The sequence below is a fragment of the Squalius cephalus genome (assembly GCF_949319135.1).
Source record: "Squalius cephalus genome assembly, chromosome: 2".
Taxonomy (NCBI): Eukaryota; Metazoa; Chordata; class Actinopteri; order Cypriniformes; family Leuciscidae; genus Squalius; species Squalius cephalus.
In genome coordinates, this window is record NC_137123.1 from 16,590,619 (window position 1) to 16,732,574 (window position 141,956).

The window sequence follows — 141,956 nt, forward strand, 5'->3', positions numbered from 1 at the left end:
TCGTGGGCACCCAGTGCGACCTGCAGGAGGACGTCCAGGTGCTGATCCGACTCGCAGGCGTCCGGGAGAAACCGGTGAGCAGAGACGAGGCCCGCCTGTGCGCCCGGAGCATCGGTGCCGGGACGTTTGCCGAGTGCTCTGCACTGACGCAGAAGAACCTCAAGGAAGTGTTCGACGGCGCCATCTTGGCCAGCATGCGGCGCACGGAGGAGCCGAGGATGCTTACGCTGAGAGAAAAAACCCCAGATAAAATCAAACAGCTCTCAGAAACATGGTGGAGGAAGCTGAGCTGCGTCCAGAGCTTCGAGCTTCAGTGATGGGGAGTCCTGACTGAAGTCAGCTTAAAGTACATCCTTAAAGTCAAGATGAAACGCGACTCACAAACACATTTCACCGTGATGCATTTCTAAATTAAACAGGATATTCGACGAGAAACAATGTAGAACGGGACGTGAATTTATTTTTGAAAAATGGCTGAAATCATTTTGGAGGCGAACCAAATTATATATATCTATTTTTATAAACATTACAGTGACAAGCATTTTTTTCTTTGTAATAACGTGGAGTGAATCATGCACAAACTACCCATAAATTTGCATTAAGAAAGTAAATAATCAGTTTTGATTTCATGTTGACTTGAGGACATTTATGATCATTCATACACAATGATCATTTCTGTTGATGTAAAAATTTCCTACGGTCATGTTTTAAGCAATGATGCGGCGTTCAGAGACATTAATAATGACATCAGAGAAATTAATGAATTATTGTATAAACTATTGTATTTATTTACAGAAAATTAATCATTTTTATTGTGTACTTATAAAAGCCCTTGTGGTTGGAGTAAGAGAAGAGAAAAGGACTGGAAACCATTTGTAGACATGTGAAATTATATATTATTATTAGAGAATAGTACAAATGAAAGGATATATATATATATATATATAGCAACACTTTACAATAAAGCTTCATCATTAGTTAACATTAGTTAATGCATTAACTAACATGAACTAACAATGAGCAATATATTTTTACAGCATTTACAAAGTTGTGTTCATGTAAGTTCATAAAAATATTCATTAACTACTTTAATTTAACACGTATTTGTAAATGTTGAGATCAAGATTAATAAATGCTGTAGAAGTGTTGTTAGCCTTGTTAACTAACATGTTAACAAACAAATCCTTATTGTAAAGTGTCACCAGATATGTATGTAGCTTCACCTGTAATGTGTTGTGTTGTGTGTGTGTGAGCCAGTAGGCTAGTGTCTGTGTGTTTTGGCCCAGTACCCTTCATTCGCAGCTGTGGATTAGCTGAAGATCAGGACTGAAGGAGAGGGATTTGATGTCTGCGTTACACCTGCTGTACTCCTGTACAGTCTGATGTTTTGTTTACAACTTCATTTCTACTGTTTACTTCATTTTGTACGCAAGATAAGTGTAATATTAAACAGTGTTTTAAAAGATTTCGAAATGCATGTGTGTTGAAAGAGTTAACGTCCCCTACATTTAAATTAGACTACGTCAACGAAAATGACCTTCCACCCTGTCAAATGTCTGTATAGCACTAAAGCTTTTAATCAGATCTGATTCTTTTGCATCATTGTGCTACGCTTTTCCCTCGGCAATCTGGGACTCTCACGGCGGACGTAATCACCGCCGTCACAGAATAACAATTACCTGCACAATGACACTTACTGCAGGCTTCAGGCTCTGAGTGGATCTGACCACCGAAATCACACAAAACCCTCTTCACAGCAGCGTCTACAGCCTCTCATATCTGACTCACAGGTGTCGGCTGATGCTTGTGCGGGAAAATGTGGAAGTATATTGAATTTAATGTTTTAAGCCAAACAAGTTTAGTGATGTATAAACTCTTGAACTTCTGTGGTGGGACCTGCATGCTATCGGAAATATCCTACTTCCCACTTCTGAAGTCGTGATTAATGGTGCCTTCACGTGGTAATTATGGCAAATACCAAAAGCCGACGTGGAAAATGCACATGAACACCCCCTCATGTGGTATTTTCCACTGGGCAGCTCGTAGAATATTTTTTTGATGCACGAGTTGCCGAGATGAGATAACCTTTGATATTTTCAAAATGGCGGAGAGCAATGCAAGAGTCGTGAATACTGTTAGCGGATAGTTTTTGTAGCCTATACAATGTTGTGTCATTAACAATTATAATATAATGCTCAATTTTCAACTTCGCCGCAATTTCCTTGGTTCATATTTAATCATTTTATGTCGTTTTTTTTTTTTTTTTAATTATTAGGCTAATTATGTTTTAATAATCAGAATAGCACCACATTTACGGTTTTTTGTTTTGTTTTGTTTTGTTTTTTTGTAAAGATAAAAAAGATACTCTACTGACACAGACCTTGCGGGTACTACATTACAACAACAAAAGCACTTGAACACAACACACTGGTAAATACCAGTTCACAAGTGGAAAATATCATCTTTTCCATAGCACATGAAGGCAGCATAAGTGCTCGTCGTGTGCTTTGTTGTCGGAAAAAACAGGAATCATGGAGGAGACCAGGATTATTCTTTCCTATTTATTGGGAAAATCTTATTAAAGTTAAAATGATATTTAGCGTTCCATTCATTCACAACTATTCGTGACCGGGTGCCCTCTGACTGTCTGACCCAGGCAGAGCGCTCCATATACTTTTAGGGCCTGAGGGGGCAGAGTAAGTGCAATTCTCACTCAGTGAAATGGCCTGTGCTCTGAATGGAGTAGAGGGCACCCTGGGTACATAGCCGTGTCTTGGTTTCAGGACGACTTTGCAGTCGTTAAGGTGATGATACACAGGGCAACTTTTTGAGCAATGTTGCTGTCAACGGGCAACCAGATGAGACACAGGGCCCATGACCTATTGCCCATTTTCAATGTGAAAGTGCCCAAGCAACTGCAAGATTGCCCAGCAACATTGCTCAAAAAGTTGCCCTGTGTATCATCAACTTTAGGCCCAAACTCAAGGCAAAGACAGGCTCACGGAGAGCACTTGCAGATCACCCGCTCGCTTGACCGATGCCAATGCTAGCAGAAGGGCGGTCTTAAGCGAAAGTGCCCATAAATCAGCCGACTGTAGCGGCTCAAAGGGAGGACCTTTTGAGGGTGCTAAGGACCATCGACAAGTCCCATGTGGGAATGGTAAGGGACGAGGCGGGTTGAGCCTTCTAGCCCCTTTTAGAAAGCAAGCATCCAGACAGTTCTTGCCCAGACTGGCCGGCCACAGGAGTTTCACAGGATTCAACATTTGAGGAAAAAGTCGTTTTTCCCCATCTCGTCTAACAATGCAATACGAGTTAACCGTATCGATAGGGAAGTATAAAATAGCAGTCACAACAGCAATCGTTCTCCCCTCCACCATGTTTAAAATTTCCCTCCCAACTTGGGAACGTATCAAAATGATCTCAGCTCACCAGTGGTTAATTCCACTTGAGAGGGCGTTCATGTCCAATTTTTAACGAGGAAACTCGTATTTATGATAATGAAGACAGCATAAAGGCTCAATGAAAAATTATTAATGATGGTCCACTAATATGAATTTCAATGTCTAGGGAAGTTGCATAAATTTTATGTTCATGCATTTGCCCGATGGTTGTATTTAAGGCGACTTATATTGCATTCAATGAATATCAGTTCATGCACTGCCTGAAAATCAAACCCAGGATCTTGGCATTGCTACATGTTTTATTTAGGCTATTTGAGCTACAGAAATGTATTTATTTAAAATAATTATTAAAGGTGCATTGCGCAAGTCTCTGAGTTTTTGCAGAACTATGCCCCCTCTGGCGACAAGCGAAACTGCAACCAGAGGTGTGCACGCTCATGGACCACACGCATGTGTCTTTGTCTTACATACGTGGAGTTTGCGTTGGGGTTTGGAATCGACTACAAGCCGGTCTCTTTGAATCCATCTTCTACTTTTGTAGCTCGAGTTGTCTTCGCTGATTCGGAGAATGGCGGCGAATACACAAACCAGCCAGACATTTTTTTTTTTTTTTTTTTTAAACCAGCCAGACATAGCCAGGTGAGCGTGAACGCGCATTACGTCACGCCCAGTCTCAAATTCCGTCCCGAATCCCTCTTATTTATTTTACTGTACAGGATTATAGAGGCAATCGCAGTGATCAGAGAAGGGCTCATTCAGCCCATCAGGCAATTGTTTAAGCATGTATGAGTTAGAAAAACGGGTATTTTTAACATGAAATGTTGCGCAATGCACCTTTAAAAAAAAAGTTTTAAAATGAGGACATTTTATTTTGTTTAGCTTTTTTCATAAGAACTTAAACATTTTCAGTTAATTTTGACATCATGATTTATTAGGTGTCATTACCTAATTGCTTAGTATTTCAATTCTGAAATTGTTGATTTTTTTTATAAATAAGTGTTGTCAATTGCATATATATATATATATATATATACACACACACCCACACACACACACACACACACACACACAAACTTATCACTCTCAGAAAAGTACAAAAGCTGTCACTGTGGTGGTTTTGTACCTAAAGAGTGCATATTACCTTTGTACCTTTGTACCTAAAGAGTGCATATTAGTCCCTCAAAGGTACATATTGGTACCAAAAGTGTACATTTTAGTACCTAAATGGTACATATTAGCACCCTTTTGAAGGCTACTGTCCCAATGACAGCTTTTGCACATTTTTGTACTTTTATGTTAGATGCGGTTATTCATGGTCAGTCGATTTGACAGCACTAATATAAATTGACTCAAAGTGACTTTGCAGCGGCAGATCGGCTCCTGTGTCTCAGTTGATCCTGTAATGGGTCGGGACAGAAGCCACCTGTGGGAATTAGGCGGGCAGATGGAGACTGCTTTTCCCCTCGCAGGATCTCTTGACCTCAACCTCCACCTGCTGCAGAACAACATCAGTACAACAGGCAGGCCCGGCTGTAGAATGAAATGACTGAGGGGGCATGTGAAATTGTTAAGGGGGCTTAACTTTATACCATCAATGAACAATACACACTGATAACTTGCTTAGTAAAAAAAGATAAGCCAGCGTCATTTATTATGCATATATTAACCCTTTCACGCTTAATTTTAATATTCTAACTGACTCCCCATAGTGAATTTTTTCAAGGCTGTTATTTTAGAACGTTCCCCCTTAATGTTTCCATGGCGACGTGTCATATTTGTCACGTGACACACCGCAGCTACAATAACACTGACAGATGTATCGCTTTTATTTCCTTTTCCCTTTTTTTATTCAAAATATTCACAAACTTGCTTACCATGTCATCAACTATCTAATATTACGATTCTCAAAAATGTGTATGTGAGTGTGTTTGGTCATTCAAAAACCTTTATAAATAATCTTGATCTTGATCTATAACGTGAGATGGGCGCCACAATGTGAATGTTTTTTGCGCCGCAGTTCAGAGAATCCTGTGAGTCATCAGTTCAGTAGGGGTTCAATCTTCAGCTGGCTGGCAGGAGCCGCCACTGGCATGTCACGTGACCTGTCAGTGGCAGACTGGCAGCTGCCAGTCTGATTCTGGCATTTCACGTGACCCGTCAGTGGCTGGTTGACATACAGTCTGATTCTGGCATTTCACGTGACCAGTCAGTGGCTGGTTGGCGTCTGCCAGTCTGATTCTGGAATTTCACGTGACCCGTCAGTGGCTGGTTGGTGTCTGCCAGTCTGATTCTAGAATTTCACGTGACCTGTCAGTGGCTGGTTGGTGTCTGCCAGTCTGATTCTGGAATTTCACGTGACCTGTCAGTGGCTGGTTGGCGTCTGCCAGTCTGATTCTGGCATTTCAAGTGACCTGTCAGTGGCTGGTTGGCATACAGTCTGATTCTGGCATTTCACGTGACCTGTCAGTGGCTGGTTGGTGTCTGCCAGTCTGATTCTGGCATTTCACATGACCTGTCAGTGGCTGGTTGGTGTCTGCCAGTCTGATTCTGGCATTTCACGTGACCTGTCAGTGGCTGGTTGGTGTCTGCCAGTCTGATTCTGGCATTTCACGTGACCTGTCAGTGGCTGGTTGGCATACAGTCTGATTCTGGCATTTCACGTGACCTGTCAGTGGCTGGTTGGCGTCTGCCAGTCTGATTCTGGCATTTCAAGTGACCTGTCAGTGGCTGGTTGGCATACAGTCTGATTCTGGCATTTCACGTGACCTGTCAGTGGCTGGTTGGCGTCTGCCAGTCTGAATCTGGAATTTCACGTGACCTGTCAGTGGCTGGTTGGCGTCTGCCAGTCTGATTCTGGCATTTCACGTGACCTGTCAGTGGCTGGTTGGCATACAGTCTGATTCTGGCATTTCACGTGACCTGTCAGTGGCTGGTTGGCATACAGTCTGATTCTGGCATTTCAAGTGACCTGTCAGTGGCTGGTTGGCATACAGTCTGATTCTGGCATTTCACGTGACCTGTCAGTGGCTGGTTGGCGTCTGCCAGTCTGATTCTGGCATTTCACGTGACCTGTCAGTGGCTGGTTGGCGTCTGCCAGTCTGATTCTGGCATTTCAAGTGACCTGTCAGTGGCTGGTTGGCATACAGTCTGATTCTGGCATTTCACGTGACCTGTCAGTGGCTGGTTGGCGTCTGCCAGTCTGATTCTGGCATTTCACGTGACCTGTCAGTGGCTGGTTGGTGTCTGCCAGTCTGATTCTGGCATTTCACGTGACCTGTCAGTGGCTGGTTGGCATACAGTCTGATTCTGGCATTTCACGTGACCTGTCAGTGGCTGGTTGGCGTCTGCCAGTCTGATTCTGGCATTTCACGTGACCTGTCAGTGGCTGGTTGGCATACAGTCTGATTCTGGCATTTCACGTGACCTGTCAGTGGCTGGTTGGTGTCTGCCAGTCTGATTCTGGCATTTCACATGACCTGTCAGTGGCTGGTTGGCGTCTGCCAGTCTGATTCTGGCATTTCAAGTGACCTGTCAGTGGCTGGTTGGCATACAGTCTGATTCTGGCATTTCACGTGACCTGTCAGTGGCTGGTTGGCGTCTGCCAGTCTGAATCTGGAATTTCACGTGACCTGTCAGTGGCTGGTTGGCGTCTGCCAGTCTGATTCTGGCATTTCACGTGACCTGTCAGTGGCTGGTTGGCATACAGTCTGATTCTGGCATTTCACGTGACCTGTCAGTGGCTGGTTGGCGTCTGCCAGTCTGATTCTGGCATTTCACGTGACCTGTCAGTGGCTGGTTGGCGTCTGCCAGTCTGATTCTGGCATTTCACGTGACCTGTCAGTGGCTGGTTGGCGTCTGCCAGTCTGATTCTGGCATTTCACGTGACCTGTCAGTGGCTGGTTGGCGTCTGCCAGTCTGATTCTGGCATTTCAAGTGACCTGTCAGTGGCTGGTTGGCATACAGTCTGATTCTGGCATTTCAAGTGACCTATCAGTGGCTGGTTGGCATACAGTCTGATTCTGGCATTTCACGTGACCTGTCAGTGGCTGGTTGGTGTCTGCCAGTCTGATTCTGGCATTTCACGTGACCTGTCAGTGGCTGGTTGGCATACAGTCTGATTCTGGCATTTCACGTGACCTGTCAGTGGCTGGTTGGCGTCTGCCAGTCTGATTCTGGCATTTCACGTGACCTGTCAGTGGCTGGTTGGCGTCTGCCAGTCTGATTCTGGAATTTCACGTGACCTGTCAGTGGCTGGTTGGCATACAGTCTGATTCTGGCATTTCACGTGACCTGTCAGTGGCTGGTTGGCATACAGTCTGATTCTGGCATTTCACGTGACCTGTCAGTGGCTGGTTGGCGTCTGCCAGTCTGATTCTGGCATTTCACGTGACCTGTCAGTGGCTGGTTGGCATACAGTCTGATTCTGGCATTTCACGTGACCTGTCAGTGGCTGGTTGGCGTCTGCCAGTCTGATTCTGGCATTTCACGTGACCTGTCAGTGGCTGGTTGGCGTCTGCCAGTCTGATTCTGGCATTTCACGTGACCTGTCAGTGGCTGGTTGGCATACAGTCTGATTCTGGCATTTCACGTGACCTGTCAGTGGCTGGTTGGCATACAGTCTGATTCTGGCATTTCACGTGACCTGTCAGTGGCTGGTTGGTGTCTGCCAGTCTGATTCTGGCATTTCACGTGACCTGTCAGTGGCTGGTTGGCATACAGTCTGATTCTGGCATTTCACGTGACCTGTTAGTGGCTGGTTGGTGTCTGCCAGTCTGATTCTGGCATTTCACGTGACCTGTCAGTGGCTGGTTGGCGTCTGCCAGTCTGATTCTGGCATTTCACGTGACCTGTCAGTGGCTGGTTGGCGTCTGCCAGTCTGATTCTGGCATTTCATGTGACCTGTCAGTGGCTGGTTGGCATACAGTCTGATTCTGGCATTACACGTGACCTGTGAAAATGGCCTTTGCAGCTGCACCCTGTCTGTGTGTGGAATAATACTTAATGTGCTACAAGCAATGACCTAGTTTCTTGTCTTTGTTTTTATTTGTAAATAGTTTTTGCTTCTTGGGTTAAATTTGTAAATAGTCTTTGTAAATTTGAAAAATATTGATACAGTCTGTGCTGTGTGATTTTACAGTTTAAATTGGCTTTCTTTTATTTAATTATTAAAAAGCTTTATTTTATTGAATTAATAAAAAGCATTGCAGTATGTTGTCACAGAAAATGCTCAAAGCAATGACAAAGATGCATGGGATTAATTCACGTTTTAATAGGCTACTCTGCATCTACATTATTGCACAACTTTTTACACAACGATTAAAATCGTCACAACTCTGCAGTATCCATACAAATCAGATTAATTTACTTGAGAGGCAGGCAACAGTAACGAGAGTAGCAACCAGTCTGATCACGTCCATTTTAACTGGTTTAATTGGGATAAAATTCTCTAAAACATCACTAATACTAAATTATAGATGCATGAGATTCCATTCATAAAAACAAAACAATGTATTTCCTTACAGCGATCGTGTCAGACAACGCGTTATACACGCAGTTCAGCGGCTGACTGGATTGAGCATCCGTTAAAGCGTCAGTAAGCAACCAGTCTGATCACGTCCATTTTAACTGGTTTAATTAGGATAACATTCTCTAAAACATCACTAATACTAAATTATAGATGCATGAGATACCATTCATAAAAACAAAACAATGTATTTCCTTACAGCGACAGTGTCAGACAACGCGTTATAGGCTACACGCAGTTCAGCCGCGGCTGACTGGATTGAGCATCCGGTAAAGCGTCAGTAAGCAACCAGTCTGATCACGTCCATTTTAACTGGTTTAATTAGGATAACATTCTCTAAAACATCACTAATACTAAATTATAGATGCATGAGATTCCATTCATAAAAACAAAACAATGTATTTCCTTACAGCGAGAGTGTCAGACAACGCGGCGTTATACACGCAGTTCAGCCGTGGCTGACTGGATTGAGCATCCGGTAAAGCGTCAGTAAGAAACCAGTCTGATCACGTCCATTTTAACTGGTTTAATTGGGATAAAATTCTCTAAAACATCACTAATTCTAAATTATAGATAGGCTACAGCGAGAGTGTCAGACAACGCGTTATACACGCAGTTCAGCTGACTGGACTGAGCGTCAGTAAGCAACCAGTCTGAATTCTCTAAAATGCCAATCATGCAAAAGAACATAATCATATAAACAGATGCATAATACACGAGCTAGAGAGGGAGGAACACAAAACAGATAAACTGGCAAAAATCAATGGTTTCTGAAACTTGCAAAAGGCAGACTGCCAGACAATAGCCAACCACTGGCAGGTCACGTGATATACCAGAATCAGACTGGCAGCTGCCAGTCTGCCACTGACGGTCACGTGACATGCCAGTGGCGGCTCCTGCCAGCCAGCTGAAGATTGAACCCCCACTCCATCAGTTTCTCCCGAAATACATGCAAGAAAGTGGCCGGTGTCGGTGAACTGTGAGAAGAATAGAGTAAACTATATAGTTACTTCCACTATGTTTGTCTGATATGAATAACACACGTCGGCAAATTATATTTGAATATATTGTTATTGCTGCTTCCACAGACATCAGTGTGTATTTTACAAACTCCAAATGTATTGTTTTACTAGTGCTTATGAGTATTTAAATGTCTGAAACCTAAAATAAACATTATGAGGTTGAAAACACAGCATAGTTGTGATATGATAGCGCTGAACGCGTCCGACTCTGGCTCAGCGCCAGCCAACGCGCGAAAGCAGTTGAATCTGGCAGTTATGTCGTCGCTGAATATTCTAAATCCCATATATGGGACTGTACCACTCAAAAGGTTAAAGATTTAATTTGTAACCATGAATACAAAAATGAAACTGAGGGGGCACAAATCAGATCTGAGGGGGCAATGCCCCCTTTTGCCCCCTCGTGGCGCCGGGCCTGACAACAGGCCTTGAGCTGCTGAAAATCAAGGGCAACATTATCACATGAGAAAACTATAGTCTGTTTCTTATTATTCATTTAATAGCTGGTGGTGATGTTGCATATATATATATTTTTTTTTACAAAAGCCATAATTGAGAATAATATTTTCTTCTTAATGCATTTAATACACTGTTATTTTCAGTATGCCTTGAATCTAAGGCTTTAATTGTGTCTCTAAATGTGCTGGAGAAGTTTTGGTATCATGTGCTCCTGAAGCATAACCAGAGTCTTAATGTATCTCCACCTGTAGAGGACGCTGTTGAGTTACATCCTGAACATCAGGTAAATCCAAGAAGCCAGAAGCATCTTCTGTGTGGCGCTGCTGGGTTGACGGTAATGGTTTCACCGCTGTGTGGCCATGATAGAGATGTTTTAAGTCATACTTGAGGTCTCATGGAAATCAATACAATTTCAATATTAGTGTCTGTATCATGATCTTTTCTCTTCACTTCATTTTACTCAGTGTCTTTGCTGTTTTTTAGTGGATGGATGACCTCAATCCTCCTCAAGTTCACAGGTTTTTTTAGCAGTAGGCCTATAACCACAGGGGGAGTTCATCACATTAACTATCAACACAATCCACTGATTCTTCACATACACACATACACACACACACACACACACACACACACACACTTGAAAAATGCTTTCTTTAAAATAAATGACGCTTGATTTGATATGCTATCTAATGCAGTGGCACTCACACACGGTTAGAGAGTGCACCTGTATTACTTGGGGATAGTGTTTTTATTCAAATTTAAGTATGGGGGATTGATGTAGAAGTGTAGATCCTACATACAGACTGGAACATTTCAATTTAAAGCTCCATTTCTTTCTTAAATTGTGTAAAACATGATGTGACACGTGACAGCAGTGAGTGATGTGTGCTGATGATGTGCTCAGGTGCTCGACAGGTGCACCTCTGTCTGACTCTCTGTCTCTGTCTCCACCTCTATGGAGCGAATTATGTGCCATAATTTAACAAACAAATCCAGCATTTTGCAAACAAACTCAATCTACTTCGCAAAGGAAAACTCGACTCGCAAACAAACTCAATCTACTTCGCAAAGGAAAACTCGACTCGCAAACAAACTCAATCTACTTCGCAAAGGAAATCTCGACTCGCAAACAAAAAGAAACCAATGTGCAAGCACAAAGGTCACAAATGCGTCCTGGCAGATTTTCTCACAAATGCGTCCAGGCAGATTTTCTCACAAATGCGTCCAGGCAGATTTTCTCACAAATGCGTGCAGGCAGATTTTCTCACAAATGCGTCCAGGCAGATTTTCTCACAAATACGTCCAGGCAGATTTTCTCACAAATGCGTCCTGGCAGATTTTCTCACAAATGCGTCCAGGCAGATTTTCTCACAAATGCGTGCAGGCAGATTTTCTCACAAATGCGTGCAGGCAGATTTTCTCACAAATGCGTCCTGGCAGATTTTCTCACAAATGCGTCCTGGCAGATTTTCTCACAAATGCGTGCAGGCAGATTTTCTCACAAATGCAGTTGAGCAACTTCCTCCTCTAAAACAGTAGATGGCGCTAAACTATAGGCTAATTTAGCGCTAGTCTCCCAGGAGAAGCACTGATTTGAAACTTGCCTTTGCCTACAGCTGAGGAAAATGACCGGTGAACGGGTGTGTTTCTGTCTTATTTGATCTATAATGAACCTTTTTGAGGTTTTCTCTTGCCAAACGTTTATTGCATATCTAGACAGAAATCCACATTAGCACTTAGTAGCACTTCACTCTATCGGGGAATCTATAAGCTGAAAGCTCTGCCATCTTGTTGCTTTTTGTCATTTTTTTCTGCATCGGACTCATGCGAAATTACTAAATTAGTGATTATGTCTACACTTGAATGAATCTATTTCTTTCGTTCTCCATAAATTAATGAGAACATTTAATTTAATTGAAAGGAGGCTCCCACTTATTTATTTATTTAGCCTAGTTGGAATTCAGTCAGCTTAACAATTAATGTAATAAAATAATTAATGCAAAAAAAAAAAAAAAAAAAAAAAATACAATTGTTTCTTATCTTGCCTGTGACGTAGCCTATGCAGTGCCCAAATTATTATTTTGGACACACAAATGAAACCCGCCGCTCAATTAAATGAAATGTTCTCATTCATTTATGGAGAACGAAAGAAATAGATTCGTTCAAGTGTAGACATAATCACTAATTTATGGTGCTAATGTGGATTTCTGTCTAGATATGCAATAAACGTTTGGCAAGAGAAAACCTCAAAAAGGTTAATTATAGATCAAATAAGACAGAAACACACCCGTTCACCGGTCATTTTCCTCAGCTGTAGGCAAAGGCAAGTTTCAAATCAGTGCTTCTCCTGGGAGACTAGCGCTAAATTAGCCTATAGTTTAGCGCCATCTACTGTTTTAGAGGAGGAAGTTGCTCAACTGCATTTGTGAGAAAATCTGCCTGGACGCATTTGTGAGAAAATCTGCCAGGACGCATTTGTGAGAAAATCTGCCTGGACGTATTTGTGAGAAAATCTGCCTGCACGCATTTGTGACCTTTGTGCTTGCACATTGCTTTCTGTTTGTTTGCGATGATTTCCTTTGCAAAGCGGATCGAGTTTGTTTGCGAGTCGAGTTTTCCTTTGCGAAGTAGATTGAGTTTGTTTGCGAGTCGAGTTTTCCTTTGCAAAGTAGATTGAGTTTGTTTGCAAAATGCTGGATTTGTTTGTTAAATTATGGCACATATTTCGCTCCATACACCTCTGTCTCCATTCAGACGGGACAGAGGTTCAGATCTGAGGACAGATGTTCATCACTTGTGCATAATCCATCCTACAGGACACACTGACTGACAGCACAACAGCTGCTGCTCTCACCCTCACCTCGGGATTCAACACACTATCTTTGGCATTCAGTTACATTCAAATGGATTTATACCACTTTTCACAATAAAAAGTAATTGTAAAACAACTTTACAGTGACAGATAGTGTCCAAAACAATTCTGTTCAGTTCATCCTATCCTAAAACCCAAAAATGATGAGAATTTTAAAGCCCCGTTCACAAGGAGTCAATAACTATGACTAAAGGTATCTAAAAATCGTTTTAAATATAAAAGAATAGCAGTCCACACTACAAATTTATTATTAACGATAATGGCACAGAGAAACGATAAACAAACGTTGACAGCCAATCAGAATCCATTGTGCTTTAAAGAGCGCGAGACTTCGTTATCGCTCTTTGGTGTGGACGCTATGGTTATCTTTAGTTATATCGTTATTGGTATGAACTGGTCTTAAAATAGGTGTGTGGTGTGTGTAATATTACTAGAGACGTTAAAGTTTGGGTTTTCAACATAAATGATACACTCAAATCTTAATGTGAATTTTGAAGCCGCTGCTTTCTAACGGTTGTCTGATTCGTCAAACAAGGTAAACTATCATTAGCATTTAGTTGTAGTCCTTAAAAGCCTGACTCATTTTATTATCTATTAATAATCTATTATCTATTCATTATCTATTAACTTTTAGTTCAATACTGCTGTGTATCACTATGCTTTCAAAGAGTTATACATTTATGAGGGAATTCTTTCAACTTCATTATTGTTATTTAGCTAGGTTAAATGTGCTGACTTTTAGATAAGTAGGCTACAGATAGCCTACTACTCTGAATACATTGCGGATATGTCTATTTGACATTAGGAAGATGTATTTTTTTGAGCTAGGTTAAATGTGCTGACTTTTAGATAAGTAGGCTACAGATAGCCTACTACTCTGAATACATTGCGGATATGTCTATTTGACATTAGGAAGATGTATTTTTTTGAGACATTTCTTGTCAGATGTTAAATAGACATTTAGAAAATGTCTTTAAGATGTTTATGATTTAGAATGTATCCAAAACTGCTCTTTTAAAAGATGTTTATCAAATGTTTGTATACAACAGATGTGCTATCTTCATAATCTGCACTGTATAAAGTTCCTCGTCCAGTGGTCAACAGAAGCTCGGGTTGGTGAAGATCAGAGTGGACAGGTGTGATACGAAAACAGCTGCTCTTCTTCTGGTTAATGGTCTTCATCAGCGTCGCCCAGGATCTGCTGTGTAACGGGAAGGAGATGGGCAAGTGTAACATGAGTGTCTAAAGTTTCAAACCATAGGTTAGAGCCACAGATGCAGGTTCTGATTGAAAAACCCCAACACATGTTTGTTTAGACACAGTACACCAGTAAAACACAACTCTTCTCTGGTGACGCACACTTTCTAGCACATCTCCCAGCACACACACACACACACTCATTAGTTTTCTGTCCACCGCGCTTCACAGACATGCAGCTGTCAGTGAGATTAGACTTTTAGCAGGTGTCTATATATAGTGCCGGTTAAACAGATCACAATGGCACGTCAGCACTTCTGATCACGCTGTTTAACAGCCTAGAAAACAAAGACATTCATTACATCATGACATGACCCAGACCTGCGAGCTGTGCGCTGTCCGTCAGCAGGTCCAGACGAAACCTCAGCTGGCCTCTGAGGTGGCGACAGGATTTGGACTGTGCTGTGGATGCCTGACAGTTTATGGCATATGTAGAGAAACTCTTATTAGAAAACCAGTTGAAGTGTTGACATTAACCACACACACACACACACACACATAGTGAGATCCAAAAGAGCACACTGGAAACCTGTAGTTTTCTATTCTTCAGGGTTCGTACAAGGTGCTTAAAGTGCTTTAAATACTTGAATTATTATTATTTTTTAAATTTAAGTCCTGGAAAACAGCCATATTTATGAAAAAGTGCTTAAATTATTGAATAAATGTTATTGATAAAACAATGTTTTCACACAAAATCAACGCTGCAACCCGTCTGATATAGATATAGAGCCATTTTTTCATGGCTATGAGCTTGATATTGCTCATGCATAAATATCCAAGTATATGATTCATGAGAGAAAAAACAGTTTGAATAAGGAAAGCGATATCTTTGTCATATTATCCTTTCAATGGTTAAAGTTTCCACAGTCATCGCTTGTGCTGCACTTTATTTGTACCATTTTGCTTTATTAGTTTATTTTTGTTTATATATTTACCTTTTTTAGAATTTGAAAGACAATAAAGATATTGTTTGATAATTGAAATCTCTGATTATAGTCCTTGAAAACCAAAAAGTAGTGCATGAAAAGTCCTGGAAATTCATTTTAGTGTCTGTACGAACCCTGATTCTTGACTGATCTTTTTTCTCTCTCATAATTTTGGCAATAGATGAAATGAGTGATCGTGAAATGAGTCCCTGTAGTCGTCCAATTTGACTCTCATATGCTGATGAAAGATTCAGGAATTTGACAGGTGATTTTAATCAAACGTAGTTTGATCACTATCTTCTCTGTTTACAAGATAAAGGCAATTATCAAAGTTTGATAAAAAAAACAAACATTTTTGCATGATTTGTTAAATTTAATTAATCCCGTGTCAGATTTTGACTCATATTGTGATTTATGAACAGAATATCAGAGGGACAAGATGTTACTCAAACATAGTTTATTCACTGCAATGCATTATTAGGAGTATTTCTGTTCTGCAAATGAAAATATGTTCTCAAATACAAATACAGTGGTCAAAATGTAAACATTGCTGAAGAAAATCCACAAGTTAGCATATTTTATATACTTCATTCAAGAACGTCATTGTGATTAGCCTTAGAATGAGTTTTCTTTTATGAAATCACAAGCAAGTAAATAACTGAATAAATAAATAAGTCCAGATAACAGGCAACCAATTATTAAGATTAACAGCAGAGCAAATGTCTCCCGACAAACATGAAGTTTCAAGTAAAGCGTCACGGCTCATTCAAAGTGTCTACGACATGTCCAGTGTTGATGCATTTTAATATCACAGAGAAGCAAAATATATATACACGTGAGCAAATATGTTTCATATCAAATCTGTGCTCAGAAAAATAATAATAGTAATTTGCGCAGTTGAAATTATCACATTCACAAAAATCAAAAGATGGCATTCAACTAGCCCTCAATTATTTTTCCATCTAAAAATATTAAATATGTGACATCTTTGTGCAAAGAGTGGATTGAAAGGATGGTTGTTGGTGATTGGTGAGGAAAACACACTTCTCGTGAGTTGCACAGCACTAACACGGCCTCTCAAACACCAAATCACTGAGACCATGTGATCAAATCAAACATCAGCCAAACACATTCAAAACAACTACATTTTACAGCTGACGTGTGTATGACAGGCAGGCTGGAGCGTCTAGAATAACATTCAATAACAATCATCTGAGTCATAAGCAGATATTGAATGTTTGGTCCACTCAAATCAACTTTGATCATTAAATCCCTGCAGCTCATGTTTAAAGTCAGGATAGAAGATCTGAACCCTTTTTAGAACGACATCAAACACTGAATTGGGAATAAAATGACAATCAAACGGTGAATAGAAACAAGCTATTGAAAATATTACAAACAATATCAAATGTGTTTTAGTAGTTAAATGTTTGGTCCTGGTATGCATTCATGAGAAAGTGATTGTAGCCAGCATCAAAAATATGAACTATTTTTATATTTCATGAATAATCTTTTTGTTCTCATATGGAATATATAAAGGAATGCATGTAACCTCTTCCTCAGTTCTCCTTCAAACTCTTCTGTAACGGTCCTGTAGTGCTGGTTTGGGGTCTGTTTCCTGCCGCCTCGTGTCTAATCCGCTGATCCTGGATCAGCCTCTACCTCAGTCGAGCAGAGAAGCAGCGCATGTACTCCGTCGTCCAGCGCTCGTCCGCCACACTCAGGGCTGATCTCCGGGCCTTCTCCAGGTCAGCTGACCTCGCCCTCCGGTGCTCTGATGCTCGCGCACCTTTTTTAGACTCTCTCCGTGTCTGGACGCCCACGTCGGCCTGATGAATCTGGAAATTAAATCAGATGTATTCTGATTCCTGGCACTCTGACTCAACTCATTTGCAGTTTTCTACAGTGATGAAGAACAACTTTGTTTAACCTACTGAACCTTTGTATACCAGAGAAGGTAGTTTCAGGATATTACTGCTCCAGGCTGAATAATTCAGCGCTTCCTCACGCAGTGTCAGGTCTCACTCGCTGCTTCATTCCACTGATTAGGACACGACTGAGTTTAGCCACTTCAAAATTTCCCTCTCTGCATGTATAATTTATTCAAATCTGTTAAAAACGCACTCGTGTTCACTTCTGCTAATGGCTACCCATACAGCAAAAAAAAAAAAAAAAAAAAAAATTCTGTAAACAAAATATAAATATATATATTTTAAATATATTGGGCAATATAAATATATTTAGATATATTAAATTATATATGGGCAAAAATATCAGAAATGTAAAATATAATTATATATAATTATATATATATATATATATATATATATATATATATATATATATATTTTTTTTTTTTTTTTTAAACACCAATGTTAGCTATATATATATATATATATATATATATATATATATTAAAATATCACTTCTGCTAATGGCTACCCATACAATATTCAGATACATAGGAAATTATATAAATGTACATATGGCCACATATTATGAGAAAATATATTAAAAAACATCTGAAATATAAATATAATAGACAATATATAGAAAATGTAAAAATAATTATTATAATATATATATATATATATATACATTTACTTATGCTAATGGCTACTCATACCGAAAAAAAAAAAATATATATATATATGTATATATAAGAAATATTTCTATATACAAATATTAGAAAAAAATTGCCTTTATATTTACACAAACACACACACACATATATACGTGTATATATATATATATATATATATATAAAAGCAATATTTCTATATACAAATATTAGAAAAAAATTGCCTTTATATTTATACAAACACACACACACACATATATACATATATATATATATATATATATATATACTGTATATATATATATATATATATATATATATATATATATATATATATATATATATACTGTCCATACATATCTAAAAAAAAAAGTCATGTGGGTAAAGAAGATTCTCATGGCAAATTTCTACATCTGAGATAATGATCTGTATAGACCTTATTCAGAGCGGCGCCATGACAGGTGTGAAAGTGAGGCTGTGAGGCATAGACTTGCCGTGTTTCCAATGGCATCCGCTGTAAAAAGCTGTATAAAGCTCCTAGATTACTTACAATTTTCCACAGCTTATATTGTCGGGAGTTTTTTGTCAACTGAAATTTCTTGGAAAGATATTTTTCCAGTGTTTTATGAGCAGAACAATCCAAAAACACATTGAATAACAGTACAGCCCATTGAAGAGATGCATGTCTGTCCCTCACAGCCTCGCTTTCATTCCCATTAAAAATCAAAGATGGCGCTGCTGTGAATAAGGTCTATATGGTTCTCATCAAGATCTCATTGACTCTAATATGACATATGACACAGAAAGCCTCACCTCTCCAGCAGACACAGATGCTCTAATATTCGGTGTTCTTCTGTCCCTGGTCTCAATGTGCCTTTCTGCCCAGTCACAACGGGTAAAAGACCGTCTGTTGTCGCGGTTGGACGTCCGGTCCTTGGTGTTGCCCGGGGGTTGGCTCTTGGCCCTAGGTGGTTTTCTTGATATGGACAGGTGTGATTCATCACTATCCAGCTCCTTATTAGGGTAGCATGGCTCTGAACGGGGCGCCCGGTATCTCTGACGCCGCTTGGGATAAGAAGCTGATGGCCCGTTAGTAGTCACACCTTTGAGACCATTTTCTGTGATAAAAGCAAAATGATCATTTGTTTAAAGGAAAAGTTCACAAGCATGATCACACAAGACATCAACCTACCCAAGGGAGTCGAGCTTTCCGCGGTTTCACTGGTATCCGTGTGAACTTCTCCATTCACCTGCGGCTTCCAGGACTTCTGAACCGCCGCAGTCTCATTCTTGGACTCTGACGAGGATATGTAGTGTTTGCCGTTTGAGACGTTCACCCCTTGCAGTTTGGGACTGGACGTCCCGCTCGAGTCGGACCCGCTGTCCCATCCGTTCTCGAATAACGGTCTGTGTGTCTGCTCCATCACTCTTCGCGTCAGTCTGTACTTCACAGAGTCCTCGTAACTTTTCGAGAATGTCTCCCACTTGGGATCTCTGAACTTTTTCATGTACTCGGTCCGGATCTTCATGGACATGATGTTGTTATTGGTAGACATTTCGCCCTGTTGATATAGTCAGTCAGTCACCTATGGAATGAACATTATAATGTAAATGGGAAGTGGTATAGCCTTGCCAATGCATGTTCGCATACTTCACGTCACCATCTGTTTTTCGTAGTATACAGTGCAAACTGAAATAGTGTCCTAGTTACATGTACCTAATGTACTTAATAACAGTAAATTATACATTGCATTAATATACCTGAACCAAACTATAATTAAAACACTAACCCTATAGTAAGTGCGTGTTGTTAATTAATATTAATCAGTACTTAAATATATAATTACACTGTAACAATGACACCTTAAAATCAAATGTAACCGTGTATTTTGTTATCCTAGCTCTTTGGCAGAGTAGGTTACAGCCCAGTGCCCACATTATTTATTTATATTCTTTACATAATACATAAGCCGATGTCACATCCGATCTTTCTAAAAGGGACATTTCTTACGTTCTTGTGACGTTTATAATACACGTTCATCGTACGATTTTAATAAATCATGGTCAAGCATGCATAATCATAATCTATCAAAATACAATGCATTAAAGACTAATGTTTTTTTTTTTTTTTTTTTTTTTTTTTAAGAAATTTGTCAAACTATTGAAAATATCAATCGCTAATTAATGACTTGAATAAACCCGTCTGGTTTGGCTGGCAGCTCGCGCGATGTTTACAGGTCTGTCTTCACCTGCGCCGGAGTGTGTATGTAAACATTGACTCGGATCAATGTAAGCGCTTTAAACTCACCCTCTCCTTTCTTTTCAGTTCCTTAGGCTTTAAAGTTGGATAAAGACGTCCATTTTTGTTTTAACATCCTTGCGAATTGCAAATACGTCTGTCCATCATTGTTGAGCGCCTGCTGCGTACTAGAAAAACAACCCTCACACTGATATTAAAGCTCGGGAGATCTACAGTGCGCATGCGCACACCATCACACTCGGACTGCTTGAGGTCCTGATGCGCAAGTACGCACGCACAATCCAATCCAACCTTTAATTGATCCTAATTTGATTATAATCACCTACTTTGTTCCAGTGGGTGGAGGAAGTTTATTATTATATGTGGACTTAGTTTGCCCTTCGACATTTTCGCGATATTTTTGTTGTATATTGGAGAATATCAATTGTAAGGCACAGAATACTACATTCCTCTCATTACTAGCGACGACAGTTTCTCAGCGCATGCGCAGCTCTGTCTGTCAGAGGAAAATATTTCACCTCATTACACAATAAAAAAAAGATTTAGAGGTTTAAAAAAATCTGTTTAGGATGTACAATATTCTCATACTGATTTGATCTCTATGCTGTTGGTTAAAATTTAACATGAATGACAATCGGATGGTATCAGGGTAGTACTTTGTCTTCAAAACATTTTTCTTTACAGCTAGTAGTACCAAATAAAGGACATTTGCAGTAATATAATCTGTATTAAATCAGTACTATTCATTTTAGGTTTATAAGTAATCAACCTAATCAGGTATTATGATGTAGACTAAAAGCTAATAAAGATAACGATTCCTTTACAGAGTATAAACTAAAAGACTGTCAGTGCTACTGTAATGCTTAACTGTCCCATAAACATTCATCCTCCATGAGAGCCCATATAAACAGCCCAGATGGTTTATAGTTGTCAGATTACAGACATAACAAGACTTCTCTCAGTGTTATTCATCTGTAAAGTAAACCATCTGAGAGTTTGGGTAAATGTTGTTTAGTCTGTCTCAGTGTGGCTGAAACCCAGTATCTTATAAAAGTACTAAAATGACATATTAATTGACGAGTACCATGTTTAAAAACAAATTCAGTTTTATTTGTCTGCTGAAGTGTGATTTGTGTTGGTCGTCAACTGGACCAGGCGTACAGTGGAACGTATGGCACTGGGATCTAAGGGAGAGGCGTCCTTCCATTTCAAGCAGCATTTGCCAAAATACCAAGCCATGATAGTCAGTAATAAATACATTTGTGTGCAATAAGAGCGCTTGGTATTTTTCTCTCCCTTGATGTTAGTGTCCTTTTCTCAGTTTATGCTTCAACTGCTCGCTCCTATGGCGTTGCATAAATAACGGCTGTAGAAAAACTGTCCACAGGAGCAATGCACCGTCGCTCGGTTCCTGAGCAGGAAGCAATGATACGGGTTGCTTTGAGCCGGGCGCTTAGAAGCACTTGCGGTGGACGATGCTGGGACCGGCCTCATCGTATTCCTGCTTGGTGATCCACATCTGCTGGAAGGTGGACAGGGAGGCCAGGATGGATCCGCCGATCCAGACGGAGTACTTGCGCTCAGGGGGAGCGATGATCTACAGAGGAGGAGGAGGAGATCAAATATTACTCAGAAAACCAATCTATACTGTCAAGATTGTCAACACATATCCAGTTAACATGGAAAAACCGACACTTTATACTTTCCTTGTCTAGCCTATATTGTACACTTATCAACAAATCCAAAGAATAACTTGAGTATTATTGCTGTAGACATTAACTTTTTTGCTCACCAGCCACAGTGGCTAGTGGTTTTCCAAAGTTACTAGCCACTCAGCATTTTCACTGGCCACAATTTTGACATCGATACCATGGGGAAAAACGGCCATATAAAAAATATGTTTAATATTATCTTATAATTTGGCAGCAGGTTTATTAGGGTGCTGTCACTTTAAGACCTGATGCACTGATCCATTATACAGTGACACATGCATTTTCTTATTCAACTGTTTACGTTCACTTAAAACAGAAGTGACTGTTTACGTGAATACTCGCCAAGACTAGCATTATGACATTATTTTGTGTGTATTTGATTGTTTAAGTGCAATACACGGGAAAATAACTCAATTTACTGAGAGGCGGCTCTATGTGCCGCACTTTGGGTGTGAGCACAAAATCTGCGGAAATTTATGTACGCAATCACACGCCGAAATTCAAGCCCTGTAACAGCAACAATATTCATCCGGAGCAAATGAAAGGAGTGAGTGAGGAGAGGCGGGTTTGTGTGTCACTCTCTGTCGGAGAGATGAGAGAGAGGAAGCGCAGCTGGTATCATGTGTCTATTCTGCGGAAAATGAGTATTGGAAGCGTTTAAGATATTTCAGTATCAATATTGAAAAATATATATTTCTGACAACACTACATTGCACTTAGTTTATTATTTGAGATCTCTTTTTAATAGACTACAATTGAAAAATGTATTTATTATATAATTCAACCCGCCCAAGTGGTTAGTAGGAGTGACTGCTGAAATCCAGCCGCATTCGGCGGGTGTTAAAGTCAAGCCCTGGCTGTGGGCGCTCTTACCTTGATCTTCATTGTGCTGGGAGCCAGGGCTGTGATCTCCTTCTGCATACGGTCAGCAATACCAGGGTACATTGTGGTACCACCAGACAGAACGTTGTTGGCGTACAGGTCCTTCCTGATGTCAATGTCGCACTTCATGATGCTGTTGTAAGCGGTCTCGTGAATGCCAGCAGACTCCATTCCTGTGCAAGTGTTTTAAAGAGAGCATATAAATGGCTGGAGCACTACAAGATAAGACAACAGCTGATCATTTCAGATGTTTCCAGACGTACCAATGAATGAGGGCTGGAACAGGGTCTCGGGGCAACGGAAACGCTCGTTACCAATGGTGATGACCTGACCGTCGGGAAGCTCGTAGCTCTTCTCGAGGGAGGAAGAGGAGGCGGCGGTGGCCATCTCATTCTCAAAGTCCAGGGCAACATAGCACAGCTTCTCCTTGATGTCACGCACGATCTCACGCTCAGCTGTGGTGAACGACAAATCAAAAGGTCAAATTTGGTTGGTTTCTTTCACACACGCTAGAAGGTTAACTACATACACTGTATGTGTGTACATGACGAGGTACACACCGGTTGTGACGAAAGAGTATCCGCGCTCAGTCAGGATCTTCATCAAGTAGTCTGTCAGATCGCGACCAGCCAAGTCCAAACGCATGATGGCGTGGGGAAGAGCGTAACCCTCATAGATGGGCACATTGTGGGTCACACCATCACCGGAGTCCAGCACAATGCCTAATGACAGAGGGGGAACGAGAGAGCTTGTTTTAAATTCATTATTAGTGGCTAATAGGGGTGTAACGAGACCCTCATGTCACGATTCGATACATATCACGATATTGAACTCACTATACGATATTATTGCGATTCTCCAAGACATATGGTAAAAGGTTAACAATGTCTTGTTGAATAAAAAACTAAATTTGATATTACATTGTGGGTGTAAGTGACTAGTCTTGGACTTGGTGCTGGAAACCCAATGCACAGGACAATAGAGACACCAGAGTAAAAATATTCATGATTCTGAAGCTTATTTTTTTAGACGAATATGCTTGCACTCTGTCACTGACTAGATATATTTAAAATAATGTAGGCCACTTTTTACTGGTAACATCAGACATCTGGCATTATCAGGACCCACAAATATTCCCCTATCGCATTATTATACATTATATTCAACATTATATATAGTAGTTTAATGTAGCACTGACACTAAAAACTAGATTTTTTTCTCACACAGTAATTTTCATTTTGGATGAAATCCACAATACAGATTGATGCATTTTTGTATTGCTGTATATTGTGACATGATTTATTGTTACACCCCTAGTGGCTAATATATAATTAAAACTGCTCAAGTTACTGTTGCCCTTTCGTTATCTTACCGGTGGTACGGCCAGAAGCGTACAGGGACAGGACGGCCTGGATGGCCACGTACATGGCGGGGACGTTGAAGGTCTCAAACATGATCTGGGTCATCTTCTCACGGTTAGCCTTGGGGTTCAGAGGGGCCTCAGTGAGCAGGGTTGGGTGCTCCTCGGGGGCCACGCGGAGCTCGTTGTAGAAGGTGTGGTGCCAGATCTTCTCCATGTCGTCCCAGTTGGTGATGATGCCGTGCTCGATTGGGTACTTAAGGGTCAGGATACCTCTCTTGCTCTGAGCTTCGTCTCCAACGTAGGAGTCTTTCTGACCCATGCCGACCATCACACCCTGGAGGGGAACAAGAGTGACACGATCAGAATAGCTCAAAGATAACACGTACAATTTCACCTTGTGAAGACTAGCCCAAATCCAGCAAGGATCTCTGTTTGTACCTGGTGACGTGGGCGGCCGACGATGGAAGGGAAGACAGCCCTGGGGGCGTCATCACCGGCAAAACCAGCCTTGACCAGGCCAGAGCCATTGTCGCACACCAAAGCTGTGGTCTCTTCGTCGTCGCACATTCTGATGGGTTCTAAGAATAGACCAAGTCAGTGAGAAAACAAAGTTGAAGAGGACACTACTAACTCAAAATGAAATTTGGTGAGAGCTGAATGCATTATCCAAACCAAACCGCTGACAAATGTTCAGGTCACACTGAGAAACGCATTAATAAATAAATAAATAATATGTATTCAGTTGCCTTACACTTAAATATCTGAGTGGAATCTGAATTAAAAGATGTGAAAGACATGTAACTTTTATTGTATTTCATTTGCACCAATGTAATCAAATAACATCAGCATCAATGAATTCAGCATTACTGTAAAAAAGTACAATCAGCTTAGATGTTTAAGTCATTTCAACTTAAATTACATTAAACTGACTTAAAAATGAGTTGAATCGTGTATAACTAAACTTCGTATAACAAAAGTTGAAAACTGGTTGACGTATTCTGATTAGTTAATGCAATGTAAAATCATGTTGTCATAACTTTTTGATAATGTCATTTTTAAAGTGAACTGCGCGTTACAAAATAGCAAGGTAAAAAAAAAAACACTAGGAAAGATTACGTTTACACTTACGATACACAGTCAGAGCAAAGTGTCCATGATATCAGTGCAACAAAAAAGTTTTAACTCCTCTTCAACGAAAGCAAAACCGTTGTAAAAACAAGATAAGCGTCTAATCCTTCAGTCACATCTTAAATGTTCCAGGTCTGAATCGTGAAATAATAAATCCGCTGCTCAATCGTGTGTGTGTGTGTATGTGTTCTGGTGTCAGCGCGTGCTTACCTGTGTCTGCTCGTGCTCAGAGTCCTCAAGTCAAACTGAACTGCCAACGGCTCCTGGTAAGTTACACAGTGAGACGCGCGAACTTATATACCCGTCCCTGGTTTTACAGCTCTTCGGACAACCATTAAGGAATGTCAATGCATTCGAATGGAATTCCTCCCGATCCTCGTCCATATTTGGGTGTCGTTGGGTCGAGCGGTGGGTCTCAACGCCTCGCCGGTGAGCCGCACAGCGACGCGCTCCGGGCGCGCGGGACGGTCCATATATGGCGCTCTAGACCCTAAACCACAGCGCGCGGGGGCAGGCCCGTGTAAGGCCAGTCCGAGGCCAGCGCCACCAATTAAACCAGTGGACACTGAGACCAGCCGCACTGTGTGTTTGTGGTGGGCTATATACCAATATAAGGTCATGGCAGTGGGTTATGATTGTTTACCATTTTCTTTCATGGGGCATTAATTCTCATATCATTATTTTAATTTCAGATTTTATAGTTCAGTTAAAAACAAAAACAGCAAAGCCAGGAATAATTAAGTCTTAGATGCAATATATTTAATAGGGTGAAATCAAGTAAGTTTGGCCAGTTTTCAAAAGTCATCTTAATGTCAAAATGCATCTCAGTTTGCATGAATTGACCAATATATAAATGTGTGTGTGTGTGATTAGTATAGCAGCATCTATTTCAACTTCCATCATACATTCCTAAAATGTATGAAGGGGTAGGAGAAAACATCGGTAACACTTTACAATAAGGTTCATTAGTTAAATACATTAGTTAGCATGAACTAATAATGAACTGTACTTGTACAACATTTATTCATCTTTGTTCATTTTAACATATACCAACACTTTATTAAAATCTTGTTAACATTAGTTAATGCACTGTGAACTAACACAAACAATGAACAGCTGTATTTTTATTAACTAACATTAACAAAGATGAACAAATAGAGCAACAAATGTATTGCTCATGGTTAGTTCATGTTAGTAAATACATTAACTATTGTTAAGTAATGAACCTTATTGTAAAGTGTTACCAAAGCATCTTGGAGAATCTCCTACTTGAGTCGGTTTAAACAATGTAGTCACCATTATGGTCATCAGCTGGAATTATAATAGTAAAGCTGTGAAGTCATGGCAAATGTATCACCAATGACCAATAATATCAAAATATCCACTTAGCAAAGCCTTTCAGAGAACAGGATACTAATGATGTTTCCGTTTTTTTACTTCGAGACTATTATTAAATTATTAGACAATCATTAGACGGCCATTAGACAATCACAGCCCTTTGGGCATCTCAATGATATTTAGTGCCATGGCTAAATGCCACATCACAAACAATGAGGATCATATTTCCTAGACAGTTTATCTAGTGTGGTTAGAGCTTCCCGAGGCTCCCAGGCCCACCCCATATAGGGTGTCAGAGAACCCCCATAAAGTCCAGCATATTTACTGTGGACGGCGCTAACTTTACCCTCCCTTCACTATTTTTAGGAGCTCAGGGGGACATTTGCTTCTCCATCAGTTCAGCTGCTCTCTTCACACCAGCTGCGGGAGGAAGAAGAGGAGGAAGACTGAGTGGGAGCGACAGATGAGAAACAAGGAGTAAAAGAAAAACACAATGAAGTCAAAAAGGTCATATAAAGCCTTGCACATACAAAGTGTTTGGACACTCTGAATGTCTGTATTTCACTGCATTAGATACCCAACCAAGCAGTCTCTGCATTCAAATCCTGCTAAAATACATTTTTACATTCGATAAACGGATGTTTTGGTGATTTTTAGTGGATGCATGTTAGCTGAACATGGTCCACTAATGAGAAACACAATGCTTTATTTTGAACACTAAGGCCTGGTTTCACAGACAGGGTTTAGATTAAGCCAGGATTAGGCCTTAGTTCAATTGTTGCATTTAAGTATCTTTTATAAATTTGCCTTAGAAAAAACTTTACTGGTGTGCATCTTGAGACAAAACAATGACACTGATATATTTTTGGCAAGTTGCTTTCAGTTAAACCAGCTCAAACATGCATTTTAGTCTGGGACAAGCCTTAGTCCCATCTGTGAAACCAGGGGTATGTCTATAATTTTAAGGCCTAGTTTCACAAAAAGGGTTTAGATTAAGCTAGGATAAGGCCTTAGTTCAAATTAGGACATTTAAGTCGTTTTTATGATTGTGCCTTAAAAAAAAACATTACTGGTGTGTATCTTGAGACAAAACATTTTAAGATAAATCAGTGCAACGAAAACAGCTCAAACATGCATTTTAGTCTGGGATTAGGCTTAAACCTTGTCTGTGAAACCACAAAACAGGGGTAAATGTTTTGCTCTAAAAGCGTGCATGTGCTTCTTTAAAATAGTCACTTACACAGCTGAGTTAAGGCTGCTCTATGCCTGCTGAAAATTCAGTGTAAAGCTGTGTAAGAGCCAGACTAAACTATGCCAGCTCTGACCCGCCTCAGCCCCTAAAACAAAAGTATACTATTAAAATTGCTGTGTAAAAGCCACTTTTAAAATCGCTTTAAACAGTCTGTGCTTCTGAGCCACCTTTACAGTTTAAATGTGCCATATCTTTTGCCAAATTAACACTGCAAAGTGATGCCTTTTGTCTTGCAGCAGAAGAACACCATTGAAAATGATCTGCCTGTAAATTACAGAAATACAGTTTACTCAGAAAATGTAAGTGTTGGATCATGTCATTTTTTTTTATTTTATGAAACAATACAAAACAAAGTTGTAATATTAACAAGGAAACACAGTAGAAACGTGATGTCATATCTGAGCTTTCAGGTAGTGCTCGTAATTGGCCCGCAGGAGGAACTCAAAGTACGGCTTTGATTTCAGACTCTCCAGCTCGTCTTCCTGCAGGAGATCCTTCACGTCAGGCAGGTACGACTGCAGAGAAACACCTGTGTGCACAAACACGAAACACACTCGCACTGTAAAATGTACTAAAGCAGGGCTCTTCATGCTTTGGATGTCAGATACTTCATATCTGCTAAAATCAAACCTTAAATAAGCCCTAAACCATCTGTAGCCACGTTTCCGTTACAGATTTGCGCAAAACTTTTGCGAGGTTTTCTATATGTTGATAGAAAACTATTGTGAAATGACGGCGTTTCCATTAACCGATGTTATGCGACTAAAGCGCAATGTTTTCCTCTCGCGATAAGTCATTCCAAACATCATGGCAATGGATGCTGGTAGGTTTATGTATATATCCCAGCCACCGCACTAGCCACTATTTTTAATGGATATTTTTAAATTATCCAAGCTTTAATGGCAAGGAAAACCCCTTATACTTGGGAGCGGGACATATGAGGTGTTTCTGTGTGTTTCTCCCTCATATCTGCTTCAAGGTCTTAATAAATTGTGCCATTTCTTTGTTGTTTAGGATCCAGTATTCCTGTGATTCTTTAGTCTTTTACGAGTTTAACAAAGAACTCGGTCTCGTCTTCTGTCCAAACATACCGCGTCATCTTTAAAGAATGATCGACTGTTACGTACATCAGGTGACTTGTAAATGCAAAAAAAAAAAAAAGTTTCCAATGCAGTTTTGGGAAATACTCCTTTTTCAAATTGCCTGAAAAACCACCCCATGTGGGCGTAAAAAAATATGGGAGTTTTTGCAAAATTGACGTGTTTCCATTGGGCGTATTTTCAATTCGCAATTTCAGTTTGCGCAATTTGAAGGGTAATAGAAACACGGCTACTGATATAACAAGAGTCGTCACCATACCTTCTTGAATGAGTTTCTGTAGGATCTTGATGAAAGTGCTGTCTCTGGCTGCTTCTAGAGGATCGTCATTATCATCAGAAGATGACCAACTGCAATCGAGAAATTAATCAGTGAGTCAATGCAAGACCATTAGGCGGCGTTCACCCTGCAAGCCTTAGTGCTCAGTTCTGATTTATTGCTCAGATCTGATTTTTCTTGTCAGGCTGTGTTCACATATTCTTGAAAATGTGGCAAATATCAGATTCAAGTGTGAACAGATCTCGATCCTGAACTGACCCACATGGAATTAAGTAAACACAGAGGTTATTGGAGTCAGCATTTATGTGTTGACTTATAAGGGAATGTGACATGGAAGCCAGGGAATTAGGAGGATGGAGATGAGGAGGAAGAGAGCAAAGTTTTTCTCATACAGTTTTTCCTCAAGGTTTCTTCGTAATACTGAGTGCAACAGCTCACCGTCCCTCCACTGACTGACTTCGCTGACATCTTCCATATTCACCAAGTGACCAAAGAACTACCGGTATGTAAAATCTTTGGAGGAGTGTAAAACATCTGACCTGTCTCGGATTTAGTACCACATATGGAAGTGGCCCAAATCAAGAGTCAAAAATGTGGTTTGTGCAGTTTAAACGGTCATAAAAAACAGATCTGAGTCTCAAATGAGCAAAAAGAGCAAACAAAGTGGCATTTAGGCAACTTTAGGATGTGTCAAGTAAAATCAAACATTCACCCACATGTATCTCATTTCAGTGAGTTTTATGATGCTCACCTCTCCTTCCAGTCTTTCTTTAAGGCTTTACTGAAGATCTCTCGTTTCAGGGCGTCAATTTCAACCACATCCTTCTACACATGATGAAAGCATATGAGAAACACGCGCTTCTGAAAGTAACTTCTATTTAAATGCTGTCTGTTATGTATTTACAGATACCTCCTCCAAGTACTCCAGCAGATCCAGAGCTTTCTTAAAGTCGTACTCGTTGGCGCCGCGGTTCTCGTCGCAGATGTACAGCTGGAGGAAGAGAGAAACGAGGTTGAGGAAGTCTGAGGGAATTACAGCGTGGTACAGCGTGTGTTTTACTCACAGTAATGAGGTTATGAGGGCTCAGCAGAGGCATGCTGTCTGGGTTCAGCTGCTTCTCGTCCAGCAGCTGTTTAGGAAGAGTCTCCTGATGAAGCAGAAACCGCTCCTGCTCCACTATATCTACACCAACACAACACAGTCATTTCAGAAAAGGTTTTTGCCGATGACATAACGGCGGGCTCAGGCGATTATTTGGAGAGGGAAATGCAGGTCAGATTTGTACCCAGCTGAATATGCTAACCATTAGGCCAGACGTACTAAGCAAAAACTACATTTGCTCCCCGTTTTGTACTAACACTAAAAATGCATATCAAGAAGAGAAAATATATATGCAATCCATTTTATATGGACTAAAGCAGGTTTAAAAGTCACCATGAAATCAAAACTATTTTATTTTATTAATGGAATATTGCCGTATTTATTATAAATTAATTATTTGTGCACATTATAATTTTATTTTAATTCATGTGCCTTATAATCTTTCATCAAAATAACTTCCCCCTCCTCTCACAGCATCTTCTCTCCTCTGATGATGCGTTTAGTGGCGTGAGGGCGGGGCAACCTGTCACTCACATGAGATCAGCCAATAGCAAACCACAACCATCCAATTTTGTTCCTCATGAACAAAATCAAGCCCCGCCCTGCATTTGTTCTTGTTCGAGAAGCAGTTTCACTCAGATATACGTCACAATAGTAAAGAACAGACTCTCAACTTCTGTTTCATGCAGTTTTCTGAACGCATATGAAGGCACATGACTGACCGGTGAGCTGTCTGCGGTGAACGGCTTCAGGCATGTCTGACGCGAGAGCCGTGAGTTTGCTGAGGGCCAGCAGGGTCTTCTTCTTGCTGAAGTATCGTGTCTCTGTGTTGGCCTGGCTGTACAGGGTACGATGGGCCTGTCGTGAAGAAAAAGCATTTTTAACACTTGTGTCAGGTGTGTATATATATATATATATATATATATATATATATATATATATATATATATATATAGTCACACAGTCAAACCAAAATTTATTCAAACACCTTCAAAATTTCTCACATTATCAGGTTATTCGCTATAGTTTAGAAAATGGTAATAAATTATGACAAGAACTCAGAGTTACCCAACCAACCCAACCAGTTACCAAGCAATGCTTCATTTTGTTTAGTCTGTAGTGTAAAAAGTTTGCATTAGCAATTACAGAAAAAACACTTCAGCAAAACATGGTCAGGTCAAAGTTTCTGAATAATGTCTGAATAATTTGAATTTGGTCCCAAATTTGTATAAATTTTAATGGTAGTCACTGATGAAGAATTTTTGGGTATAATATTTACTTTATTTTGCTATCCTCACTTGCATAAATGAACTATAGTGCCCTGCACCCACTAGTAAAAAAAATATATAAAAAATTATATCTGGGGTCTGAATAATTTTTGGTTTGACTGTATATGTGTGTGTGTGTGTAATAAGTGCCATCTCAAATTTTCTTCTATAATGACAATTTTTATCAAGCTCGTATATTTAAGTTCAGTAATTTCACTTAAATGACAATTCATAGGTCATTTTCATCGCCATTTAAGTTAAATTACTGAATTTAAATATACAAGCTTGACAAAAATGATAATTTTGCATCTGAACTCTTCATTCATATATATATATATATATATATATATATATATATATATATATATATATATATATATATATATATATATATATATGAAAATTTTCTTATAATTATCTATATATATAAATTAAGAGGTGCTCTTACTCTCTGATAGTCTTGCACATGTATGTCATGCAGCCAGCTGAGGTGATCGTGAGCCTGCAGGAAACTGGCCAGCTGATGGTGTGTTGCGATTGGCTGAGACAGCAGCTTCCCTCTCTTGCCTTTCTCCATGTACCAGCGGAACAGGAAGTCAGCGAAGTTCTACAGGGAACAGAGAGGACTGTGGGTAAATGCATTTGGCACAGGCTCTTTAATCTAACACAAGGACAGTTCTACAAATATTTAAATATTGTGCACTAGTCAAAAGCTACTTCAACTACACTATATAAACACATCTTCTGATAATACACTAAAAAGTTTGAAAAGAGGTTATTCAATGTTTCTGAAAGAAGTCTCTTCTGTTCACCAAGGCTGCGTTCATTTGATCAAATACACAGTAAAAACCATAATATAGTGAAATATTACTACAATTTATAAAGTTTGTTGAATATATTGCTTAATCAAAGCTGAATTTTCAGCATCATTACTCCAGTCTTCAGTGTCACATGATCCTTCAGAAATCATTCTAATATGATGATTTGATGCTCAAGAAACATTCACTATTATTATCAATGTTGAAAACAGTTTCATATTTCTGTGGAAACCCTGATACATTTTTTCCAGGATTCTTTGATGAATAGAAAGTTCAAAAGAACAGCTTTATTTGGAATAGAAATCTTTTGTAACATCATAAATGTCTTTACTGTCACTTTTGATTAATGTAATGCCTCCTTGCTTGCTGAATAAAAGTATTAATTGTACAGATGATCCCAGACTTCTGAGCAGTGATGCATGTGTTTGGGTTTGTTACCTGATCAGCGAATTTGACCATGTACTGCTGCAGTCGACTCTGGTTGTCCGTCCGCTCGCACAACTGCACCAATATGTCAAAGTCACAGTATTTCTCCGCCAGCGCTGCGACCCACTGATGCTGACCCAACTCCACTGAGAGAATCACACACAACACACACACACATGCATTAATCATACAATCTGGCCATTTAAACAGGAAAAGACCATCTGACCGACAGGTGAACCGACCAATCCCAGAATCACTCACAGAGAGGTGCGAGCAGCTCGGAGCGCTTCTGCGTGTACTCGTTCTCCAGCGCGTCGTAGCGCTCCTGTTGTCCGGCGCGGCGGAGAGACGTCAGCTGAGCCACGTACCCGCTCAACAGAGAGTCCAGCAGCGCCACCAGCTGCTCGCTCAGGACGGCACGCAGCTCTGCGTCAGCGTGAGGATACGCCGCGTGCAGGATCAGCTCGTGCTGCCGAGTGATGGCGCCCCGAACCCCACCGACTCCTCCCGAGGCTGAGAGGATTTTAGAATAATTTGTTACATTTATATAGTGCTTTTCCAGGTACTCTAGAATGCTTTGAATGGTGGGACGGCAGCCATACTGCGCCAGAACGCCCACCACACACCAGCTTACTGGTGGAGAGGAGACAGTGATGAAGCCAATCAGTAAATATGGGGATGATTAGAAGGCCATGATGGACAGAGGCCACTGGGCAAATTTGGCCAGGATGCCGGGGTTACACGCCTACTCTTTTACAAAGGACATCCTGGGATTTTTAATGACCACAGAGAGGAAGATGGACAAGCTATAACATCCATGTTGATGGAGAGCTGCTTTAGTGTTTGTAACATAAAAAGCACAGGAAGTGCTTTCAGTGGTGTGTGTGTGTGTGTGTGTGTGTGTGTGTGTGTGTGTGTGTGTGTGTGTGTGTACCTGTCCATGGGATGTACTCGGGCTCAGGGCTGCAGTTCTCTGGTCCTCTGTACAGAGATGCTTTGGATTCTCTGTACTGTGCTGCTGCTTGAAGCATTTCCTACCACACAAAACACGATGATTACTCATTTTAACAAACTCAGGAACCGGGAAGATGATGTGCAAAATATTCTCTTGGACCTCAAGAGTTTTATTGGCATCAACATCATTTTTGCAGCATCATAATGTTTGAAAACACCTGTGGCTTCTAAGCGCTCACAAAATACATTTCGTGCAAATGTATGCTACATGAATCCGGACAGATTTGAAAACAGCGTTTTAGTTTCAAAATGCTCTCCGTCCACATTAGCGTTTTCCAAAAGCTTCTCATCCACACTGAGACGTCGGAAAACGCTAAATTCTCCTTACAGCGCATGCGTAAACCCTTATAAACGCTCACTGAGATGATACAGACAGAAAGAAGACATAATCAAGTTATCATGCAATTCTTCTGACAGGATCATTTTATTTAGCTGATATCTCATTCACTGATGTGTCATTATATGTTTGGTCTAAATCGCGACTGCTCTCATGTTTTGCCGCAGGACAGTAAATGTGAGTGTATTTTCTATCATCTTTACCGGACTGTGATATGAAGAGTGTGCAAAGTAACTTATTTTAGCAACTGTGTGAAAGTGAACAGCACTTAACAGGCACAATACTGGTATAAACATGAATATCAATGGGCTCAATATGCGCCACATGACTAAACATGCGTCATTGTTTTTAAATACCTCAGTTTTCGTGGCTAAAATGGCGTCTCAGTGTGGACAGAAGGCCAAAATGGAGAGAAAAAGATGCGTTTTCAAATGAAAAGGTATTAATGTGGACAAGGCCTCAGATTTTCTCTCTTTAGGGAAAAAACCACAAGTACTTAGATATGTTGGACCTGGCACACTGATTTGACTGCATGATTAAATGAAGAGGTGAAAAAAATCTGGGCACCTTGACAATGTCATTGACGTTGAGAACGACCTCGGCCCACCTGGCGGCATCCGGATGCTCTTTTAAAGCTTTTTCCTCCTCATCCAACAGACACTCAAAGATGGAGGAGATCTGAGACACCTGGAGGGACACATATGAGATAAATACGTGCTCTTCATTGGAGTTTCGATGAACGCGGGGCTGAAGTCTCGCACCTCTCTGAAGAACACGTCTGCGGGCGTGAGGTTGGCTGATATCTCGGTGTTGTTCTTCTTCAGGGCTGATAGGATGGCTGTGTTCAACAGCTCGGGATGCTTGGCATGATGGTTCTTCAGCACGATGGCGGCCGAGAGCTTCTCTGCATGTTCGCATAGCAAGAGTCGCGTGGCCATCGGGGACGAGCGCACTGTTGTGGAAGTGAGGCGGTCTAGAAGACCTGTCTGTAGAGCAGACGGAGAGAAAAAACACTGCTGAAACCTGTGTGAGGAATGGAAGGTGTCTCACAGATTGTGTGTGTGTGTGTTGAGGAACCTGAAGCAGGAAGTCCATGAGGCAGCGGTGAGCTTTCATCTTATCCTCCAACTGATGCAGCAGGATTAGTGACGTCAGTGTAAATCCAGCGCCCTCTACAGGACAAAACACACAATCGTTTACACACTGACCAGGGTCCAAAATTAACAAATGTAGGATTTACCTTCTTAAATTTAACTTAGAAGTTTGTCTTTAAAAATCCATGTGACAACACATGTGAGCAATACCCTCCACAAAAAGACACAAAAGAAAAATACAAGTTTTCCTGATTTTGTGACAGGTGTATTTTGACCAGAAATTATCTCATGAATTTATTGACAAAAAAATGCCAAATAGTTAATAAATAAATAATTAATTCCACTCAAAAAAAAAAAAAAAAAAAAAAAAAAAAAAAATATATATATATATATATATATATATATATATATATATATATATATATAATTTTGGACTTATAATTTATACTTGTATTTTATTTAATTATTTGTGTTCAATGAATTTTAAATGTATACACATACATATAAAATGATAATATAGAATTCATTAAAAAGTAATAATAATATGAATTATAATGCATACATATGTTGTTTAATTCATGCAATTAATGATGCATTAAAATATTTAATGAAAAAATTAATGAAAAATATACTTTCATGGTTGGCAAGAATTATTTATGGTTCGGACGGTATAGATTTTCGGACGGTTGTGGTGAACTAATTTATCGGGCCAGACTGAAAGGCTGTGTCCCCATCACTCACCGTCAGGAACAGACTCAGCCCAGCGGGGGTCACACGCGGGGTAGTCATCCACCAGATCCAGATCAATCTGGGTCACAATGGCATCCAGCTCGGCAGCTCCCTCTCCATCGCTGGGGAAGAGCTCGTCCACCATGCTCTGAGCACCAATCAGATCGTGCCTGCAGATCAAACCACAGCGAATGACCTGTGAGCTACAGTCACTGGACAGAAGCGGCTGTGACATGAAGGAAACTCACCGGCAGAACTGGAGGAAAGCTTGCTTCAGCAGTTTAGTTTTGTCCTCCTGTGCCACCATGTCTATTTTGGGTGGGGTCTCTAACGGAGTGCCCTGAAAAGATGAAAAATATACATATATTTAATTTAACGTATAATACATTTTGAATACACCCACTAGAGCTGCACGATTCTGGTTAAATTGAGAATCATGATTTTTTTTTTTATTCAAATAAAGATCACGATTCTCCCACTATTCTGAACAGAACTGACATCTAAACAAAACAGCATGTAATTTCCTAGAGGTTCTGACAAAAAGTTAATTGCTGCGGTCTATTTAAAATGTTTAATTAATCTGAATTATTTGTAAAAAATGGGTTGAATGAATGATTCAACGACTCACTCATATATACTTCACTTGTTTCATTACTGGATGAATCAGCGTTTTTGAACAAATCTCTTGAATGAATGATTCAATGACAAATACATTTTTTAACAGTCACTTGTCGCCACCTACTGGTGTAATGATGTAATTAATACAATTGTTATTTGAAGCATCAAGTTACTTTCAAAAGGTGATTTACTCTATTTTGATCGCTACCGTAGACATCAGTGTTTATATCCGAACTATAAACTTATATCCCAGCAATTCTGTGATACTTCACGTCATTTAGGAATACGATTGTGTGAGTGTATGAATTGAGGTTGTGATCGTTTAACGATTAATCATGCAGCTCTAACACACACACACACACACATATATAATATTATGCACACTTTAATTAAATTGACTCCAGACCTCAGGTCCAGGTCCAGCCACCGAGGTGCAGAGCGAATCCTCCATGGTCTCAGGCAGGATGGAAGCGCTTTCTCTTGCTAAAATGGCAACCAGTCCACTGTTCTGAGAGAAAAACACCGGCAGACCGGCACACACCCCGCCGCCACGGATCCGGTCACCTGGAGAACAGAGCGAGATCAACTACAGGAGGAAGACTAGCTTCTTCGTTTGATCTGGCAGTCCGACGGATGTACCTGGAGAGTTGAAGGAGATCTTCTCCTCTGCAAGACCTCCGCGTCCCGCTCCAGTGCTGCAGGCGAACACCAGCTCCTCGTTATAGAGGTACGCAGCGGGACTCGACGGCTCGGGCAACACCAATCGTGTCTTCTGCAGCTCGTCCTCGCTCTGACGGACAAAAACGGTACAGAATTCATTCAGTTGTATTCCGTTCTCATGACTATAAAGGAGTAGTTCACTTCAGAATTCAAATTTCCTTATAATTTACTCACCCCCACGTCATCCAAGATGTTCATGTCTTTCTTTCTTCAGGCGAAAAGAAATTAAGGTTTTTGAGGAAAACATTCCAGGATTTTTCTATATGTAGTGGACTTCAATGGGGTCCAACAGTTTGAAGGTCCAAATTGCAGTTTCAATGCAGCTTCAAAGTCTCTACACGATCCCAGCCGAGGAATAAGAGTCTTATCTAGCCAAACCATCGGCCATTTTACAAAAATACTTTTTAACCACAAATGCTCGTCTTGCACTAGCTGTGATGCGCCACACATTACGTACTCATGTTGAAACGTCACGTAGGCGGAAGTACCGACCTAGTGTATACAAAGCGAATGTGCAAAGACTAGGTCAAATGCCATTTACAAAATAAATAAAAGGTAAAACAACAATGTCGGACCATTTTGGAGTTGGAGGAGAAAATGAGATGTTCGCCCTAACCTACATTTCTGAACCGGAACACGCGTGACCTTTCAAGGTGATTATGTAATGTGTGGCGCATCACAGCAAGTGCAAGACGAGCATTTGTGGTTAAAAAGTATATACATGTTTTTTTTTAAAGAAAACAGCCGATGGTTTGGCTAAATTAGACACGTTATTCCTCGGCTGGAATCATGTAAAGGCCTTTGAAGCTGCATTGAAACTGCAATTTGGATCCTCAACCCGTTGGACCCCACTGAAGTCCACTATATGGAGAAAAATCCTGGAATGTTTTCCTCAAAAACCTTAATTTCTTTTCGACTGCAGAAAGAAAGAAACGAACATCTTGGATGACGTGGTGGTGAGTAAATTATCAGGGGATTTTAATCCTGAAGTGAACTACTCTAATTCAAGAAGCGCTCAGTCTACACATTCAGATGATTTAACTATGGTTGAACGGTGTACCTGGAAGGGCGGGTTGTATCTGGTGACCTCCACAGTGAGCAGGTCTGGGGAGGGCGCTGTGTTTTCTGCAAGAGTGACCAGACAGAAATACGCCACGCAAGGAGTGTCGCCCGGGTGCCATGCTGCCGCCAACACCACCGGCCCCGCGCTGAGAAACACAGAGCATCGGCTGTTGACGTGCATGTGTATGTGCGCATTAGTTTCATTTGAACATTATATTCAGCACTCACTTGCTGTACTGCATGTCCAGGTAAGAGACATTCACTCCTTTCTTGATCTCGGAGTAGTTGCTTTCCGAGTCCTAGAAGACAAGTAAATGATATTATTAAACCTATACATGTCATTTCATAGGAAGACTAAATGCTTTATTCAGCAATGATGCACTAAATTAATCAAAAGTGACAGTAAAGACATTTATAATAAAAATTCTGTTCTTTATAACTTTCTATATTCAAAGAATCCTGAAAAAATGTATCAGTTTCATGAAGCTAAATGTGATGACTATTTTCAACATTGATAATAAAATGTTTCTTGAGCATCAAATCATCATATTAGAGTGATTTCTGAAGGATCATGTGACACTGAAGACTGGAGTAATGATGCTGAAAATTGATCACTTATCATTTTATCATATATTCACATAGAAAACAGTCATTTGAAACTAATAATATTTCACAAAATACAATATCATCAGTCATCACATATAGCACATTTCTATAGAATTCTAAAAGCTTCTGATAAATGTCTCTGACCCAGATGGCGTCGGTGATGCTGTCTGTGATGATCTGATTGGTGCTCCAGCTCAACACCTGCGTCTCACCGTTCTCATCCACCTCCCATTTACTGAGGCCACACGAGCTGAGGGAGTACAGACCGCCGGTCTCCTTCGCCCACAACACACTGAACACCTGAGCAGAGAAACATCCCGTCACCGCTTGAGCAAATCAAAGGCAGGATCTGGATCTAACGGTACTGACGGTGAGGTCGGCTGGCTGGCCGCGGATGCCGAACAGGCTGGAGACTCTGCGCCCGATCCCCGACAGCATCCCCTGGCCCTGCTGAACCGGCCTCTGGTGCAGTTTACCGGAGGAGTCCGGGGCGAGCCGGAGCAGGTGCCCGCGGTACGATGACACGATGAAACTACCGCCCTGAAAGAGCAAGAGGAACAGATCATGGAAGAAGAGAAACGAAAATAAAAGTCCTATAATACAAGTAAAGGATATTATACAAGCACGATCCCCACAAACAAGTGCATATATATATATAAACTAGGGGTGTAACAATATATCGTGTCACAATATATCACAATACAAAAAAGCATCAATATGTATTGTGTACAGAGTTTTTAGTGTCAGTACTACATTAAACTACTATATATAATGTTGAGTATAATGTATAATAATGCAATGGGGGAATATTTGTGTGTCTTGATAATGCCAAATGCTCTTATGTTACCAGTAAAAGTGGCCTACATTATTTTAAATATATCTAGTCAGTGACAGAGTACAAGCATATTTGTCTAAAATAATTCAGTATTTTCAGCTTCAGAATCATGAATATTTTTACTCTGGTGTCTCTATTGTCCTGTGCATTGGGGTTTCCAGCACCAAGTCCAAACCGATTCATTTACACCCACAATGTAATATCAAATTTAGTTCTTTATTCAACAAGACATTTTTTGTTAACCTTTTACCATATGTCTTGGAGAATCACAATAATATCGTATTGTGAGTTCAGTATCGTGATATGAGGGTATCGTTACACCCCTACTATATATATGTGTGTGTGTGTGTGTGTGTGTGTGTGCACACTTTGAGATCACATACAATATTTTGATTGTATTTATGAACAATATGGACCTCTTATAGGACTCTTACACTGCCTGATTGCCCACCTTAACAGCTGCGGTGTAGTTGCACAAGTGTTCACCCAGGTCCAGAGAGATCTCAGTGTAAGTCCCCTCGTGAGCCAGACTGGGCCAGAACCGGGCCGAGCCGTCCGGAGACACGGCCAAAGCGCTGATGGACTGTGAAAAACACATGTGCATAGAGTTGCATCATAGGGTTTAAAACACACTTTTTATTCAGTAATATTATGGATTTGACTGCACTGACACTATAAATTAAGACCAAGTCACCAAGAAATCAAAATGGATAATTCTTGCCATTTTAGGGAATACCGCAGTATTATGTGCAATCAAAACAATTCCCCTCCCTCTTGCATCTTCTCTCCTCTGATGATGCGTTTACTGGCATGAGGGCGGGGCGACCTGTCACTCACATGAGATCAGCCAATAGCAAACCACTACCATCCAATCAATTCCCCATGAACAAAATCAAGCCTACATTTGTTCTTGTTTGAGAAGCAGTTTCACTCAGATATACGTCACAATAGGGAAGAATCTTGCAACCCTGACACAGTTATTGAACTAAACTAACACTGAACTGACATGATCTAAATACAGGCACCTTTCTGTTCTTTAGAGCTGCTTTACAGCTGAAATTGAATTGATCTCATATTTAATGAAGTTTGCATGATTGATTCTGTTATTGTCCTGTATTGTATAAAGCGCTATCTAAATAACGGTGACTTGACTCTAAATCTCCAGTGGTGACGTTCAGAGATGCGGGATCTCACCTGTATGGTTGCGTGATCGAGCGGACCGGAGGAATTGATGGAGATGAGATCAGCGCTGTACGCAAACTCACTGGACGGCAGCTGGAGGTCTTTACACACTGACAGCTGCAATCACAGCAAACACATAAAGTTCATGCAAACTGTCACGGCAGCAACTTCAGCACCAAACAATAGTGTCTCTTTCTGACCTTTGCCACAGATGTCTGAGACACTTTCCAGACGACCAGATGCTCTCCACAAACCATCCACGCCCAACCGGACGCCTCCACCTTCACAGAGATCTGATCGTCCACTGCAACAGACACAATATTATACATCAAGAAGCCTCTGAACCAATATTAACAATGAATCTGCTTTCAAAGACTAGTGATCTGCCTTGGTCCAGTGCCTAAAATGCCACCCAAGTAGACAGATTGCCAGGTTTTGAGACACAGGTCTAGGTAAAGTTAAAGACACCACTCTTTACCATCAGCCATGGTCAACGCCTCCATGACTTTGACAGGTAGAGATGATCCGAAAGTCTGAACGTCAAAATTACACGAATCAACAACGGCATGACTCTGAACTCGCGTGGGAGTAGATCTGGAGAAAGAAGAGAGATGCTCTCACAAACCAGCTCGAAAACAAATGCAAACTTTTTTTTGTACATTATGGAAACTGCTGGTCATATTCAGTATTAATTGAAGAAAAAAACCATCGCAACTGGATATTGAATATGTTTGTATTTATGTATTGTTAAATGTTTCGCAATCATAAAAGTGCAGAGAAACCAGACTAATTTGCTAGTTGCTGGTCACCATGTAGTTTCTAAAAAACAGACTGAAACTTGAATATGAATAATAATTATATATATATATAGAATTTAAAGATTTAATGCATTACAAAACTCTGTTATAACAACAAAAGTGCAGTGATAATACCATGGTACGCGATATAATATATATATACACACACACACACACACACACACACACACATATATATATATATATATATATATACATACGAACTATGATACCATATTTATGTACTACAGTGTTTACATGATTATCCAACATGTCACACGAGAATATATAGATACCTTTTTGTGGGAGAATATTTTCAGAGAAATTTTTGAATGGTTTCTCGAGGTTCTTGTTCAGATTTACACGTACACAACGCAGTCACTCAGTGTGTTTACAGTGTTTTACCTGGCCGTGACAGCGGAGCGGCGTGGAGAGAACAGATGCCCGGGCTGGACGGCGCTCACACTCCTCCGACCCCCGGTGCGAGGCGCCTGTCTGCGGCCTGAGCTCGGTGTGCCGCGGGGAGTGAACATACTGGACCCACGATCTGTTTACCAGGGACAGAAACTCATTCAAAGGCAACGAGAAACGCGATAAACTTTGGAAAAACCTTTTACCGCGCGCTCACTACAGTCAAGCGCACACAATATGCGTCATTCAAACGCGCATGCGCTCATGCTGCTGCTACTGAGTGTGTGTGGTTGAGACATTAAACTGATCCTGGGTCAGCGTTTCACGACAGGCGCTTGAAAATCGCACATTATATGTGAGGTTGTGTAGTTTCACTTCACTCTAAAACAGTTTTAGCTTTTTACTGAAATTCAAATATGCAAAATATTAAACTGGAGCATATTATAATAACAAATGTGTCTGCACCAAAATGAGTCAATCTCAGCATGGTATTAAATATAATTTCTCATTTATTTCTGTACTTTATACTACAGTGAAACATATCTCTCATTTTTCAATCTCCATGGATGCGCGTGTCGTTGCTCTAGTTGGAGATTAATATTTTGTAAATAAAGTGGTAAAATGTGTATTTTTAGGCAAATAAAGCACTTGCGTCGTTTCATAAAATTGAGGTTAAACCACTGGAGTCACAAGGATTACTTTAATGATGTCTTTACTCATTACTTTACTCACTTTACTTTCAATGGAGGGACAGAAAGCTCTCAGATTTCATAAAAAATATCTTCATTTGTGGTCTGAAGATGAACGAAAGTCTTACAGGTTTGAAACGACAGTAATTAATGACAGAATTTAAAAAAACCTTTCCGTTCCTTAAAGTAGTTTTATCGGGTCGACGCGCTAGAGGGCGCTGTGCAGCGCGTGCGATCTCCGCGCGCCGTCAGTGCACGCGCAGAAGAAGAGGGCGCGCGACCAATGGAGCAGCGGTGGAGAGTTGCGGTCTTCTTCTGATCACTTCATCTATGGCTTAAACGAGGACTTTTCTCTAGGACTGTCGTACACGGAATATGCAGTAGGTGTTGAAAATCTTTACCAAACTGTAAAGCACATATAAACCGGAATGACTCAGGTGTATTTGAGATTAGAGTGTGCAGAAGTGGGATGATGAGCTCAGTCATTGAGGCCGCGCGTAAATTTGGACCTGCAGGATTTATTACAATTATAAATCTTATCTAAGGATAACTAATGAATAGATATGTGGTTTGGCTTGTCCGCTCACCTCCCATTGACTTAACTTACCAGTAAAGTAACCAGCTGTGAATGGCTGTGTCTCAACATCTTAACGAACTGTCTTTCTACACAGCGTTTTGAGGCATTAACTTATAGTCCTAAAGCGCCTTTATTTTATAATAAAGCGCCTTTATTTTATAATTTTATTTTAAATCAAATAGAATGTTCGAATATGCCTATCATACGCAGACATTCGATCGACATATTGATTCGAATGTATGAACGCGCCGCGCAAAGAATGTTCGAACGCGCTTATGATGATGATCAAAAGTGAATCGAACGTTCAAATCGAATGTTAAAACACGTGATGCATTAAAATCGAATCAAATATTCACGCATACTTACGATTCTCTAAAATTCAGTCAAATATTCGATAATGTTTATGATTTTCTAACGTCAAATCAAATATTCAAACAAGGTTATGATTCCCTAGAATCGTATCAAATGTTCGAGCATGCTCATGATTCCCTAAAATTAAATTAAATCAGATATTTGAGTGTGTATGATGCTCTTATATCAAGTCAAATATTCAAGCCTGCTTATGATTCTCTAAAATCAAATCATATATTTGAGCATGCATGTTTATGATTCATTAAAATTGAACCAATTATTCAAGCATGCTTATGATGGCCTAAAATTGAATCAAATATTCAAGCATGCTTTCTTAAAACCATATCAAATGTTTGAGCATGCTCATGATTCCCAAACATTGAATCAAGTATTGAAGCGTGCAATCCGTGCATATGATTTTCTACAATCAAATAATATATTTAGGCATGCATATATACGATTCATTCAAATTTAACCCCAACACATGTTTATGATGCCCTAAAATCAAGTCTTCAAGCATGCTTATGATTCCCTAGAATCACATTAAATATTCAAGCATGGTTATGATTCCCGAAAACTGAATAAAATTTTCAAGTATATGCTTATGATTCTCTAACATCAGGTCAAATATTCAAGCGTGCCGTGCATATGATTCTTTAAAAATCATATATTTCAGCATGCACTTATATGATTCATTAAAATTGAACCAAATATTCAAGCATGTTTATGGTGCCCTAAAATTGAATCAAACATTCAAATTGATATGATTCCCACTGATTTGTTTCAAGACACAGCCAGTCAATAATGTGAATTATTCACATTATTATTATTATTGTCATTTTTCTCATTGTATGGCCTGCAGTGAATCGCTGTTGTGACCGCAGACGCATGATTGTATATGTGATGATCTCTCTTCAGGAGATGAAGCGGGTCCGGACGGAGCAGATCCAGTACGTGGTGACCCAGTACCTGAAGAGGAGACAGTACACAGACACTGATGGCTCTCTGAAGGGGGCCAAACTCTCCCAGTCCGCGGAGGAGATGGCTGCCAGTCTGACGGGTGACTGAACTTAAATAAACCCTGAATAATAGTAATAGTGGCGGGCAGATCGAGGAACACTGAAACAGATGTGTCGACATAGGCGTAATTTGCGGGTGGGACATGTCCCCACCACTTTTTGCCAGGGTTCGATATTGTCCCCACCACTTTTTGAAACATTTCGCGGCACGAATGTACCAATTCTACAAATAAATAAAACATCTCCAGTTAACTGGCAGAGCATTCATTTCGTTCGTTTTTTAAATAAGAGACGATCTAGTGCTGAAATGTGTTTTTTAAATAAGAGACGATCTAGCGCTGAAATGTGTTTTTTAAATAAGAGACGATCTAGCGCTGAAATGTGTTTTTTAAATAAGAGACGATCTAGCGCTGAAATGTGTTTTTTAAATAAGAGACGATCTAGCGCTGAAATGTGTTTTTTAAATAAGAGACGATCTAGCGCTGAAATGTGTTTTTTAAATAAGAGACGATCTAGCGCTGAAATGTGTTTTTTAAATAAGAGACGATCTAGCGCTGAAATGTGTTTTTTAAATAAGAGACGATCTAGCGCTGAAATGTGTTTTTTAAATAAGAGACGATCTAGCGCTGAAATGTGTTTTTTAAATAAGAGACGATCTAGCGCTGAAATGTGTTTTTTAAATAAGAGACGATCTAGCGCTGAAATGTGTTTTTTAAATAAGAGACGATCTAGCGCTGAAATGTGTTTTTTAAATAAGAGACGATCTAGTGCTGAAATGTGTTTTTTAAATAAGAGACGATCTAGTGCTGAAATGTGTTTTTTAAATAAGAGACGATCTAGTGCTGAAATGTGTTTTTTAAATAAGAGACGATCTAGCGCTGAAATGTGTTTTTTAAATAAGAGACGATCTAGTGCTGAAATGTGTTTTTTAAATAAGAGACGATCTAGCGCTGAAATGTGTTTTTTAAATAAGAGACGATCTAGTGCTGAAATGTGTTTTTTAAATAAGAGACGATCTAGCGCTGAAATGTGTTTTTTAAATAAGAGACGATCTAGCGCTGAAATGTGTTTTTTAAATCAAGTGATCAAAGTGCTCGTTGCCGCTGCGATCAGTGGCGCGGATACAGTGTTTTCTCGTGTGGCTCGCGCACACGCCACACTGTCTTCACTCGGACGCGCGCTTCAATCCGTTGCGGATACTCTCTATTTGTTCTGGTGAAATCACAAAACATAATGCACACAAACGTGTCCCTGCTTGATATACAACCACTGATTAACATAATCGGTTTTGATGAGAAAAAAAACAAAACTATTTGAGTGCGGACTAGAACCCAGAAGCTCTGACATGGTAGGCGAAAGTTCTACCACTGGACCATTAAGGTAAACGTCCTTCAAAAAGGCGGATCTATGTATTTATTCACATGAAAATTCTCGGCACTGATAAAATTAAGTTACATCTCATTAAACGACAAATTAAACCCTGTGTAGCCTACTATTTAAATTGATTGCTGGACATCGTAATGTTATTTTACATATATCTGATTTAGCATTTTATTAGCAACCACCACCCCACCTGTCCCACCCACTTTTTAAAACAAAGTTACGCCACTGTGTGTCGAGGCTTCGAAACAATCACCCCTAGTGGTCAGAACAGTGTAAATGCAACAAGAAATCAGGCCAAACATGCATAAAACACCTTTTACAAATCAAATGCAATTATCTAATCATCTAAAGATTATCAAGTGTCAGGGTTTGTTTTGTTTGTTCTATGAATGGCTCAGCTAAACTGGCCAAGAAGAGACTTTTAACTACCATTATTATATTAATGTCTAATTAAAACAGCTACAAATGTATAAAACTGATCAGAGATCAGGTAAAACCCACAGACACTTGTTCATTGGTTCTCAGTGACTCCTCATAGTTCATGGGTTGACAGATATCATCATCACCCCTTAAAATTGTGTTTTGAAAGGGTTATGAAGCCTCATCACGTGACTCTGGCAATTTGATACACGCTTCGAACCATTGATTCGGAACAAAAGATTCGTAAAGGTTTCGAAGCTTCATGAAGCAGTGTTTTGAAATTGCCGTCACTAGTAATAGCGAAGCTCATCTCCACCATTTCTCTCTCTTCCTGTCGTGTGCAGTTCAGACGGAGTCGAGCTGTGCGAATGTGGTGTCCGCCGCCCCGTGTCAGTCAGACCCGCAGCAGTACGAGACCCAGTTCTCCAGACTGCGCTCCTTCCTGCTGGGTGAGACATGAGACGCACACAATGCTTTAATCCACGGGGGGGGAGCGCTCTTGTTTTAACAACCATTCTCTGTGTCTCAGAGGCCGAAGCACCGCTAGTGAAGGAGGTGAGCGGCGTCTTGTTTCCGCTCTTCCTCTACCTGCACTTGGACATGGCGCGATGTGGCCTGAAGGGGGCGGTAGACTCGTTCTACGGGCGCTTCCACTCGCTCTTCCAGCAGGACCCTGAGCAGAAAGCCATCGTGGACCTGCTACGAGGAGCCCTCACACTGCAGGTCCGTTGATTTTACTATTAAAAAGTGTGTTTTAGTTGTTATATCAATCATTTTATCCCTTAAAACTCATCTTTGATCACCAAAATGACACTTTTAGATGTTTTTTTTCCTTCTTGATGCCTTAAAACAGCTTGAATGTAACTCTACACCCTTGCCTCATTTAGTATACACGGTTCTATGAATATGCAAATGAGCCCTGCCTCCACTCACTCACTCAGCTCAGAGATCCACTCGTTGACGATCACACGTTGATCTGATTGGTTACAAGGTAGTTTGTGACGTCAGAAACACCAGCGATTTCAAAGCGTGTTTTTGAGACTGTCTTTGGTTCACTGCAGTTTTAAGGAGAAAATACTCAGCAATGGTGTCGACTTATGAATTTGCACATGGTTTGTCTTAAAGCATATTAAAAACACCACATAGACATATAAACAACATTAAAAACTTGATTTTCACCACAGGGGGGGACTTTAACAGTTCACTTAGTTTGCATGCATTTTGTTTTCTTGCTTTCTACTCTTTCTGTGTTTTGCTGCTAAATTATAATAAACAAAAAAATGAATTCAACAATCCACACTGGAAATGGGTCAAGTAGAGCACATTGCATGCAGTGTTCCAAGCCAGAAGGGAAGTTGTAATGCTGGAACCTTTTCTTTTGTCTTCCAGGATGTGACCTCTAACCCTAAACTCTGCTCCCTCCTGGATCACAAGTACGTGGTGCACCTGACGGATCAAGCGTACAGTTACCTGCTGCGATACCTGCAGAGCGACGACAACAGCGCCATCTGCTGGGTGCTCAGCACACATGTGAAGGTATGAGCCTGACAGGAAGTGCTCAAAGAACCTGACCTACAGTCAAACCAAGATGTATTCAGACACCTTCAGCATTTCTCACATTATCACGGTTTATTCGCTATAGTTTAGAAAATGGTAATAAAATATGACAAGAACTCAGAGTTATCAAATCAGTTGATATTTCACTGGTTTTGTCCATCGTTCTGTTAGACTGTCTCATAAATGAATTATGTTGAATATCTATCAGCTGTTAAATTTAAGATAATACCAATTAGATAATACCAATTTAGGTCAACAAATTACCAAACGATGCTTAATCTTGTTCAGTCTGTGTGTAAAAAGGTCGCATTAGCAATTAAAGAAAAAACACTTCAGCAAAACAAGTGTCTGAATAATATTTGGTCCTAAATTTTTATAAATTTTACAGGTATGAAGAATTTTTGGGTATAATATGTCACAGTTTACTTTATTTTGCTATCCTCTCTTACATAAATGAACTATAGTGTCCTGCACACACTAGTAAAAAAAAAAATCAAAATGATATCTGGTGTGTGAATAATGTTTGGTTTGACTGTACAGTATTTGGGCTCATGCCTGTTTTCTCAGGTGGAGGTGACGGCATCGCGCCGAACCGACTACCAGCTGTACGGCGCAGGGATCGGAGCGGGAAACACCACCTCCACTCCCTCTTCCTCCACGACATGGGCCGCCCTGGATGGGTCTGAGGGGGCGGAGCCTGTGGAGGTCACGGCGGGGTTGCCGCAGAACGAGGCGGCGCTGGAAACGCTGCAGGACTGCATAAAGCGCGTGCGAGAAGGTTCGCCGTCACTCACCACCGTCTGCTTCTACGCGTTCCAGCACACGGATCAGCTGCTCAACACGGCCGAGGTGTCGGCGGACAGCCGTCTGCTAGCGGCGGGCTTCGATAACTCTGCCGTCAAGCTGTGGAGTCTGCGGGCCAGGAAGCTGAAGGCCGGGCCTCACTGGGCCGATGTGTCCCGAATAAGACTCGCCTGTGATGTGCTGGAGGAGGAGGTGAGTGACAGCTGTCAATCTCTCTTGTTTTGGCTAGCTGATGATGTGTTCATTCATAGAATCAGCATGTGCACATCTAATCAAGTTCAAGTTGGTTTGCTTCTTGAGCACATTTAAAAACCAAAGACATCAATGTACAACAATAGAAATAAAAATACACAGAAATTGAGGGGGGAAAAGTTAAAGGGTAATTTACGAGACACATCCTCGGATCCATTAGCGCCTGCACTTAGCCATTCGGCTGATATCTCTAAATAAGCTCTAACTTTAATAATGTTCGACCAAGGGAAAAAAGCTTCTTATTGGGACGATAATGATAACATTAAAAATGACTGTATATCGGCCGATACCGATATGGTGGCCGATATATCGTGCATCCCTAACCTTGTCATTGACATGTATTTTCGTTTCCAATCAGGCAGATGACGAGGACGCCTCGGGCAGCGAGATAAAGACCCTGCGCGCTCACAGCGGCCCGGTGTATCGCACGGCGTTCCTGACGGACGGCTCCGGCCTGCTGTCCTGCTCGGAGGACTCCACCGTGCGCTTCTGGGATCTGACCAGCTTCACGAACACCGTCCTGTACCGTGGCCACGTGTACCCCGTGTGGGACGTGGACGTCAGTCCCTGCAGCCTGTACTTCTCCACGGCGTCCCACGACCGCACCGCGCGCCTCTGGAGCTTCGCGCGCACGTACCCGCTCCGCGTGTACGCCGGACACCTCTCAGACGTCGACTGCGTCAAATTCCACCCCAACTCCAATTACGTGGCGACGGGTTCGACGGATAAAACCGTGCGCCTGTGGAGCACCCAGCAGGGGGCGTCAGTGAGGCTGTTCACCGGGCACCGCGGCCCCGTGCTCTCGCTAGCGTTCTCGCCCAACGGGAAGTACCTGGCGTCGGCCGGAGAGGACCAGAGACTGAAGCTGTGGGACCTGGCGTCCGGGAGCCTGTTTAAAGACCTGCGCGGTCACACCGACAGCATCACCAGCCTGTCCTTCAGTCAGGACAGCAGTTTGGTGGCCTCCGCCTCCATGGACAACTCTGTGCGCGTGTGGGACATCCGTAACGCACACGGCTCCGCCCCCACCGACGGCTCCAGCAACGAGCTGATTGGACAATACACCGGGAGCACTAGCAATATCCTCAATGTGCAGTTCATGGCATGCAACCTGCTGTTAGTGACGGGCACTGCGCTGGAGAAACAGGAGCAATGAGGGAGTGTCACTCTCAGCAAAACATGTCCAGGGCATATTTCACCCCAAAATCACATCAATTATATTTTGTGCAAGTAAAATGACACCTTTTTATGGAAGCTTGTTTCCACCACTGAATAATAAATAAATAATAATAATTGCGACTTTTTATCTCACAATTCGGACTTTTTTTCTCACAATTCTGACTTCATATATCGCAATTGTGAGAAAAAAAGTCAGAATTGTGAGAAATAAAGTCGCAATTCTGAGAAATAAAGTCACAATTGCGTGATATAAAGTCGCAATTGCGAGAAAAAAAGTCAGAATTCTGACTTTATAACACGCAATTGCGACTTTATTTCACTCAATTCTGACTTTATATATCTCGCAATTCTGACTTTATATCTCGCAATTCTGACTTTATAACACACAATTGCGACTTTATTTCACGCAATTCTGACTTTATAACTCGCAATTCTGAGAAATAAAGTCAGAATTGCGAGATGTAAACTCGCAATTGTGAGATAAAAAGTCGCAATTATCTTTTAAAATGTTTTATTCTGTGGCGGAAACAAGCTTCCATACCTTTTAGCACCATTTAAACATTGCATCATGACAAACTCATTCCCGAGTTATCATAGTTGTAATGCAAGGTGAGATATTCAAATGGTTAAGTGTTTATGATGGTGTAATAATTTGATTTAAGTAAATAATCGAGCTCATAGCCCTCATTACTTTTATATATATATTTATGTATAACACAATAATTGTGAATGAATTTTACTGAAAAATTCTGCTATTATTTATCAATTCATAACAATTCACTGTATTTTTCTAATCTTTGTTAAAGCACAACAAATACTACCTTGATGTGTAAATATTTATTATTATTATTAATATTGCAATGAGAATTTGGTTGGCAAACGTGTTTAAGTAGTCACAATCTTAATGATACTAAGAGGCTTTAAAATATATTTTCTTTTTCTTGTGAAATATGTCCCGGACATGTTCATGGACAGGTCTAGTGAGATTCACCCTTGTGTGTTTTGTAAAGCCGGAGTGTTTTCCTTCATTTTTGGTTCTGCTGTCTGTTAATGCCTCTTGAGGTCAGAGGTGCATCCTGCTGTTTTCATATAGATGTAAATATTAGATAAGTTTGGTCATTATTTCCATGTCTGGATTTTTCAGCTCCGTTGTGATATTGCTGTTTTGTTGATGGCCCATGTTTATAAAGGTAATTCTGGAAGAACATTCAACACAAACAGGATTCATTCTACTTGATCAATCCCTATATCCTTGTTTTGTTTCACATGGCATTTGTTTCACTTGTTATAGTTTAACATGGCATCTACCCAGTTCCCTACAGATTGAGTTTACCAAGTTTTCTCATTAAAGGCAAGTTGAGATTAGTTTTGCTACAACAAAATAAAAACTTCCCTATGAAGGTTAAAAAAAACCAAGATGAATTTACACGCTAGCTTTGTCTGTTGTTGCCTGTTGAACAGAGTAACTCATGGATAAATGATGTGTCTCATTGAATCTGATTTCGCAGTTATGCAGTTGGTTTTGTATGAAGTCGAGTTCCTCCGTCTCCAGCACTATCTTTTTGTGTCCCTGGTGGTCAACAACACAATCATGGGATTTTCGTCTGGAACTGCGAAGACAAAAAAAAAAAAGACTTTTGTATCTTATTTGTATTGCTTCCTTGAAAAGAAATGATTTTGCATCATTCTGATACTTGTAAATATATTTTTGTAACATTTCTCGGCTGTCCCGATCTCATTTTTGATGTTGCAAATCTGATTATTACCATTCTAGTACAGTAACACCACAGTGAAGTCCCGGATCCGCCTCCTCACAAACAGGCGTGGTTGCTTTCACCCTAACCAGTTTCTGCTCTGGATGGGTGTGACGCCAACCTGACAAGCCTGTCCACCGGCCAGTGTGGCTGAATATCTCACACACACACACACTTGCAGCTCCAGTAGAGCTAGTGTCCTCTCTGTGGTTTTGGAGGTGATTTGAAGATGCCCTACATTGTGAATCAGGCGAGTGGCTCTGGGCAGGCGACCCTAGTGGAGAGCACGCAGGCGGACGGGAAGACCTTCGAACAGCTCCGGCAGGAGTGTTTGAAGAAGGGGAAGTTGTTTGAGGATCCCGATTTCCCTGCCGTGGAAGAGTCGCTCTTCTTCAGCCAGAGAGTCCCGGTTAACTTTGAATGGAAGAGGCCGGGGGTGAGTGAGCACTTCATGACACTTGGATAAGGTTCCTGCAGAAATCTGAGTTGATGCATCTTGGGAATGATGAAATGGGGTAGTCTGGGATATCTGATCTACTTTTGACTTCAATAATCACTGCAATATCAAACAAGAATTGTTCATGCACACAAAAGGAGACTCCAATCACATTACAAACTAAATGGATTTGATGGAGCAAGATGTCCCAATGAAGCAATTACCCTAAATGGGTTTTTGCTTTCATATGCTCCATGTCATTACATTGCTTTTTTTAGAAAATGATATTTTATTCATGTGTTATGCTATGTCCTCTGTAGTGGACACCAGGACTCAGTTGTTTAAAAATGAGGAGAAAAGAAATGACATGTATAGGCAAAAATAATGGGTTTTTATTCACCAATCAATTTTTAAGTTTCAGGATTTTTTTTAACCAAACTTTGTGTATGATTCTCAGCTATGTTATGAAATATTTAATGAAATGAATAGTATACGTCATGCAATATGTGGGTAAAATGGCCATAAATGTCATTCCAAATTTGCATATTAATGTGTTCCTGTGGCAACATGTAATGAAAAGGCAATATTTTCATAATATCTAAAATTTCTTAGGAATATTGATGTATAATTTCTTTTCCTATTCACTTGTCTCCCAAAATGCCTGATAAACATGATTTAAGTCCTGATGTCTCTACAGTGGACATGTATGAAATCAAGGCCCTGTTTGTAACAGAAAGACTGTATTGTATTGTATTTTGACTGGAAACCCCATAACATTTCCCTGAAATGTTGATTTATGACAAATAATTAGAAAATTAGTCAGATTTAAATGATAATTACAAAATATTATCATATTTCCATAAGAGTGCTAAATGTGATCACTAAATTAACGTCAGCCATTTTTAAAGACCAAGGAGGAGTTGTCCTGGTGAAATCTCCATAAATTTGGCATCTCTAAAACTGACGTGTATGAGGTCAGAGAAATTCACTAAAATATAATGTCCATTACAGTAGGCAAAAGTCTGTTCATGGGTCCCAGGAGGATATATATGATCATTGCAGAGGGAATTGTGGGTGAATTTGAGGGTATTCCCTGAAATCTATAGGATAAAGCTGAGCATAACCCTTAAAGGTGGACACAAATGTGTGGAACTGTCAAATCGTAAGTCAAAAGTAGAGGATGAAATGCTGAATTTAGTCACTTTAGTGGCTGATAAAGGCACTAAATAGTTTTTGAATGGGGTTGAAGCATTTCCTTCTTCCAGTTCATGTATAGAAGGATGTTAGATGAATGAATGGGAGTGGTTTTTACAGTTAGTAATTACTAATTGAAAACATTGTCATGATTTTTGATTGTTATGGCAGACGACTGATTAAATGTTGCATGCACTTTACATGTTTTAGAATGTGAGTATGAACATTTTAAAACCTGTCGTGCAAGTTTGCAGAGTAATTCCAGGCCTCGAATAAATCAGAGCTGCGTTTCCCAAAAGCACACTGTAACAAGCCTAAGTTTGTCGTAGAACAATTGCCAAAAATCACTCTTAAAAATAAAGGTTCTTTATTGCCATTGATGGTTCCATAAAGAATCTTTGACATCTATGGAACCTTTCATTCCACACAAGATTCTTTAGATTTTTCAAATGTTCTTCAAACTATGTTTCAAACTATGTTCTTAGATTAACCCAAAATGGTTCTTCTATGGCATTACTGCGAAAACCCCCTTTTGGAACCTTTATTTTAAGAGTGCAATCATGATGCTTTTGGGAAACGCAGCCCAGGTTGTCAATTTTATGAACACACCAGTGCTATATTTCCTGACATTTCACTTTCCTTTGAGAGTAACACAACAAAAAAAAGTCATATTTGTGCATTAAATACATTTAGGTCAGGAATGCAGGTGGAATGTAAGCATGCATGGAATACACATAATTTATTTGGTGTTGATTGTTGGAATATGAAGTGGATCCTGGTTTTATTTAGTTGGAAATGGACTATTGGGCTGAGTTTAAGAACAGGTTATAAGTGGTTATGACAAATGATGGGTGAAATGCAGAGCACAAATTCTGAGTGTGGGACACCATTCTTGGCTACACGTCACTTCACATTTGATATAGGATGATCCACACCCCTCACGCTTGAGAGACTTAAAATGACCTCTGAATGAAACTACAACTGCATTTCATTCCAGGGTGTTCCCGCAGAGCGACCTTAGATATGCACCGAGTGAAGAGTGAGGGCTTGAGTTATGTGAACACACCTCACACAGGCATCATGGGCGTTCACACATCTCCCTCAGTCTTCAATCAAACGATTCATTAGTAACTGCTGGTCATGTGATGTGTTGTAACTTCTGGAAATGTCAATAAAAAAGTAGCTTCAAGTTCAACAATAGCCAGAATTAATGGGAGCAAAGTTCACTGTTGTGAATACAACCTACACTAACCTTTTTTTTCCCTCAAAATACTTCTAAAAATGTTTGGATAAATGGACGGGTAGATAGACAGACGGATGGATGGATGGATGGATGGATGGATGGATAGACAGACAGACGGATGGATGGATGGATGGATGGATGGATGGATGGATGGATGGATGGATGGATGGATAGATGATGGATAGACAGACAGATGGATGGATGGATGGATGTGTAGAAAGAAAGATGGATAGCTGGATGAATAAACATATATAGAAAGATAGAAGGGTAGATGGATGGAAGGGTAGATAGACGGATGGATGGATGGATGGATGGATGGATGGAAGGGTAGATAGATGGACGGATGGATGGAAGGGTAGATAGACAGACGGATGGATGGATGGGTAAATAGACGGATGGATGGAAGGGTAGATAGACAGACGGATGGATGGATGGATGAGTAGATAGACAGATGGACGGATGGATGGATGGGTAGATGGATGGATGGAAGGGTAGATAGACAGATGGAGGATGGATGGATGGATGGGTAGATAGATGGATGGATGGATGGATGGACAGGTAGATAGACAGACGGATGATGGATGGATAGACGGATGGATGGATAGACAGACAGATGGATGGATGGACGGACGGGTAGATAGACAGACGGATGGATGGATGAATAGACAGAGATGGATGGATGGATAGACAGATGGATGGATGGATGAATAGACAGAGATGGATGGATGGATAGACAGATGGATGGATGGATGGATGGGTAGAAAGACAGATGGATAGCTGGATGAATAAACATAGATAGATAGATAGATAGATAGATAGATAGATAGATGGGTGTATTAGATTTGATATATTGATTGATATTTTTTTTCTGATCTGTTCAAATTCAGGAAATCTGCAAAACCCCACAATTCATTACAGGAGGAGCCACCAGGACAGACATCTGTCAGGGGCAGCTGGGTATGTTTTCTTCTTGTTTCTTCAAAACACCTTCAATGACCAAAGAATGTCCATGCATTATGCATAATATATGATTATATATTCAGTAATATATCCTTCATATATGGCCGCACAGGAGACTGCTGGCTGTTGGCAGCGATCGCCTCCCTGACCCTCCACGAGGACACGCTGAAGAGGGTTGTCCCACATGACCAGGGCTTTGACCACGGATATGCCGGTATCTTCCATTTCCAGGTGAGTCTCACTCGCTGATAGGGGAGTAACAATATATCGTATAAGCATATTCGCCTAAAATAATTCTGTATTTTCAGCTTCAGAATCATGAATATTTTCATTCTGGTGTCTCTATTGTCCTGTGCATTGGGTTTCCAGCACCAAGTCCACGACTATTAATTTTCAATGTAATACCAAATTTAGAATTTTAATCAACAGTGCATTTTTTTGTTAACCTTTTGTCACATGTCTTGGAGTATCGCAATAACATCATACCGTGAGTTCAGTATGGTGATATGTATCGAATCGTGACATGAGGGTATCGTTACACCCCTGGTCCCCTACTCGCCGACGGCCTACAGGTTCACAATGGCCAGTGTTACCAGACGTAAGATAATTATCGTATTTGTACGATAATTTTGACCTCTGTACGATGAATAATGAAAAAAATCCTATAATGTACGATAATTTCAGAATTTAGTGACACTTCAAATGATGGTCGTTGTAATCATAGGGCTTCTATGCTCATTGATCTAGCTGTGGATTCTACGTCTACCGTCATGATCGTGAGGAGAACGTGAACGTTACGATACGCATGTTTTCCATCTCTTCTCATTTATTTCTTCTCGGCCAATCATCGTGGAGAAAGACTTTCTCTCTCACAAGCAAAAGTTAACGTTCCTTTTGTATATTGTATACAAAGTTGTATATCATAAACATGTCATCTCTGTACGTTTTGCAGAAAGAAAAACAAAAAGTTGTTTCCAAGCTGAGGTCGATAGTTTAGCAATAAAGTAATTTGCAGGTCGTGTCAAAAAGTTGTTGGTCTAGATCAGGGTTCACCAATCTCGGTCCTGGAGGGCCGCTGTCCTGCAGAGTTTAGCTCCAACCCCAATTAAACACACCTGAACCAGCTAATCAAGGTCTCACTAGGCATACTAGAAACTTTCAAACAGGTGTGTTGGAGCTGGTTGGAGCTAAACTCTGCAGGACAGCGGCCCTCCAGGACCGAGATTGGTGAACCCTGGTCTAGATAGATCGCTGTATTCTGTACGTTTGACTCGTGTATGACAATTTTCTTCCAAATACGATAATTTTGCGCTTCTGATACAATACTTGTACATTTCCAATCTGGCAACAGTGACAATGGCCTTGAACCCTAATCAAACTCGCCTTGTTCACAGTTCTGGCAGCATAATAAATGGATGGATGTGGTGGTGGATGACAGACTCCCGTGTGTGAGGAACAATCTGATGTTCCTCCACTCCGCCGACCAAACTGAGTTCTGGAGTGCGCTTCTGGAGAAGGCCTACGCCAAGTATGCACTTTAGTTCACAAAAACAAAATGTCAAATCTTAGTTTTGAGATGTCAAACTCATTCCTGTGCGCCTCTCTCAGACTGAACGGCAGCTATGAATCCCTGAAAGGTGGAAGCACCATGGAGGCGATGGAGGACTTCACCGGTGGTGTGGGCGAGATGTACGAGACGAAGAGCGCCCCGAACAACCTCTTCATCATCCTCAAGAAAGCCTTGGAGAGAGGGTCCATGCTCGGATGCTCCATCGATGTGAGCCAAGCTTTGCTGGATTCAAAGTGAGATCAATAACCCAATCTTCCGTTCCCGATTTCCACATGTTTGTGTTTTCATGTCGCTAGATCACAAGTTCTGCTGAATCCGAAGCCCAAACCACTACTGGTCTGGTTAAAGGACACGCTTACTCCGTCACTGGAGTGGAAGAGGTAAACACAGCAACACTCATTCAAACGAGATGTTAGTGCTGGGCAGATTACACACACATATACGTATTATGTAAACACAAACTTTTATTTTGGAGCGCGATTAATCGTTGCCCAGCACTTGTTATCTTCTCTTCTTTTTTTTTGGCTTAGATTCACTGTTTTCCTCTCTCTATTTTGTCTTGTTTCTTCAGGTCAACTACAGAGGAGCGAAGGTCCAGCTGATTCGTGTCCGTAACCCCTGGGGTCAGGTGGAGTGGAACGGGCCATGGAGTGACAAGTAAGCAACCATGATGACATAGTCCGTTTATGAAATAATATTACAAAAAACATCTTCAAGATCAGACAGTCTTGTGTCATCTTATTATTCAACAGAGCACTTTTGTGTTACTTTACTGAGGAACATACACTTACGACACGGGTCTCAGGACGCAAAGCTGAACAGGCAGTGAACGAACAGCGCTGAACCAAGTTTTTGTTGTTTACACCGAACCCGATTTTAAAAGCTTGCATTTGCAGGCACTCAAAACACAATGGTCGTGTAAACGAACGACCAAAACACATTAAGATTTACGTTTTTATTTGAAAACGGTGTTGTGTAAAAAGACCCTAAAATCGCTGGTGTTTCTGACGTCACAAACTACCTTGTAACCAATCAGGTCAACGTGTGATCGTCAACGAGTGGATCTATGAGCTGCTGTGAGTGAGTGGAGGCGGGGTCATTTGCATATTCATAGAACCGCATATACTAAATGTGGCAAAGGTGTCGAGTTACAATCAAACTATTTTAAGGCATGAATCGTTTTTTTCAAGGAAAAAACTTTTAAATATGTCATTTTGATGATCAAAGATGAGTTTTAAAGGATACAATTGACTTCAGGGGGACTTTAACATTTCAAAAAATGTGTTTTAGGGTCTCATGACCCTCTAAAATAAAAAATGCAATTCGTTAGACTAGTTAGGTTTTACATGCACATTACAAAAAAGCCCCCAAAAAACAATGGTATTAGCAAATATACCACAAAAAATTTAATTTGACCATTTATCAGTAAATAAATAATTAAGTGTCTGTCAATATATGGTGCACCTCTAATATTTATCAGTTGTTTAGTATTATTTGCAGGTTAATTGTTTGTTGATAAATATATTTAATGTGCATTTAAATTATAAAATATATTTATAATTAATAATCATTACATTTATAAATAAATCGCCTACATTACATTTGTACTTGGGATGTCACTGTAAATGCTCCATATCTTGTATTTTCAGTGCTAGGGAATGGAGCGTCATTGACAGTTCAGAGAAGAATCGATTGCTGCACAATTCCCTGGATGACGGAGAGTTCTGGTACGTACGACCCATCGGTCCAATTCACATCAGGCTGATTCCTCTTAAACAGCTCCACTAAAAATGCTCTGAGAAGCTTCTGCTGACCAAGCGTCCAATATCAGACCTGCGCTACTAACTTGTATGACTTGTTGTGTTGCAGGATGGAGTTTGGAGACTTCAAATCCAACTACGATAAGATCGAGATCTGTAACCTGACTGCAGACTCTCTCTCAGATGACATTACGAAGAAGTGGGAGGTGAACCTGTTTGAGGGAAACTGGATCAGGGGCGCCACTGCTGGCGGCTGCAGGAACTATATCGGTCAGTATCATGAAGCCAAATTAGTGTAGATTTAATCATAAAAGCATGCATGTTTATTAGGGGTGTAACGATACCCTCGTGTCACGATTCGATACATATCACGATACTGAACTCACGATACGATATTATTGCGATACTCCAAGAAAAAGTTAACAAAAAATGCACTGTTGATTAAAATGCTAAGTTTGATATTACATTGTGGGTGTAAATGAACAGGCTTGGACTTGGTGCTGGAAACCCAATGCACAGGACAATAGAGACACCAGAATCAAAATTTTCATGATTCTAAAGCTGAAAATTCAGAATTATTTTAGATGAATATTGCACTCGGTCACTGACTAGATATATTTAAAATAATGTTGGCCACTTTTTACTGGTAACATAAGACCATTTGGCATTATCAGGATACAAATATTCCCCCATTGCATTATTATACAGGGTGGGCCATTTATATGGATACACCGTAATAACATAGGAATGGTTGGTGATATTAAAGTCCTGTTTTTGGCACATTAGTATATGTGAGGGGGCAAACTCCTCAAGATGGGTTTGCCCCCTCACATATACTAATGTGCCACAAACAGGACTTTAATATCACCAACCATTCCCATGTTATTACGGTGTATCCACATAAATGGCCCACCCTGTACATTATATTCAACATTATAGTAGTTTAATGTAGTACTGACACCAAAACTCTATAAACTTGAATTCTTTCTTACACAGAAATTTCCATTTTGAACTATCCACAATACAGATTGTCACTATCCACGATTCGATACATATTGATGCATTTTTGTATTGCGATATATTGGGACACAATATATTATTTGTTACACCCCTAATGTTTATTCATGCAATCATTTATACATGAGGCTACAGTAATTTCATTCTTTAGCGTTACATGGTCCTACATTTGCGTTCCTCTCGATCTTGATCTTCTCAGACACATTCTGGACAAACCCGCAGTTTAAGCTTCGTCTGAAAGATCCAGACGATGGCGATAAGCTGTGTAGCGTCATCGTGGCCCTGTTGCAGAAGAACAGGCGTCGGCTCAGGAAGGAAGGGCTTGACATGGAAACCGTCGGCTTTGCCATTTACGAGGTAAAAGAGAGATAAAATGCTGTAGACGAGTTTGGAGAACTTCTTGTAGTGCTTCTAGCTCACCTGGTCCCTTACTGTACCCATAGGCTCCTGATGATCAAGACCACCAGGGGAAGGACTTTTTCCGCTACAATGGCTCTAAAGCGCGGAGTCGTAGTTACGTCAACATGAGGGAGGTGTCCGAGCGCTTCCGACTCCCGCCAGGGAATTATCTGGTGGTTCCCACCACCTTCCAGCCACACAAGGAGGCCGACTTCCTAATCCGGATCTTCTCTGAGAAGAAAGCTGGAGCTGTGTAAGTCTATCCAACCTACTCTTCAGTTTTATAGGCCAGATTTTGTAAATAATGATAATAAACTAAAAAAATATTGTATGTAACTATAACAGGGTTCGTACAAGGTGCTTGAATTTGACGTTTTGAAATTTAAGTGAAATTTATGAAAAGGTACTTGAAAAGTGCTTAAATTATTATTAGACAATATATGTGAAAATAGTGTTTAATTTTATTGATTAAACACAGAGGTACATTTACTTGAGTACTGTATACTTAAGCACACTTTTTGAGTATCTGTACTTTACTTGAGTATAATTTTTTCTGGAAACTTTTAACTTTAACTTCACTACATTTAAAAGACAAATATCGTACGTTTTACTCCACTACATTTCTGTCAAGGTCCTTGAGTAGAAAGTTGTAACATCAGCCAGTGGATGATTTTTGGTTGCAGGGGTTGCATTTTGGTTGGAAATGAGAGTCGGGTTGACGTCAGAACCCGACTGATGTTGGTTTCAACCTGATTTTCATTTTTAACCACAATACAACTGTCCAACGTTGGAGATTAACGTCAGTCTGACGTTGGATTCTGACATCAACCTGATTTTCATTTTCAACGTTGGGTTTGGTCTTCTAAATGTGAATTTTGTCATTGTTTTGGAGCACACTAGCTTATAGATAACAGTAAGGCTAACATATTCATACTAAAAGCCAAAAAAATGTAAATAGGGCTCTATTTGAGGGAACAGCCATTTGGGTGTCCGAAACCATGATGTAGGATGTTATTGAGTGCACTTATTCAATCTCACATTCAACTGTGTTCTAGAAATAAATGTGATATTGATATGAGGGTAAGCAAGCATAGATTCAGAGGCATAAGGTACTGTAAGTATTACATACAACAATGCAACAATAATAAAACAATGTATTGACATTTACTTTTTACTTCTGATACTTAAGTACTTCTGAGTCTTTACAACTTTTACTTGTAAGTAATATTTGACCAGTAGTATCTGTACTTTCACTCAAGTAAGTAAGTTGTGTACTTTGTCCACCTCTGATTAAACAATCTTTTCACACAAAATCAACGCTGCAGCCCGTCAGATATATATAGAGCCATTTTGCATGGCTATGAGCTTGATATTGCTAAAATAAATATCCAAGTATATGATACATCTTTCTTTCTTTAAGTCAATCAAATATTCACGGGGGAATCAGTTTGAATAAGGAATATCTTTGTCATAGTATCCTTTCAATGGTTAAAGTTACCAGTCATTGCTTGTGCTGCACTTTATTTGTACCATTTTGTTTTATTAGTTTATTTTTGTTTATCTGTTTACCTTAGAATTTTTTTCTTAGGCAAAAAAACCCTAACATTTATCATTATTGTTGGTAAGATGGTGGACAGTGAGGACAGTGAGGTAGTTCCTCAAAGCAAATCATATTCAGTAATGTATTTTTACAGCACATAATTGCATAATGTAATATGTTTTGTGTTTGCAGTGAGATGGGAAACACCATTCAAGCAGATTTGCCAGATGTGAGTAAAAAGAAACAACCTCATTGGTTCATGCCATGGTTTATTTTTGTGCGCTGAGAAAGACTCAAATACAGTTTAGGTGTAAATAGTTTGACTTGAACTGATGTTGTATGTTAAAAGTGTATGTTTCTCTTTTTTTTGTGAAGCCACCGAAGCCAAACCCCCCTGCTGAAGAGACAGATGAGGAGAAGGGCCTGAGGAGACTTTTTGAACAGATCGCTGGATCGGTAAGACACGGAAAACTGTGGAAGCTTGTTTTCTTTCCGCTACAGAATAATACTAATAATAAACAAAACTAAAAAATAGTTATTTGTGATTTTACATATTACGGAGCCCCTGAAGTGACATGATGAAGGAAAAAAATATGAAGTTGTTATTTCGTTTGCGGAGAATGCAAAAGCATTTACTTATTGTTCCTCCCCTTTCATATTGTTTTCCACCACCATGTCCCTTTTAGGGGCTCCATAGATCTCAAAAGGTTTTGTTTCTCGGGGGAACGCAAAGTTTCTCTGGGTAGAACGCTAAGTTTCTCGGGGAACGCTAATCGTTTAACGCAAAGTTTCCCGGGGGAAGCAAAAAAGCATTTACTTATTATTTCTTCCCCCCCCCCCCCCATTTCAGATTTTTTTTTTCAAACCACCTTGCCGCTTTAGGGCTCCTTAGTCCTTACCTCAGAATCTCTACCTCACAAGTCATATCGGGATATAAACGTCAATAAATTCATATCAATTTAGATAATCCGATATACTCTCGCAATTGTGAGATAAAAAGTCGTAATTAATTACCTTCCATAGAAGCGTCCATCGAAAAATCCAGTAAAGTCAACCGTCTAACGTACCGTTCCGCCCGCAGGGTTTCTCAAAGAGAAATGCAGCGTGTTCGTGAGATGATGGGAAAACTAATAATTACATCTTTTTTTTAATTAAAACAAATAATTCATTTTCAAAATAAAAAAACAATACAAAACTAAAAGATGAATAATTATTATTATTTTTTTTAAATTTGTTTACCTCTGTCACGTGACCGTTAACCGCGAACATGCGAATGTGTTGTTACATTTTTGTAATATTAATTTAAAATCTTACTAGAAGTATGTATTTTAGGTCAATGATTTTCGTCTGAGAAACAAATTTGTGAATCCATGGCTTATGCAGAGTTCTGTGGCGATACAGTGGTGGCATAAGATGCGCGCGCCCTCGTCTGGTTACAGTATGTCTTTTACACTCTTCCCAATGTGTCTGTGTAGGATAAAGCCATCAGCGCCAGAGAACTGCAGCACGTGCTGAACAGTGTTCTGAGCAGAAGTGAGTCTGTCACCATATTCAAGCATTTTAATCCAGGAAATTTTTCTTTTTTTTATTCAGTGATAAACATGAATGTCATATCACCCTGTCTCTCTGCAGGGAAAGAGGTGAAGTTTGATGGTCTGACCCTCAACACTTGCCACAGCATCATAAACCTGATGGATGTATCCTCTCAAGGGCTAATGTGTTATTATTAGTCTAAAAATAAAACTTAACTAACCCACTGTTGTCCCAAGCTTAATAAAAAAAAAAAAAAACATGAAAACTTGTGAAATATAATAAACTGTTGTCAAGTTTGGTATGTAGGGATTATGACTATAATACTTTGAGGTGTAGGCCTATAATTTTGTGGCTCAGTTTTCCTGAACCAAGTACAGGTGGATGGCTCAGGAATGCTGGAATTCGAGGAGTTCAAAGTTTTCTGGGATAAGCTGAAGAAATGGATCGTGAGTTACAGAATCGTGCATTCACTCGTCTGTTTATCATGAGTCAGCACAGTTCTCAGAATGAAGTTTCACCAGAGAGAGTTGTGTCTTGTGCTGTTGTAGATGCTGTTCTTGTCTTATGACACGGATCGTTCAGGACGCATGTCTTCCTACGAGCTCCGCAGTGCTCTGACCGCTGCAGGTAAACACACCTGATGATCAACTATAGCAGTGCAATCTTAGAAATAATTACTAGAGTAATTACCTGGTATATGATTTAGATCTTTTAGATGCAACAGATCCCCAGAATATGTTCATTCAAATTATATATATATTATTTGGAAATTAGTTGAATAATTACTTTTTTTGTACTCATTATAGCACTCTACTGTTAGATGCCTTATTTATTTGCATTATTTGCTCATTTTATTAACTTATTTTCTTATGTTAATCTAATTTTTATTTATCTCTTAATTTCTATTTTTAAATCGATTATTAATTCTTATAATTAATTGTTTTAATATACAGTACTGTGCAAAAATCTTAGGCATGTTAATACCCCCCCTCCCCCAAAAAAATTGGTTTTAAGTCAGTTATTTATATCTTTTGCTGTAGTGTGTCAGAAGGAAATATCAGTTTACATTTCCAAACATTCTTATTGCCATTAATTGTAATAATCCAGTGAGATTTGTGTATGCACAAGGACTCTGACAGCAGCCGGTATGAGCTGATCTCTCCATCATCGAGTCCGTCTGTGATTACATGAAGAAACAGAAGAAACTGAGACAGACTAAATCCAGAAGAACTGCGGGAACATCTCCGAGACGCTTGAAGAAACTTTCCTGCAAAGCTTCCTGAAAAACTATGCGCAAGTGTACCTGGACAAAAGCCGTTTTAAACGCAAAGGCTCGTTACACCATATATTAATTTGGATTAGTTAATAGAAGTTAAATCATAAATAAATTCAATTCGTGATTTTATTTTTGAAAGCATTCTCACTTTACAGCATTTTAACACAAGTGCCAGTACTTTTCACAGTACTGTAGCTTTGCAGGAAGGTTTCTTCAAGCATCTCGGAGACGGTCTTAACATGCCTAAAACTTTAGCACAGTACTGTTTTTTTACTCTGTTTTTTTCCTCTAATTACCATGGACTCCTAGCACTCCCTTTTTGGCCCCCGGACCCCACATTGAAAACCCCTGATTTAGATCTTGTTTGTGTTTTCTTCATTCAGGTATGCAGTTGAACAATAAGATTCTGCAGTTGGTGTGTCTGCGGTTCGCAGACGATAATTATGAGATTGATTTTGACGATTACCTGACGCTCATCGTGCGTCTGGAGAACATGTTCCGTAAGTGACTGCGGTCTTAGTCTTAGACTCAATAATACTGGAAGTTTCATTACTGATGTTTCACTGTAATGTCTGCTTTGTCTAAGCAAGCATTGGTTCTGTGCCTGTGTGATTTATTATTAATATTTAATCTTCTATAACATGTGGGTGTTGATAAAACCTGAGCACTTAAACACAGATTTTGGCATTTGTTACAGGAGTTTTCCAGGCCTTTGATAGCAAAAAGACGGGAGAGATCAGCCTGAACATGCTACAGGTAACGCACCATTTTGTATTTACAATAGTAAATGTAAAAAAATGCAAAACAGCATTCATTTATTTATTTCGCAATAGTCTCTATACATTGACTAGAAAATAAAAATGTAAAGCAAGTAAACTCACATACGTCTTATATATATGTGTGTCAGTTGTGCCGTTTCACATTCAGTATTTCTAACCTGCAGTCAGGTCAAATTTATAAACAAATCTTCATTTCTTCACAGTTCCTGATGTTATCCATGAACGTCTGAGGATTCAGCAGGAACAGTGTGATGGATGGAGTCACTGTTATTCTGAACAGTTCTTCACACACACACACACGCACGCACACACACACACACACACACACACACACACACACACACACACACACACACACACACACACACACACGCACACACACGCACGCACACACACGCACACTCACTCTAACACACACGCACTTACTCACTCACTCATACACACACACACACACACACACACTCAAACAGGGTCTTTCCCATTGCTGACTATGGATTCATGTGAAAGTTTTACTGTTGATTGTTATGTGAACAAAGTCTATAATGTTGTGTTCTTCTTGGCACATGTTTACTGTTATTTTTCTGTGAGTTGAGGCATATTCTCTCTTTATGGATTTTGCAAGAAATTGTGATAATTGCAAGATTTTGTATTCTTCACAGAGCTGCTAAACCACCAAGTTTTCATCTCGAAAGGTGCATGCGTAATGAACAAAATCAGGGCTTTAAATTAATAAAAAACTTTACTGAAAAAAATACTGTGGCTTTTGTTATTGACAAGCTGTGACAGAGAAACCAATAATGAAATATGTTAATTGTACAAATAATAATTTGTTTAATATTAAACAAGGTCTATGCATTCTGTCAGCAAATCGTCCCTATGAAAAAAAGTAATATAATTGAACTAAATGCATTCATGGTTAACCCTTGTGTAATGCTGCGGGTCAATTTGACCCATTTTAAAATATCGCTTAACCTGTGTTTTTTTTTTTTTCTTGACATTTTGTGACTTTTTCTTATTTACGGTCAGGAACATACAAAGTTTTGAATGCGGTGATGTGTTTTGATGCACACACATAAATTCTATTACATATCTGAAGTTCATAATTTTGACCCAATTATTTAATATTTTAAGGCAACTGTACAGACCCAAAATAATAACATTTCTTGGTTTAGCTATTTTGTTTAGCTTATGCAACTAAAAAGGAGCTTTTACCCACTTGTTTCAATACGGAAAAAATATTTTGTCAGCACATATGGTAAAAATGAACTATCGTTTATTTTTTCAAGATATCTGAAATACTGTAAACCTGTTGTTTTTCTTGAAATGTTGTGACTTTTCCCTATTTAGGGTCATGAACACGCATGCAAAGTTTCAACAAGCCGATGTGAAATGTGCATACATACATTTTTATACGATTTTGATGTTCATGGGTCAGTCTGACCCATATAGGCAGTATTCAAAAGCAACTTTACTGACACAAAATAACAACATTGCTTTGTTGTATTTCAGAGCTCTTCAAATCTAGTCCTTGAGTGCCAGTGTTTTGCTGAGTTTAGCAACTTTTTATTTTCAAAGTTTTCAATCCCACTTTTTGAGCATAGACATGAAAATGACTTTTCCAACTTAATTGTTATAAATCTTGAATAGCCTACTACTTCGGAGCATAGACTTAAATTTGGTATCTTTTTAAAGGCGAAACGTCACATATTATTGTAGAAGTAAAAAAACGTTAAGTATATAAAGTTATAAAAAGTCATAGAAGTTCAATATATATATATATATATATATATATATATATATATATATATATATTTTTTTTTTACAAAGCAACAATGGGCATATTCATTCATATAATAAGAAAACTATTTGGTAAATTACTAAATAAAAATGCAAAAAAGCCGATGTAATGTATGTTAGACATACAAGTTTGCCATTTAAATGCAAAGTTTGCACAGGGCAGCGTCGAGCATCATCACGTGACGCCCCCCTAGACTAAACCAAAATTGAATCAGGGGTGTTTCTGGAACTACAATAGTTGCGTCTGTATTTCCTGTCATTTATCAGTCACTTCAGTATTTGATTACAATCCTTATATATAAAAAATAGCCCTATATATGAATATTAACTTCTTGTTCTTTAAGGCAAAATTATCGCATAGACTGTGCTACTCCCCTTCACTCCGTCGACATGGTCGCGTCTCAGAAATGGCCGCTGTTGTCCATGTGTTTCGAGCTGATACAAGAATCTCTAAGATTTGATTTCACGTTGTTTACTTTTAATAACATTAAAGCTATTAAGATCTAAAAAATACAGACGACCAGATAATACATTAACTTGCGAGAATGGTGAGTAATGTTATTCGTATTCACATGTTTAGCTGTCATGCTAGTAAATCCATGTGGAAGTTACTTGTAAATCCCGTTTCACTGTTAATTGTTTATAACGGTGTGATTTAAACACCAAGTACAGTGACTAATATGCTCTAAAAAATACTTGTTGATGGGTTCAGGTTAGTTCTGATCACATCTATTTGTGTTACGTTAGCAAGCTGTGTTATCACAATAATAATGAATGTGTTTATTGTAAAACAGTTGGTCCAAACACCCTAAAGATTCACTAACATTCATCCTAAAGTAACTAAAATGATCCTGCAGTCACCGAATATGGCAGATCTGTGTGTTGGCTGTAACGTTATTTGAGTTGTGATCTGTGTGTCTCCAGCCTCACAGAAAGAAGAAAGCCTTCATCAATAAGAAGAATGCTGTGTCCTTCCACCTGGTGCACAGAAGTCAGAAAGACCCGCTGGCAGCAGACGAGAAGGCACCGCAACATGTCCTTCTGCCTTCTGCCAAGGTAAAACAAACTGACTAAACTGGTTTTGTGCCGTTAAACAGTCACAACATCCATATGTCGGCCTCTGGAGCGTGTCACTGACGTCGCCGTCTGTTCCTGCAGGTGGAGGTGGAGAAGAGGAGGGAGGAACAGCGCAAGTTTGGAGTGTTTTTCGATGACGACTACAATTACCTGCAGCACCTGAGGGAGGCGCCCCCGCCCGTGGAGCTCGTCTCCACCCCTCGCGTCCACAGAGACGCTCGCCCGAAGCCCGCTGAGGATGAAGAGGACATGGAGGAAGAGGACGTCCGTGTAAGGCTGAACGGCAGCAGCTCCTCCCTGCAGCTGCCAGATTTACACATCTGATAATGTTCTGACACTGATTATATCACTAATGTAAAGTGTATCGCACCTGCTGTATACACATTGCGGAAGGATATGAATCAGGGTTCATTACTTGTTATTACTAGTCACAAGGTGGTGATATAAGGCCGTGTTTACAGCTGGTATTAAGATGCGTTTCGGTCGATCGGATCACAAGTTGACGATGCTAAAGGTGTAAACAGGGTTTAAAGCGTTTTGAGCTTGTCCACTTTCCACCACTTCCAGAGGAAGTTGAAAACACATTCGACCGGATTGCTTTTGTAGTGTAAACGCTCATGTGGTCGAATGTGTTCAAACAGCCACAAAAGACCGTCTTCTCTCCGTCTACTGATCTAATGCGGGAACATTATGGGAAGAGCTCTAGTCAGACGGGGTTTAAACTATCGGCTGGAGACTCAAGTTTGGTTTGAAGATGAAAAACGTATCAAGCACAATGTTCTCTCATCATTCCTGATTTCTAACACACACTCACAGTGTTCGGCTGATCTTGCGTCTGTCAGAGCAGAAACTAAAGCTGATGATCTCCGTGTGTTTTTCTGTCTCTCCGGTCACATTCATATGTTAATAGCGTGAGCTTATTTCATACATTAGATCGAAAGATCTAAAAAACACACACATTTACCCGCCCATAGACCCTCCCCTCGAAGAAATCAGGACAGAAGTGGCTGAAAGTGGACAAAAGAGACGGATTAAAACACCAGGTGTGAACGGGAATGTGTCTCCCTCGTCTACTTGTGATCCGATCAACCAAAACACATCTTAATGTCAGGAGTAAACAGGGCCTTTAAGGACAAAAATTTATACACACACCTGTAGACTTTCATTCCTGTCAAATATTAAATATGGCGCTAACCCCTTGACTAGGGTCCATTTTCCTTGATGAATAAGGTTTTAAATGTTAACTGAAAATATTTAGTGGTGTTTTGACAACAAACAGTGTTGCGGTTCAGTTGTGTCTCTTGCAGATGATAAGCATCATTACGCTCGTGTGTTTGATGACCTGCTGAAGTCTTTTGTTGATTGTATGTTGTGCAGGCGGTTTCCATCAACCTGCCCTCGTCTGTGTTCGCGTCAGAGTTCGAAGAGGAAGTGGGTTTGTTAAACAAAGCAGCTCCTGTTTCAGGTGAGGCGGACAGAGATCAGTATCAGTCCTGCTCATGTGGCTGCAGAAAACACTCCTCATTTACTTTATTTAAAACCATACCTCATTTCATTGATCAAAAGTGACAGCGAAGACATATATGATGTTACAAAAGATATGCTGGTCTTTTGAACTTTCTATACATCAAAAATTCCTGAATAAAAGTATCTTCCATACAAATATGAAGCAGCACAACTGTTTTCAACATTGATAATAATAATAATATCTCTTGAGCATCAAATCATCATATTAGAGTGATTTCTGAAGGATCATGTGACTACGAACTGTAGTTTTAGTGTGATTATTTTTTGCAGCAGTGAATGTTGTTGAAGAAACTGGCAAATCCAGATGAGACTGTGCTAATCTATAGTTTTGCATCGTGCTTTACAGGGCCGCGGCTGGATTTGGATCCTGACATTGTTGCTGCGCTGGATGAGGACTTTGATTTTGACGACCCCGAGAACATGCTGGAAGATGACTTCGTCATCAAGGCCAATGACGCCATGGCTGACACGGGGTAAAACTGACAAATGACAAAAAATGTGTAACGGGAATAAATGAGCCAGATCGTTGCTAACTGGACTGAATGTGTTAAATGTTAGCCACCCAAAAATGAAAACATGTCGTTCCAAACCCGTAAGACTTTCGTTCATCTTCAGAACACAAATGATGATCCATTGACAGGCTATGCAACTACCACTTTGATGCTTCAGAAAGTTCATAAAGCGATCTTAAAACTAATCCATATGAAGAGACACGATCACTTTATATGAAGAACAGATTGAATTTAGGCTTTTATTCACATATAAATATAAAAATCACATAAAACTCTTCATTCACTTTCTGAAGCGTTAAAGTGGTAGTTGCGTAGCCTGTCAATGGAGGGACAGAAAGTTCTCAGATTTCATCAAAAAGATCTTCATTTGAGTTCTGAAGGTGAACGAAAGTCTTGCAGGTCTGAAAAAAAAAATTGAGGATGAGTAATTAATGGCAGAATTTTCCTTTCTGGGTGAACTACCCCTTTAAAATGTTGAGTATGTTTGGATTTGTGCTGGTACTTTGTAAATGAATTTGAGTCAGTCAATGAGTTGAATGCTTGAATCTGCATAGCCACGCCTACATCAGATGGCATCACCAATTTCCTTTATTTTTGACCTCAGTGGTGGTGATGGTGGTGATGATGATGATGAATGGGAGGACACGGATGAGGAAGATGATGAGGAAGATTGTAACTCAGCTGGTCTGTCGGATGAGGAAGGCGCCCGGAGAGAGTTCATGTTTGCCGACTGCGAGACGAAGAGTCGTTTTACAGAGTACTCGCTCACATCCTCCGTCATGAGGAGGAACGATCAGCTCACGCTGCTGGACGACCGCTTCGAGAAGGTCAGTCAGAAGATCTTCCACACAGATAGTGAGGAACATGAGGGCCTGTTCACATTCAGCGCTTATCTCTCAATGTACTCCTTACAACACAGCAAAAAACAAACAAAAAAAAATCACCAACCAATGTGATAGTATGGTTTTTCTTTTCTATTAAATATAGCGTTTTTTATCTCTTAGTTTGTATATTGCATTAAACCATGTAAAAGTGGTACAAAAAAGTGTTTATTTGTGCTGAGCTTGATTAAAATTCATGTCAACATGTAACAAGCAAAAAATATATTTCTTTCTCAGTTGTACAAGCAAAAACTGAAGGACTGAAACCATAAACCTGATTTATTAATGTAATAGGAATTTCTGAGGGATCATGTGACACTGAAGATGCTGAAAATTCAGCTTTGATCACAGGAATAAATGACATTTTGCAATATATTCACATAGAAAACAGAAACAATATTTCACAATATTACTGTTTTTTCTGTATTTTTGATCAAATAGATGCAGCCTTGGTGAGGCTTTCAAAAACATGAAACACAGATTTCTTTCTCAATCGTACAAGCCAAAACACTGAATGACTTAAACCATAAACCGGATTTATTTTTAATTTACACTTGTATTATAAAGCATGATTGCGATGATCTAAAAACAGTGATTGAGTGTTTGTTGTGTTGTTGAATAGTTTTTCGAGCAGTTTGATGATGACGAGATCGGAGCGCTGGATAACGCGGAGCTGGAGGGATACATTGAACCGGACAGCAACCGACTGGAGGAGATCATCAAAGACTACTTCATACAGAAGGAGAAAGAGTGAGTGTGTGTGTGAGACTGTCACAGCATGTGTGTGTGTGAGACTGTCACAGCATCTGTGTGTGTGTGTGTGTGACTGTCACAGCGTGTGTGTGTGTGTGTGAGACTGTCACAGCGTGTGTGTGTGTGTGTGAGATCACTCCTCTCATCATTCAACGTGTGTGTGTAGATGTCAGAAACTAGATCAGCTGGGTCCTGCAGAGCTTCCCTCTGTGAGAGAGGAAGATGAAGATGATGAAGACGACGAAGAGGCAGCGATTGATAAGATGGTCGTAGAGCCGTCTGCAGAGCGCTGGGACTGTGAGACCATCATCAGTGAGTCTGAGTCCATACGCTTTATCAGTGCACTGCACTTTCTGATGCCTTTTAGATATATTTAATGGCCATACATCACATATTGTAATACATAATGTATACAAATTCAACAGTTTCATACAATTAAAAAAAAAAAAAGATTTTAAAAGAAGTCGCTTATGTTTTAAGTAGGGGTGACCCCGAATAGTCGAAGATTCGATGCTTCGATCGGAGGAGCCTGATTCGACTACCGATCTCACAGTCGAATCTTCGCGGAGGTGTTATGAAACGAGGATCATGCCACTTTGTCTATATGAGCGCTCAATGTCTGATTTCACATAGAACTACCAGTTTTCTGTCAATACGTTAATATTCAGCCTGTTATGATAATGCTGTATATAAAAATGTGCAAAGAAAGAAGCTTTTAATAAAGGTTTTTTAACGTGCGTGAATAAATCCAAACACCCCGTGACAGATTTAAGTTTCACTTTCAATCCGTGACCGACAGAGGAGCGTCTTGGCGGCAAGGATTTAAATCTTTAACAATGTCTGGGATAAGAAAATCTAAAGTGTGGATGTACACCGATCAGAAAGGATATTCTCCAAGGCTGGATTTAGCATCAGGAAAACCATGATCGCACTTCTGCCGGCCAGCGTTAACACGTTTCAAGTTAGAATGTATTTTATCCGCGTGTACAATTTGAAAAGACTCCAATTGGACACAGACAAAGTGAAAGACTGGATTTGTTCTCTCGATCAGGTAGGGTCCAAGTGATTTCAAAACTTTTCAGCTGGTTCTAATTTGATTTTTGGATGCTGTGAACATTTTTAGCTAAAAAGACTGCCACTCCAGTTTAGCATTTATTGTTGTTTCTGCAGTTAAAAAGACAAAGTTGAAAATTCTGGCTACTATCGTTATTTTAATAATTTCTTTATTTTAATTTTATTTATTGATCTGTCAGGGTTATCTAATCTAACTATTTGTGGCTTGTGTTTTGAATATATGTTCCCCTGCACTTTAGGCATTTTGCACACATTTGCTCATCTTGTGACTTGATTCTGATTTATTTCGTTTTGTATTTTTATTTATTAGAAAGGTATATTCTGTTCTAATTTAATTTAGTAAATTAATTGTTTATTTTTTTCGGTGCATCGATGTTGTGCTGTAGCCTACTTAGAGTTAGCCGATTTAATTTGATTTGCATGTGAAATTCAAATCCTGTCTGCAGTGTGGCCTTTCTGGAGTTATTTATGTTATTTCTTAGTTTTATTGATCCAAAATGTTTTTATACATTTTCTTCTATATCTTTGTGTGATTTTCTGTACATTGCGGCTTTGAAACGTTAAAGCCCCGCCCCCAGCCCCACCCCCATACACATGATTCGACTATTAGTCGACTATAGGCAAGACATGACGATTCTGATTCGACTATGAAAATCCATAGTCGGGGACACCCCTAGTTTTAAGGCTGCATTTATTTGATCAAAAATACAGTAAAAACAGTAACATTTTGAAATATTATTGCAATTTAAAATAACTGTTTTCATGAATGTCATACTGTAATTTATTCCTGTGATCGAGGCTGAATTTTCAGCATCATTACTCTTTACAGTCTTCAGTGTCACATGATGATTCAGAAATCATTCTAATATGATGATTTGATGCTCAAGAAACATTTCTGATTATTATCAATTTTGAAAACAGTAGTGTTGCTTAAAGTCCCCCTGTAGACAATAATTATATCCCTTAAAACTCATCTTTGATCTTAACTTAATTTTCACCACAGGGGGACTTTAATATTTGTGTGGAAACTGTGATACATTTTATTTTTCAAGATTCTTTAATGACATAAAGAATTCTTTTATAACATTATAAATGTCTTTACTGACATTTTTGATCAATATAGGCCTGGTTTCACAGACAGGGCTTAGATTAAACCAGGATTAGGCCTTAGTTCAATTAGGATATTTAAGTAGCTTTTATAAATATGCTTTTGGAAAAAAAACATTACTGATGTGCATCTTGAGACAAAACAATGACACTGATATATTTTAAGATACATTAATGCAAGTTGCTTTCAGTTGAAACAGCTCAAACATGCATTTTAGTCTGAGGCTAATGTCACTTTATTTTCATGATCATCCAATTCTGATTTTATTCATCTGCCTTTTGAAGATATCGTGTCCTCATAGTTCAGAGCCTGAATACCGAGAGATGCTGGAGTTTCAGGAGTTTGAATGAAGCTGTAGATCATGTGTGATTGATCATGCTCATCTTTCTCTCTCAGGCACTTACTCCAACCTCTACAACCGGCCCAAACTCATCCAGGACCCTCCAAAGGTGAAGAAACCTGCCTCACGCGTCTCATTCGGGCCAAGGATATTTCAGAAACTGTTATTTCTTTACACAGATAAAGAAGGCTAGGGTGAAATTCAGTGGAAATTCAATTTCCTATTCAAATCCACACATATTTTGCATGCGAACCAAATTGAAGATGTGGTTTGAGTTACATGTGTCAATGTCTTCACCTACAGCACAGACACGGAAGCAAACACTATATTTGTACTAATAAGATTGTGAAGTTTGATCTGTGATTTGATCTTTTATTAATCTATTGATATAAATCTTAACAAATATTACCCCGCTATATGAATTCATGTAGTTAATGGATTTTTAATGCATTAATTCATCAAGCTCATTCATAGTATGTGCAAATAATAATGCTATTATTATGGGTCACACGCAAACCTATATTATTTACTCTCTCTTTACAATATTTTGCACGCAATGTATTGTAGCCAAAACACATTTCAGAGGTCATTAGTGCAAAATATGTTTGTTCACAGGGATGGACAGGGTTACAAAAGGATTTATAGAGATTTAAAACGCATTAGCTGATAAACACTGAAAGACGTGACACACAATGCAAACAGTAGACCAGTGCATGCCGCTTGCAACGCCAAGGTTATGGGTTTGATTCCTAGGGAATGCATGAACTGAGACCACGTATTTTTTTAACGAAATGCATGTTGGTTTAGATAAAAGCATCTGCCAAATGCATTAATTGTTAATATGTGTTTGCAGCCCAAGCCGATCCGAGTGTCCGATAAGACGGGGATTCCTCTGGACGTTCTGGCGAAACGAGGCCCGACGGCCAAACAGGTGGAGAGGATGGAGAGGATAAACGACACGGACCTTCCCAGAGCCTCAACGCAGCCCCGCTCGCGGGACGAGAGCATAGAGGAGAAGAGAGCCAGGAAACAGGCCATCAAGAACGAGAGGAAGGTGCGTACGGCAGCGTCTCGTTTGTCGAATCTGAGGCGTCATTCTTTTAAAGTCGCCCTGGATTCAGTTTTATCCCTTAAAACTCATCTCTGATCACCAAAATGACATACTAAAACAAGACTTTATGCCATAAAATAGCTTGAATGTAACTCTACACCCTTGTCCCGCCTCCACTCACTCCCACCAGCTCATTAATTCACTCGGCCAACTTACTGAGGAGAACGCTGCACAATGGTGTCGCTCTTTACAACGTTGGACACATAACAGTAATTAATATGATTAGCCTTTTGCTTGACTATGTTATCAAACAGCTGATAATGTGTTGCTAATGTTACACACACCATGTTCCCGTTCGCCATCTCAGTCTGCCTTCTAACAATCTTAGGAAATGCTTTGTACAACTCAGAACGTCAGTGGAGATAGGCATATAGTTCATCATAACGTCGTAATATACATCATACACCCGCTAAATTGCTAAATCTACCTGATTTTTCATATAGACTCCCCTGCTAGTTCTCTGTTAATGATATGCTAAAGCCCGCCGGCACAAATATTTCTTCATGCCTTAAAATAGCTTGAATGTAACTTGACACCCTTGCCTCATTTAGTATATATGTGGTTCTATGAATATGCAAATGAGCCCCGCCTCCACTCACTCACTCCAGCTCAGAGATCCACTCGTTGACGATCACACGTTGATCTGATTGGTTACAAGGTAGTTTGTGACGTCAGAAACACCAGCGATTTCAAACTGTGTTTTTGAGACTGTCTTTGGTTCACTGCAATTTTAAGGAGAAAATACTCAGCAATGGTGTCAACTTATGAATTACATATAAACAACATTTAAAAGCTTTATTTTCACAACAGGGGGACTTTAAAATATGAATCTGTTGCAGTGTATGTTGTATTTACCAGTGATTATCCACCTTGTGTAATCGCCTGTCAAACATTATTAGCTTAAGGAGACTTGGGACTTTTTTTTCTTGTTTTACAATGAAACGGGTGGGAATAATCCGTCAGAACTACAGTGGAGGAGGAAATGGGCTTGTATTTAACCACTTAGCAGCATATGTAGCTAAAAAGCACCAAACATTCACTGTTTTTCCTTCATCGTTTCAGGAGAGGAGGACAGAGAAGAAGGCAAACAAACTGGCGTTCATGCATGAGAAACAGATGCAGGAGAAACAGATGGTTAATTTAAGAGCAAACGTTCAGGGCATGAAGCTCTCGTAGGACGGCAGAGACTGTTCCCGACACCAGCAGAGACTATAGGACCTTACTGAAGACACGTCTGTTGCAGTACATGATAACATCATTTACCTTACCAGGACTTCCTTGTTTTATTTTACTCATGCAGTGTATAAGCAGTTCTAAATGATGCTTATGAATAGTGTTGCCATGGATACATCACAATGAATGGAATGTATAGAACTGTTCTATTTATCAGGCTTGACTGTTTAAAGGTAAATATGTATGTACAGAAATGTAATTAAACCTATTCATCACATTAAAAAAATAAAAAAAGTCCAACCATTTTTAAAAACAAAAATCCCAATCCCACTTTTAATAAAAACACTCACTCGCATTTTCACCAGTGGCACAATATTGAACTCAGTGCAAACTATTAGATGCCTGTAAGATGGACACGATGGCTTCTCAATTCATTATAGCAAAAAATCTCGTGATATGTGCATAAATGTCATTCACAACATTGAACAATAAACAACTTTGACCTGAAATGAAAGTTCCTGTTTTCATCTGGATGTGCGCTTGAAGATCTGCTACATGACGGTCTGCTCTAATGTTCCCATCATGTCGGAATTACAGTAATTATGAGTTTTTCTGAGTTGTGTGTTCACATTTTTGTTGGAAATTGTAATTTGCAAGCCGGAAGTATTTTATAGAAGCTCTGGCATGCAAAAACAGAAGTTAACTTATGCATACACAACCAACCAAAATTTTGTCGTCTCTCCTGCTCACCATGGCTGCATTTATTTGATCAAAAATACAGTAAAATTGTGAAATATTATTACAATTTATAACTGCTCTTTTCTATGTGAATATATGTTAAAATGTAATTTATTCCTGTGATCAAAGCATGAATTTTCAGCATCATTACTCCAGTCTTCAGTGTCACACGAGCTCAGAAATCACTCTATGATGATTTGATGCTCAAAAAACATTATCAATGACGAAAATAGTTGTGCTGCTTCATATTTGCGCGGAAAATATGATGCATTTATTTTTTTCAGGATTTAATGTGTCCTTGCTGAATGAAAACATACTGACCACAAACATTTGAATGGTGTGTGTACATTTGATGTGCCATTTTATTACAGTGTGTATTTCATATATTTTTAAAAAGAATAAATAACGAGGTGAATTAATGTTGTATTATTTTTCTGTCAGTCTCAACAGAACTGCTGAATGAAGGAACCGTTTTGTGCTGTGAGTGAGTGTTGCCATAGAAACAAACAAACACGAGTCACATGACCTGAGCAGAACTTGTACATGATGTTGAAAATCTTTGTTCAAAGGAAATGATTCTGGCCGACCTGAAGATAAAACGACCGCATGTAGCAGCAAATGCCGAAGGGGGTTTGAGTCAAATAAAAGGAGTGTCATTGTAATGAAGACAGAAGCCAAACACGTTTTTTCCATTGTGCAACAAACCGGAAAAACTCGGGAAATTCCTTTTCATAATGTCATGTGAGGGCTTGTATTTGAACAGTCATAACCTGTGTCATATTCCCAGAACTTCCCGGAGACAGGTGCTTTTGCTGTCTGTATGGGACTTTCCTTCACTTCTAGACCTCGGGAAGCAATCCAAAGAGTGCCTTAGGGAGTCTCTAGGGTCCATAACCTTTCACCATATCTCCAGGACTCATCTCCAGACGGAGTGCCTATGGCCGGTGTGGGCAGTCGTAGCCAATCGGCGAGTTGCTCTGATCGTCTTCATCAAGGCCATTATCCCTGTACAGATTTTCACTGTTCGAGTCTTTGCTTACCATATCCTCGTCACCGGAGTTAAGCTCCTCATCGCTGTGCACTTTTATTAACGTGGTTTGCTCTTTGGGCTCGATGTGCAGATCTCTGGTCACAGTCTCCGGATAAAGTTTCAGCGGTTCGCACAGGTGTATTTGTGTTGGCTTGAAAACCTACCAAACCAGAAGGAGACCAGTTACAGTCATTATGCAGCACTGTGTGGGAATGCTGTCGGGCAACAAGTTCACACCAAAGACATAAGGCTTAATCTGATTAAAAACTGACTAATTAAAGGGATAGTTCACCTAAAAAAGATGTTTGGGAGAACATTGGGAAGCAAACTACATTGGACCACATTGAGTTCTGTCGTAAGGACATAAAAACATTAAAAAAAAATGTATTGAGTCAAGTCAAGTCAAGTTTATTTATATAGCGCTTTTCACAATACAGATTGTATCAAAGCAGCTTCACAGTATTAAATTGAAATAATACATCAATGTTTGTTTCTAGTGGAAAACGTCCACGTTTGGTAATGCTGATCAATAGTATTGTTGATTGATTAATTAAATTAAATATCCCCAACTGAGCAAGCCAAAGGCAACAGTGGCAAGGAACCGAAAAACTCCATCAGGTGACCTAATGGAGAAAAAAAAACCTTGGGAGAACCCAGGCTCAGTTGGGGGCCAGTTCTCCTCTGGCGTTTATGAACTAGAGACCGGATTTAACTGTAAGATTAAAAATATTATATAAATGCCTGGCTGAAGAGATGCGTCTTTAATCTAGTTTTAAACTGGGAGAGCGAGTCTGAGCAACGAACAGTATCCGGAAGACTATTCCAGAGTTTTGAAGCTAAATGTGAAAATGCTCTCCCTCCTTTGGTGGATCTGGATATCCTAGGTATGACCAAAAGCCTCGAATTTAGTGATCTTAAAGAGCGCGATGGATTATAGGGCGATAGAAGATCGGTTAAATAGACTGGAGCTAAGCCTTTTAGGGCTTTATAAGTCAGTAGCAATACCTTGTAATTAATACGGAACTTTATAGGTAACCAATGTAGTGATGATAAAATTGGTGTTATATGATCATATTTTCTTGATCTAGTAAGAACTCTAGCGGCTGCATTTTGGACTAACTGTAGCTTGTTTATTGAGGATGCAGGACAACCAGCTAATAAAGCATTACAGTAATCTAGTCTCGAGGTCATGAATGCATGAACTAACTTTTCTGCATCAGAAACTGATAGCATATTACGTAGCTTAGCAATGTTTCTAAGGTGGAAAAAATTGACAAAGACACGTGAGGTCGAGTAAATGATGACAAAAATGTCATTTTTTGGGTGAACCGTCCCTTTAATTGAAAGATGCGTGTGGTTTACTAGCTCAGGTTTGCCAGCCCATATTGGAATGGAGATTAGTGGGGGGGTTTTAGCATCATTTATATACTATACTAGTATTTAGTAATTTTTTAAAATAGCTTTTATTTTTATATTTTCAGTTTTCATTAGAATTTTAGTAGTTTGGCTATAGTTTCACAAACAGATTAGCATGATCAGCTATATTTGATTTTTGTTGTTTTAGAACTATAACTTCTTTTATATCAGTTAGTTGCTAAGGCAACATGTCTAGTTATATAATAATATTTTATTATATACTATTTTGAAATAGTGTTTATTTTTATATTTTCAGTTTTCAATTAATTTGAGTCATTTTGTTATGCCTATTTATATTTTATTAGCTTTCTTGTGTTTCTATTTAGTTTTAATTTATGTTTTATTTTAGTTTTAGTAATTTATTACTTCAGCTTATTTTATTTCAGTTAGTTGTCAAGGTAGCATGTCTAGTTTTCTTAATTTTTTAAAGTTACGTTTTTCGTAAAATGTTTATATTTTACCTAAACTTTAATTACAATTTTTTTTGTATCTTTTTTTCTCATTTGTATCTTTTATTTTTTTTATTTAATTTATTTTCATTTAAGTTTTAGTCATTTTAGTACCTCAACTTAAAACTTTATTTCAACATTTCTCATTAAATTTTTTCTTTATTTGATTTCAGATTTAAAAAAAAAAAAAAAAAAAAAATTTTTTTATAGTTTAAGTTAATAATAACAACAACGCTGATGTTGATCGGTTGCTTGTTTATAGTCGTCTGGAATATTAGACCGATAGTAGTCAACTTTATATCCATTCTTTATCAATTTTACACAAAATGTACATATTATTCAGTCAACATTCAGAATTACAACTTTATTTTGACCACTTCACTATCAGTTTACTGTGCTTTAAAACTTCTGCCTTGATTTTTTAACTGACACGTCCAAATTTGTAAAGTCTGAACATTAATTTCGTCAATATTTATATGTCTTTTAATGTCTTGCATAAACTGGATTGTGCACCAGTGATGTTAATACACAGATAAAGGGTAATTATCTAAAAAAATGATGATGATTTTGTGAAAATTGTTTGTGCAACTATTCTTACACAATTTGGTGGATTCAGTTTAATCCAGCAATTACGTGAGAATGTTTTACTGAACAATTTACACATAAATATTGACAACAGGTCAAACAGCAACTTACCAATAACTTGGGAAACGCAGTGATAGATTTCTTCTTAATTTCCGAGGTGAATTTCATCACTAGCAGTATAATGATGCCGGTTATGAAAAGAAACAATAAGACGACTCCCAGCACTGCATACAGGTACACGGTGAATGATGTATCTGTGTGGAAGAACGAAAACATCATCCTCAGCTGTGCATCTATTTATTGTTGGGTTTGTCTATCTTTTAATATTGCTGGGTTTTGGTTTCATGTGCATGTCTATTTTTCTCAAGAAAAAAAAAATACTTAAAAAAAAACATATTTATTTCAAATTTTAACAAACATAAGCTACAAAACAGACAAACTTTCAGACAATAAACAAGTTATGGCTCAATAGTCAACAAGAAAAATTATATAAAGAAGCCTATTTAACTTGAAAAGTATTTGCTGAGAAATGTAAAAGAAAGAAAAGTGACAAATAAAAATGAGTAAAAACATTATGAAAGAATATTAAACGTCACAAATTCTAGTTGTTTTTATAAGGAAAAGACTTACTTACAAACATTTAAATTGCACATAAGACTCTTTTCTTAAAATATAAACATTTAAGCAGTTTAAACAGTTGATAAAAACGTATTTTCGTGATGGATTTATACAAAGATATTAAATATCGAAGAACAGGTTATATAATATAGTGCATATATTTAGCAAAATGCTCCTCTATAGAGTTAATGTTTCTAGCTGTCTATCGAGCTTTTCTGAAATGTGACGTTACGTGACATTGTTTACGAGCTGATTTATTGACGTTGATTTATTGAAGTGATTACATGAGACATGTACTGAATTTTTCAACACAGGCCTATACCTTCTGATGTTCATTCTTGTTTATTTGGTGCTATAACTAGTAGAAAAGCAGAAGAGATGATCGGTTCACGTGCTGCTACAGCGATCTGTCACGCCACATTAAAAAACAGCATTTATTGTTTGAATTTCATAATAAAAATTGACAAAATTTGAAAGCTGGACCTCTGCTTAATATCAAAAGTAACAAAGCTCAAAGCTTAATGTGATTTATTGGATAAGTGATAATGTTTTGTTTGCGTATCACCTGAAAAAAGGATAGGCTAAAAATCAATTCTTGGGGTTTAAGGATCAAAATCGGTTTACAAAATGAGAATCGATTAAAATCCAGAAAACAATATTTATTGAATACTTTGAAATAATAGTAGATATGAACTAATAAAATATATGTAAATGAAAAACTCTTGTATCTGTCTATATTTCAAGCACTGTTTACATGGATGCTGCGTTTCTTCTATTATCTGCTGTTGAAATGAGTGGAAGTTTGTTTGGTTTACTTACAGATTCTTATGTCTCCTGTGAAACATTTGCTTCTTAGATTGAGTTTTCTGCCCCAATCGATTTTTCCAGTCAGACTGACGCAGTAAACTCCTCTGTGCTCGGAAAACTCAATGGACGTCTCGCATGTTTTAGCCTTCGCACCACAGGTTGTGTTATTGACACGCTGCGGGGAAATAAAACAAACAATTCACTGAGACTGTAAAGATATTCACAGGAATAGTTGAATATATTCACTCGCACAGGATTGACAGAAGACGCGTTTGGATGCGTTCAAACTAAGCTTTAAATTAGAGTAATTAAAAGAACAATTCACACAAAAAATGTAATTTAAATCTATTAACTGTATCTGACTATCGTTAAAAGGTTTTTAAGGAAATTAATACTTTTATTCAGAATGGATGCATTAAATTGATCAAAAGTGACAGTAAAGATATTCTGTTCTCAAAGGATACTGGAAAAATGTAGCAATATTAATAATTAGCAGCACAACTGTTTTTAACATTGATAACAGTAATAAATGTTTCTTGAGCATCAAATCATCATATTAGAGTGATTTCTGAAGGATCATGTGACTCTGAAGACTGGAGTAATGGTGAAAATTCAGCTTTGATCACAGGAATAAATTACATTTCACAATATATTCACATAGAAAACTGCTTAAAACATTCAAAAAATTTACTTTTTAAATAGTAGTGCACATAAATAGCTTTCTTTTTTTGAGTGTGAACTATTCCTGTGAGTGGACATCAGAGTGAATGTTACTAGGGATGCACCGATATGAAAATTTTGGACGATACCGATAACCGATAATTCTTTATATATGAAAGCCGATAACCGATATATTGGCCGATAAATCTTAATCCAAATTTTTATGTAATTTTTGAGACAGTGCGCATCTGAAGTGTCTCAGCGGAAGGAAATAAACGGCTTTAATATATCAGACAAATTTTCTTATCGGGCCAATAACGATAAGATTAAGAATGAACATATATCGACCGATACCGATATATCATGCATGCCTAAATGTTACCTCTTCTGTTTTAACAGTGTAATCCAGATCCTTTTGATTATCGAGGTTCCTCAGAGCCGGCGTGTCTCTGTACAGTTCCAGAGGGTTGATGAACTGGATGTGAAGTTTGCCGTCTTTGGGTGAAAGTTCAACCTCGGGAAAATCCAAATAACCTGAAGGCACAATAGTACTGTTAGATCATACTGCATGTGTTTGTTATATAACAGATTATATTTCAGAGTTCAACCAATAATACAGGCTAAACATACACTTGATTTCGGCATTGGTGGCATCTTCATTGAAGCTGAAATTATCTGAGTCGCATGAATCTGACTTCTGTCCTCCCCGCACGGCACTCACAGTGACAAAGTGGACCTTGGTTGGTGATGGAACCAGCATAGTGGATATGTTTAAACTTAGATTAGGTGTGGTATAAGTTTTCCTGGAACACAAATAAATAACAGTAAGCTGACAAAACTACAACTGAACAGCCTTATGGGTTGACTAATACTTCAGCAGTCATTAAATCAAGTTCAAATGAACATTTAAAGACTATAAAAGGCTCTTAGTTGCTGTGAAAGAATGAAGCTGTTGCTGTCTGGCGGGTTTTTTTTATTCAGATCGTTTACCTTTCTTCGCGATCTCGCACCTCCACAAAGAAGTGTACGTCCTGGCTGAGATCCGGATATTCCCATCGCGCTTCAACTCCATAGCTGTCACACTGTATGGACACGTTGACAGGAGGAGACGGCCGACTCACGGCTAAAAGAGAGTTAATCATATTAGAGTCTGACCACCTGATTTTCATGCATGTTACATTTCTTATTATGCTAAATGAAACAATGCTCAGAATTCCTATTCAGAGTAGGGACAAAATCCTATGAATGCTGTCACATATGAGGGTAAAATTTCTGAAAAAATAAGGATTCATTTTTTGTGTGTGTAAAAGTTATTTTTAGTCCGTTATTCTGTTATTTCTGTTATTTAGTCCGTTAGCAAAGACCCGCCCCCTTTAGTTACTGTTGCTATGTCTGACAAGCCACGCCGCTCTCATCACGCCACACAACATGTTCTCACCCTTTGGTTCTCACGCAGTGAAAAATACATGGCGGACTAAAGAGGAAACTGACAACACGTCGACAGACAGGACAGAGCAGGTTAACTTTTGATATGAAACAAAGTCTCAACTTTTAAATTTGGTCATTTTGTAACGAAATTTAAACACCGTTTTGTGTCTCTTTAATGTGTCGTGACAGATCGCTCAGTTAAAGCTGCTCGTGAACCGATCATCTCTTCCTTCTAGTTAATTTATAGCATCAAATAAACATGAATGAACATCAGAAGGAATGTTGTTTTAACCGTGGAAAGACGTCAGTAACGTTACACACCGTTTTTCAAGTTCAAATCCTCCAACGTTAATCTACTAACTCTCCTGACTGGTTTGTCGGACAAAAATGGCGGATTATGATTGGTCAGATGATCGCCTGCCAATCAAACTCCCTGCGAAGGGCCTATGAAGTGTAGTATTTGTTTTACTGAATAAATATACACTACCGTTCAAAAGTTTGGGGTTGGTACAGTAAAAAAACAAAAAAAACAAAAAAAAAAACAGTAATATTATGAAACAATTTTCAGCATCATTACTCCAGTCTTCAGTGTCACATGATCCTTCACAAATCATTATGATTTGATGCCCAAGAAACATTTATTATTATTATTATTATAATTAATGATTAACATTAAATAAAAAAAAATCCTTTGTAACATTATAAATGTCTTTACTGTCACTTTTGATCAATTTAATGCGTCCCTGCTAAATAAAACTGTTAATTTGTTTAAAAAATAACAATCTGGACCTCAAACTTTTGAATGGTAGTTTTTTATCTAATTATTTTTGGCCATAAAAATATTCTTTTCATTATTGTTTTACAATAGAACGAAGGCTGATTATTTTTTTTTTTATTTTTTTTTAATTGATGGGAAATGTACTTAATTTTCATGAAAATAATGCTGGAATAACAACAAAATTTAATAGTCTTAAAACAGGCTTAATTAACTAAAATATAATTATTTTTTCTTCTTCTTTTTTTTTTTTTTTACGTAAACAGCCACAGTTTCAGTCATTTCTGTTGTATTGTTTCAGACTAGTTGAACAAGTCTTTACAGGCTCCACGTCCCCAGTTGACCTTTCCCAGCGTTCACTCTCTTCAGGGTCTCATGATAAATCGTCATACCTCTTCCCGCCGGCTCCACAAGCTAAACACCCACTCACACACACGCTCACACTTGCTGTATGCTATTAGATGCCATTCAGTTTGACACGCACACTATTATTCCCGTAAATCAGGCCAGTTTCTGTCTGCTGCATGTGTGTGTGTGATGTTAAAATCATATCCAGTCTTTCATATATATCTCAAATGCCTTCAGATATAAAGTCTATAAAGTCATTTGATATAAATACCTATAAAGATATAAAGCCTATAAAGTCATTTGATTGTTGTAATGTGACATTTTTATGAGTATTTAGCATTGAAAAAAATGCGGGACAGCCGTTTTATTCTCCTAACTTGTTTTGCCCTCATATTTTTCTCCTCACTCTTAATCTGTCTTTTATGTCAGATACAAGTTATGTAATGAGAACAAAGAAAAATGAAATTCAGCTTTGCATCACAGAAATAAATGACATTTTACAATATATTCACATAGAAAACAGTTATTTTAAATTGCAATAATATTTCACATTTTTACTGTTTTCACAGTATTTTTGAAAGCAGAAGAGATTCTTTCAAAAACATCTTAACGACCCCTAACATTTACAATGTATTTATCGGATATACATGTATCTGAAATTGGACGGAAGGCCAAAATGGAGAGAAAAAGATGGACAATGCCTAATACGTTTTCGTTTGAAATGAAAACGCATCTTTTTCTCTCCGTTCACTCTGAGACGTCGTTTTTAGCAAGCTTTTTGAAAACGCTCGCCAAAGTAATTTTCGTGCTGTACTGTGGACTGTGAAAACGGAGGTATTTGAAAACGATGACGCATGTTTAGTCATGTGACTCATATTGAGCCCATTGATATTCATGTTTATACCGGTATTGTATCTACATGAGAGCATATTTTGCTAAATAAAATGATCCTGTCAGAAGAATTGCGTGAGAACTTGATTAAATCTTGTTCTGTCTGTATCATCTCAGTGAGTGCTTATAAGGGTTTACACATCATGCGCTGTAAGGAGAATTTAGCGTTTTCCGACATCTCAGTGTGGATGGGAAACTTTTGAAAACGCTTATGTGGACGGAGAGCGTTTTTAAACGAAAACGCCGTTTTCAAATCTATCCGGATTAATGTAGACGTGGTCTGAGTGTGGACAAAGCCTTGATCAGCTTCATCAATCAGTCGCTTGTCACAGTCGCTATTTTTGTGGTGCTTTTATTTTTGGATGTAATGACGCTCTCAAACATGTTTTCCCAGTTTTGACAATTGAACAATGACCATGACTAGTCGTTCCATCACTGAGAAGAAAATGTGACGAGAACACATAGCTGACATTATTTTCTGAGAAATCACAGATTAGAACAAGATCCCTTGTGTCAATCAGTCTGTGTTAATGCTCTTTTCATAAGAAAGACTTCAACTTCCTTAAAACTGCCAGAACTTCTGAGAACTCTACAAGCTCCCACCCAAAACATCTCACATTACAACATTGCAAAATATGTGTTTTACTTCCGGGACCAAGCTTTTTTTACATTTTTTTTTTTTAATGGAGTTGAAATTGGGTTCAAATTGAGTTATGACTGAAATCAGATCTATTTTTGTAGCACAATCATTTACTCAATCAAAATGGAGGCTTTTTACACCAGCCATTTATCACATCTGCAACTTCTATCAGATTCATTTATTGAGTCTAATCAGGTTTATTTGCAAGTCTGCAAATAAACCTGATTAGACTCAATAAATGAATCTGATAGAAGTTGCAGATGTGATAAATGGCAGATGTAAAAAGCCTCCATTGCTTGTTTGCTCCATTGCAGTATGCTTGACCTTTGACCTGTTTTATGGATTTAGTTCAGTATGTCTGTCATCATGACTGTACTTCAGGCCAGATGTCTCATTTTTAACCATGCATTACAGGAATGTGTGAAATGTTAAAATGTGAATGACAGGACTGACAGTAAAAGAGAGAAAGGTTTGCGTCCCTCTCGGATGAGTTTTTCAAACACCTGAGTTTGGGATTAATCTCAAGTGTGAGTGCAATAAAAAAAAAATAGCACCCGCCCCGAGCCCTTTGTACCACATAAAACCATGCTCTTATTCTTATCATGTTAAACAACACTGTAAAAAAGAGCAAAGACCTTTAGAAATCCAGAGATGATAAGATTCAACATGGGTTTTTCCATTGAATGATCACTATTCAATCCTGAATATGTGCATGATGCCATTTAAAGGCAACTGGAAGAAAACGTAACTGTACGTAACGTAAATGTCACTGTAAAACATTATATGATCAATAAGTTGTATGTTTTTACATTGCTTTAACTCATCAAAATAAGTTAAGCAATTTTCCATTTTTTTTAATAAGTTATACAAGATTCAACTCATTTTTTTAAAGCCAGTTAATGCAGTTTAAGTTGAAATGACTTAAACATCCAAGTTGATTGTACTTAAAGTTAAAGGCAGCAACTTTTTTTCACAGTGGGTTTAGTAATGTTTGAATATACATCTGGCATTCACTTTTATCCAAAGTAACTTTCACTGCATTACCACACATGTATATCATCGTCTGGGAATCGAACCCATTGACCTTTGAACTAATCTAAAGTAAAATAAAGATTTAATATATTTTACGGATAAATATTTTAAAAAGTAAATAATAAATGTAGTCTATTCAGTATTTATTATTAAAATGTAATAAATAATAACACTTAAAGCTAATACATAATAATATTATATTAATACGATACTTACAAAATAAAATCCTCTTACCCTCTGAGGTGGATTTCTGGATTAATATAAAGATGACACTTATATAGATCCGTATCCGCATTATTGCCAGCGAGTTTTAATCCAATATTCACATATTATATCTTCGAGTAAAAAAAAGTTAATCCTGTCGAAATGATTGTTCTTCAAGTGTAGTAAACCCCATTTTCGGTAAAATCAGAATAATTTCAGAGCGACATGAGACATTGACGAAGCGCTTGCGGTTACAACGAAACCTCTTGCCTCTTGTCGTTGCCTCTTCAGGGAAATGACGTGTGTGCGTGTGTGTGTGTGTTGCGCTCACTCCCTCGGGCACGACAAAGGTGTTTACAGGTATCTACAGGTAACTCACTTACTCACTCCACGGAGCGTGTCACTTGTTAAGGCTAGACTCAAGCTCAACTTAATTCATTACAGTAATGAGAATCATTTCGACAGAATAGAGCGGGTTCATTCATTTACGCGCGTTTAATTTTAAAAGTGTAAATGTAGCTTATGTGGGATTTCATCTCTCGGTTTAAAAGAGATGGTGCCCTCTAATGTTATACAACTACATTACATTAGACACACAGTCACTGTCAAATGATTCTACTTCACTGATTTATAGTGCCTGTTCTCTGGGAGTGAGAACGATTAGCCTATTTACTTGGATCTGTGTGTTATTGGTTTCTCAATTAAAATGCTGTTGCGCCAAAATTTGTGTTTTTATGGAAGATTGCAGTAATTATTACGATGCTTTATACGTTTTTTTTTTTTTTAATTCATGTTCCCTTGTAATCTTTAATCACAGTCATCTCTTTACTGGGGCGACCTATCACTCATATGAGATCGACCAATAGCAAACCAACAACCATCCAATCATCCAATCAATTCCCCATGGACAAAATCAAGTCCCGCCCTACATTTGTTCTAGTTTGAGAATTTCTTTCTTTCTTTCTTTCTTTCTTTCTTTCTTTCTTTCTTTCTTTCTTTCTTTCTTTCTGTAATATCATCTCTCTTTTTATATTTAGTATTGCTTTATTTAGTAACAAATAACACAAAAATTAAATACAAAATAACAAAAGAACAAGTAAATCTGTAAAATTATCATAAAATATTTAATAATAATACAAAATATATATAGATATATATATCATTTTTATATGGCTCAACATTAAAAAGTTTGGGTTTGTGTTTACACTTTTTGAAAGTAGTATTCATCAAGGCTGCTTTTATTTGATCAAAAACACAGTAAAAACAGTAATATTGTGAAATATTATTACAATTTAAAATGTTTTATAGTAATACATTTTTTAAATATAATTTATTCCTGTGATCAAAGCTGAATTTTCAGCATCATTATTCCAATCTTCAGTGTCACATGATCCTTAAAAATCACTCTAATATGATGATTTGATGCTCAAGAAACATTTCTGATTATTATCAATGTTAAAAACAGTTGTGCTGCTTCATATTTTTGTGGAAACTGACATATTTTTCAGCATTCTTTGATGAATATAAAAAGTTCAAAAGAACAGCATTTATTTGAAACAGAAATCTTTTGTAATGTCTTTACTGTCACTTTTGATCAATTGAATGTGTCCTTGCTGAAAAAAAAAGTATTAATTTCTTTAAAAACATCTTAAAGATCATATCAAGCATCAACAGTGCAACGACAGTGACAACACATGTCAGCTAGATTGTCAGTCATCTCTTTCTGTTTCTTCTTGCGTGTGTTTATGTGTGTTCGATGTATTGGCACTTTAGGGTTTCGTCTTAATCCCAGACAGCAACATTGTCAGCCCAGACCCGGCCCACATCTGTACGTGTGGATCTGGTCCGATATGTTGCTGTCTGGGATTAAGACGAAACCCTAAAGTGCCAATACATCGCTCACCTCTTTTTGTTTCTTCTTGCGAGTGTTTATGTGTGTTCGATCATCGAACACACATAAACACTCGCAAGAAGAAACAAAAAGAGGTGAGTTAAGCCTCTTAAAGGATTACAGCTGCTGTGCTTTGTGGAAGCAGATGTGGAGCGAGTGATCACTGAACAAACAAGGTGACGTGCATGAGGAGACACTCATGTGACTGGATGTTTATGATTAAAGTGTGTTGTTTTTGTGCCAATACTGTCACTAAACATCATTGGGTGAGGCAAAAACAATAGATTTTAATTCGCCACTTCATCTCATATGTATACATAGACGCAGAGTTTTCAAACTATTCACTTCTTTATTAACTGAGTGCACCTTTATCAATAGGCTATAACTGTGAAGTATCAGGTAAAGACTTGAGGACACTCCATACAAGGGTTTTTATTTGTACTCTCACATTTAAGTTCACAAAATACATTTTTACTTTTTCTCTCTAATAGCTAAAACACGCACTCCGCCCCATTTACTTACTATAATACCCTTACAGAAAAGCCATTACAGATCTTCAAATAGCTGCAATATGTTGAGAGCTCAGCGGTTGATCTAACCTCCAGCAGAAACATGGGTCAAGGGCACATAAACACACACAACGCTAAATCATCAAATCCCTGGCCAATGTCTCCATCCCCCTTAATGCCCTTCATATAAGCATCACACATCAAAAGTTTTTTTTTTTTCGCAGTGTTGCAATAGAAGAACCATTGTTGCTTACCCAAGAACCTTTTAGTGGACAATGTAAAAAAAAAAAAAAAAATTTTACATTGTGGAAACTGACAATTAGGCCAATTGGCTCAATAAATGACTTCCAAATATTTTTCCATGCAAAAAGATGCATTGTAGCCCACTAATCATAACCTCAATCCATCCTAGGTGTATGACATTCTTCTTTCAGTCGAATACAATCGGAGTTAAAAAAATGTCCTGGCTCTTCCAAGCTTTATAATGGCAGTGAATGGCCGTTTATGTTTTGAAGTCCATAAAAGCGCATCCATCCATGATAAAAGTAATCCACACGGCACTGAAGCAAAGCAATGCGTTCGTGTAAGAAAAATATCCATATTTAAAACTTTATCGATTAAAATGGCAGACGGCCAACACACAAGTCGATTTACGCCAAAAGAGTAACACTTGATGTTGAGGGTGATGCTTTATTTTTAAGCAAAAATTATGCAAAAAATGTAGGCCTATTTTATCCAAAACTGTAAAAGGTTAGGTTATAGCCTATAAAAATAAAGCATTGATAAATAATTTTATGACAAACATATTACTGTATTACTAAGTGAACATTTATAAACTCAAATAATAATAATAATAAATAATAATAATAATAATAATAATAATAATAATAATAATTACATTTTAGGCTACATATTTAGAAGACGCTTTTGTCCAAAACTTACAAAAAGGGAACAAAGCAATTCGTCAAATATCAGTCACAATACAGACAATAATAAAGTGCTAGGATTATCACAAATAAACAAAAGATTTTGATGCATATGTTATTCATATTAAATCGTATATCATACCTGTCAACATTTGGGTACCAAAATACGGGAGACCTAGGGAGGTTTCAGTTCAACCACATGCGGTTTCATGTCATCTATAATTACACACCCCATCGCCAAATCATAGAAAAATTCAGTTAAGACAGTTGTATTCATCTTAACAATACACAACAAATCAATATACAGAAAAACAGATTTCTAAATAGGCCACAAATCTGTGAGTAGGCTACAGTTTGCAAAACTGAACAGGTGATGTTGTGTAATATTCAGTTACTGTAAGAAACTGTTCCAGCGGGTGGAGTTTACTGGTACTGAATATTACACATCACATAGCCTACTCCATTATTAACTGGATCAGATTTTCACTGGAACTGAATAGGCTATTACATCCAAACATTGTTATGTAATCAAACAGCATATTGTTGTGTAACTTCACCTACTGGAACAGTATTTCACAATTTTTCACAGGAACTGAATATTACAAACAACTATTGCGAAAGAACGATTTACAATAGGCTACACTTGCGAAAGCGTGCACGGATTATGAATTTGTTCACTATTACCTTGTACGTAGTTTTTTTTTATTTACTTAATATTTACTTACCACTGAGTCCTTTCCCAGTAACGCTTATTCAACTTCCCGCGTCTACTACCTGCGCAGATATCGACGGCACAACTGGGTTGTAGGTTGCCAGGTTGAGCTCACAAATGGGTTGAAATTTGTATGATGTGTTGATTGCGCGAGTAGGATGGGTTTCATACAAGATCTGGCAACTGGACAAGAATAATATATTGATGTAGGCCTAATAATTCATATAACGACGTTTACGTTTGGGCCATACAAATTACGGGAGTTTCACGGGAGAAATAACAAAACGGGAGGGGGGCGGGAGATGGGTGTGAAATACGGGAGACTCCCGGGGAAAACTAGCCTAGAAATGTAGACGCACCCTAGCGGCAGCAAAATGTATTTGTATATAGGTCTGGCTTGCCAGGCTAGGGGAAAACGGGAGTGTTGATGTGGTATATTTCACCCATAGACTGTAAAAAAATATGGACGTATAGTGTCCGTGACGTCACCCGTAGGTTTCTGAAAACCGTTTTTGAAGCCTAAATGGGCGTGGCCGACCGTCGCATCTTGGAAGCACGTCACTCCCGAATTTATTTATTTTACAGTCAGACAATGAACTTGATGTGGTAACAGAGCAGACAAACGGCTAATGATGACTAATGTTACAGCAGTGGGAATCCACCTGTCACTCAAAAGTGGACACCCTTAATTATGCAGAAATTAAAAAAAAATCACCCCCCTCAGTTGTCATGAAGGGCAAAATTAGCTGTATGACCAAAGCCACTTTTTGCACCAGGCTGTAAACATGTTTTTTTCTGCTGTAAAGTTGGGCATTTTAACATGGGGGAGATATTTGACTCACTTCTGCATCCAGCCTCAAGCGGCCAGTTGATGAATTGCCGTTTAATTCACTTCCGTGTTGGTTTCAAAAGAGAGACAGGGAGGTTGCCGCTTGATTCCACCCCATACCCGCTACAATTGAGAATCACTTTAAGCGTGCAGACGCAGTTAATACAATTTGATGTATTACACTTAATACACAATAAAACAATATACAATAAGATTCGTTAACAACGTACCTCCTGGTGTTCTTCTAAAATGAGGGCGAGCCACAAATCCGTGAGTACATTTACAAACCCGTGGGAACGGACTGCGAAAGCGTGGGCACGGTTTATGAATTTGTGGGTAGGCTACAGATTGCAAAAACTGAAGGCATGGTTTACAAATCTGAGAGCGCGGATTAGAAACTCGTGTGTACGGTTTATTAATCCGTGGGCACGATTCGTTAAACCGAGGGAACAGTCTGAGAATTCCTGAGTACGGTTTATAAACTGAGCGGACGGATTGCAAAACCGTCGCCACGGATTGTTTTTTTTCTGTCCCATAGGTGACTTCCCGAGTCGACTTCCCGGGCTCCGTAATACGCAGTACACGCATGCGCAAAATGCGCTTGAGAAAAACCGTTAGAATGGAGAATTTAAATGCGGATGCGCGGGAGAACGAGCGGAGCTCAAAATAAACATTCCTATACAGATATTCATCGTCACAAGTTTTAAAACGTTATGGTGAGTACTGAAAACCGAACTTACTGTGCAAATTTTTGGTTTAGGACCCGGTATAAGGATTAAAATTCATTTAGTAGAATCGCGAGTTCATTCATTCATTGGTTTTGTCGTGTTTCGGTTACCACATAATTATCTGATGGTATCCAAGAGTTTTCTTTTCTTAGTATCATATAAGTATAAAATACTGTTTGATCGATTTGTGTGATATACATGTGCGCAATGCGAATTCTGAATGCGAAGGGCCTTATTTCCTTTTAATATCTACACGTCAAGCTCGTGGTTTTCTTATTCATCCATTCATTTTCCTTATCGCTCGTGTCAGTAATTGTAAGCAGTCTTGAAAACCTGGATATTTTTACATAGCCTACCACAAAATAAACGATAAAGCAAAATCTTCATCGGCTGACAAAAAGTCTCATCCTCATTAGGCTATATAATTAAATAAATAACTTAAGTCCTGTCACTTGTGATCCAGGGGATCTATCATTTTTCATGCATTTTTTCTTTTGGGACAGTGAGAAATAAAATTGCTACTACAATTTAAAATTTTTAATGGGACCAACAGTTTGGTAAACACATTTTTTTTCCATTGGCTCAACATATTATTTCTGATTGAGCCCATGTTAACAGACTGTTGCCACAATTGAACAAATTCAATTAACAGAAATTCAATTAGACCAACTGAAAAATTTAGATTTGACCAGTAACTAGAAAATTTTCAGTGTAAAAGAACCATTTACATTCTTCATGGAACCATAGATGCCAATAAAGAACCTTTATTTTTAGGAGTTTAGCTGGATCAGTGATAAAAAGATGAGTTTTAAATGTTCTTCGTTTTTGTTTTTTTATTTCCAGGTCTTGCTTCTGCTGTTGTGTCAGGAGCAGAAAGAATCAACATGATGCTGTTTCATTCACAGGGACTTGCAGTGGACTAAATGCAGTGTTTTTCTCAAGGGAAACTCTATGTTATCATCCCAGCTCCCTCACAACTAGGCAACCAGCATCCCAAATGTGTCCTCGGATCACCTCCACCTCCACAACACCCGTTGAATCAAACTGGCCTATCAAGAATCTACATTAAAACGGTAATGAAAACAAGATTTATACCTTTGCTGAATGTTTTCCTGTCTTTATCCCTTTCTTTCACATATTCCATTTCCTTCCCCTACACTGCTCACAATCTGTCTGGAATAATGGCAAAATCGTTCTGGAAGCTCTCGCCACTACACACACAAACACTTACAAACACACACACACACACACACACACACACTCATACTGAAATGCTGAGGCATGTCGTGTGAGATGTCCTGCATGGCTCAGACGGTCACCCCTCACTGACTGACACGTGAGAATAAAAGTACAGCTGTTCGGCTCTATGCGCCTTAGTTTTAAATCCCAAACACACACACACACATGCTCACAAAGGTCTCATAGAAGTGTTGTCTCTGACTTCTGTGAATTTAGACAGTCTAAGTTGAATAAAAATGTAGGCTATATGTATTAGGGTGGTCCTTATTTTTAAAGTATCCAATTGTCATGCTCTTAACCCTTCAAATTGTTCCTTTATATAAGAAAATACAGCATGCCAATTTTTATGGCAGTAACATAATAATTACTGGTAGCTCAATAGCTTTAAACTTTCTGAGATTTTGATGATTTTCGTAAAAACAGATCATTTGATTTGGTATTGTACCTGGCTAGTAAAATAAAAAAAAATCTCCATAAAAGCATCTAATGCACCATATATTCCTAAATATGTATTTTAGATACATAGGCTATCTCAGTTTACTTATTGTAGAAACTAAATCCAAATTAATCCATCCATGACCCAGTTTAGCAGATTTACCTTTCCTGGTGGAATCAATACATATTTCTATTGATGATCACCTTGGTTATTGTTTGGGTTTAGAACACATTTTTTGGTTTAAAAAATTACATTACATTCCTTGAAATTGACCCGGAACTTTGGCCGAATCAAGCAGATTATCAGAAGGCACAGGCAACCATGCAATGAAAGTAGTCAATGATCACGCCGAGAGAGGAGTGGCTCTGATTCAAGAATACAGTGGCTATCTCACACACTCTGAAGAACAATTGTAGTTTCTCCTTCATGTGGTGGAAGATCACCGACGGATCTATCCAGACTGCAAAAAGTCAACACTGGCTGCTGAGCATCAGAAATGAGGGATTGTTGAAAACTTTGTGCTTTTTTGAGATTGTTGTCATCGTTGTCATGTCAGTGTTGCTCTGATTTCAATAAAATGTAGTTCATTTGCAGCAACTTTTAATATTACTTGCATATCACAATAACGCCGCACAGCTTAACATAGGCAATCTTCCACATGATTGAGCTACCTCTAAATATCATTTTTTTGTCAACATTTTTGCATATTTCTAATTTTTAAGTTAAAAGGAACAGTTTAAAAGGTTAAGACACTAACATTTTGCAAAAAAAAAAAAAATTGGACTTGATAAGGATCACCCTAATATGTATATGCATGCATGCATGTATGTATGTATGTATGTATGTGTGTGTGTGTCTGTGTATATATATATATATATATTAGTGCTGTCAATCGATTAAAAAAACGAACTAGATTAATCACACATTTTTTCTGTGAATAATCGCAATTAAAAACAACAACCATTAAATATATTTTAGAATATAATAGTTTCACAGTTAATTACATAAATTAACCTAATTTTCCATAAGTATAACTAGGTAAACACACACACGCACACGCACACACACACACACACATACACACACACACACACACACACACACACACACACACACACACACACAAATGTTGCTGAGACAGATGTCTAGTCTAACAGCTGTTTTGTGAATGTTTATCCTGATTGAAAGAGAGAAAATAAAGCTGTACTGAATTTTAATTAACAGAAAGAAATGACATCTGAGATCAGATCATTTTAGATTGCCACAAATAGAGATCAAATACTTTTTAACTGTAGCATTTGAAAAGAATCTGATAAAAAGATAAAAATTATATATATATATATTAGTAATTAGATAATTTAATGCATTAATTATTTTGAATAACTATTATAATGATCATAAGTCACTTCTCTATCCAGTTATTTTATTTTTGTACATTTTATTCATATATATTTTGTGCATATGTGTGTGCTTGCTTTAAAATGTACATTCGTTGTTATTTTGATAATTTATTCTAACTCACACACACAAACTTTTTTATATATATTTTAATATATATTTTATATATTTTATATTTTTATATTTTATATATATAAATTAATATTTTAAATATGCTTGTATTTGTTGTTTTTGTTTTGATCATTAATCATGTGAATACTGACAGAGAATGTTTTTTCAAGAATATAATTGAAAACAGCTTGAAACATGGAGGGACAAAGATATTATTGTAGAATTAAGGACAGTGTCTGTAAATCTTCAATAAAAGTGGTTGCGTAACGAAACTTATAGAAATAAGGCCGCGAGAGTGAAAACACAAATGAAGACTTTCTATTATGGCTTAAAAACTGAAACAAAGGCATCCTTGAACTGACCCCGACGGATTCGATTTTGATATTTGAAGAATAAACTAACTGTGGAATATCATATTAACTTTTCACTGACAGCAGAAAATGAAAGTGGTGTCAGTTTAGGAGATTCTCCGAATCCTTTTATTACCAGATTGGGTCACTTCCCATCTGAATGTAGTTTAGGAGATGATCAGTGTCCTCTTATTCAGACTCTGGTCTAGACCTGGTCTCTGCTAAAGTGAGGAGGAAAGCGTTCGCTGACCCCATTTTGTGTCCGACATGGCAAAGCCTCATGCCATGTGTGTGTGATTAAGTTTGTGTGAAGGGCTAACGTGACCACGTGTTGGCATTAGCGTTAATATAAGGCTGGCTGACACATGACATTCATGTTATTTTAGGTTATTATACTTTTTACATTTATTATAGTGATTCATTTTGTTTTGCATTTCATTTATTTTTCATTCTGTTATTTTATTTTTTTTTAGATTGAGTTTAGTTTTATATTTTCTGTAAATTATTATTTATTTTATATTGTTAAAATATAAAATTGTTGTTATTTTATATTATTATTGGTTTTTTTATATTATTATTTATTTATAATTTTATTTTTAGTAAAGCGTTTTTCTAGTTTGAGTTAGTTTTAGATTTTCAGCATATTTTTATTTTCTTTTATATATTCTATATATATATATATATATATATTATGGGGTGGAATGGATCGCAGATGATCCGTGATCCGTACGGACCAGGTCCCACGGTTCAGCATGCATGTGATTCGTGGATTAACTGCTAAATTTAACCATCATAGAGTTGAAGTTTATAATTTGGACATGTTTTGTCTTGCCAATTTACACATTCAAATAATTTTAAAGGCGGAAGAAGAGGCGAGTTATATTTGCGTTTACACACTCGAAGCTCGCACGCGCAGAGAGAGAGAGAGAGAGAAAGAACGAGAACTAGACAAATACAGACTCAGGCTAGGGAACAGGACTTGGGTACAGAACAACCAAACATAACACGACAACGACAGACAAGGAACAGACTAAAACACAGGGCTTAAATACACATAGAACAGATCAGGGAAATGAGACACAGCTGGGAAAAATGAACTCAATGACTAATTAACAAGACAACAGGTGACAGGGATAAACATGGACAAGGACAAAGGACAAGACATGGACAAACTGGGTGTGCCACAGGCAAACACAACATGAACACAGACACTAAACGTGACAAACGGAGACATAAACACAAAATGATGTCAAAATATCCGTCTAAATGCCCGTCTCGCCAAGTATTCTCTTGACGAGACCCAGAGAAACTAACGTCGATTGTAGACGAGACCCAGAGAAACTAACGTCGACTGTAGATGAGACCCAGAGAAACTAACGTCGACTGTAGACGAGACCCAGAGAAACTAACGTCGACTGTAGACATTCGGGGACGTCGACTGGAGGCGAGACCCAGAGAAACTAATGTCGACTGTAGACATTCGGGGACGTCGACTGTAGACGAGACCCAGAGAAACTAACGTCGACTGTAGAAGATACCCAGAGAAACTAACGTCGACTGTAGACATTTGGGGACGTCGACTGTAGACGAGACCCAGAGAAACTAACGTCGACTGTAGACGAGACCAGAGAAACTAACGTCGACTGTAGACATTTGGGGACGTCGACTGTAGACGAGACCCAGAGAAACTAACGTCGACTGTAGACGAGACCCAGAGATACTAACGTCGACTGTAGACGAGACCAGAGAAACTAACGTCGACTGTAGACATTTGGGGACGTCGACTGTAGACGAGACCAGAGAAACTAACGTCGACTGTAGACGAGACCAGAGAAACTAACGTCGACTGTAGACGAGACCAGAGAAACTAACGTCGACTGTAGACATTTGGGGACGTCGACTGTAGACGAGACCCAGAGAAACTAACGTCGACTGTAGACGAGACCAGAGAAACTAACGTCGACTGTAGACGAGACCCAGTGAAACTAACGTCGACTGTAGACGAGATCCAGCGAAACTAACGTCGACTGTAGACGAGACCCAGAGAAACTAACGTCGACTGTAGACATTTGGGGACGTCGACTGTAGACGAGACCCAGTGAAACTAACGTCGACTGTAGACATTTGGGGACGTCGACTGTAGACGAGACCCAGAGAAACTAACGTCGACTGTAGACATTTGGGGACGTCGACTGTACACGAGACCCAGTGAAACTAACGTCGACTGTAGACGAGATCCAGCGAAACTAACGTCGACTGTAGACGAGACCCAGAGAAACTAACGTCGACTGTAGACATTTGGGGACGTCGACTGTAGACGAGACCCAGTGAAACTAACGTCGACTGTAGACGAGATCCAGCGAAACTAACGTCGACTGTAGACGAGACCCAGAGAAACTAACGTCGACTGTAGACATTTGGGGACGTCGACTGTAGACGAGACCCAGTGAAACTAATGTCGACTGTAGACAAGACCCAGAGAAACTAACGTCGACTGTAGACATTTGGGGACGTCGACTGTAGACGAGATCCAGCGAAACTAACGTCGACTGTAGACGAGACCCAGAGAAACTAACGTCGACTGTAGACATTTGGGGACGTCGACTGTAGACGAGACCCAGAGAAACTAACGTCGACTGTAGACATTCGGGGACGTCGACTGTAGACAAGACCCAGAGAAACTAATGTCGACTGTAGACATTCGGGGACGTCGACTGTAGACGAGACCCAGAGAAACTAACGTCGACTGTAGAAGATACCCAGAGAAACTAACGTCGACTGTAGACATTTGGGGACGTCGACTGTAGACGAGACCCAGAGAAACTAACGTCGACTGTAGACGAGACCAGAGAAACTAACGTCGACTGTAGACATTTGGGGACGTCGACTGTAGACGAGACCCAGAGAAACTAACGTCGACTGTAGACGAGACCCAGAGATACTAACGTCGACTGTAGACGAGACCAGAGAAACTAACGTCGACTGTAGACATTTGGGGACGTCGACTGTAGACGAGACCAGAGAAACTAACGTCGACTGTAGACGAGACCAGAGAAACTAACGTCGACTGTAGACATTTGGGGACGTCGACTGTAGACGAGACCCAGAGAAACTAACGTCGACTGTAGACGAGACCAGAGAAACTAACGTCGACTGTAGACGAGACCCAGTGAAACTAACGTCGACTGTAGACGAGACCCAGAGAAACTAACGTCGACTGTAGACATTTGGGGACGTCGACTGTAGACGAGACCCAGTGAAACTAACGTCGACTGTAGACATTTGGGGACGTCGACTGTAGACGAGACCCAGAGAAACTAACGTCGACTGTAGACATTTGGGGACGTCGACTGTAGACGAGACCCAGTGAAACTAACGTCGACTGTAGACGAGATCCAGCGAAACTAACGTCGACTGTAGACGAGACCCAGAGAAACTAACGTCGACTGTAGACATTTGGGGACGTCGACTGTAGACGAGACCCAGTGAAACTAACGTCGACTGTAGACGAGATCCAGCGAAACTAACGTCGACTGTAGACGAGACCCAGAGAAACTAACGTCGACTGTAGACATTTGGGGACGTCGACTGTAGACGAGACCCAGTGAAACTAATGTCGACTGTAGACGAGACCCAGAGAAACTAACGTCGACTGTAGACATTTGGGGACGTCGACTGTAGACGAGACCCAGAGAAACTAACGTCGACTGTAGACGAGACCCAGAGAGACCCAGAGAAACTAACGTCGACTGTAGACGAGATCCAGAGAAACTAACGTCGACTGTAGACATTTGGGGACGTCGACTGTAGACGAGACCCAGTGAAACTAATGTCGACTGTAGACAAGACCCAGAGAAACTAACGTCGACTGTAGACATTTGGGGACGTCGACTGTAGACGAGATCCAGCGAAACTAACGTCGACTGTAGACGAGACCCAGAGAAACTAACGTCGACTGTAGACGAGACCCAGAGAAACTAACGTCGACTGTAGACGAGACCCAGAGAGACCCAGAGAAACTAACGTCGACTTTAGACGAGACCCAGAGAAACTAACGTCGACTGTAGACATTTGGGGACGTCGACTTTAGACGAGACCCAGAGAAACTAACGTCGACTGTAGACGAGACCAGAGAAACTAACGTCGACTGTAGACGAGACCCAGAGAAACTAACGTCGACTGTAGACATTTGGGGACGTCGACTGTAGACGAGATCCAGAGAAACTAACGTCGACTGTAGATGAGACCCAGAGAAACTAACGTCGACTGTAGACGAGACCCAGAGAAACTAACGTCGACTGTAGACATTCGGGGACATCGACTGTAGACGAGACCTAGAGAAACTAACGTCGACTGTAGACGAGACCCAGAGAAACTAACGTCGACTGTAGACGAGACCCAGAGAAACTAACGTCGACTGTAGACGAGACCTAGAGAAACTAACGTCGACTGTAGACGAGACCCAGAGAAACTAACGTCGACTGTAGACGAGACCCAGAGAAACTAACGTCGACTGTAGACGAGACCCAGAGAAACTAACGTCGACTGTAGACATTTGGGGACGTCGACTGTAGACGAGATCCAGAGAAACTAACGTCGACTGTAGATGAGACCCAGAGAAACTAACGTCACTGTAGACGAGACCCAGAGAAACTAACGTCGACTGTAGACATTCGGGGACATCGACTGTAGACGAGACCTAGAGAAACTAACGTCGACTGTAGACGAGACCCAGAGAAACTAACGTCGACTGTAGACGAGACCCAGAGAAACTAACGTCGACTGTAGACGAGACCTAGAGAAACTAACGTCGACTGTAGACGAGACCCAGAGAAACTAACGTCGACTGTAGACGAGACCCAGAGAAACTAACGTCGACTGTAGACATTTGGGGACGTCGACTGTAGACGAGACCCAGAGAAACTAACGTCGACTGTAGACGAGACCTAGAGAAACTAACGTCGACTGTAGACGAGACCCAGAGAAACTAACGTCGACTGTAGACATTTGGGGACGTCGACTGTAGACGAGACCCAGAGAAACTAACGTCGACTGTAGACGAGACCTAGAGAAACTAACGTCGACTGTAGATGAGACCTAGAGAAACTAACGTCGACTGTAGACGAGACCCAGAGAAACTAACGTCGACTGTAGACATTTGGGGACGTCGACTGTAGACGAGACCAGAGAAACTAACGTCGACTGTAGACGAGACCAGAGAAACTAACGTCGACTGTAGACGAGACCCAGAGAAACTAACGTCGACTGTAGACATTTGGGGACGTCGACTGTAGACGAGACCAGAGAAACTAACGTCGACTGTAGACGAGACCAGAGAAACTAACGTCGACTGTAGACGAGACCCAGAGAAACTAACGTCGACTGTAGACGAGACCTAGAGAAACTAACGTCGACTGTAGACGAGACCTAGAGAAACTAACGTCGACTGTAGACGAGACCCAGAGAAACTAACGTCGACTGTAGACGAGACCCAGAGAAACTAACGTCGACTGTAGACGAGATCCAGAGAAACTAACGTCGACTGTAGACATTTGGGGACGTCGACTGTAGACGAGACCAGAGAAACTAACGTCGACTGTAGACGAGACCAGAGAAACTAACGTCGACTGTAGACGAGACCCAGAGAAACTAACGTCGACTGTAGACGAGACCTAGAGAAACTAACGTCGACTGTAGACGAGACCTAGAGAAACTAACGTCGACTGTAGACGAGACCCAGAGAAACTAACGTCGACTGTAGACGAGACCCAGAGAAACTAACGTCGACTGTAGACGAGATCCAGAGAAACTAACGTCGACTGTAGACATTTGGGGACGTCGACTGTAGACGAGACCAGAGAAACTAACGTCGACTGTAGACGAGACCCAGAGAAACTAACGTCGACTGTAGACGAGACCCAGTCGACTGTAGACGAGATCCAGAGAAACTAACGTCGACTGTAGACATTTGGGGACGTCGACTGTAGACGAGACCAGAGAAACTAACGTCGACTGTAGACGAGACCCAGAGAAACTAACGTCGACTGTAGACGAGACCTAGAGAAACTAACGTCGACTGTAGACGAGACCCAGAGAAACTAACGTCGACTGTAGACGAGACCCAGAGAAACTAACGTCGACTGTAGACGAGACCCAGAGAAACTAACGTCGACTGTAGACGAGACCCAGTCGACTGTAGACGAGATCCAGAGAAACTAACGTCGACTGTAGACATTTGGGGACGTCGACTGTAGACGAGACCAGAGAAACTAACGTCGACTGTAGACGAGACCCAGAGAAACTAACGTCGACTGTAGACGAGATCCAGAGAAACTAACGTCGACTGTAGACATTTGGGGACGTCGACTGTAGACGAGACCAGAGAAACTAACGTCGACTGTAGACGAGACCAGAGAAACTAACGTCGACTGTAGACATTCGGGGACATCGACTGTAGACGAGACCTAGAGAAGCTAACGTCGACTGTAGACGAGATCCAGAGAAACTAACGTCGACTGTAGACGAGATCCAGAGAAACTAACGTCGACTGTAGACGAGACCCAGAGAAACTAATGTCGACTGTAGACGAGACCCAGAGAAACTAACGTCGACTGTAGACGAGACCCAGAGAAACTAACGTCGACTGTAGACGAGACCCAGAGAAACTAACGTCGACTGTAGACATTCGGGGACGTCGACTGTAGACGAGATCCAGAGAAACTAACGTCGACTGTAGACGAGACCCAGAGAAACTAACGTCGACTGTAGACAAGACCCAGGCAGACTTAGGTCAGGTGCGAAATAGGGAAAAAAACTACCACAGCCCCCTTGGTAAATATGATCAAAGATGGCTGTAAAAAATAAATCTGCATTGTTTATCCTTTTAATAATTCATTTAAAAAAAATGCAAAAATCGAACCTTTTATTGAAGTAAAATGTTTTTCTCCAAAACACATTGGGAAAAATTATTTGCCCTCTTATTAAATACTTTTTGCAACCTCCTTTTTCCAAGATAACAGCGCCAACATGGATCTGGGAATCTGAAGGATCTAGAGAGATTCTGTATGGAGGAATGGTCTCTGAACTCTTGTCAGGTGTTCTTCAGACTCATCAGGCATTATAGGAGAAGACTTGGAGCTGTTATCTAATTTTAATAAAATATCAAAAGGATTAACAATGCAGATTTATTTTTTACAGCTGTCTTTGATCATATTTACCAAGGGGGCAAATAATTCTTACCAGCACTGTATATGTATATATATATATATATATATATATATATATATATATATATATGTATATATGTATATATATATATATATGTATATATGTATATATATATATATATATTGTTATTTTTGCTTATCCGATCCGTGGCTCAAAAACCTTATATGGTCCGAACCGTGAGTTTTGTGATCCGTTCCACCACTAGTATTATTCATTTGTAGTCGGTTTGTTGTTTTTGTACTTTCAGTTTAGCTTTATATTTTCAGTGTATTGTTATTTATTATTATTTTTATATATATATGTTATTAAAAAATATTCTTATTTAGTAGTCAAATGTTTTTCTAGTTTGAGTTTAGTTTTAGATTTCTAGTACATTTGTACTTATTTTTTTATATAATATATATATATATATATATATATATATATATTACTATTATTCTTATTTTTAGTATTATTAATTTGTAGTTAAGCGTTTTTGTAGTTTCAGTTTTAGATTTTAAGTATATATTTACTTATTTTTTATATTTGAGATATTTTATATAATATTTATTTATATATATATATATTTTTTACAAATTTTCTTCTTTTTTGTAGTATTAATTTGTAGTCAGATGTCTTTCTACTTTCCGTTTAGTTTTATATTTTCAGTAGATTTTTATATATTATATAAATATAATAAAACATAAAACAATTATTTACTAGACATTTTATATATATATATATATATATATATATTTAATTATATTTTTAGAATTTTTTGTATTTTTGATTTGATTTGTAGTCCAAATAAATTGTGGTCATTTTTATTTTTTTGCAACATTAAAATGCATTATAGTTCAGGCTCAGTTTTTTTTGCCGTTCTTTTTGTTTTTGAGCAATAGTGTGTGTTCATTTAAATGAATGTGGTGTTCACGCTCTGCTGTCATCATCCCTCTGGTTTGTTTTGTCTGGTCATGTGATTAAAGTGTCTCGATAATAAACCTCTTTTTGCATGATTGCTTTATCCACGGCTTCACAGGACGTCCAGGAAACTCTCATTAATGGTCAGTGAATTTCTTTGGAAAACCTTCACGTGTGCGTCACAGATTTCGACTCAATTGCACAGAAATGTCCATATCTCTTATTAAAAACATGGCCTCTGCTAAACCTGAAATGCTCAGTCCCAGCTGCCCCCTACAAACCCAGATATTAGGATTGTTCTGCTTCTGAAATTCATCCGTAAAAACAGTTTGCATTCATATTAAACATCAGCGCACACAATTTTGTGCTTCAAAGGAAAAAATCATGCAGACAAATGTGCTTCAGGTTACACCAACAAAAGTAGGTCAGATAAGGTAGTATCTCCTTAAGACCACAATTGCACATTTTCACGTCTTGAACCTTCTAACATTATAATATTGGGGACATAATAAGTCAATGAGTAGAGATTAAATTTCAAATCATTTTAATGCCAATATAGTAAAAACCAAACTCTGGTGTTCACGTGAAAATGTTGAGAAATCAGAATCCGTGTTTATTTTGTTGTTTTGGAGCAGGATCACAGACATTAATAAAGCAAATGTACTGACAGTGATCCACGGCATATCAGTAATGAGCTTTAGTCCTAATGAGACTATCGCATTGATGCCGCTTTGGCTTGTACAGAGTTTTATCTCTTACTAACTGTGGCTCAGCTCATTTCACACAACCAGACTTCACATCTGCATGTTTCTGTTGAGTTTCTCCTGCTTTTTTCTGAACCCAATACTGTATCATATTTGATATGCACATTTATTTGCATATTTGATACATATATATTACATTCAAATGATCAAAACTTTGCTGAAAAGCCTTCTGTCATCTGAACATACCCTTCTGTCTATTATTAATAGTTTATACGTTTTATTTTAAAGACCTTTTAGTACCATTGTAAAATGTCCATCTTTAAGTTGTGTCTTTTTTGCTGTGAACTCTTTAATAATTTTTAGAAGCACCAAAATAACTTTCATTTTGTTAGTAGCATTTCAGTATGAACACTCATGATTATCCATCATTTATTTTTTTATTATCCAATATGATCCATCAGGCTTTTGAGTAACATTTATTTGTTCATCTCTCAATCATCATTTTATTGCAATTACATTATATATTTTACCCCCACGATTAAAACTATAGAGCTTTAATCATAAAACTAAGCATTTAAATATCATCTTACTAAGACATATTATTGGGAGATATGCAGTGACAAATGATATTTATATGCACCTTATTCAAGTAATATATATATATATATAAAATAACTATACTGTTATAATTTTCTTTACATTTTCTTTAAAACTGCTTTGAAATTATGTGTATGGTGAAAAGTGCTGTACAAATAAATGTGAATTAAATTGATTTGAATAAAGATCATTTACATTACAAACTCTCAGAATTTCATCTTGGACATATAAAAATCAGCAAATGCACCAAATTGCATATTTTTATTTCTCAAGTGTGAGCTCTATATTCACTATAGGACATAAAAGCCTGATGAATCAAATATCATACAAAACATAACACATATGCAAACTTTTTTCCGGTATGTTTTGCCTAAGGCTCAATAAACTGCTACTTTTTTTTATTATTTGCTATATCAGGCCTTGCAGGGTTAAGTTCCTCCAAAGCAAAAAGCATATCTTAAAGCAACAGCTGCCTCTTCTGAACCATTCCTAGATGTTCATGTTAACGTGCATCTCACACACACACACACACACACTTCATCGCACGCGCCTGCTGCCCCAGCAGCTCTGAAACTTGTTTGATTGACAGCTCTCTGCTGTTTATTGAATATAGGCCAGCTGCGCACAGCACAAATCTCCGAATGATTGCCTTTCGGGTGTTCTTTCGCCTCGCGCTATTGGCTGACCGCTGGCCTGATTTCCACTGATCTGCATGTGCGAGCATGTGAGACAGTACTTAACACACAAACTCCATCTCTCTCTCACACACACACACACACACACACTCTGAGTTCAGACAGACACAAGATGCAGCTGTTATCCCGCTGCGCTCTTTAGACAGCTGCTGGTCTGTCTCTCTCATCCGCTGAGCTCGCGCTCTCCATCATCAGCCGAAGCTCTTTTGTCAACGGCAGAATGCGACGATTGTTGGACAGCAGCTGGATAAAGTTTGGACCAGCTGGAAGAGATGACTGGGTTTCGGGGTCTCCTTCACCGCCTACGGTGGAACAACGGCTACAGGTACGTGAGCAATCCCAATTAGAGAAGTAGCACAGAAAATGACAGATTAGACACAGAAATGTTTTTTGAGACACAGAAAAACTCAAACTACACTTAAAAATAAAGGTTCTTTATTGACATCACCGGTTCCATGAATAACTTTTCCATGAAGAACCATTCCATTGGACAAAAGGTTCTAGATAGTGGAAAAAGGTTTTTTTAGGATTATTAAACGAAAGAACACGTAAGAAAAAATGTTTTCTCCACACTAAGAAAAATGGTTCTTTTAAAAAGCGAGTTAAAACAAAAATGAAAATTCTGTCATTTACTCGCCCTCAGGTTGTTCCAAACCTGTATACATTTCTTTGTTCTGCTGAACCCAAAGGAAGATATTTTGAACAATGTTTGTAACCAAAGTGTTGTGGGGTACCATTGACTTCCATAGTATGGGAAAAAAATACTATGGAAGTCAATGGTGCCTCACAACTGTTTGATGACAAAATTTATTTTTGGGTGAACTAACCCTTTAAGAACGCTTCACTGAAAGGTTCTTTGCATGGGAGCCAAAATAATGGTTCTTCTGTGACATCGCTGTAAAAACCCCAATGGGATCCTTTTATTTTTAAGAAAGTAAGAGTGAAAAATAATGAAAGCTAAAAGGACAAATTGAAAATAATAATTATAATAACTCTGACCTGCAGTACTTCTGGCTTCAGTCATTCAGTTCATGTGAGAATCAACTCAAGACATTTGTTTTGTGTTGAATTTCTGGTGAGGATGTTTTGAAGTTTCAGTTGTGATCTCCATAGGGGTTTATTTGAGGTGACACGGTGCTCTGGCATAAAAAGCACCAGAATATCTAATCTGGCTGAAAAGCAGCATTATGTGATTAGCTTTGGTAAAACGGTGGAAGAAGGAACAGATTTTGGGATGCAGTCCAGTTATGGTGGACACACTGGTTCTGGATTAGAAAAGCAAGTTACCCTTGTGTTTTTTGGGAGCTGTTTACAGATTTGGTCATGAGATGAGTTGAAGAAACTTTTATTGAAAGAGGTTGTGGAATGAGGCCATTAGAGAAGTTAATGGATCCATTCGTAGATATCTTCTTATCTGGAAAACTTTCCAAGGCCACTTTTCACTGTAGTCTTTATATGGCTCTGTTAAGGCTTAAAACACTCTGATTATGCATTGTAGCTTCTTCAATGAAGATGAAGAAGCTTCTTCATTGTAGCTTCTTCAATCATTGATTTCTTGGTTCTAGCATCAGTACATATATAGTTCTCTCTTTTTTTTTTTTTTTATGCAACTCGAGAATAAAATGTTTGGTTTGGAATTCTACAAGTTTCTTGTACGAAATTCTTGTATGAAAGTCTTTCTGGTTGTATATATTCAGATGTTATCTCCCTACTGAAAACTGCTGGTTAAAGCTTTCCTCCCAGTCTGGCCTTAACTGGTTTTAGAGGATTTTGGACACTTTTCAGCTGGTCAGGCTTTGAAACCAGCCTTCCATCCAGTAAAGCAAAGGAAATACAAACCCAATCTAATGAAAAAAAGTAACTTACCTTTGCGATTTCATATGAAGTTTGATTTGTATGAAAATGTATGATTTTAAGAGAGTTCACCCATAGATGAAAATTCTGTCATTATAATCACTCACACTCATGTTGTTCCAAGACTTTTGTTCATCTGCAGGACACAAGTGAAGATCATTTTTGACATAATCTGAGAGATTTCTGTCCCTCCATTGACAACCTATGCAACTACCACTTTGATGCTTAAAAAAGTTCATAAAGAGATTGTAAAACTTGGATTAGTGGTTTAGTCCAAATTTTCTGACGAGACAATCACTTTATATAACGAACAGATTTAATTTAGTCTTGTATTCACATTTCAGCATTCATCAACTCACACATCAATTGTGGTAAACGAAAGCTCAAGCATGTTCGTATGACATGCGAGAACCAATGAGGTTCATTTTCATGTTACGCAGCACGTTTGAGCTTCAGCAAGAGATTTGTTCTTGTGCGTCAAGCATGTTCGTTTGAGCTTCTGTTTATGTTTGCTGAATAATGTTTATATGTGAATAAAAAGCCTAAATTCAATTTGTTCATCATATAAATTGATCGTGTCTCTGTAGAAAATTTTGACTAAACCGCTCGATTCAAATGAATTAGTTTTACGATCTCTTTATGAAATTATGAAGCATTAAAATGGTAGTTGCGAAGCCTGTCAACAGAGGGACAGAAATCTCTCAGATTTCATAAAAAATATCTTCATTTTTGTTTCCGAAGATGAACGAAAGTCTTACAGGGTTGGAACAACATGAGGGTGAGTAAATGATGACTGCATTTAAATTTTTGGGTGAACTATCCCTTTTAAGGGTTTTGCAGGCCTTCAAATACAAATGTTCAAAATCATGTCCTTTATGCCCCTTTAGGGTTACCACTGGAATGAGCTTTCGATCGAAAACAACGGGAAATCGGAGCTCATCCTGTACGTCGTTCTCCCGCTTGTCACTCTCATCGTGTTCGGCATCGGGTGTGTCCTTCTTTACCGAAGATTCAGACAGAACAAGCTCGGACTGAGCAACATCATCGCACTAGACCTGCAGGACCCGGAGCGCAACGCCGAGATTCTGTCGTCACTCACCGGGAACGCGGAGCGGCTAAACAGCATGAGCTCGGACATATCTGATGGGGTCTTCCTCATGGTCTACCTCCCGCCGCCCTATGAGGACACACTGACAAAGATCACGCGGGCCGCCAGCCTCAGCAGCGGCAAAGACGTCGAGTCCATCAAGATCGAAGACCTCGAGGCCAAACTGTGTCCGGAGCTCAAGGCGAGAGGGGAGTTTGTCTGAGAGAGGTCTATTGTAGAGACACCGGGGCTAGTTGTCACGGATGATCTCAGTTACACACATGCTTATTTTCTCCAGAACTGGTTCAACTGTCTGTTGAACAACGGTGAAAAACGTTAAAGGGGTGGTTGATTACGATAACACTATTCTAACTTTAGTTAGTGTGTAATGTTGCTGTTTGAGCATAAACAACATCTGCAAAGTTACAACGCTCAAAGTTCAAAGCAAAGGGAGATATTTTCTTTTAAAGAAATTGCTTTTTAAGGACTACAACAAACTGCACGTTTTTGCTCACCTTCAAAAAGTGACAATTTTAACATGCTATATATAAATATCTGTGGGGTATTTTGAATTAAAACTTCACATACACACTCTGGGGACATCAGAGACTTATTTTACATCTTGTGAAAAGGGCATTATACCACCCCTTTAAGGTATGTGACCGAGTTAACAGATGTTATTCACAGACTGTGATGACGCGTTTTAATGGTCATCAGCATCTTAAATCCTGCAGTTTTTTTATATTTAAATTTTTTAATGTATTTATATTTATTACACTATACTTTGTATTATATTACCTTTGCATCAAATCACTGCTGTGAGCGTGACAGTAACGTAAAACAGAAGTTTACCCAACCTTGACGACTTCCGCTTCTGAGAAACCCGGAAATGTGAAAAGGGTCTATTTTTTAAAAATATGCCAAGAGTGAGAAATATTCACTCGAGTAAAAATGTGACAATTAGCCCTGGTCCTCCCTTAAAGTGAAGACCTCATCTAAACTGAATTTGGTCTTTTATACGGCAATGTACTAAAACCATACATGGAATAAAAAGATACCTCGATATTCATATTAGTTTTGAATTTAAACAATGTATTATACATTGTCATGAGAGTAACTCTTTGTGCTTGTACAGTATTTACAGATGTAGGCTATGTGTTATCAGGAAGTAATCACCATGTGTTTTACTTTGAAATACTGCCTAGTTTAATAGACACACTTTATGTTGTAGCACAATTAGTAGAGATCAGTCAGTTAACATGCTACTTTTTTATATCTGCATGACTGCATCAGTCCTTGTTTGTATTCAGACATAAATCACAGTCCTGACAGGTTTTGCATTATCATCATCAGTCATGTAGTCTTCTAAAGTATTTCTAATAAAGACCACATTAAACACCACTAAGTGTCACTGAACTTTTTTTTTTACATATTCCCATTGCCTACAATACACAGAAAAAAATTCTAAAGGTCCTCTTTTAATATTTCACTCAACATTTGTTGGAAAAAGTTTTATATATTATTAGTATGTGTGTGTGTTACATTATAGGCCTAAATGTTGTTGCTTGAATTTCTTTTCCCCTCATTTTTAGCAGCTCAGGTTAGTAGCTAACCACATCAGAAAAACAAAACGGCTGTGGTATTTACCTATAGTTATGGTTGTATGATATTTTGACTTGAGCTGAAAACCAGTTTGAAACAATTCATTCTTTGAAGTGAAAGCTGGATTTGTCAGTATTAATAATAAATATCTGACATAACTAATGGTGTTGATATATGCTGATATGCATTCTGTGATGAATGTGGAACAGATTATTATAAAATATTTTTATATATATTTTTGTGTTTTATTATCCCAGTACTACTCAAAAATAATAGTGCCATTTATTTAATAAAAACAAGCACGCCATCTAGTGGATGTTCTATATACTTAATAAATTGCCACTAAATACTTAACAGGAGGGGGAAAAACTAGCGTGTAAAAATATAATAACTTACTCATCTTAACCACTTATTAGAAAATTAGAGAACCACCAATCCGTCATTTCACTAAACCATCCATCAACCTACACACCTTCTCAAAAGCCTTGTGTTTTACATCTGATTTGGGTTGTCCACAATGTACATGACTGAAGGAATGAATTAAATTCATTAACACATCACTGCGTTTCAAAAGGATTTAATGACTTGTACAGAATAAGACACACAAACTGTGCCAGGATTTGATGTCTAAAGCTAAGTTCATAAATGCGCATAAATGTAAAAGGAAAGCAGGGGACATCAAGGTTCAGGATTCAAATCAAGAGGTCTAAAACTCAGGATTATGGACAGTCAGCGAAGTATGTAGAGGCCTTTGCATTGACACACTCCGGCTGGTAGATCAAAGAGATCCTGTCAAAGGAAAGTATTAAACATTAAAGACTGTATGCGTTTTAGAAAATAAATTATCCACAGCTATTGCTATTGTGGAGACCGCTATATCAGTTTCTAATATTCTTACATGCAAACACCGTAAATGCATGCATGTTTTCCATTAATTGCTGTATTGAATTGGTTGTTGTATATTAAACATGTTTTAGGTTTCGTTCACTTACATTTTACGGATGTGTTTAGCAGTTTTGGGGTCGGGAATCACTGCAGTCCTGTGATAGTCAGATGAACACAGTTTCAGGACACTTGCACTCGCCTGCCTTATCAGGATTCACTACTAATATCATTTCTATGTGGAATAAATGTTGACACTAGGCCAACAGTCTGCAAAATTAACAATAATTCAAACGTCTACAAACACATTTCAGGAGTAATGTATATTTTTGTGTATTATAGCTCAGTGTACTACACTAGAAATTAAGATGTAGTGTGAAAATAGCTTTATACGACAATAGCATTTTCCTGATATTTATATGTACTATTAAAATACATTTTACTTACATTTTATTTATAAGGACCTGGACACAGGCCAAGTCATCACTGATGTCATCGTCAAGCAACTCTGAAAAAAAAAAAAAAAAAAAATTTTCACATTAATTTAAGAGCACACACACACACACACACACCAATATATATATATATATATATATATATATATATATATATATATATATATATATATATAGAGAGAGAGAGAGAGAGAGAGAGAGAGAGAGAGAGTCTATTCTGCTCATCAAGGCTGCAATTACTTAAAGGGGGGGTGAAATGCTCATTTTCACTCAATCTCCTGTTAATCTTGAGTACCTATAGAGTAATATTGCATCCTTCATATCTCCAAAAAGTCTTTTGTTTTATTAAATTTTTAACAGAAAGATAGGCTGTACCGAGTCTTTCCGGAAAAAAACGAGCGGCTGGGGGCGGGCCCTGTGGGCGAAGCTTAGCTGTGCTAACGCGCCAAGCTAGTGACAACACACAGAGACATTTGTTCAACAAACAGTTTTACTCACCGTCCGGTTCCAACGCACGACCGCGAACCTTTATCATTGTGACTGCTCGATCCTTAAGCATTAGACGATCTGCAAATCCGTCGATCTGGGCTTTGTTCATAAAACAATCATCGTCGAAATGCAGGGAACAACAGTCTTACACAACTCCGTTTATGCTCAGAAAAACAAACTCCATCCACTGGTGCCTTAACGCTGGGTTCTTTGGGAATCTGTGCAGGGTTGTCTTGCCCTGGCAACCAAAAACACACTTCTTTGGTGACATTGACTTCCCAAAAGCCGGGCAGGGCGCTTTGATGGCGAACTGCTTTCACTCTCTTGCTCTGGTCTACGAGTGCGCGCGCGGCCGCGATCTTACCGGAGAAGTGCCCTTAGGACCCATATAAGGAAATTCCGCCCTATCTTACGTAAGACAGAGCCATACTCGAAAAAAACTAAAATTTTTGGAACAAAAATACTCCTTCAAACGTACAACTTAGTTTTTGAAACTTTGTCCATGTTTAGCATGGGAATCCAACTCTTTACCAGTGTAAAAAACTCAGTATGCATGAAATAGCATTTCACCCCCCCTTTAATCAAAAATACAGTAAATTGTGAAATATTACAATTTAAAATGTATTTAATTTTTTAAATGTAAATTTTACATTTTAAATTTCTATTGTATAATGTATTTGAACATTTTCAGCATCACATTTTCTCTAGTACTCAGTGTCACATGATCTTTTTAGCATGCTGATTTGCTGCTCAAGAAACATTGCTGATTATTATCAGTGTTGTAAACAGTTGTGCTGCTTCATATTTTTGTGGAAACCGTGATAATTATTTTTCAGGATTCTTTGTAGAGCTGCACGATTCTAGATTAATTGAGAATTATTATTTTTTGTTTGTTTCTAACAGAGATCACAATTATCCCACGAGTCTGAACAGACAAACTAAACAAAATAACATAATTTACTAGAGGATATGACAAAATTTTAATTGCTGCAGTCTATTTAAAATGTTTAATTAATCTGAATGAATTATTTAAAAAAAATTGGGTTGAATGAATAATTCAATGGCTCGGTCAGATACTTCACTTTATTAAATACTATATGATTCAGTGTCTTTCTCTTGAATTAATGATTCATTGACAAATATACTTTTTTATGGTCACTTGTCGCCACCTACTGGTGTAACAATGTATTCGATACAATTGTTATTTGAAGTGCCAAGTTTACTTTCAAAAATTAATTTTAAGTCTTTATATGTGAACCAATCTTTTCTTTTTATACCAGTACTTCTGTGATTATTTTAATATATTTGAAAATAACATTCGTGCTGCTCTAATTCTTTGATGAATAGAAAGTTCAAAAGAACAGCATTTCATTTAAATATAAACCTTTTGTAACATTATAAATGTCTTTGTCACTGGACACTTTTGATTAATTTAAAGCATCCGTGTTGAGTAAAAGTGAATATACTCACTGTTGCAGGTCAGTCCGCAGAGGTTCAGTGAATAACTTTGGGTGGGGTTGCACACCACATGGTCACTTAGCTGGAACAAGCCGTACAAGGTCCAGACCTCATTTTTGTCCTCGGCACTTTCCAAGTGGGGTTTACTGGAGGGGCGGCCTTTATTTTTTCCTTGGCTCTTGGCAGACCTGCCCTTACGAGGACCGTGACTTTCACCTGAATTTTTTGGCTCAGTGATCGTCTTAATGGCGCTGGTATTGAAGTTAGAGGTCAGCTGGACATGGCACACAACTGTAAAGAGAGTTTCAGATAAGGCAAGTTCTCAACAAGAACAATAAACGATAACGATGACTAGCATCCATACCAATGCACATGTTGTTCTGTTTATTCTAAGCGTGCGCTGCAGAAAAAAATTGTCCTTGAAAGAGATTCCAACGATATCGTTCCTCAGTGCCGGTATCGTTATAGCTGTGGTGTGGACTTTAAAGGTCCTTTATTGGAATCTATGGTTCCTTAAAGAACCTTTAACATCCATGGAATCTTTCCATTCCACAAAAAGTTCTTTATTGAAGAATAAGGTTCTTTAAATGTTTAAATTGTTCTAAAAATTTTTTTTCTTTTAAGAACGGTTCACTGAAAGGTTCTTTGTGGAACCAAAAATGTTTCTGGCATCACTGCGAAACCTTCCTTTTGGAAACTTAATTTTTAAAAACTGTATCTTCATCATTATTGTTATAATTATCATCCTTGGTGTGCATAAGCCTTTATTCTGTGAACCTGAAGGGTCATTTTTTAAGAATATCACCGGCACTTTTTTCCATATAAGTGACCAAAAAATCTATATGCTCACCTGCAAACTGTGACTGAAACAGTAACTATATTAATACACACAGAAGCATCAGTGTTCGGTATCTCAAGTCAGATATTAAGCTCTGGATTTAGAGATGGACACTTACTCTGCGCCAGCACGTCGGTCATATTCGGAGGCAGGGTAAGGTCCGTCTGAAGCTGCTGCTTCAGCTCACATTTATTCAGAATCACACTGTCACTCATGCCGACCGCCAGGAATAAAACAACCACAGCTGCCAACATCTTCATGCCTGGATGGATACTCATGATCTCTCTTTGTTTCTCTTATCGGGAGTATTTGCAAGTAGAGGATGAGCCGAATGTGTAGATATAGCCCCACATGTTCCCCTGAGATGGTCCGTTTATTACACCTCAAATGCGTCAGTGGCTTGTGTGAAGTAAGATTTTGAAGGGTTGTGTGTCAGTGTGTAGGCGGTTTTATGCCACTTTATGTTCTGTATGTAGTGTTACGGTTTGGTTTCAGTGCACAGATTCAAGAAATGAAGACAATGAAATTTTTTGTGCAGACAGTAATATCTGAAAAAGTTATTGTCTCAGAAGGGATCAAATGTCATGTACAGGTTATGTGACGCCTCTAGACTACAGCATAAAAGGATCTGGACAGACTGACTGAGACACGGGACAATGCTGGGAGGAGAACTGAGTTTGTCACGTAGGAAACATAGGCCTATATTAGAGGTCTTCATGGGTCCACTTCGATACGAAAACCCAAACAGAATGATGCAAGCAAGATTTTGCTTTGTTCTGGATCAAAAAAACAACTTGGCTAGTTAGTTTGTTACCATGCAAGGTGGAAAGTGTGGCAATGCTTTTCTGGTCAAATAGGTTGGGATTAAAATTAGTACACGTTATAGTACATAGTACACACGTGCAGGCTTTCCATCTGAACATGCACATTAAGATCTTCCTGTTACGTAAAGTGTGTTATTCTCACAAACGGTTAAAACTCAAGAAACAGTTAAATATAGCCCTAGACTATATGCGATCCTGTCTTGGACCTCTTGTTTGTCCAGTATTTGCATACAAATATACAGGCTGCATTTTGTTAATGTAATTAATTGTTTCTTATAGCCTTAATAGTTTAGTCGAGTCACTTTCTCCAATTTTATGTTATAGCTCATCAATGTTTTTTTTTTTTGCATACAGATGATTCTATTTTATTGTAACCTACATTTAGAAGTTTTAGTGCACAATTATTTATGAATCAAGAGTTCTGCATGAACGCAGATTTAACTGACAAATAGGCTACGTGTGAATCAATGCACTATTAGACCCAACCTCCTCATGTTGTGCAGATATGGGTTTTTGTTTCATTTTATTGTTATCAGTTGTGAAAGTTTTATACTTTTATAGAAAAAGGCAAATGTTTTGATGTCGATTTCCATTTTTTGAAATGGAATGAAACATGAAACAACCCATTATACATTCAGAAGATTTGAACAAACTGTATGATTATGTCAGAGAAGAACCCAAAACAAACAAGAAAAGTTTACAAACATTAAGTTGATGTCAGGAAAAAAATACAATACAATGTATGACATGAGCCCTTTAACCATTCATAAATTACAATTTGTTCATTTTATTTTCCTGCTGGTGAGTGATTGTTGTGGTGGAGGTTGCTATGGGGCTTGAGGTGGAGGTTGCAGTGGGGGTTGAGGTGGAGGTTGCAGTGGGGTTTGAGGTGGAGGTTGCTTTGGGGCTTGAAGTAGAGGTTGCTATGGGGCTTGAGGTGGAGGTTGCAGTGGGGGTTGAGGTGGAGGTTGCAGTGGGGTTTGAGGTGGAGGTTGCAGTGGGGGTTTTGGTGGAGGTTGCAGTGAGGCTTGAGTTGGAGGTTGCAGTAGAGGTCTTTTTAGAGGTTGCAGTAGAGGTCTTTTTAGAGCTTGCAGTGGGGTTTGAGGTGGAGGTTGCTTTGGGGCTTGAAGTGGAGGTTGCGCTGGGGCTTGAGGTGGAAGTTGCAGTGGGGGTTTCAGTAGAGTTTTCGGTGAGGCTTGAGGTGGAGGTTGCAATGGGGGTTAAGGTGGATGTTGTGATTGAGGTTCCTGTGGTGCTTGAGGTGGAGGTTGCAGTGGGGCTTGAGGTGGAGGTTTTGGTGGAGGTTGTTGTGAGGCTTGAGGTGGAGGTTGCAGTGGAGCTTGAGGTGGAGGTTTCGGTGGAAGTTGCAGTGGGGGTTAAGATTGATGTTGTGATTGAGGTTCCTGTGGGGCTTGAGGTGGAGGTTGCAGTGGGGCTTGAGGTGGAGGTTGCAGTGGGGCTTAAGGTGGAGGTTGCTGTGGGGCTTTCGGTGGAGGTTGCAGTAGGGTTTGAGGTGGAGGTTGCAGTAGGGGTTTCGGTGGAGGTTGCAGTGGGGCTTGAGGTGGAGGTTGAAGTAGGGTTTGATGTGGAGGTTGCAGTGGGGGTTTCGGTGGAGGTTGCAGTGGGGCTTTCGGTGGAGGTTGAAGTAGGGTTTGATGTGGAGGTTGCAGTGGGGGTTTCGGTGGAGGTTGCTGTGGGGCTTTCGGTGGAGGTTGCAGTAGGGTTTGATGTGGAGGTTGCAGTGGGGTTTGATGTGGAGGTTGCAGTGGGGGTTTCGGTGGAGGTTGCTGTGGGGCTTAAGGTGGAGGTTGCTGTGGGGCTTTCGGTGGAGGTTGCAGTGGGGTTTGATGTGGAGGTTGCAGTGGGGGTTTCGGTGGAGGTTGCTGTGGGGCTTAAGGTGGAGGTTGCTGTGGGGCTTTCGGTGGAGGTTGCAGTAGGGTTTGATGTGGAGGTTGCAGTGGGGTTTGATGTGGAGGTTGCAGTGGGGGTTTCGGTGGAGGTTGCTGTGGGGCTTAAGGTGGAGGTTGCTGTGGGGCTTTCGGTGGAGGTTGCAGTAGGGTTTGATGTGGAGGTTGCAGTGGGGTTTGATGTGGAGGTTGCATTGGGGTTTGAGGTGGAGGTTGCAGTGGGGCTTGAGGTGGAGGTTGTGATGTAGGTTCCAGTGGGGCTTAAAGTAGAGGTTGCAGTGAAGCTTGAGGTGGAAGTTGCAGTAGAGCTTAAGATTGAGGTTGCAGTGGGGGTTTCTGTGGGGCTTGAGGTGGAGGTTGCAGTTGGGGTTTCGGTGGAGGTTGCAGTGGAGGTTGCAGTGGGGCTTGAGGTGGAGGTTGCAGTAGGGGTTTCGGTGGAGGTTGCATTGGGGTTTGAGGTGGAGGTTGCAGTGGGGTTTGAGGTGGAGGTTGCAGTAGGGGTTTCGGTGGAGGTTGCAGTGGGGCTTGAGGTGGAGGTTGCAGTAGGGGTTTCGGTGGAGGTTGCATTGGGGTTTGAGGTGGAGGTTGCAGTGGGCCTTGAGGTGGAGGTTGCAGTAGGGGTTTCGGTGGAGGTTGCATTGGGGTTTGAGGTGGAGGTTGCAGTGGGGCTTGAGGTGGAGGTTGCAGTAGGGGTTTCGGTGGAGGTTGCAGTGGGGCTTTCGGTGGAGGTTGCAGTGGGGCTTAAGGTGGAGGTTGCTGTGGGGCTTTCGGTGGAGGTTGCAGTAGGGTTTGAGGTGGAGGTTGCAGTAGGGGTTTCGGTGGAGGTTGCAGTGGGGCTTTCGGTGGAGGTTGCAGTAGGGTTTGATGTGGAGGTTGCAGTGGGGTTTGATGTGGAGGTTGCAGTGGGGGTTTCGGTGGAGGTTGCTGTGGGGCTTAAGGTGGAGGTTGCAGTAGGGTTTGATGTGGAGCTTGCAGTGGGGTTTGATGTGGAGGTTGCTGTGGGGCTTGAGGTGGAGGTTTCAGTGGGGGTTGAGTTGGAGGTTGCAGTGAGGCTTGAGTTGGAGGTTTCAGTGGGGCTTGAGTTGGAGGTTGCAGTGAGGCTTGAGTTGGAGGTTTCAGTGGGGGTTGAGTTGGCGGTTTCAGTGGGGGTTGAGGTGGAGGTTGCAGTAGGTGTTTCGGTGGAGGTTGCAGTAGGGTTTGATGTGGAGGTTGCAGTGGGGTTTGAGGTGGAGGTTGCAGTGGGGGTTTCGGTGGAGGTTGCAGTGGGGCTTGAGGTGGAGGTTGCAGTGGGGCTTAAGGTGGGGGTTTCGGTGGAGGTTGCAGTGAGGCTTAAGGTGGGGGTTTCGGTGGAGGTTGCAGTGGGGCTTAAGGTGGGGGTTTCGGTGGAGGTTGCAGTGAGGCTTGAGTTGGAGATTTCAGTGGGGCTTGAGGTGGAGGTTTCAGTGAGGCTTGAGTTGGAGATTGCAGTGGGGTTTGAGGTGGAAGTTGCAGTGGGGCTTAAGGTGGGGGTTTCGGTGGAGGTTGCAGTGGGGCTTGAGGTGGAGGTTGCGGTCCAGGTTTGCTTTGAGGTGGATACTGGGGTGGATTTTGAGGTTGGCTTTGTCGTGGTGAAGAAATTATGTGGCTTTATGGGTGGACCAGGGGGCTGGTGGGCCTCACACATACTGAACACCAACAGAACCAGAGGCAACACCACCAGTATTTTCACTGGAAGAACACTCTTCATCTCTGATGATCTGGAGATTAAACACACTTTATTCGGTGAACTGCTTTTAAATTCCAGATGAAATTAGGATGTCAAATTACTGTGTTTATCTCTTGAAATAAAACCAAGAACAAATCACCATTTTAAGTGTATGCTGACAAATCAATATGTGTGAAATTAGAAAATAAAAGATAACATTATTGCATAATCATACAAACAAGCAAATAATATTTACCGGTATGTACTTTTAATTATATTACATTTTTGCTTCATTTATTATAAAAATGTCCATTAGAAAGAATTGGATAAATCATTTTTACAAATAACCACCAAAACTCAATCGAATGATTCTGAAAACTACTGCACTTCAACTCATTACAAGGAACTGGAAAAATGTATTTTCCCCTATTTTATTATTATTATTTACTATATAAAATGTATTTATTTAGTAATTATACCTCTAATCTGGTTCTCTGAGGTGCCACATAACCTGTACATGACATTCGACCCAAGCTGAGACAGAAGGGACTCTTTAGACGTGTTCTCGACTCTAAAAGATGCACAAAGTCACTATTGTAATTTACTCAGAACTTGTCACCCAGTTCCATGAAAACCAAACCGCAACGTTTCGCACTCAACACACAGTGTCATAAAACCGCCTTCATACAACAGCCTCAAACTCTTTTATTTCACACAAAGATGCGCCTCTCAGGGGAACACAGGTCAGTCTATATTAGTGACTAAACGTCCCGCTTTCTAGGGACAGGTCCTGTTTTTGGTGGCTTGTACCTGTCTAGAAATGTCACCTGAAATGTCCCAGTGTTTTTTAATTATACGTTCAAAAGTAAAATAATATGTATAACATTTTAAAATTAAAATGTGTTGAAAGTAGTTATAACGTTACTCTGTGCGTTCTTGTTGCACACTGCAGTATGGTAGATCGAAAATACTATACCATATTAACTCTTTCCCCGCCAGCGTTTTAAAAAAAAATTGCCAGCCACCGCCAGCATTTTTCATCAGTTTTACAAAAGTTTCATGGCCTTCAAAATGTTTTGTTGTATGAATATGCATTAAGCACATGCATTATAGGCTATCAAAAGAAAGAACAGAGCCTATAAGCTTTTAAACGACAGTAACAACAACAACAACAACAAAAAACTTTTTATTAAAGCTTAATACATTCTTTTTTTTTATCAACTCTTGAAAGTGGGTAGTTTCATTAAAAAAAGTAACATTTTGAGGAAAATGCTGCGAAAAACACGTTTTTCTCAAATACTACATCCAGATCAGATTCAGAACGATGATCAAAACACAGATAGAGTAGACCGAGTCCTTCAACACCCCCAAAGATTCACTGTCCTATTTCATTCAGTAACATTTAGGCAGTTTTGATTTATATGCTGTTTAATGTTGATCATCGCGCTATTTTACATATGCATATTAGTGGCAGTTCTAGACCATGATAACGGGGGTCCAGGTAGGGAACACTTGTGCTTTTAGGGGCACACTTTAACATTTATCTTAAAAATGAAAATTCTGTCATCATTCACTCACTGTCATGCTATTACAAATATGACTTTCTTTTGTTGAACATCAAAGAAGATATTCTGAGAAATGTTTTTTTTCATCCATACAATTGAAGTCAATGGGGACCGAAACGGTCTGGTTACTATCTTCCTTTGTGTTCAACAGAAGAAAGAAACTCATACAGGTTTGGAACAATTTAAGGGTGAGTAAATGATGACAAAATGTTCATTTTTGGTTGAACTATCCCTTTAATCTATTTTCAGGATTATTGGAGGTCATTTTTACTGGGTCAAGTATCACTCTGCAATCCATACTCATGAATTAAAATGATTTCAAGTGCATCTTTTTATTTGACAAGTAATCTTGTATTGTAGTGTGATAATTAGCATAATTGATCAACAGATAAAACGTTGTCAAATTAATTCCAGTTCAAATGGCTAAGCGGAAGCGATGAATAATCATGTATTATACATTTTTAAGGCCAGACAAGTAATTTGTTGAGGTCAATTTGTAAAGACTACACGCCTGCGCACATATATATTCAAACGCGCATACCTATAGACTAAAGTACCTATAGTCAGCGTTTTCACAGGCTTGTGTTTTTGAAGTTTGCACAGAGAAAACTTTTTTATTTTTTTTATTTTCAAGGCTTGCATTTTGAAACCTATTTAAAGGTTTGCGTTCTCAAGCACTGTTGTCGTGCGAATGAGCGGGCCGGAGTGCGTCAAAGGTTTTCTGTTAGAATGGTGTGTTAGCGGCCCCTAAGTTAAATAACTAATGATCTTTGCAACGGAAGTGAATCAATCAAAACTAACTGTAGCTGGACAATAACTTAATTTTAGAGCTGCTATTGATACTTTGCACGTGACGTCAGTTGTACTGGCTGGCGGGCAAGAACGTCATTCTCTAGCAACGAAAACCAGTAAACTAATCAAAGATCTTGCCAGGACGTTGCCAGTTTTAATATACAAAAGTTGGTGTTTTGAGGTGTACACGACATGCCAGATAGTTGTTGTGCGATTGGATGCACTAACCGCGTTTGTTGCCCGCCAGATATCACGTGACTGCAAAGTATCAATAAAGCCAAAACAATCTATGTTACTTTAATTTCCTATTATCACTGTAAAGTTGCGCTGAAACAATCTATATTGTTAAAAGCGCTATATAAATGAAGGTGACTTGACTTTCAATATCTAAATTTGCTAAATGGAAAATGGCTAAATTTAAAATCTAAATGGAAACAAAATTTCGCAAAAACTCCCATTTATCGCAAAAAAGTTGTTCCGCTCGCATGAGGTGATTTTTCAGGCAATTCAAAAAGAAATATTTAGCAAAACTGCAATGAAAACAGTTTTTGCGCATTTACAGGTCACCTGACGTAGATGACACGGTATGTTTGGACAGAATACGAGACAGAGTTCTTTATTAAATTCATATAAGACAAAAGAATTACAAGAATACTGGATTCTAAACCTCAAAGAAATGCCACAATCAAGACATCAAAGCAGATATGAGGGAGAAACACCCAGAAACACCTCATACAGTATGTGCCGCTCTCAAGTAGGCCTATAATAAGGGTCGTTCCTTACCATTAATGCTTGGAAAACACACATACATCTCCTTCGATTAATAATAATGGCCAGTGCGGTGGCTGAGATACATAAACCTACCGATGTCCGTTGCTATGATTTTTGGAATGAATTTTTAGTCGCATAACATCGGTTAATGGAAACGCCGTCATTTCGCAATAGTTTTTTGTCGACATTTAGAAAAAAATCGCAAACGTTTTGCGCAAATCTGTAATGGAAACCCGCCTGCTGTCTCTGTGATAGAGATGGGTCGTAATTTATCTTTGGCTGCATTATAATGACGTCCTAATTCGGATTATGATCAAAGATTGTGTATGTGGACGTGTTCGGAGAAATTAGCTATTGAAAAATGACATTTTAACTCAGCTCAAATAAACTAAATGATTTAAAGATTATTTCATTTTGCTGAATGAAATTCAAAGTCATCAAATCAAGTGAGTAACATGATCTGATCTATCACGGCTGCGTCTGGGTAAAGTTACACACAACACTTGTAAAGAGAGCTTATACAATCAAGTGCGTAGTGTGGTAGAAATTTCCATACACACCTGACTTAAGTTAGCCTGTCTCCAGTCGTCACTTAAAATTTATACTCTAGCGTGTCTCCAAATTGATTTCGGCTGAGTCGGACGACGTCTCGTCCACTAAATGAACACTATCACTTGGGATTAAGATCTCTAGTGTCCTAACCAGGCAGACTCCAGACAACGCCTTTCAATATGCTTTAATCACGGCCGGAGGACCTCAGACCAATTTCAGAGACAATCCCGCCACATAAAAAAGTAGGCTACAACAGTTTTTATAGTATAAGAGCATGGCAAAGGTGACATGATTCATTGCATACATTTTCTACAATATGATTGGTCCTTCATATGTATAGTTCAGCAAACCATTCTGTTACTAGGTAAAAGCAAATCTGGATTTCTTGAATACTTCACTTTGTTACTCACTCATGAGTTTATATATTTAGACATCTGTCTAGTTTCATTTCCCCTTTTTGTTATGTTCAGACATGATTCAGACACTGTGGCCCAAGTGTTGGGGACATTTAGGTTTCAAAAGCATATAAATGTTAATCCTGAAATGTTGGTTATTATTAATTAAAAAATTCCATCACAGTAGCAACCATTATAGTCTTTACAACTTGTTTACATCTTTTAGATTTTTTTTCTTACACCATGGACAGATAATTTTGCTTGTTTTAAGCAAAAACTCACTTAATTTTGATTTATTTACCCAGAAAACAAGACATAATATCTTATTATTTTACTACTTTAGTAAATGCATCTTGATTTAAGAATTTTTAGATATTTGGACTGGAAACCAGACAAAAATACTAAGTAAGAAAAGCATTTTTTGCAGTGTTCCCAAATATTATCATAATCACACACAGCATCAGCACAGTGTGATTCAAGGAACGGAGACAGTTTTATTACAAGTGTCGACAGAAATTTAAAACGGCACCAAAAATTTGCATTATTACAGCGATAATATAAAGTTTATTCATGCACAAGCTCCCTCTGTTCAGAGCCTTAATATGTTTAAACTCACGCTGGTCCCACCACCATCATAGTGACCTCATTACCATTCAATCAAAGCAGTTGCCATGGGAACATCAGACTGTTGTGTTTTTAGAGTGACAGAAATCATGCAGTGATATTGTAGGTAATGGTTGTCAGTATATAAATATTTTGATTCTGTAAATCACTGGTACAAATCTACTGTTTTACAGCAGGTCAGAAGAGTAAAATCACACTGTTGTTTCTCTCAGTAAAATCAATCAATTGAAACAATTGGTGTTGTTGCAGTCAGACACTCAGCGAAATAACGCGAAGGAACCACAAAGCGACACTCCTTCACCAAAATAGTGTTTAACCTGTAACGCACAAACAACAGTCACACTTTGAACGTTCAGGCCGTATTTTACTTCTTAAGCCTTTATACTTGAAGTAAATAATTTGATTAATAATATATATATCTCTGTGTGTACATATATATATATATATATATATACACACACACACATATATATACAAATATACATTTACAAATTTACACATATATAATAATTATTTTAAATGCGATTAATCGATTAAACAGCACTGGGTTTACATGTTTGCAAAATTATAAATAATATATATATGCAATAATAATATATGCAAAAATAATCCTGCACATATTGTGAAAATAAGAGACTTCTGCAGACTTCTTTTTGCATATAAAGGATCATACTTTTTATTATTTTCAACTTACGTTGCAAGTGGAAGAGTGATATCAGAGGTGTTTTTGGGTTTAGGTTTACTGTGAAGAAAGAAAACATGTTATGAAATTGAATATAATAAGACTTACATTGAGTGTTTATATATGTGCACATTTTCATAGAGGCCTTTTAAACTTATGCCCAAATGCCATCCAGTAACTACACTGTCAAAAACGCTTTTTATTTGTAGTTGTAGTTGTAAATAAAACAAAGATTATTGGGCTAGTTTTACCAGAAAATACCATTTCAGTTTTTCTACTGCAAAATGTGTTAGTTGCCATTTCTTTCTAATTATGTGTGAAATTAGCAATTTCTGAGTGAAATCAGTTTCAAAGTGAATCCAACACAAAAAGTTATATGCATATGAAATGACATCTATGGTGGATCATAGTAGTGTGTGTGCTACTTACATGCTGCCAATCACAGTCTTCAGGCAGGCGATGTCATCTGTGATGTCATCATCAATCAAAGCTATGGGAGGAAACAGAAAAAACAATCAAAACCTTCTTCAAACTGGCTCACTGTGAATGCTTAGAGAGCCATAGGAATCTGGCAGTTTTTGAGTCCAGAAATTCATTGTTTAGGATATAGTGTTATGATTGGTGTGGCATTTTCTCACCAGAGCAGCTCATGTTGCAGACATTGAGCGACGGCATCATGCCAGAATCACAGGCCAGCTGATCACTGAGCTGAAACACGCCATACATCCGCCAGACGGGCCGCTGAATTTCATGCCCAAAAGAGTGGGTTTTAAAGGGCACATTCTCCTTAGGTTTGGCGGCGATGGCTTTGACAAAGCTGGTGTTGAAGCCCGAGGCATTGGCCTTGCAGACAACTGCCACAGAACGAAAGGAATAAAGGGTGTTAGGCTGATCAACCTTTTATCTGCACATGTGACATAAATATATGGAGAGAGAATCTGTTGCTCACGTCTAGCGATGAGATCATCCACGGTCATTTTGTCTCCCATGGCTCTAATCACCTTAATCTGAGCCGCCTCGAGTTGAGCCTTCAGCTCACATTTACTGAGAATCCGTCCCTCAGTCGCACTGGACACCAGCAGAACCAGAGCCAACGCCGACAACATCTTCACTGGGAGAACGCTCTTCATCTCTGATATCTGGAGGTTAAACACAGAGACAAGTGAAAGCAGAGGTGGAAGCTTCTTTTCAGTCAGTTGTGTTTATTCAGTTGCACAGAAGCGCATTAAAACGGCTCATTATTTTATGCTGATCGCATCACAGCTGATTATATTGATTAGAGCAACAGTAAAGGCATTTATTATGTGAAAAAATATTCTATTTTAAATAAATGCTGTTCTTTTGGGCTTTCTATTCATCAAAGAATTCTGAGAATTCAGTTTACATAAAAAAGCATAACAGTTTCCATAAGAATATGCAACACTGATAATAATCAGAAATGTTTCTTGAGGATCAAATCATCATATTAGAGTGATTTCTGAAGGATCATGTGACACTGAAGACTGGAGTAATGATGCTGAAAATTCAGCTTTGATCACAGGAATAAATTACATTTTACAATATATTCACATAGAAAACACATATTTCAAATTGTAATAATATTTCACAATATGACTGTTTTTGCTGTATTTTTGATCAAATAAATGCAGCCTTCTTTCAAAGACATTAAAACATCTTACCAACCCCAAATTAACTATACTGTACATGTGCTATAATAACTATACTGTACATGTGTTGCAGTCACAATGACCAGCAAGGCATTCCCTACCAGTTTGAACACAACATGCAATCAAAACTGCTGGAAGAACCATATTAAACTTACTCTTACCAGATGTTTTGTTGTCTTCAGATGTTCCTCAGTCTTCACTGTCCTGTACTGTGACCGATCAGACTTATATATGTTAGAGTCGTCTCCACCTCAGCTGCACCTGTGCTTTTGGTTCATCCCAGCATTAATACTGAGATTAATATTGTTTTGGTCTGAATGTGTGTCAGGAGAAGATGGTCTCGCCCTGTTGAGTTTTGGTTCCTCCCAAAGTTTCTCCATCCACCCAAACCACCCGTCTTGAGAAAGCACAGTCTTGTGCCATCATTGTTCCTATATAAGTGAAGAAAATTGGCTTGTGTTTGCTGTCAAACACGTTCATTTTAGTTTGTATCTTTCATATAATTTCCAGCTGTGAGTGTTTCTGGAGCTGAGGTTGCATGACCACAACAGACATATAATCGAGGACAGAAGTCACTTTTTAAAGCTTTAAATCCTCACTGTCTTTTTCTTGGGTGTATCTGTTGGTGGCGTGAACCTGACGATTCCCTGTGAAGACTTATTCAGGGTTCTCACGGGTCCTTGAAATCCTTGAAAGTTTGTGAATCTGAAAAAAATTAAATGTTCAAGGCCCTGGAAAGTTCTTGGAAATAAACATTCCGGTCCTTGAAAGTGCTTCAATTTATTTTGTGCAAGAAGTTTTCTGGAAAAAAAAATCCATTATTCTCTCCGGTCCGCTATTGTGTTATTTTACCAACACTTCGTGGCCTATGCATACTAGCCTGCTTGATTTACCTTAGTTATGCGCATTTACATGCTACGTTAAGTGTTTCCCGCGTGAGGTACTTTGTGTTGTACGTTGCCATGACGTTCACGCGCGCACAGACACACCGTGAAACATTGCAAAAAATAGGCTGAATCCGCTGAAAAGTGATGCCTGGAAAATGCAAGTTTCAAGATATTTGACTCACCAAAGAAGATTACAAAGAATTTCTCTTTTTCTTTTTTTGTCCCGTATTTTTAGGTAAAATGATGCGTTCTGTATCAAATCAATGCGGGACGTGATTTGTCCCATATTTTAGATAGACCCAGACATTCATTTGCGGGTTAATCATAGACAGTAAAAAGAAATGGACACAGCGACCCCATAGACTTCAACGGAGAAAAGTGAAGTCAATTAGAAGCACTCACTTCCTGATGGCTGAGCGTACTGCGCAGACTCAAACTGAGCTTGACGACGTAGATGTGACGTGAGCAACCCGTCTGTCTTCTAGTAGCTGTGCCAAGAGAAATCTGAATCATTCCCTTCCGAATCTTGCAGGGACGGAGAGTGTGAGTAGGAGGTGTCCATGAGCTAGGAGCAGGAGAAACTTTTGCTAATTATTCTGATTAATTACTTTGTCATTTTGCCTCCACGTCCCCCCGATGGCCCGTGAGCTTCTCCTCCTGTCCATACGGTAATCTCTCTACTGTGCGACAGAGAGTCGCGTGGTTATGACGCAATCGTTAGCCTATTTTTACAAAATCTGCTTCTACGGGGCCATAACGTAAGATACAAGGTAATGGAGCCTTTTATACATTGTCGTGTTTCTTTAGAAATAAATAATGGACAAATGGAGTCTTTAAACGCCTCAGATGTAAAGTTATTCACTGTCAAAGTGACGCCAAAATGAATGGGAGTCAATGGAATGCTAACAGCAGGTGATGGTCCGCTAATCAATGGCGGCGCCCGGGGAAGCTTCAATTTCTGGCTACCCCTTGGGGGTTAATGCGTGTTAGCGTCTTTGTTTCCATAGCGACGGAGTCTATAGAACATGCGCCGTAAACGGGCGTAATGCGCGCTTTTTAAAAAACATTCTCGAGCGAGCTCACGTCCTCTCCAGATATGAAAATAGGTATCAATGGGTCTGTCTGTCCAGTAGCTAATGATGAACGTAAGGCAAACTGCACAGTTTAAAGGCCTAACTGGCGTAATAGGCCTATTGGTTTTTTGTTTTTAAATTTGGATAATGTCTTAATATAATATACATAGTTAGAGCTTGGTAGACAGGTAACTATTATATTTGTAGATGTTATTAGACAGATTAATTAATAAATTATAATTAATGTTATTTATTAATTTATCATTTAATTAAATATTAAACATGCATAATAAATGATGATCCTGTCTGTCATACACAATTTATGGCATTTAAAAAATGTTTTGAAAAGTGCTCAATTATTTCAATAAAAATGGGACCAATAATTACATAATAATGTAGTCATAATTTAAGTAGTAAATAAATGCTTAAGGCACACCAACATATACTGAAGAGTTATGTAGAAATAAATAAATTAATCAAATGTAAAATAATAATATTTGTTCTGTTCAGTTCACATATTGATCTCATGTTTTCTCATGGTTTGTTGTTGAGCTGTCAAGTTGTCATGTTGAAATAATCAGTTCCAAGATCTTGACACATTTTTATTTGATTTGATTATTATCATTATTATTTTTTCTAGGATGTACTGAATATTCTTACGTTTTATGCAAAACATAAATACAACAAATAGAATATCAGATCTCTGTCATTTGGCCAAAAATAAATGCAAAAAAAAAGAAGCTTTTTTGCATAGTTTGACAGATGAAAACTGTAACAATGTGTCTTACAAGGTAACAATGTAACCTTGCTCTCACTTGAAATGTGTCGCCACATTAAGTCCTTGAATTTGAGGGTATTGGACCTGGAAAGTCCTTGAAAGGTCCTTGAATTTGAAGTTAACCAAGGTGTGGGAACCCTGCTTAATGCTTTTGTGCAAAAAGTGCTTTATGGGCAAGGCGCTGTCATTTAAACAGCCGTTTCTAGAAACTCACAATGGCTTTAGTCAAGAATTTTTTTTCAACCAACCTAATTTAGGGATTATTTATGAATTAAATGACTTAATGAATTATCTGTTTCAAATCAGACTTGTTCTTCAGCATTGTCACAGTGAATAATTTGCAGCTTACGTTAGTGTGTCAAAAGTTCATGCAACTTGCAAATTTATGTGGGAACAGTGATGCTTTACTTGGAAAGATTGCCCAGTATATAGTAATTCAGTTCTTTTTTAAGTTTTATTGGCATAATGCTTTTCACAATACATTTTGATCCAAAGCTGCTTTGCAGAATATAGTGCCTAAAAGAAGGTTGGTTGGTTGAAGTGGATGAAGAAGAAACCTTGGGAGGAACCAAAACTCTCCAGGGAGAGACAGTCTTTCTCTGAGACGAGCATCAAAAATTAATCTCAGTGTTAATGTTGGGTTGAACCAAAAGCACAGGTGCGGGTGCAGGTGGAGGCGACTCTAACATATATAAGTCAGACAGTGAAGACTGAGGAACATTCAAAGACTCTCAATCATCTGTATCTCCAACAACAGAACGTCTGGTAAGAGATTAAATGTTTCACAAAATGCTTTGTGCATTGACAAAATGAAAATATTTATATTGTTTAAATAAAATGTACATTGAAACTAATAATGTTGAATACATTTATTATAAAATCTATGCAATTTGCAATGTTCAAAATTTGTATTCTGTATAAAATAAAAATGTATTTATTTGATTATTAGTTTGGTTGTTTGCATGATCTAAAATAATGAAATGTATGCTTATTATATTTCCTCATTCCACTCCATATCAATGTATCAGCAACTAGATTTACAAAAAAAGAAAAGAAAATCCCCCCATAATTATGTTCACAAGTATTGTAAAGTCTTATGGAATCCTTAAAGGGACATGGTGATGGAAAAATATATATATATATATGAGATGGTAGGAAAAATTATGTAAATGCTTTTGCATTCTCTCCCATATGTTTTGTGTTCCCCAAGAAACTTTGCATTTGCTCACAAAACCTTTGCATTCCCTTGCAAAATGTTGGTCTTACCCCAAGAAATTTTGCATTCACTTGCAAAACTTTTGCCTTCCCTTGAGAAACTTTGCGTTCACTTGCAAAGCTTTTGAGTTCTTTGCGAGTTTCTTGGGCGAGTGCAAAAGTTTTGTGAGTAAATGCAAAGATAGATAAAATAAAAGTTTTTTTTTCTCCCATCTCATATTTTTCCATCACCATGTCCCTAAGCGTAAAATGCACAATGCAATAGATTTCAGACCACAGGAAGAGCTGGTGAGGAAGAAGCCAAAACTTTACCACTTGACAAGTCCAGTTATTTAAGCTTTTTGAGTTAATGTAATAAGGAAAAGAAAAGCACTCCAGTTTTTGATTTGATTGTTTATGATAAAGTGACAGTATTTAAAAGCCCTCAGCAGCAGCAACACAATGATATTAGGCACAGTAATATATATTTAGACAGAAATGGAAACATTCACAGTATTACAGCAATAAACTAAAGTGTCTTAATGCACAAACTCCCTCTGTTAAAAGTCATTAGACATTTAATAAACTCACACAGATACCGCCACCATCATATTGACCTCATTACCAGAGGTATGGAAACCATCAGGCTGTTGTGTTTGTAAGTAATGCAGTTGGAGGAAGCTAGAGCGAGTCTGTTGGTCCGTGTGTGTTTTTAAGCACAGTCTGCGAAGTACTTTGAGGGAACGACAGAGCGACACTCCTTCACCATCAGCGTCTCCAAACTGTAACACACCAAAGACAATCACACATTGAACATTCAGGCCTGATTATATTGTTCAAGCCTCAAACGCATTTGTATTTTGTATTATTCTGTATTGTTGAATTTGATAGTTTTGTAGTAATTATGTTGTATTTTTTACATTATATTGTTGAATGTTGAATATGTATCTGCCATGTAATAGCCTGTGAGGCTGATATGGCAATGCATTTAACTACAATAACTACATTTAGGATTTCACATGATTTGTACAACTATACTTGAACCAGTGAAACTACAAACTTACATATTATTAACATCAGTGGGCTTCTTTTTGGGTTTAGGTTCCCTGTTGAGAAATAACACACGTAATATTTACGGTTTCAGTTCTTTTAAAATTTGTGTAAATATTTTTTTTTTATCATGCGATTCTTATCATACCAAAGCCTGCTTTGAATTAATATTTTAAACACCATTGGTAACTAAAGCAAGCCTGTGTTTGAGCTTGTGTGAACTTACATGCTGTTCATCAGGGTCTTCAGGCAGGCGATGTCATTGCTGATGTCGTCATCAGTCAAAGCTTTTGTGCAATAAAAAAGAAGGAAAAAGAATTCAAAAACAGAATTCAAAAACACTGAAAACTGAAAAACATTCAGATTTTCAACGCAGAAATTAAAAACACGATGTGGTTCATGATCAATGCAGGTCTTAAGTGCTACATTTGATTTGCAGTTTTGCCTCTTTGGCTGTGTTTACACCTGGTAATAAGATGCACTTTGGTTGATCGGATCACAAGTGGACGACACTAAATCCAGGTGTAAACGGGGTCTAAAACGTTTTGAGCTTTACCACCACTTCCAGAGGAAGTTGAAAACAAAGTCAACCGGATTGCTTTCGCTTTTCATGTGGTCGAACGTGTTCAAACAGCCACAAAAGACCGTCTTCTCTCCGTCTACTGATCTAATGCGTGAACATTATGGGAAGAGCTCTAGTCAGACGGGGTTTAAACTGTCGGCTGGAGAATCAAGTTTGGTTTGAAGATGAAAAACGTATCAATCACAATGTTCTCTCATCATTCCTGATTTCTAACACACACTCACAGCGTTCGGCTGATCTTGCGGCTGTCAGAGCAGAAACTAAAGCTGATGATCTCCGTGTGTTTTTCCGTTGTCTCCGGTCATGTTCAAATGTAAATTGTGAGAGCTAATTTCATCCATTAGATCGAAATATCTAAAAAAAAAAAAGACCCTACATTTACCCGCCTATAGACCCTCCCCTTGAAGAAATCAGGACAGAAGTGGACAAAAGAGACGGGTTAAAACACCAGGTGTGAACGGGGATGTGTCTCCCTCGTCTACTTGTGATCCGATCGACCAAAACACATCTTAAAGGAGTAAACAGGGCCTTAAACTCACCAGAGCAGCTCATGTTGCAGACATTGAGTGACGGGATCATGCCGGAATCACAGGCCAGCTGATCACTGAGCTGAAACACGCCATACAGCTGCCCGAAAACTTTGGCAGTAGCATTCAGGTGTGGAGGCTTGGTCTCATGGCCGGACCCCTGTGGTCCTTCAGTGGGGGCCTGTGCGTGAGGCTTGGGTGGGGCTTGTGTGTGAGGCTTGGGTGGGGCTTGTGGTGGGGCTTGTGGTGGGGCTTGTGTCTGGGGGTTGTGTGGGGCTTTTGTCTGAGGCTTGGGTGGGCTTCCAGATTTAGCTTGAGGTGGAGCTTGAGCCGGTTTATTCTCCTTATTGTTGACCGTGATGGCTTTGACGGAGCTGGTGTTGAAGGCTGAGCTGTTGGCCTTGCAGACAACTGCCACAGAAAGGAAGAAAGAAAGACATAAATGACATAAAACATGGCAGTTTGGCATTCTGAAGACGGAGAGAAAAGCTGAAAGAAAAATGTCTCACGTCTAGCGATGAGATTGTCCACGGTTATTTTGTCTCCCATGGCCGTAATCTGCTGAAACTGAGCAGCGTCCAGCTGTGCCTTCAGCTCACATTTACTGAGAATCCGTCCCTCAGTCGCACTGGACACCAGCAGAACCAGAGCCAACGCCGACAACATCTTCACTGGGAGAACGCTCTTCATCTCTGATATCTGGAGTAGAGGAGAGGTTAAACACATTAGATAAATCCAGAGAACTCTGATTACATCTTCAAGTAAAGACAAGAACAGATCAACAGTATTCAATTCTTTTTGATTTGCAAGTTTATAGCTGAATTGGGGGTAATATAATTTTTTTTACATTTTTTTAGGTCTTATCATGCACAAAAAAACATCTTTATTTATATAGATTTAATAGATTAAAACTCAAATATTAACTAGTTTTTGACATAATATAATTCAGCAGAAGCTTTCATCAAAGGTGAAAATTTTTTTTTTCAATGTATATATATTTTTAATTATTATAAATATTATCACCAAAGTCAGTCTCAACAATATATATATATATATTTTTACAATAATCAGCTGGGAACATCTAATTATTAATTTGAGCAAAAAACATGAAATAAAGTAGAATTGAAGAACAGAATTGTCAAGTGTCTTACCAGACGTTCTGTTGAAATGATGCTTGTTTGAGGATCTTCTTCTCAAGTGTCAGTGTTTTTCTGTACTGTGGTCCATCTTATATATGTTCCAGTGACCTCTACCTGTGCGGTTGGTCCATCCCATCATCACGAGCAGATCGTATTACTGTGATGTCATTCTTAAACAGATTGGAAGAAAATCACAAATGCTTGCCAGGGTGTTTAGGTTGTTATCTTTGTCATTTTTATTTATTTGTTTGCTCTGTTTTCGCCCTGTGATTTCAGTTCTGTGAGTTTTGAAGCTGATGTTTTGTTGCTTGAGCCTTTGAGCTGTTTGTCTTTGGATTATGACAACACACACACACACACACACACACACACACACACACACACACACACACACACACACACACACACACACACACACACACACACACACACACACACACACACACACACACACACACACACACTCATCTTCAGAGTCACATCTCATATAATAGAGGACAGTGTGTCTCTCTAAAGCCCTGAATCTTTACTCTGTTTTGTTTGGGTGGATCTGAAGTGCTGACGATGGTTTTGGTCTAATTAAAGGATCATTTAATTTCAAATCATTTGAAAGTTTTAAATCAAACATGATCTTCTGCATTGTCACACCAGATGGGTTTCATTATCCAGAGTTTGTTCTCAGGAAACTTAGATATATTTGTCGCTTTTTCCATGCAACTTTGCATATGGCATGCTGATCATTACATTTCAAACACTTGTGTTTAAGATAGAAAAGGCTAACTGTTTTATAAAAGCTTTATTTTTTTAACTTCAGATGCTTTACTGGTTCAGTATGACAAACTTTAGGTGGAAATTGTCACCATTTCAGTCAGTATCTTAATCTAAATCTCTGAGCTGCGCTGTGAGGGTTATTTGCGTGTATTCAAATAGTGCACAAATACTGTGGGGAAAAGGCTTGCTTTGACCTTTTCCCTGTTGGTTTCCAGCATGTAAATATGAATTCCACGTGGCACAGGACAAACAGTAAACGTGATAAAAGAATAAACAATTTTGTAAGCATAATTTCATCGATTATTTCTCATATTTCTTGTGAATATGCAATCACCTCCTTTTAAAATGTTATTTTATTATATAAAATCAAGTCAAGTCACGTTTATTTATATTGCGCTTTTTACAATACAGATTGTTTCAAAGCAGCGTTACAGAGATAACAGGAAAATAATGCAAAAAAGTTTGTTTCCAGAAGAAAATAGCGTCACAGTCCAGCTAAAGTAAGTTCAGTGATGTTTCCTTTTTTGTTTTTAAAAAGTTATTAATTTAGTTCATTTATATATATATATATACAGTACAGGCCAAAAGTTTGGACACATTACTATTTTTAATGTTTTTGAAAGAAGTTTCTTCTGCTCATCAAGCCTGCATTTATTTGATCAAAAATACAGAAAAAAATGTAATATATTATTACAATTTAAAATAATTGGTTTTCAATTTATTATACTTTAAATTATCATTTATTTCGGTGATGCAAAGCTGAATTTTCAGGATCATTACTCCAGTCTTCAGTGTCACATGTGACATCCAGTCAATCACATGATCCTTTAGAAATCATTCTAATGTTCTGATTTATCATGAGTGTTGGAAACAGTTCTGCTGCCTATTACATTTGATGAATAAAAGGTTAAAAAGAACTGCATTTATTCAAAATAATTTTTTTTTTTTTAATATAAATCTTCTTTATTATCACTTTTTATCAATTTAACACATCCTTGCTGAATAAAATTATTGATTTATTTAAAAAAAAATAAAGAAAAAAATTACTGACCCCAAATTACTGACCAGTAGTGTATATTGTTGTTATAAAAGATTTCTATCTTGAAAACATTTGCTTCTTTTTTTTTCTTTTCTTTTTTCTTTTTCTTTTTTTTATTCATCAAAGTATCCTAAAAAAGTATCACAGGTTATGAAAAGATATTAAGCAGCAGACCTGTTTCCAACTTTGATAATGAATCATCATATTAGAATGATTTCTAAAGGATCATTTGATAGACTGGAGTAATGATCCTGAAAATTCACTTTATTTATATAGCGCTTTTTACTATACAGATTGTGTCAAAGCAGCGCTACAGAGATAACAGGAAAATAATGCACAAAGTTTGTTTCTAGAAGAAAATAGCGTCACAGTCCAGCTTAAGTAAGTTCAGTGATGGTTAATTTTTGTTGTAAAAAAAGTTATTCATTTAGTTCATTTATATATATATAGCCGCTCTGTAATGTCATTGTCCAGCTCAGTTCAGTTCTCATAAAATAGTGTCAATGCTGGCAAATCAATACTATTGTTGAATATTAAAGGTGCTCTAAGCCAGTGGTTCTCAACTCCAGTCCTCGGGACCCGCTGCTCTGCACATTTTGTATGTCTCCCTTATTTAACACACCTGAATCAGATCATCAGCTCGTTAAGAGAGACTCCATGAACTGAATTGAGTGTGTCAGATAAGAGAGACATACAAAATGTGCAGAGCAACGGGTCCCGAGGACTGGAGTTGAGAACCACTGCTCTAAGCGATGTCACGCGTTTTTTAGGCCAAAACATTTTTTGTCACATACAGCAAACATCTCCTCACTATCCGCTAGCTGCCTGTCCCCTGAACACACTGTGAAAAAATGTGTGTAGACAGCCCAGGCTCCACAAACGGGAAGAAAAATAAACTGGCCCAGCCTGGACCACGAAACATAACAAACAGGGTTCCAGCCAATAACCGACTAGAATGATTTGGATTTGGGGGGGGTTAGTGCGCGTGCACATGAAGGGGGGTGTGGGGAGTGGAGGAGAGAGAAGCGTGAAGAGGGAAGTTAGCTAGAGGAGAGATGTCCTAGACAACAACAACGACTAATGTTAAAAAGTTATATTCTTTTGATATGGCCGACACACGACCAAAGAGACGACGTTCCGATGAACAAAGAATAGGGAAAAGGAGAAGGAATGCGCGAAGTCCCAAATTTACACCGGAAAAGTGTTAAAAAGGTGACGAGAACTCCGCCAGCAGAAGGGCTTCCAATCCGACATTCAGGTGGCTCTGTTTTTGCTGGACAGGGGGGTAAATCCAGTTTGTTTTTTCTAAATGGTTCATGACTGTTTCAAGAAGCACGGAAGGGAGGGGGAGGGGATGGGATGAGGAGAAGGGAGGGTCGAGCTAGCCTACGTTTTGTTTGACAATACTTTGAACGTCAACAAGAAGTGACGTCACCCAACATCACTTAGAGCACCTTTAAATGTCCCCAACTAAGCAAGCCACAGGCAAAAAATCCAACAGTGGCAAGAAACCAAAACTCACTCAGTGACAAAATGGAGAAAAAAAAACCTTGGGAGAAATCAGGCTCAGTCGGGGGGCCAGTTCTCCTCTGGCCAACGAACAAACAGTGAATGATTATGATTTAGGCAGCATTACAGGTCAGAAGTCAGATTGCAGGGCTCGACAATAACGACTGCCTAATGGTCTGACACAATGACTTCTGACCTGTAATGCTGCCTGAATCCAAAGAGCATACTGTGTACAAAGCAGTTAACATGATCAATGCCACTAATTTGCTTATGTAATATAAGTAATGTAATATGTCTCTGCTAATGGGAGGAACGGGCGTTGCACAATGGATTTGGTTAAATAGAGTTTATTTTTTTATTGTGAGTCATTATGAAGCTTGAGGCAGGTGCTCAGACACAAGACCATAAAACAGAGGCAACACGAAAATAAATGTTTTGCGCCCTCCAAAAAACGACTAAAACATCTACTAACATTTTTTATTTTATTTAAATGCTGTAAAAAAAATAATAGAGAAAGATGGTGTAGTGGCGACGTCCACAAGTTAACTACTAGACCATGTAAAACTCCTAGACCAAACTAAATCCTGACTTCTTGGATGGTATACACTTGCTTTGTAATGAACAAAACGTTTGTGTAAAACTCAAATGAGAAATTTGTATCTGTGTGACTTTTACTGCACAAGATTTGCAGCATGGTTGTTAGGGTTAGGACACAAATATTCAATCCAGAAAGGCTTTCAACCTTTCACTCATGCAAACTTTGATTTATTGATGTTTTTATTGTGAAGACAGACTTAGACAAGGAACTCTTTTATGAATATCGTTTTATTTGCATTCTGGGGTATACTATTGTACATGCAGAAGCAACTAAATTGTAGCTATTTTGAGAACATTTTCCAGGCACATTTTGACAAGTGCAACTGAAGACATGTAGAAGTCTGAGAACATAATGCATACGCATGTGAACAGCAGTTCCTCAGTGCAAGACTTTTCAGATTAACAAACGCCAAAGAGGTTTTGAAGCACTGCAACCCTCAAGTGTTGGGTTTATTACAGTAATGCATGAGGATGAAGCTGGACAGAAGAAACACTGAATGTGTTAGACACACACAGCAAAGTACAGCAAGGGATTGACATTGCGGCACTCCTTCACGTACAACATGTGCTTCCTGAAAGACAATAAACACAAACTTGTAAAACAAGCTTTACAAATTGTATACTTTATTGCTATAGCCTATCTTATTTTTGTAAATGCTACTGTTAACTCAGGAGCACCCAGTTTATGTAATTTACATAAGCAATTGTGACTAACAATTGACTCCAGTTCAGTTTGACTTTATCATGCTGCTTAATGAGATGCTCTTATAAATATTAGAAACCATAAATCAAAAATGCATATTTTCAGATATATGTTTTGATATATATTTCCAAAACGTCTAAATATATTGCTAATGTTGATGAAAATATATAAGTTTTAGGTACTTTCACCATACATTTATTTTGTCCAGAAGATATTTATTTAATATTTAAGCTAAATGTATTTTTACTTTGAAAAATGTGCTTCCCTAAACCTCTAAGCTTTCAGGTATTGATTAAAATATAAATATATTAATAATCAGTTTTTCTCTTGACTCGTGTAATCTTTCAGTTGTTTGACTTACTTCTTGGGCCGAGGAGCGAAGACTGGAGCAGGGCTGTAAGAAAACAGGACCAGGAATATTATTAATTTTGAATATGCTTCTGTTACTTGTTAAATTATTTGTAAAAATACATTTGTTTATTTTATTTTAGTTATATTAGAATGTTCCACAATGAAAACGTTTGGCGATTTGCAATTAAAATGCATTGCTATTAAAATCAATTTAGCAGATTTGAAGCAACAGCGACTTTTGGCAATGCTCTAAAATTGAGCTAAGTCATGCAAATGAGTGGTGCCTACTAATGGGAGCCTAGACTGTGATCATGTGATTAGCAAGACCCTGCAACTGTTATAATTGACTACTGATTTGTAGATGTGAGAAGTTGACAACTTACGCATTGGTCACGCTGTCCAACAGTTTCTTCAGGCAGGTGATGTCATCCCTGATGTCATCATCAATCAGAGCTGTAGGAGACAAAATTTGCGAGACGTCACTCAAAGATGATCTACAATGATTCTGAAATTGTGATCAAACTGGGCTATTGTGTAAATTGGGTCAATCAACACAAGCTGACAGCAATTCATAACTATTTTAGGTTTTGGTGTATTGTTCGTATTGTATGAATTCGTACAATCACATTCTTACATTTTTCTACAATCTGCCTAGTTAGGTTTAGGGTGGAGCTTCATGCTCACTTTTGTCTAAAAATGTTGTTTTTGTACAAATCACATTGTGCAAGTGTACACACAAGATTGAATCTAATTGGTTTTCAATTACATTTGTGACCAGTCACATGAGACGTCACTCAAACTTGACATACTGAAATTGTGATGAAACTATAGGCTAGCTGCTTTTCCACTATCGGGCCGTACGGTAAGGAAAGCTTCCAGTTATATTTCCACTTGAGCTTGGTTACAAACTGTTCTCGGCACGGAATTCTCGCCGTTCTGATAGAATGCGTGATGTCGCCACTCATGATTGGTCACTTCTTGTCTGTTGCTCGGCTACCAGTTTCTCTGTAGATGGCCAAACGCGCTATTTGAGCGAAGTTAACGCAACACAAGTTAATAATAAAATGAAAAGAAAGATCTGATCATCTTCAATAAAGCAGTTATTTACATCTCATATCGTCTGTAAACTCTTGCGTCACCAATGCAATGACTGACGCATTTGTATTACATTAGAAAATAGCTCTGTTATCAGCTCCACAGTGGAAAATGAATCCATATCCGTACCGGCTGGACCGGATCGGCACAGAATAGAACGGTAAAGCAAAGAGAACGGTTTGGAAAAGCAGCTTATGCTAATTTCTATATAGAATCTATTAACACAGTCTTATAATCACTA

At 38.9% G+C, this 141,956-nt stretch overlaps 13 protein-coding genes and 1 long non-coding RNA gene across 18 annotated transcripts in view; 6 read left to right on the forward strand and 8 right to left on the reverse strand.

The window, feature by feature from the left end:
- The window catches only part of LOC307151972 (rho-related GTP-binding protein RhoU), a 3,792-nt gene extending 2,339 nt beyond the window's left edge, over positions 1-1,453 (forward strand). For all 3 annotated transcript variants that reach the window (XM_079860263.1, XM_079860261.1, XM_079860262.1), the window contains one exon: positions 1-1,453. This exon is cut by the window's left edge and continues 151 nt beyond it. In XM_079860263.1, the coding sequence (XP_079716389.1) occupies positions 1-317 (317 nt within the window). In that variant the 3' untranslated portion in view covers positions 318-1,453.
- A 12,136-nt stretch (positions 1,454-13,589) lies between these two features.
- LOC307173809 lies at positions 13,590-29,856 on the forward strand. The gene is made up of 5 exons (XR_013823910.1): positions 13,590-13,813; positions 14,328-14,505; positions 27,092-27,232; positions 28,214-28,276; positions 28,388-29,856. It is a non-coding gene; the product is annotated as an uncharacterized lncRNA (long non-coding RNA).
- On the reverse strand, positions 15,819-20,520 carry ccsapa (centriole, cilia and spindle-associated protein a). 2 transcript variants are annotated; one of them, XM_079897227.1, is made up of 4 exons: positions 20,351-20,520; positions 19,235-19,628; positions 18,856-19,160; positions 15,819-17,299 (listed from the first exon to the last, which is right to left on the reverse strand). In XM_079897227.1, the coding sequence occupies exons 2-4, from the start codon at positions 19,596-19,598 to the stop codon at positions 17,120-17,122; spliced, it is 849 nt and encodes a 282-aa protein (XP_079753353.1). In that variant the 5' UTR covers positions 19,599-19,628; positions 20,351-20,520; the 3' UTR covers positions 15,819-17,119. The 2 variants fall into 2 exon arrangements, with proteins under 2 accessions (XP_079753353.1, XP_079753354.1); XM_079897228.1 differs by having other exon boundaries at positions 15,906-17,299; positions 19,235-19,604; positions 20,351-20,515.
- acta1a (actin alpha 1, skeletal muscle a) lies at positions 21,391-25,971 on the reverse strand. Its single transcript, XM_079897220.1, has 7 exons — positions 25,598-25,971; positions 24,698-24,837; positions 24,269-24,593; positions 23,457-23,618; positions 23,160-23,351; positions 22,888-23,069; positions 21,391-21,899 (listed from the first exon to the last, which is right to left on the reverse strand). Exons 2-7 carry the CDS (start codon positions 24,824-24,826, stop codon positions 21,756-21,758), a joined length of 1,134 nt encoding a protein of 377 aa, XP_079753346.1. The 5' UTR covers positions 24,827-24,837; positions 25,598-25,971; the 3' UTR covers positions 21,391-21,755.
- On the reverse strand, positions 28,274-42,627 carry nup133 (nucleoporin 133). Its single transcript, XM_079897201.1, has 26 exons — positions 42,368-42,627; positions 41,644-41,759; positions 41,366-41,469; positions 41,178-41,282; positions 40,435-40,566; positions 39,518-39,688; positions 39,293-39,448; positions 38,771-38,841; positions 38,541-38,688; positions 37,400-37,550; positions 37,167-37,324; positions 36,391-36,482; positions 36,155-36,312; positions 35,397-35,491; positions 35,081-35,305; positions 34,887-35,006; positions 33,903-34,002; positions 33,230-33,481; positions 32,981-33,114; positions 32,173-32,331; positions 31,179-31,314; positions 30,419-30,537; positions 30,265-30,345; positions 30,106-30,179; positions 29,337-29,425; positions 28,274-28,506 (listed from the first exon to the last, which is right to left on the reverse strand). The coding sequence occupies exons 1-26, from the start codon at positions 42,493-42,495 to the stop codon at positions 28,370-28,372; spliced, it is 3,411 nt and encodes a 1,136-aa protein (XP_079753327.1). The 5' UTR covers positions 42,496-42,627; the 3' UTR covers positions 28,274-28,369.
- Positions 42,628-43,305: 678 nt separating this feature from the next.
- Positions 43,306-52,323, forward strand: taf5l (TAF5-like RNA polymerase II, p300/CBP-associated factor (PCAF)-associated factor). Of its 2 annotated transcripts, none has more exons than XM_079852707.1 (7): positions 43,306-43,442; positions 44,909-45,050; positions 47,157-47,261; positions 47,342-47,535; positions 48,202-48,348; positions 48,937-49,365; positions 49,784-52,323. In XM_079852707.1, the coding sequence occupies exons 2-7, from the start codon at positions 44,912-44,914 to the stop codon at positions 50,579-50,581; spliced, it is 1,812 nt and encodes a 603-aa protein (XP_079708833.1). In that variant the 5' UTR covers positions 43,306-43,442; positions 44,909-44,911; the 3' UTR covers positions 50,582-52,323. The 2 variants fall into 2 exon arrangements, with proteins under 2 accessions (XP_079708833.1, XP_079708832.1); XM_079852706.1 differs by having other exon boundaries at positions 43,370-43,446; positions 49,784-52,316.
- Positions 52,324-52,476: 153 nt separating this feature from the next.
- Positions 52,477-66,817, forward strand: capn9 (calpain 9). The gene is made up of 20 exons (XM_079852695.1): positions 52,477-52,794; positions 56,119-56,188; positions 56,304-56,422; positions 57,586-57,719; positions 57,800-57,968; positions 58,058-58,141; positions 58,333-58,418; positions 59,411-59,488; positions 59,631-59,791; positions 60,738-60,895; positions 60,982-61,190; positions 62,670-62,706; positions 62,853-62,933; positions 63,953-64,010; positions 64,110-64,174; positions 64,388-64,456; positions 64,559-64,637; positions 65,670-65,786; positions 65,984-66,042; positions 66,269-66,817. Exons 1-20 carry the CDS (start codon positions 52,588-52,590, stop codon positions 66,293-66,295), a joined length of 2,067 nt encoding a protein of 688 aa, XP_079708821.1. The 5' UTR covers positions 52,477-52,587; the 3' UTR covers positions 66,296-66,817.
- Positions 66,818-68,246: 1,429 nt separating this feature from the next.
- On the forward strand, positions 68,247-78,627 carry ltv1 (LTV1 ribosome biogenesis factor). The gene is made up of 11 exons (XM_079852726.1): positions 68,247-68,410; positions 68,787-68,918; positions 69,021-69,209; positions 70,317-70,404; positions 70,813-70,939; positions 71,583-71,805; positions 72,482-72,609; positions 72,779-72,924; positions 75,191-75,243; positions 75,988-76,188; positions 77,308-78,627. Exons 1-11 carry the CDS (start codon positions 68,408-68,410, stop codon positions 77,419-77,421), a joined length of 1,404 nt encoding a protein of 467 aa, XP_079708852.1. The 5' UTR covers positions 68,247-68,407; the 3' UTR covers positions 77,422-78,627.
- A 287-nt stretch (positions 78,628-78,914) lies between these two features.
- Positions 78,915-89,557, reverse strand: ifngr1 (interferon gamma receptor 1). Its single transcript, XM_079852746.1, has 7 exons — positions 89,070-89,557; positions 84,712-84,844; positions 84,352-84,524; positions 84,104-84,255; positions 83,074-83,236; positions 81,748-81,890; positions 78,915-79,346 (listed from the first exon to the last, which is right to left on the reverse strand). The coding sequence occupies exons 1-7, from the start codon at positions 89,128-89,130 to the stop codon at positions 79,092-79,094; spliced, it is 1,080 nt and encodes a 359-aa protein (XP_079708872.1). The 5' UTR covers positions 89,131-89,557; the 3' UTR covers positions 78,915-79,091.
- Positions 89,558-108,363: 18,806 nt separating this feature from the next.
- On the forward strand, positions 108,364-112,632 carry smim28 (small integral membrane protein 28). The gene is made up of 2 exons (XM_079864583.1): positions 108,364-108,616; positions 111,033-112,632. Exons 1-2 carry the CDS (start codon positions 108,512-108,514, stop codon positions 111,453-111,455), a joined length of 528 nt encoding a protein of 175 aa, XP_079720709.1. The 5' UTR covers positions 108,364-108,511; the 3' UTR covers positions 111,456-112,632.
- A 764-nt stretch (positions 112,633-113,396) lies between these two features.
- On the reverse strand, positions 113,397-117,350 carry LOC307154578 (lysozyme C, milk isozyme). Its single transcript, XM_079864580.1, has 5 exons — positions 117,075-117,350; positions 116,131-116,409; positions 114,164-114,224; positions 113,827-113,874; positions 113,397-113,623 (listed from the first exon to the last, which is right to left on the reverse strand). Exons 1-5 carry the CDS (start codon positions 117,232-117,234, stop codon positions 113,554-113,556), a joined length of 618 nt encoding a protein of 205 aa, XP_079720706.1. The 5' UTR covers positions 117,235-117,350; the 3' UTR covers positions 113,397-113,553.
- An 8,572-nt stretch (positions 117,351-125,922) lies between these two features.
- LOC307149762 (sperm acrosome-associated protein 5-like) lies at positions 125,923-127,886 on the reverse strand. Its single transcript, XM_079856331.1, has 5 exons — positions 127,702-127,886; positions 127,391-127,606; positions 127,182-127,242; positions 126,765-126,812; positions 125,923-126,387 (listed from the first exon to the last, which is right to left on the reverse strand). The coding sequence occupies exons 1-5, from the start codon at positions 127,880-127,882 to the stop codon at positions 126,288-126,290; spliced, it is 606 nt and encodes a 201-aa protein (XP_079712457.1). The 5' UTR covers positions 127,883-127,886; the 3' UTR covers positions 125,923-126,287.
- A 4,869-nt stretch (positions 127,887-132,755) lies between these two features.
- LOC307153549 (uncharacterized protein) lies at positions 132,756-135,716 on the reverse strand. The gene is made up of 6 exons (XM_079863074.1): positions 135,663-135,716; positions 135,021-135,210; positions 134,524-134,922; positions 133,628-133,688; positions 133,416-133,457; positions 132,756-133,133 (listed from the first exon to the last, which is right to left on the reverse strand). The coding sequence occupies exons 2-6, from the start codon at positions 135,199-135,201 to the stop codon at positions 133,064-133,066; spliced, it is 753 nt and encodes a 250-aa protein (XP_079719200.1). The 5' UTR covers positions 135,202-135,210; positions 135,663-135,716; the 3' UTR covers positions 132,756-133,063.
- A 3,587-nt stretch (positions 135,717-139,303) lies between these two features.
- LOC307153543 (uncharacterized protein) overlaps positions 139,304-141,956 on the reverse strand; it is a 4,491-nt gene continuing 1,838 nt past the window's right edge. Inside the window, exons 5-7 of the mRNA XM_079863059.1 lie at positions 141,004-141,073; positions 140,631-140,663; positions 139,304-140,138 (exon numbers count right to left, since the gene is read on the reverse strand). Coding sequence (XP_079719185.1) covers positions 140,069-140,138; positions 140,631-140,663; positions 141,004-141,073 — 173 coding nt within the window. The 3' untranslated portion in view covers positions 139,304-140,068. The remainder of the gene's footprint in view (positions 140,139-140,630; positions 140,664-141,003; positions 141,074-141,956) is intronic.

What these genes read in the sequence shown, in the direction of transcription:
- smim28 (XM_079864583.1), top strand. Translation starts at nt 108,512, where the DNA reads ATGCGACGATTGTTGGACAGCAGCTGGATAAAGTTTGGACCAGCTGGA. An exon ending in CGGTGGAACAACGGCTACAG is followed by an intron (nt 108,617 to 111,032) that starts GTACGTGAGCAA and finishes ATGCCCCTTTAG; the next exon opens with GGTTACCACTGGAATGAGCT.
- capn9 (XM_079852695.1), top strand. Translation starts at nt 52,588, where the DNA reads ATGCCCTACATTGTGAATCAGGCGAGTGGCTCTGGGCAGGCGACCCTA. An exon ending in CCGTCACTGGAGTGGAAGAG is followed by an intron (nt 58,142 to 58,332) that starts GTAAACACAGCA and finishes TTGTTTCTTCAG; the next exon opens with GTCAACTACAGAGGAGCGAA. An exon ending in CGGCTGCAGGAACTATATCG is followed by an intron (nt 59,792 to 60,737) that starts GTCAGTATCATG and finishes TGATCTTCTCAG; the next exon opens with ACACATTCTGGACAAACCCG.
- LOC307154578 (XM_079864580.1), bottom strand. Translation starts at nt 117,234, where the DNA reads ATGAGTATCCATCCAGGCATGAAGATGTTGGCAGCTGTGGTTGTTTTA. An exon ending in GACCGACGTGCTGGCGCAGA is followed by an intron (nt 116,410 to 117,074) that starts GTAAGTGTCCAT and finishes CTCTCTTTACAG; the next exon opens with TTGTGTGCCATGTCCAGCTG. An exon ending in CTGCGGACTGACCTGCAACA is followed by an intron (nt 114,225 to 116,130) that starts GTGAGTATATTC and finishes TTTTTTTTTCAG; the next exon opens with AGTTGCTTGACGATGACATC.
- LOC307153549 (XM_079863074.1), bottom strand. Translation starts at nt 135,201, where the DNA reads ATGAAGAGCGTTCTCCCAGTGAAGATGTTGTCGGCGTTGGCTCTGGTT. An exon ending in CTGCAACATGAGCTGCTCTG is followed by an intron (nt 133,689 to 134,523) that starts GTGAGTTTAAGG and finishes ATTGCACAAAAG; the next exon opens with CTTTGACTGATGACGACATC. An exon ending in CCCACTGATGTTAATAATAT is followed by an intron (nt 133,134 to 133,415) that starts GTAAGTTTGTAG and finishes GGTGTGTTACAG; the next exon opens with TTTGGAGACGCTGATGGTGA.
- ltv1 (XM_079852726.1), top strand. An exon ending in TGGAGGAAGAGGACGTCCGT is followed by an intron (nt 69,210 to 70,316) that starts GTAAGGCTGAAC and finishes TATGTTGTGCAG; the next exon opens with GCGGTTTCCATCAACCTGCC. An exon ending in TTCATACAGAAGGAGAAAGA is followed by an intron (nt 72,610 to 72,778) that starts GTGAGTGTGTGT and finishes GTGTGTGTGTAG; the next exon opens with ATGTCAGAAACTAGATCAGC.
- ifngr1 (XM_079852746.1), bottom strand. Translation starts at nt 89,130, where the DNA reads ATGCGGATACGGATCTATATAAGTGTCATCTTTATATTAATCCAGAAA. An exon ending in CCAGAAATCCACCTCAGAGG is followed by an intron (nt 84,845 to 89,069) that starts GTAAGAGGATTT and finishes ACTCTCTTTTAG; the next exon opens with CCGTGAGTCGGCCGTCTCCT. An exon ending in CACCAATGCCGAAATCAAGT is followed by an intron (nt 84,256 to 84,351) that starts GTATGTTTAGCC and finishes TTGTGCCTTCAG; the next exon opens with GTTATTTGGATTTTCCCGAG.
- LOC307149762 (XM_079856331.1), bottom strand. Translation starts at nt 127,882, where the DNA reads ATGAAGAGCGTTCTCCCAGTGAAGATGTTGTCGGCGTTGGCTCTGGTT. An exon ending in CTGCAACATGAGCTGCTCTG is followed by an intron (nt 127,243 to 127,390) that starts GTGAGAAAATGC and finishes TTCCTCCCATAG; the next exon opens with CTTTGATTGATGATGACATC. An exon ending in AAGACTGTGATTGGCAGCAT is followed by an intron (nt 126,813 to 127,181) that starts GTAAGTAGCACA and finishes CTTTCTTCACAG; the next exon opens with TAAACCTAAACCCAAAAACA.
- acta1a (XM_079897220.1), bottom strand. Translation starts at nt 24,826, where the DNA reads ATGTGCGACGACGAAGAGACCACAGCTTTGGTGTGCGACAATGGCTCT. An exon ending in ATACTCTTTCGTCACAACCG is followed by an intron (nt 23,352 to 23,456) that starts GTGTGTACCTCG and finishes CGTTCACCACAG; the next exon opens with CTGAGCGTGAGATCGTGCGT. An exon ending in GTTCCAGCCCTCATTCATTG is followed by an intron (nt 23,070 to 23,159) that starts GTACGTCTGGAA and finishes ACACTTGCACAG; the next exon opens with GAATGGAGTCTGCTGGCATT.
- nup133 (XM_079897201.1), bottom strand. Translation starts at nt 42,495, where the DNA reads ATGTTCACTCCCCGCGGCACACCGAGCTCAGGCCGCAGACAGGCGCCT. An exon ending in GGCGTTGACCATGGCTGATG is followed by an intron (nt 41,470 to 41,643) that starts GTAAAGAGTGGT and finishes TGTCTGTTGCAG; the next exon opens with TGGACGATCAGATCTCTGTG. An exon ending in CAGACGTGTTCTTCAGAGAG is followed by an intron (nt 35,007 to 35,080) that starts GTGCGAGACTTC and finishes GTGTCCCTCCAG; the next exon opens with GTGTCTCAGATCTCCTCCAT.
- ccsapa (XM_079897227.1), bottom strand. Translation starts at nt 19,598, where the DNA reads ATGTCTACCAATAACAACATCATGTCCATGAAGATCCGGACCGAGTAC. An exon ending in GGAAAGCTCGACTCCCTTGG is followed by an intron (nt 19,161 to 19,234) that starts GTAGGTTGATGT and finishes CTTTTATCACAG; the next exon opens with AAAATGGTCTCAAAGGTGTG. An exon ending in CATCTGTGTCTGCTGGAGAG is followed by an intron (nt 17,300 to 18,855) that starts GTGAGGCTTTCT and finishes TTTAATTTCCAG; the next exon opens with ATTCATCAGGCCGACGTGGG.
- taf5l (XM_079852707.1), top strand. Translation starts at nt 44,912, where the DNA reads ATGAAGCGGGTCCGGACGGAGCAGATCCAGTACGTGGTGACCCAGTAC. An exon ending in ACTGCGCTCCTTCCTGCTGG is followed by an intron (nt 47,262 to 47,341) that starts GTGAGACATGAG and finishes TCTGTGTCTCAG; the next exon opens with AGGCCGAAGCACCGCTAGTG. An exon ending in GAGGAGCCCTCACACTGCAG is followed by an intron (nt 47,536 to 48,201) that starts GTCCGTTGATTT and finishes TTTGTCTTCCAG; the next exon opens with GATGTGACCTCTAACCCTAA.